This window comes from Falco biarmicus, chromosome 7 (genome assembly GCF_023638135.1).
Source record: "Falco biarmicus isolate bFalBia1 chromosome 7, bFalBia1.pri, whole genome shotgun sequence".
Classification (NCBI taxonomy): Eukaryota; Metazoa; Chordata; class Aves; order Falconiformes; family Falconidae; genus Falco; species Falco biarmicus.
In genome coordinates, this window is record NC_079294.1 from 28,660,602 (window position 1) to 28,785,072 (window position 124,471).

General features: G+C 39.3%; 1 long non-coding RNA gene across 3 annotated transcripts; it reads right to left on the reverse strand.

Annotated features, from left to right (window-relative positions):
- Positions 1-65,371: 65,371 nt before the first annotated feature.
- LOC130153162 (uncharacterized) lies at positions 65,372-121,671 on the reverse strand. Of its 3 annotated transcripts, XR_008823249.1 has the most exons (6): positions 121,058-121,671; positions 90,304-90,447; positions 85,464-85,709; positions 68,731-68,883; positions 68,466-68,614; positions 65,372-67,026 (listed from the first exon to the last, which is right to left on the reverse strand). It is a non-coding gene; the product is annotated as an uncharacterized LOC130153162 (long non-coding RNA). The 3 variants fall into 3 exon arrangements; XR_008823248.1 differs by having other exon boundaries at positions 65,372-68,614; positions 121,058-121,664; XR_008823250.1 differs by lacking the exon at positions 68,731-68,883 and having other exon boundaries at positions 65,372-68,614; positions 121,058-121,661.
- Positions 121,672-124,471: the final 2,800 nt, after the last annotated feature.

A 124,471-nucleotide genomic window follows, 5' to 3' on the forward strand; every position in this document is an offset into this window, starting at 1 on the left:
CATGCTTTCATACCTAAGACTACACTTATGTTACTACCTAGGCACCAGAGAGCCTAGGTTTGGGCATTGCCTTGTTACCATTCACACACTTAAACTGTTGCTAGGTTAGTATTAACATTTTGGTATTGCCACTCCACACTGACTAGTGCTTGCCCAAATCAAGTGTGGACATCGTATCAGAGCTAAAACAGGATAAGGGACATTCCTCATCAGAAGTTGGATGATGCAACCTAGTTTTGGAGCACAGGAGAATCCAGTTGTTTGCAGCTGGGTTAAGCTAAACAACGCTTTGCCATTTCAGGTCCAGAGTAAAGACCTATAGTGCCTTGGCCTGCAGGTTATTCCTGGTGGCAGTAAAGTGGCAGAGAATACTGGTGTTGCCTTCATCCTTTGTCCATGCTTAATTGGAAGAGGACAACAGGAATACGCAGGGTGCAAGATGCTGGAATGCCACCTTAGTAACTGTGGAGAAGACACCTCTACAGAGGCAATTTCCAAAGATATACAGAATAAGGCTTCCTGATCTCATCCTAAAGTGTGAAATGGTACAGTGTGATGAGACAGCAAGCAATGCCTTCAGCTTCTCCAGATGCACTGCCGTTAGACTGGGCAGGACCTCCAGTCATTGTGAGGCTTGAAAGTAGAGCTAGTAGAAAAATAGATGTCAATAGGTACTTCCAATTTACACAGCAAAGGATTCTGTGTGTGTGTTATTGAAAATATTGTAGGTGCTTTCTATTTACATGGGGGTTTTTGTGGTGATGAAAAGGTTCTAGTAATTGGACTGTAGAAACTCAGGAGAACTGACTGCAAAGTGCATAGAAATCTCATTCATCCTTGGTGAAAACAGGGGTGATATCTTGTCTTCATCACAGAATCACAGAATTGTTGGGGTTGGAAGGGGCCTCTGGAGATCATTTAGTCCAAGCCCCTGCTAAAGCAGGTTCTCTTTGTAGCACTTGCTCTGAGTCGCGTCCCAGCGGGTTTTGAACGCCTCCAGAGAAAGAGACTCTGCACACTCTCTGGGCAGCCTGTCCCAGTGCTCTGGCACCCTCAGAGTAAAGAAGTTTTTCCTTAGATGGAACTTCTTGTGTTGCAGTTTGTGCCTGTTGCCTCTTGTTCTGTCACTGGCCACAACTGAAAAGAGCCTGGCCCCATCCTCTTGACACCTGCCCTTAAGATATTTATAGGCATTGATAAGATCCCCTCAAACTTGTCATGGGAGTAAAGACAGTTGGCAAAGTGGAGGTATTTGTGCAAAGTACATGCAGCTGGCTTCATCCAAACAGCAAATCAACCTTAGCTAAATTCTGAAGAAAAGTTTATCGCTGGGAAGTACCAACTGGATAGCCTTAGAGAGTGGAGCTAAGAGAGTACTCTAGCAAGGCTATAGTGCAGTCAGTGTCTTTCACCAAAGTCAAGACCACTCCTGCACAGAAATGAAGACCCAACCAACCTGTTTTGTTACTTAAATCTGTTTTGTTACTCCTCACACCTACAACATGGCTGTGAATGGTAGTGGCCAGTTTGGTCTTAATTAGAGTAGGAAGTGATACATAGTATAAGTCATTCTACTATTTATTATTGTCTTTTCCTAATACAGAATTATTGATCTTGCCCCTGAGCAAGATGGTTTCTGGACGCTTTATTTAAAGTTGTGCAATTACAGGAAATGGATATGTTACCTACTCTGCAGAGGTGGCAGAATAATTTGTCAATTAGGAATAATCAGTTCTAGAATGACTTTTATGCCTGTGCTATTTCTGAAACCTCTTTAATTAGATCTAAGTTCACTCGTATATTAGCTGAGGCAAAAGATATTAACTATCCCACGTGTAGATCTTGGAATGAGATGAAATGCAGTTTGTATTGGATTGTAAATAGTGGGGGAATCCTGAATTTTACAGTCAAAACATGTCTGTGAAGGGTTTTTTTTTTTATTATTTTTAATCTTGTATTTGAAAATGAATTTGGTGCTACGCTGCCAGCCTTGGATACAGAAGCTCTCTGTTTATCTCCTGAATGGGTATTACTTGGCTTGACAGCTTGACAGTTTTAGCCCTTGCCAATATGCCTCTGTCTCGATGAGAGGAGGAGGAGGAGGTCACTTCTGGTCATGATGAGGATGAAGGACATATTAAAGGCTGCTCAATCCTTGGCCTCTGGGTTATTTTGTCCAGGTTTGTGAAGTCATATCCTAGTGAAATATCACATAATATGACCAAAGAACAGGAACTCCTTACACAGTATCAACAATTCTGAATGGGGTTTATCCCTGCAAGTATTTAAACACCTTAACTGTGGCCAGTCTACTTTGTATTTCTAAATGGAAAAAAACCCACGGCTTTCCTGTCTTGCTCTCCAAAAGAAAGACCAGGTGAGTATTTCTTTAAGTAGAAGTACTAGATCTGTTACTTTTCTCACATTATTTTTTCCCCTGATTTAGCGACAGGACCGAGAAGGGAAATACTTCTTCGTTGCATTTGAAAAAAAACAAAGTATGTTAAATATTAACACCTCATATTTCTTAAAGGCTTATATTTGATTTTTGCATGTTTTCTGTAAATTATCAGTTATTGTTAAATAAGTTTAAATCATGCAGCAACCAAAATTAAGACAAAATTTAAAGACAAGAATTCAGGAACTGAAAGGCTTCCTTAGCACCCAGGCATTTTCTGAGCTCATTACTTTATTCCTGATCCTTCTCTCTGTGGCTAAAAAGGAGTTTCCCATCTTTGCCTTAGAGCTGGTTTGTCACGCTTAGTTCCCTGAGCATCTCACTATAAGTAATTTTGCCATATTTATCCACATGATGCAAGAAATCCTAAAATGTAGAATAATATATAGCAGGATTTCCAAAGGCAGCCTTCTGAGTGAATAGCCCAGCAAAAATGGGACATTTTAAAGAAGATTCAAATGTATTCCCAACAAGATATTAGAAAGCCTAAAGGTAAATTATCAGTTTACACATACTGCCACAGCTGTACCCTCAGCAGAGGGCATTATCATTAAATCAAAACTATTTCAGGAATTTTCTAAAGTTTTGAAAGCTTCCCCATTACCATAAAAGGTGGAATATCAGCAGAATACCAGGAATGTAATAGGTCCTGTATGGCATTTTAAATCTGAATGGTGAACGGTTCTTAATCTCTGTTTACTGGTTCCCTGATGCCAAAGGGAAGAAAGTCAGTCTGCCAAGTCCTGTTCCTTGATCTCTCTAACTCACTGTAAAGCCTTCAGCAGCTTATTAATTTTTTTCTTTGCCACCTATGTAATGGAGATAGTCATTATCTACCTCTTATTTGATTTGCTTAGATTATGACATTTGTGGAAATGAATCTTCATAAACCATACCAAGTTTATTGAGATGAGGTACTGTAAAAGGGCAGTGTGTATTAACAAATCTGATGTACTTATCCTTGTATAAACTGCCTAAGCCTGCTTCAAAGACTGCATGACACTCTCACTCAGCTTTGCCTTTTAGTTTGGAAATGTACAATGGCTGGAGGGGAGTAACTACTGATTTCATTAGCATTAAATCTACTAAAAATTCTTGGGAGAGAAGGGAGACTAAGATACATAGTCTTGCCCATTCCTGCCAGGATATCAAGGGGCATTGCTGTACTGAGGGCACCTGTTCAGACAGATAAGTCTTTAAAATATTTAACTTTTTAAATCAATATTTCATATCAGCTTCACACGCTCTCTACTTGTTCAGTTTCTTTTCCTGCCCCTCTTTGTTTCCTCCTTTAATATGTGTGTTGGCTTTCTTTCGTTGTTCTTTTTTTCCTCCAGTAACCTGAGAATTTTTTTTTCATTTGGTGCTTGAAACACTGCTTCAGGGTGACCTTATGTCCTTTTCTGGCAAACGATCTGTGAGACTGACGTTGTTGTGGGAAGATGTTCATGTCACTGATGAAATTCTTATGAGATTATGTAAGATAGTGTGTGAAAACTGGGACAGGGGTGTCGGAGCTCTGTGGTACAACTGAAACAAGAGAGAAGAGAGCTTGATATATAGAAATGCAATTACACAGCAGTGCAGCAGAACCTAAGAAATGCTGATGGGGAGAAACATGTTTAGTTGGGGAAGGGAATATGGAATAGAAGATGTTTTTCTCTAACCCATATCTACAATCCGATCTGTTCCAGTCTCCCAGCTTATCTTTTTCCAATTCATTTATTGTTCAACAAATCAAAAGTAGATTTGTCTTAAAATGTTCTGCAGATGTTAGATTCTGTCTACAGTGAAAGCTGTGTTGACTATTAAAATATGATAATTCTCCTAGTGGTGGCAGTAGTAGAAAGAAGTTTCTCCTTCTTTTCTCTGCTCTAATCCAGGTGACATTTTTCTTTAGGCAGAAGAAGTATTTTTCTTATTCCAGAGGCTGGAGAACCTCCAATGGTTTTTTGGTGGTTTGTTTTTTTTTTTTTTTTGGTTTGTTTTTTTTTTTTTTTGTATGGTGGTGTTCCTCTCCACCCTCTGACCTGGTTGGTCATAATTTGACTGGGACTAAGAATTCAGGAACCACAGCCTGCTTTGTATCCCATGTTGCAACTATGCCAATAAAGCATAATGTCCTTCTTGATTACTTCTGACTTAACTTGGAAAAAGAGATCGTGTACAAAATTAATGGGTTTAAATAGCCAGATATATCACAACATAGCTCACAGTCCAAACCCAGCATCATATGATACATATGTTCTCAGAAGAACATTCTAGCAATTTTCTTTGCAGTACAAAATTTGTTTCTTATATTCACCTTACACTCATAATTTCTGTGTTTATTAAAGGAGTGGAGATATTTCTATGCACTCCATTTACATAGGTCAATATGTTATATACCTCCACCATTAATACAGTTTTCCAACTATATTATCTCAGATCCCCACTTCCTGTGCTTCCTTCACGACCTTTGTAGATTCATTATAAGGCTTTTCATCTAATAGTGTAAGAGTGATTCTCTTTTTTTCCACTTCATGTGCATCTGAGATCCTCCCACTGAAATTTTTAGCTACAATTAGAACAATTATTATTCAGCATAGTCTGTTTTCAGCGTGAGTTTTAAAAGAGCATTTAAATGAGTTACTCCATTTTACTACTCTACCATATTCTATTTAGGAATTCTATTTCCTTATTTAAGCATCATGGTCTACAGTATCTTTTAAAAAAAGGAATAAGGACGTGGAGATTGACAAAGTTGGTAATTTTGCATGTAACATTTAATTTACTGACAGTTAAATCTCTTTTGTAAAATATACAAGAACACAACCGCTATTAAATAGAATTTCTGAACTTCCTTTTGTGTACCAGCATGTAACGTTAAGCAAAGGGGATGGTTCAAGGGGATGCAACTGTACTTAAACCTGTAATAAAGTTATTCTGCACTGGTCATTTGTGCCCTATTTAGAGGATCATAAATTCTACTATGAGGTAGAATTTAAACTATTATGTTATTTCTGAGTTCAGGAGGCCTAATTTATGGTATATTACAAAGTAATACTGCATAGGAAGTTTGTTAAAGTTCTGAGAATCCTTAGCAGGAAATCATGGTTTTGAAGAGTGATAAAATGCAATATGCTATAAAAAGCATCTTTCTTATTCGCTGTCACAAGGAAGACAAAGTAAACCACAATCAGTAGCGGATCTGGGTACTGGTGTTTGTTTAAGAAAAGTGAGGTTTGAGCTTTTACTCTGATTATCTCACTCGCTCATTCCCAGCCCAGTATTACCTTCCCTGGGGCTTCATTTCCCTGTTCCTAGCAGGGAGATCACTGCCAATCCAGGAAGGCTGAGCAGAAAGTTGTGCCAGTTTGTGCTGTGCAGCTGCTCACAGTTACTAGTCTTAGTTATTATCAGCCAAGGCCCTTCAGCATCTCCCAGCATTTGCCTCCATGCACTCCCTGATCTGCAGGGTCTTTCCCTGCTGCTAGGATCTGTCCTCTAGCCAGGCTCTTTGCCTTCTTTCCAGACCCACTTCTTTGAGACCACTTCTTTCTGGGAACCCGGTTGAGACAGAATCATAGAATCATTTATGCTGAAAAAGACCTTTAAGATCATCAAGTCCAACCATTAACCCAGGACTGCAGAGTCCATCACTAAGCCATGTTGCTAAGCATCTGCATGTTTTTTAATGTACCTCCAGGGATGGTGACTCCACCACCTCCCTGGGCAACTTGTTCCAATGCTCGCCCACCCTTTCAGTGAAGAAACTTTTCCTAATATCCAATCTAAACCTCCCCTGGTGCAACTTGAGACCATTTCCTCTTGTTCTGTTGTTTGTTGCTTGGGAGAAGAGATCGATGACCACCTCACTACAACCTCATTTCAGGGAGCTGTAGGGAACGATAAGGTCTCCCCTCAGCCTCCTTTTCTCCAGAGTAAACAACCCCAGTTCCCTCAGCTGCTCCTCATAAGGCTTGTGCTGCAGACCCTTCACAAGCCTCGTTGCTCTTCTCTGGACACGCTCCAGCACCTCTGCATCCTCCTGCAGTGAGGGGCCCAGAACTGAACACAGGATTTGAGGTGCAGCCTCACCAGTGCTGAGTACAGGGGGACAATCACTGCCCTTGTCCTGCTGGCCACACTGTTTCAGATACAACCAAGATGCTGTTGGCCTCCTTGGCCACCTGGGCACACTGCTGGCTCATGTTCAGCTGGCCACCAACCAGCACCCCCAGGTCCTTTTCTGCAAGGCAGCTTTCCAGCCACCCTTCCCCAAGCCTGTAGTATTACATGTGTCTATGCATACATAGTCTATGTGCAGAAGTACAACATGTAATTAGCCTCCTAAGTAGTGGTTCTTTCATGTCACTATTAATTTGAGGATTCAGGACACACTATTTCTTTAGTCCAGCTGTTAGTAAAATTTACAACCAGCCTATAGCAGTGACAGCAAGTAAGTGGCACACTTCAGCCTGAGAATTTTAAAGTTCGTTTTCAGACATTTATGCACTCCCCTATATACACCCATTATCTGCTATTTGTTACTGTTAGCGATTTAGGTATTTTTTTTGTGAACAACGTCCACCTGCTTGTGAAACTTTCAGAAGATGACACTGTAGTTTAGCTTTGTGCATTGTCTGAAATCCTACAAGTGCAACCCAGACAGCAGTTAGAAGTAGTATGTACCAGCCCTAGAGGAGCTTTAGATGCATGCTGATTGAAACTGTTTCCAGGTAGAGTGGAACTCATAAATTTTCTAGGTAAGTCCGAGCAGAATATGTCCTGCATCTGATCTTTCAGAAGTTATCACCATGATATAATGACAGTAGTGACAGCAGCAGCCAGACAGTTAAATCTTTCCTCATACAATGCAAATACACCTTTGGGAGATCATATATAAGGTCAGACCTTGCTTTGTTTAATTCTTTCAGATGAGATGACTGAAGTGTAAAGTCAGAGGAGGACTGAGCTCAGACAAGTGGGAAGATGGATTATGAGCATGAAGTAGAATAATAGAATTATTGTTTGGGATGAAAAGATAAGCGTCAAAGACCAACATATACCATCTTCACTTGCATAGATATTCTTTTCAAAAAAGCATAAGATAGTATATGAAGAGAACAAACTAAGAAGTGAATTTTCACAGCATAAAATTAACATTAGTAGACAGTCTTTCTGAGATAGCTAGATTAGTGCAAGAAGGATGGTGGGCAGTCAAGAAGAAATTACATACTGCCCTAGGAAAGTCATCTAGGAAAAGAACAAAGTCAAAATAACCGTGACTCCACATGACTCTGCTTTGTTGAAACTTCCACTGTCAAGTGCCCTTGAGAACAGCCAGTGGGATTACCCTTTTTACAACATTGCTAAATGATGCAGCACAAGAGCCCTGAGGATGCCCTAAAATGAAACTATTCCTGCCTTGGAAGTGCACCTTAAGGCAAAATACCCACCCTGCCCCTTAAATAAATGAATAGCCTATTTTTTTTCATTGTTTTGCTTTCTTTTTTTCTTAGATGAGAAGAAAGAGACTTCATGAGGCTTCCGCATCTGAGTGATGCAAAATGTTTTTTCCTAAACTGTCCTCCCTAAAATTCTGTTTCTTTCCCCTTGAGTGTTTTCCCTTAGCCTTCTGTCACTGTGATCTTATCACTGTTGTCTCCTTCATTCTTTTAGTTTCTAGTGATCTCTGTCTTCTGTTTCTTTAATTAACTTCCTATTAAATGTTTTTGCAGTTGGCTTTCTAGTCCTTATTTTTGCTGTCCTCAACCCAACCCTTTTAGATTCCCTTATCTTTGTCTATCTAGTGGTTTTCCAGTTTCTCATTCTCATTACTTCCTTCTCTTTAGCCTCTGGCTTCCACATCGCATCTTTTGTCAAATATACTCCATGTTTTTGATAGATCACCACTTCTTTCTTAATCTGATCCTGTCATTTTATTGCTGATGAAGACTGGCTCTCAGCTCACTTACCATCATCATAAAGTGGTTTGCTCTAGAGCCTGAGCTCATAGAAAGTGCTACCCCAGTCAGAAAAATGGCTGTGTTGAAATGGCACCTTCTTGCCCAGCAAAGCTGCTTCTTTCCTCTATCAGTTGCATATGCTGATGTTAACATTAAGCATGTGCTCCTGCATATTATCTCTGCAGAGCCATGATCAGTGATAGTAAGTAGAACCTTCTGAGGTAAACAGTTCTAGAAGCACTGGGCTTGAGCTGGTCGGACAGACCTGAACATATAAATTTTGACGTGATAGGATGATATTTGTGTTGCTGAAGAGCCATTTTGGCCAGTTATGCCCTCTGTTGCTAGTAGTAATGCAGGGAATGAAGAAAGGACCTTGTAATGACGCTGATTCACATTGGCTTGGCCAAACAGGCAGGTTAAGAAAATCTTTTAGCTGCAAAGTGAGTACATCTGGAGTCAAAGAAGCATGATAAACACAGAAGCCTACAGTGGCATTTTTATGCTGCCGCTTTTTGTCACAGAACTGCTATATATTTAATTACTACTACACCTTTTTGAGCTAGGGTGGCTATCTGTGGTGTTACTTTTGTGTCAGCTGGAACCGGAAAAGCACAGGTGGTCCTTTGGGCTGTTAGACAGTGGCTGTGACACAGAGCTTGGGACCTGCAGAGAGAGTGAACCTTTTGAAAAGGTTACATTGGTAAGGTACTGCTAGAATCACAGGAACACAATCTAATTTCTGTGGCTCTTCCTTTAAACCCTCCAGACCATAAAAGAATGTAGAGGGAGTTCATGAACAAGATGGCTAGTAAAATGACAGAACAGTAGAAAAGAAGGTGAGAAACCTCCAATAATTTCTAAGAGGCACATAGCTCATGCAGGGAGGCAGAACTGTTGTTGGATGCATTTTCTGGGTTCACCCAAAAGAGATGAAAATCTTTTAACCTCTGAGAAGAACTGCAAATGGATTTCTGCAACACCACATCCCGCTTGGTAGCCAGCTCTGGTGGAACATCTTCTTCCATAGTCAGTAACACAGATGCTTTTTTTACAAAGGTTGCAGCCTCAGGCCCCAGACTCGGTTTGAAAAGGGACCTATAGCCAAAACAAGCAGATCTGATTCTTGACACTTCAGCCTGGTTGTTCACTGTGGGAGCAACTCTACGGTGGTCTTGATCTGCACGTGCATATGCATAGCACTATGCATGGATGCATAATGTCCAGAGTCTCCAGCACCCTTACAATGGCCCTGCAGAAATAAAATTCAAAGGCAATACAGAAGAAACTGAAAGATCAAACAGAACAAACATGTGGCTGTGGTATTGCTGATGTCTATAGTGGGAAGTACTGACATCAGACTTTAATTATCTCCTATATACATAATATGTAAAATTTTCTGAACTCTTAGGTGGTCAGGAAATAAATAATATCTCCTAGTTTAAAACATGCTGCAATTCACGTCCTTTTAGAAATGTACAACACTGGGAAGGATGTACCAGTATTACACTGAAGTAGCTGCACCTCTCCATGTATCCTGCAACACCATAAGAAGCAAATAGTGCTAAGTGAATAACTTGTAGTATTTCAACATTTTGTATCTAGTAGCTGTCCTACTTTGGATTAGGCTGAGCTGGATCTCCTGTGATTTTAGAGGTTAACTATGAATACCTGATATTCATCTACTTTGGCTGACTAACATCTTTCTTAGCTGAAAACCTTCAGGTGTGAAATTACTTCCAAAATCGGTTTCATGACTGTCTGTTAATGGCTGATTTTAGAGTATATGGCAGGTTGTTTCAGGAGCAGAGGAATTTTATTCATAATACTTAGGCTCTTTCATTGTGTGTCTATCTGCTCTTTGTTGTTCTACCAGTTCTTTATTTGGATTAGATTAGCTGACAACAACTGGCTGTACTTGTTAGCAAGATTTGCTTTTATTTTTAAATGTTCTATCTTCTTATCTTTGTTTTTAACATCATGATTTAGTTTTTATTGCTTTGTGCTCAGACACCTCTAAATAAATGCTTTTATGAATAGGCTAAATAGATTATCTCCCTGCCTCCTACTTAATTCCTGTGGGCAGAAATAACCTTGGCACAGGGTGTTCTAAGGATTATTGATTACTGGAGCTGTACTTCAGGCCATCAGCTCCTTCAAGCCAATTATTAATGCCCTGTATGTCAGCAATTATTGGAAAATCGGTGAATGCATTTGCTGTGCTCTCTGAACACTTTTCCAGAACAGTAAGGTGCTGGCAATGGTGGCTAACTAAATTCTGGTGGAGGGAGAGAGTTCTAGGTGAAAAGCCACCCCTCTAGGTCAGGTGAGAAGAGAGTTGGTTTAGACTTTCACCTGCAAGGTTAAGCCACAATGAAGTATGGAGTAGCAAGTTGTTCCATGATCCATAGAGCTAATGAAGGATGATTTCTTGCAGATCTGTGTGCTGCATTCCTTAAAGACACCATAACAAGGTATTCAATTCCTTTTGTGTTCCCTGAATGCCCCTGCATCCCCTGCCTTTTTGCCTGAGAGAGTGGCAGCATGTGCTGTGGGTGCCTTTAAACTGTACATGTGCTGTTAGACGGCTGCCTGGGGATGCAGAAAGCTTTAATTCTGCTTCCCACTACAGGACACAGTTTGAGTCTTTCTCCTTTATTCAGTTACTCTGGCAAAATTGGCTGTAATTAGCGATTAGTGAAAAAATATATTATGAAGAAACTAATAGCTGAATGGTCACTTGAACAGATAGCGCAAGCATGTGAAGTATACTTTCGTAGGAAGACAGGCCAAATCAAAAAAATTAAGTTATGTTACATAATCGCCAGAGGTATCTATCTATAATCCTATGGAAGTTGGAAATAAAACCAGTGATGTTCCTACTTTGTAAATAGTGGAAATCTGCAAATAAATGGCCTTGTGTTGTGACTGAGGAAAAAAAAAAGCAATCTCTGCAAGCACTTGTGACAGCTCTGCAGAGCTTTAGTGTGGCTGTGATATGGGAGCAAAACCAGCTGTAGAGTGCTATTCATCTTGTGCCTGTTCCACACGCAGACTGTTATTTCAGTCTTGGTATTCTCCAGACATTAGAGTCCTAGCTTCAGTAATAGGCTCTCTGGGTCAGAAGTTACAATTCCCTGCAAGCTGCTGCTGAAGAGATAAGGGTATGAACTAAGGAGAACGGAAGTGTGGCTGCAAGACCCCCCCAGCCTGGTTTCTCTGGAGGAACTCTTGTCTGGATGGTGTGTTTCTGCTGCACAAGTTCTTTCAAAATGAGGATGCCATAAATTACTTAGGCATGGCAGCACTGCCCACAGCCACCACATGAATTGCATACAAAGTCTAACTTCAAGCTTGTAACACTTTTCTGAGCAGAAGTTGTCTTTGAGACATCCACAACCACCAAGATCAACTGACTTGGAAATACAAGTGGGGTTTCAGTCCCCCCCCCCCCCCCCCCCTTTTTTTTTATTATTTTATTTATTATCATGGTAGTAACTGCTACAGGGTCTTCACTACTTCTTAAAGGTAACATCTCAGTGTATTGAAGTATGTTGTGTCCTTGGCCCTCAATTTAGCCATTTCATCAATCCAGCCTCTGTGGCTTTTTTCAGTCCAGTCTTTTCTCTGTCATGTGGTGGCAAGTCTAGCTGTAACTAGTCAGGGCTGTATGAAAGTTAAAATTTTCTTATCCGTTTCTGGTTAGGCACTGTGATACAATATATATTTATGTTTAAAAACCTGCAGTGTGAACCTGCATCAGCAAACCTGAGGTAGAAGTTTTGGTATGGATATATGGGACAGATACCTACTGAAGAAACAATATAATAAAATGGGTGATCTAGCTTATGACTCTGGGAGCATCAGTTGCTTTTTCTTTGTGATGCTGTTTTACCTGATGGAGAGTACAAGTGCTCACAAAGTGTGTAAAGAGGAGATAACCTGACACATACAGCTTTGGGAAAATAGATGTCATTCCCTTTAATAATCTTTGATGTTTTTTAATAAATGAAAATGAATTCTTACTGCGGTAAGTTCAGGACAAGCTAGAAGGGCCAAGTGCTTTCTCAGTGCTTTCCAGCTTCTGTAGATAGCTATTAATTCCTGTATCTCGTGCTTCCTCCTATGCCTGGCCTTACATAGATATATAAAGCTGGCAAGGCAGAGGAGCTGTTACTCCCTCCTTGTACGCGCTTGTGCAATGACCCCTAAGAATTGCAGTCCCTGCTGTCTTTGGGGAAATAGCTGCTACTCAGCCTGGATGTGAATGGAGAGAAGAAAGCAAGAGGCTGGCTAGAGTTTCTTTATTTTCCATCAAAGACAAATTGAGAAGACAGCAAATGCAGAAATAACTGTACTGCACAGGCAGCTATTGTGTAGGGAAGATACAGACTTTCTGGAAAAGGCAGATTTGCTGTATATGCACCATATAGTTCAAGTTTTTGCTCCTTCTTTGACTAAGCTGTTGGTTGTCCATAAATCATGGATGCCCAATGATGTTTTGTGCTGTAACCAGCATGTCCCTGCACAGAGTTCAGACAGTGCATCTCAGGTACAGTGGATCTGATTCACTGGTGTTCTCTTGGCCTCCGCACCATGTAGACATTTAGAAGACTGTAGCATAGACACGTAGCTCACTGATTGGATGCAATATTTGTCTGCACAAACACAATTAACTATTTTAGAGCTAGTTCTTTTCTATGAACTTCCTTCCCTCTCACTAATTAATGGAAATGCAAATCAAAGACTAAATTATAAGCAAGAAGAGTCTGTTCTTCGTCTATGCTTCAAAACTATCCCAAGGGTAATAAAATTACAAAGTCTGAGCAGAGCACGTTCATTCTTAAAAGCAACTTGAAGGTCTATAGTGTAAGTGAAGATAACAGAAACAGAAGGAGCAGCTGCCTTGAGTCATCTCATTTTCGGGTGTAAAATAAAAACAGTATTCTTGCCTCAGGGACATTTTCACTGAGGAAAATCTGAACTATTTGTTTTTGGGGAAACCTAGCATTATAACGCATATTGAAGAGGCACTGTGAATCTCTCTTCTTCAACACTGTAGCACATGGTCTTTCGGATGTAGTTGATGGTGCTTTACACAACAATTTGCCCTCTTTGGACTGAAACAGATGTGCCTATACACTTGCCGATTGGTGTGCAGAGCCTCTATCCCATCTTCCATTGACCTAAGTGTTATTAGTTTCTTTGTAGGAGTAAATCACATCTGCTTATGTGTGCAACTGTCATATTTGTTAAAGCTAGAAGGAAAAAGACCTTGCATTCATAAATCCTGCATCACAAGGAATACAATGAAACCCATTTAAACACCCTCATTTCTGGATGTTGTGAAACTTTTGTATGAATATATTCCACTTGCCATGATTAACCAACAGTGGTGGCTCAGGGAAAATGTCCTTAGGCAAAAAGCCTGCTTAAGCATTCGAGATTTGAATCTGCAATTGGATGTTAATCAAGGACTGATGAGCCCTGCTGGCGCTTAATATGTTGACAGGAAAACATATGGTTGAGCCAGGTATTCTCAACAGTCACGGTGATGTAGAAGTATCAGTATCATTCCGAGAGGACAGTAGGCTTCCACGCGGGAAGTAGGACTGCTCAAAATAAGCATGTTTCTGGTATACGTCTGAAAATTCCATCCTAACACACACAATGTAGTTGTCTTGCATTTCACAATACCTTAAAGTTCCCCTGTTTTTTTAGCATTAGTAATACTAAGGGCTTGTTCTTTGCAGCTCTGTAACGTGCCACCAGACTGCTATAGTGCTGTTTTCCAGAGCCTCTGTGGAAACATTTTCCCTTTTTGTTCTCTGCTTTTATTCACGTACTGTTTTTTCTTATGGCCTGGCACCTGCAACCCTAATAGTGCTGTTACAGCAGGTTCTTTCATGGGAAGGAACTATCACACCGGCATAAGAGTCACCCCTGCTTCCCCTCCTTTCCTTTCTTCTTGTTTTGTAGACTTCATGTTAAAGAAAAAATGCATAACAAAGTAGGTAAAACACTCAGTAAATACTATCATAGCAGGAAACTAAGGTGGAAACTAATACAAGGAGTAGCATCTCAACCCCAGTGAATTTTGAAGAAATTTTATTTCTACTGATATGTGTTTTTTGGTTTGAAGTTGAAGTCATTAGACTACAATGGGTTCAAAATGGTTTTCATTAAAATTCAGCAAAAGATATTTATAACTCAGCTCCAGCTTTATGCAAAAGCATGTCTCAGGCTTGCTAAATATTTGCACACATTAGATAAGGAGTTTCTCTGACCACTCTGGGTAGCTTTCATCTTTAAAGAGTTTCTGATCTGAGGCAACAAATAATGTCAGATGTCTTGATGTAATTGAAACATATTGAAATAGAAAATGAGATTAATTTCAGTTTATTATCTTTTCTCTACTTGATGAAGTGATCATCTATATGCCTTCAGCAGTTCCTACTGGATCTTTAACCAAACTTACTTGAAAGATAAACCACCTTATCATCTTAAAAACCTCTGTAGTTGTTCCCTTGTCAGCTAAAAAGCAAACCTTCAAAACCTAACTTACTCATTTTATACTGAATGCACCAATGAACTTTACAATTAGAAAAGGTTTTGAGATTGGTGGCAGGGATCCTGGATGCAGGGTCAGAAGAAAAGGTGACAACTATATTACTTCTAAGTTTGCTTAGTGCTACTCTATGGGCACCAAGCAAAGGTATTTCAAGGACTGGTTTAGGTTTTCTTTAATCAAGATAATGAAACTTTACCTATGAAATAGGATAGAAACAGCACCCATCCAACTTCTAGGGAAATGAGTCTGATTTTTGAAGCAACAAAGCACCATTATGTATAAGTAGTCTTTCAGCCATAAAATCATCCTGTTTAATTCCTGAATTAAACCTCTGTAACTTGTGGTTTGAGCTAGTGAATCTCTGTTGGAAATACAATCAAATTCAGCTACTGGAAATAGGCATAACCTGAGATTAACTGTGTCAGTACACAGTTACCATTAAAACAAAATGCTACCTTCTTTCCAACCTGTCTTTTTCTAGTTTCATTTCCAATTACTGTTTTTTAGCCATGAAGTATTTATCTGCTTGATTAAAGAATTTTATGATGAGTTCTAATCCTTGCCCAAATTTCTTGTTCATCTGCTCTGGGTCATCATTGTAACACTTTTTTTTTTTTTTTTTTAAGCTAGGTAAATTTGAGCTCCATAAGTAATTCACCACAAACATGGTTTTCTGTCTTTGAATCATACTTTTGAAGGGAAGACTGAGAACACTGTTATGATTTCATAACCCTGACTACTGTGTAAGCCCTAGAGTTTTCTGAATAATTCCTGGCCTATAAATTAACAATTGCCTAAAGGGGAAAATTATCCATAAATATCCAGTGGAAAATATTTTGAGTTCAGTGTGTCACTGGTCACTTCCACACCACAAACTGTGTATCTTGAGGCTTCCTATAGAGCTGAATGAGACAGCACCACACATTCTGAAGGGATATAAGCAAGAAAGACTAACTCCTTTCAATGGAATCCTCTGTACTTCTGGACAGAGTGTGTTTCTTTTTCATATTTTTTAGTAAGTTCACTAGGTAGTTGTCAGAAAATAGGTAATATACAAGTGAATTTTCAGTGCCCAGAGTTTTTATATGAACTACTAAATTCAAGAAATAGAACATACAATTCAAGTACTGAATAATCCTTAGGTGTCAAACATGTCAGCTATAATGCTGTTCTGAGGTGTTTGTTGCTTAATGAAAGAAAATAACACAAAAAGCTTTTTCTAACTGGATTTTATAAAAGTAACAAGTATTAAGTTGTACTATACAATATGAACTTTATATAAGTTGAAAAACTCCTTATTTAAATATTAACTCCAGAAAATAATTTTAGCATAATTTTACAAACTTAAATACTGAAATGGAACCTTTTGAAGATGCAGGTGGAAGAACTGTTGCCCTGAGATACACATCAAGGAACAAATACTCTCAAAATTTTTCAAGGACTCTGCAAATGCCTACAAGTAAAAACTTTGGTAGCTTAATACCAGACAAAAAATTATGTAGGTAGGAATCTGAGAATGTAGGGGTTTTACTTTTAGCTTCTTTGAATATATTCTATATTATCTGGCCATCGTTTTTAACTAAAGGACAGTGGTGATTTAGTTTATGTAAAGACTCATTAACTGTGTCTTTGAGTTTAACTAAATGTGTGGGACCTGATGTGTCTGGAAATCTCAGTGGGGTGAAACTCCCAACAGACCAGTTGGTATCTTTAGACCAGGGGTCCTCAAACTATGGCCCACGGGCTGGATACAGCCCCCCAGGGTCCTCAATCCGGCCCCCGGTATTTACAGACACCCCCCGCCGGGGGCTGGGGGGGAACCAAGCAGCCGCAGATGGCTGCCTGCCACTGCATCCGTGCTGGCCCCCTGCTTAAAAAGTTTGAGGACCCCTGCTTTAGACCCTTGGAGTACTCAGGGGGCTCAGGTTTTGCTTCAGCTCAGGACAACCAAGGCACTGAGTAATTAGTAGCCTGTGTAGTACTAACTTATCCTTGCACTGGCTTTTGCAGCATAAATTATTGTCAATTTCTGTTTCATTCTCCATGGTCCAGGTATTTTCTGACCACAAAAATATTCAGACTGAGTCACATTCCTAACTGGGCAGGATTCCCTGTGTTTTACTCCCTGCTTTGTCTACTACTTCCTCTAAAATTAGAGATGACTATAAGGTTTTCTATACTACATCTTATAAGTTTTAATACTCCCATTGCTCCTAAGAGTTCCCTTTTAAGTCACCCAGTATCTTACAGGAACCTGCCAACACACAGCTTGTGGTGTGGTGTTTGTGCTGAAATAAGCTGGTATGGAGCTATTCTAATTGGTGCTCTGCAGGCACTAGTGATGAAAGGTAATCACAGTGAAATAGTTGGACTAATGGGATAAACACAATAGGAGCATTACTACTGGCTCTACTAAATGTTAATGAAGTCTGGAATCTATAATTACTCATCTGTTTTTAATCAAAATAATGTAATTTGAGATACTTAATTTTGTAAGTATTTCCCAGAGAGCAGTTTTCTTCTTAGTTATTTAAAGCACCGTTCAATAATGAGAGTTTTCTATTCATCTTTTTACACAAGAAGATATAGTGATAGTAATACTAATTACGTTTTATGCTATTCCCATACCATATTCTCAAACAGAACGCCCTTCAAGTTTCCTTCTAATGATTGACTACCAATAAAGTACACAGGCTTTTGCTCTGCCTGAGCTTGGTGTGGCTGAGCTGCCAGTCACAGGCTTGCCGTGAGTGCCGCAAAGCCACAGTGAAGCACAAGACAAAGTAAACACACAGGAATAAAAAAACCTGCTGATCATGTATCTAACTAATTTATATCCTTCATCATCCTCTTCAAGATCCTCCTGGACATAAGCAAATTTTATTTATCATGTCAGCATCTTCTGTCTTCTAAGTGCGTAATACTGGAACCCTACTTGTTCAAATACAAGAAAAAAATGCAATTAGAAGTTTTACCTAAATTTTCATCAGTTCAAGTACCTGTTTCTAACGAGATATTAATACAAGCTCATCAGTTATAAGTATGTATCAAAATTGGCATTAGGTGTGACTCTTTCACATTCAAAAGTATATTGGTTAAAATCAAGAAATGAGTGGGCTCTTCAGATCAAGATCTAACTATATCCTCTTCTACAATAGAAATCAAATGTTGCTCTTCACAAAAGAAAGGGAACTGAACGGCATTCCTTTCCTCCAACTGGATTTTCATATTCTGGCCTTAGTTATGAAATCTGTCCAGAAAACCCCTGCAAGTCCAGGACAGGTGTACAGACTGCCATACAGAAAATGTGGTAGGAAATCTTTTAAAAGAATAATGTTTTGCAGAAGAACACATTTGTCAAAAAGCACTCTTGAAATTAGTTGTATTAAAATGGTTGAAATACAGGTTTCCCAATTATTCAGATAAAGCATTTTGATTTTTTCAAAGTGGAATCATGTTTTGTAACTTAGCCAAAAAGGTCCTGGATGTTTGTTTTTGGTGTTGATATGTAATGGACTTTTTGTCCCATTTTTGTATAGTCTCCTTCTAATACAAAGGAATGGTCTCTTTGGATTTCAGATTTTGACGCAAAATGTATTTCTAGCCAGACTATAGTACTGAGTGTTATTCAATATTTACGTATGCAACAGTGTGCTTTAAAGGCGGTTTGGACACACAAAAAACTTATTATATCCCCTTAGTCTGTTTTGTTTGAGTCAGCTCTTACTGGCTTGTTGAGTATTCTTTGGAACCAGTGCATCCCTTATGGTACATGTTTCTTCTGGAAACATGACAGTCTTTTGAATTGCATCACTAAGACCAAAGAACAAACAGACAAAAGGAAGAAAGCTTCATACCACTGTGTCCGATTTTCTGAAGTTCCGGACACAGAACTTAAAATATTTCTAATTAAAGCTAAATAGTCCTGCTGCCCTATATGGCTAACCAACATAAAGGTGTTGGAAGCACTCTGGATATCTTTGTAACTTTGTAGTTGTCACCACTATTCTGCTAAAATGTCACTGCTTTAAAGCATGGATCATGTACCAAATTTTCTTTGCAGTCAAAGAGTCTGAAAGCAGACACTTCAGCTTCTGTTGCAAGTCTCTCTACCCTACAAGTAGCTCAGTTGAAGCTTTATTAACCACAGAATACAGGGCATCATGTTAGTGTAATTGTTTTCTTACTTTCTGGTTGTCTCTTAGGAAACTAGCACTTAGTTTACACAGCCTAGTTTCCAATTCATTCCATTCACTCTTAGTGTTCTTTCCATGGTTTGTTTGGTTTATCCAGATTTTTTAACTATTACTTTAATAAGATTTTGGTGGTGAGGTCCATGCTGTCCCCAAGTGAAACTACTATGCCTCCTTTTCTTATGCTTCTCTTTGTCTCCCTTCTCAGTAATTAATGCTTTTTGCCTAAACCAGTTTAATCAGATTTCTGTCACATTTATCCCATTTAACATCAGAGTAAATGCCAGCCAATTAAAGACAATTACTACTGGCTTCCAGAGGTTAGATAAGACTTTGCCCCTCATTGTTAAAGCACAGTCTGAGAAGGCATCCTTCCCTGGGTGTCATGAAAGAAATATCTCACTGAATATTTTCATTAAAAGCTAATTCAATCTAATACTAAAAATCAAAATGACAGACAAAGACAGATATCTTCAAAATCCTATGTGCCTTGGACTTAAGGTCTCTTGTAAGTGTTGAAGAAATTATAAGCAATTTATCCTAGACTAATTATATAGATGAAGTATTCATTGACACCTCAATTAAGACTCTTAAAACAATTTTATACCTACATTTCTGTAAGATTATGGCCATTATTATGTCATTCATTGACATGCAGGACAAAGAAAATAGAGCAGAATTTGACGTTGTCTTCAATATCTGTTTTCATTTAAAAATTGAAGTATGACTTTTTTTTTTTCCATAGAGACTTGTCTCTTAAAGTAGCATTAGAGGTAGTAAAAAAGCTGTATGAACTTATGTGTATTAACTAAGCTTAATCATTGAAGTTTTACCAACACTAATTATTGAAGTGAAGATCTTTTTAGGGTCTGTATTGCTCAGGAAACAGACAACGGGATGCAGAGACTTTTCTTCCAAAATTGTTGGGTTTTATCTAGTCTAGGTACTTGCTCAACAGAATTTGCTCACCTTCTGACAGTTATTTAATTATTTGGTTTAAAATCCAATGTAAAGCCCTTCTAGTCTGGTCTAGGTGGTCATGTGCAGTTCTAAAGGAAAGGCCTTTTTCCAGTGTCTACTCTTCTTCAAACCATACATGTATTTCCATTTGGCATGAGAAGAAAAAATGAATTACAAGTGATTGACAGCTACTCTCTAGTTGGTTTTGTTACTTGTACAGAAACAGTTTTTGAAAGCTAAATAACATTCACCTGGAATCCAGCAGCAAGTGGTGAAAATGGTTCTCCCTTGCTTTGGTATGTGTAACCATACTAGTATGACCAAAGTGGGCAAGGGGCTGGCTGAGATTAACTTGTTCCAATGGGCTGGCAGAAACCAAATCAGGGTAAGATACTGGTAGGGAAGGCTTTTTGAAGGGTTTGCAGCTGAAACACTGTCTCCCTTGAGTACTCACATTGCTCAGTTACACATTACCTTACAAACTTAATGAACTGTCACAAAGTGCTCAGCTGTTATGGAAATGGCTTGCAGTGTGAGGGACAGAGGAAATGGCTACTGAAGGCATTAAGGTATGGCTCCTTCTGGTTCCCTCTCAATGAAGCTTCCACAGAGATGAAAACTATGGAACATCTCCTAGGACATGTTTGTGCACACCTCTCCAGCAAGACATCAGTACTGAAATCTAAAGCCTCCTGTTCTAGGAAAGGTTATATCATAGAATCAGAGAATCATTTAGGTTGAAAAAGACCTTTAAGATCATCAAGTCCAACTGTTAACTCAGGACTGCAGAGTCCATCACGTTGCTAAACATCTACATGTTTTCTAAATGCCTCCAGGGATGGTGATTCCACCACCTCCCCAGGCAGCCTGTACCAATTCTTGACCACCCTTTCAGTGATTTTTTTTCCCTAATATCCAGTCTAAGCCTCCCTGGTGTAACTTGAGCTTGTTTCCTCTTGTCCTGTCACCAGTTATTTGGGAGAAGAGACCTGCCTCCACCTGCCTACAGCCTCCTTTCAGGTAGTTACACAGAACAATAAGATTCCCCCAAGTCTCCTTCTCAGGAGTAAGCAATGCCAGTTCCCTCAGCTGCTCCTCGTATGACTTGTTCTCTAGACCCCTCACTATCTTCGTTGCTCTTCTCTGGACATGCCCCAGCACCTCTACATCCATCTTGCAGTGAGGAGACTAAAACTGAACACAATATTCCAGGTGTGGCCTCACCAGTGCCCAGTACAGGGGGACAATCACCCCCCTAGTCCTGCTGGCCACAGTGTTTTGGATACAAGCCAGGATGCTGTTGGCCACCTGTTCAGCCACCCACCAACCAGCACCCCCAGGCCCTTTCCCACCAGGCAGCTTTCCAGCCGCTCTGCCCCCAGCCTGTAGCGCTGTGTGGGGCTGGTGTGACCCAAGGGCAGGACCCGGCACTGAGCCTTGTGGAACCTCATACAACTGGCCTTGGCCCGTCTGTCCAGCCTGTCCAGATCCCTCTGCAGAGCCTTCCTGCCCTCCAGCAGATCAACACTCCCCCCCAATCTGGTGTCATCTGCAAACTTACTAAGAGTGCACTCAATCCCCTCATCCAAATAATTGATGAAGATATTAAACAGAACTGGCCTCAATACTGAGTCCCAGGGAACACCACTTGTGACTGGGCGCCAGCTGGATATGCTGCAAAGCTGACAAGAGTTTCTGTATGCTGGAACATGAACCAGCAATGTGTTCTTTCACTGGTTTTGTAAGTATTTTGTTAGTCTTAATGTATTTTTTTTATAATAGTGTACCGTAGTGCAGTAATTATTACATTTTCATTTGTACCTATATGGTGTGGCAGAGGAAAACTTTTGGTGATAGTCTATACGCCCTGTATTTGATGAAATAATAACTGAAATATAAGCATAACCACAGCCTAAAATTCATGAGAATTATACAGACAAATCTCTAGGACTCAGTGGCCAAAGGAATTTCATTTTTTTTGGAATTATTCTGGAGTGAAACTTAAGGTAACACCATCATAGAGAGAGAGTGACCTCTGTCTCAGTGCCCTCCCTGCCCCTTCCCAAGGCCCTCAAATTTCCTACTTAGCAAAACTATTGATAGAGTAGATCTGTGAAAGGTTCTTGTCTCTCTTCCTGTGAAACGGAGAACTAGAGTTTTTTCTCTCTGTACAGTCACAAAAAAAATAAAAATAAAAATAAATGATGGTTGCATCATAACAAAGTGCATTTTCCAAAACAGCCAGGAATGGATTGATGAGGGCATTCACTACTGAGATGAGAACTCTGAACTACATAAGAAATAATTTAGAGAATCAGGCTAGCTCTGCCTGCCTCTGACTCCAAATCCCAAACTGGAGCTGAAAGGCCTTTATTGAAGGATTCATTAAAACTCATTTGGACAATTGGAAATTTTGTTTTAATGAATTAATGTTTTCAGACAAGAACATTTCACTAAAAACTTACAAAGCCAACTTTCAGACTTTCTCATATATTCTTTCCAGGCAGCTACAAAAGAAAATCAACATTTTCAATATTTGTGATTAACTTTAAAGATGATTCAAATTTAGAATAAAATGTCATTATCTAATATATTCATAGTGGTGGTAGAACAGGCAGAAATCTTAAAATTAGAACTATATGAAGCAAACAGTTGATTAAAGATACTCTGACCAACAACTTACATGTTTCCAGTCACAACTGAATAGCAGTTTCAACAGACATCAGAAACAGCTCCCTGGTGGTACAACGCTGTAGATGATATGTCTGGAGGCATGCCTGACAATTTGGAAACCTCCCTTTCCTCAGTTCATTCCTTCTCAATTCCTACAGCCTAAATTCTCACTGCAGGCAAGTTTCCTTACTGCCTATACCTTGCCAAGGACTTTGACAACGTCCTGCTCATCGGTGCTGTGCTGTAACCTGATGAGTGCTCTCACTGCTGATTTTGTATAGGCGCAGTTGTGTTGGATCAAGCTGCAGTCCAGTCTTACCTCCATTCTTGGCTCTAGCAGTGGCTGAGTCCTGGTGCTTCAGACAGTCAATCCCCACTGAAAATATTCTTGCCTAATTTATGGCACTATATGTGGAAGAAAGGTTACTTGGGATGAATTTTGGTCTCAGCACCTGTGGCAGTCGGCTTATGCCTGATGAATATCACTACACCAAACAGTGAATAAACTGGGCATGTTCATAGCTGGTCATTCTCCATACTCTACCATCGATTTCATTTTTCTTCTAGAATAAGTGAATATATTCATAATATATTAAATTAGAAGGTGTATAGGACTTAACAAGTGCTCTCCCTTCCCAGACTCACCTGCACTTTTTTCTTTGTAGCTATTCTGAACTGCTAGTGCTCTTAGGCTTTAACAGCTGTGTTGTGGAACGCAAATTCTAGTGCTTAACAGGTAGAAATGTAACATTTTCTTAGGCTGATATTTAAATATATGATTATAAGTGGTACAGAGAGCTACAGGCTGAAATTGAACTGCATGGTGATTTGCTGTATCTGGTTTTAAATAGACTCCCTTTTCCTTTTCGTGAAACACACTCAATTCTCTTATTATGGTACAAGATGCCAAAATGAAGTAATACTTTGTAAACCAGTTATTCATTCAGACATACTAACTAACAAGCCTGGAATTTTTCCAGAGCATAAATTTGACATATACCTAGAGAAAGGTCACACACAGTGAACAGTTTAGGCGGAGGGAAAAAAGTAAAAAAAACCCAGATTCCGAAAAAAAATCAAACAAAATATTCGAATACTTCCAAAAATGTTATTTCAATTCTTTATATTGATTAATAAGGGGAATTTTATATATATATATATATATATACATATAAAAGGTACCTGTTTAGGTTCTTATTTGCCTACTACAACTGGAATGAATATAACATCCAGAGAACTTGTGTAAATCACAGTACATTTTGTAGTTATGCTGCTTTAGTGAACCTTAAGATGCAGAAAAGCTGAGTTCAGATGTCCTCTTTCTGATTTATAGGGCAATGTCAGCTACATCCATGAGATATTATGATTAATCTGATGTTCACCTTGTTCAGTCTTTCTGATAAATCAGTTTTGTTTTGGAATAAATCGGGTCAAATTGAAAACTACATATCTTTCTAAAAATATATCTCAGGTTTGTTTCACGTGTCATATGCTGCTGTCCATCTCTAGTTCTCATATTGGTACAATTCCATTACATTGTGGAGGTTGACTTATTCACAGATTATCGTTTAATTCTAGTGAATTCAAGCGCTGTTAATATTCAAAGTATTCCCAGCCCCAGCTTTTACTTCTGTAGGTGCTTACCTGGCAGGATAAGATGCATCCTTCTCTAAAATGAAATATAAAGATTATCTAAAATTGTTCTGCTGCTCCAATTTGGAAACAGCAGGTTCAAAGAACTCTGAAAGGCAGAGTTGCTGACAATGCTGGCTAACAACACTTGATGTACTGTCAAGAATTCTGTTTCCAATTTGCTTGTTTCCAACTAGAGAAGAATGGGCAGGACACCCTATTCCACCCAGAAGATACGCAAATTGATGCAAACATTAGTAATACGCTCATTTTTAATCAGTCAGCCTAAGTTAGCGTAACCTGCCAGTAATCAGTGACATTGCAAGCTTGCACAACAACCAACACATACTACTGACCTCTCATTCCAGTTACCTCTGCTGATTCAATGTACATACATATTTAACCCTATTGCTAGCACATCACAGTATAGAATAACTCTCTAACTATTCATTCTGACTTCAGTTTTGGGCTACCTAGACTGAATAGATAGCAACAAATCGTTAAACAAGCACAAGGTGGAGGACATAATATGTGTGTAGAACAACCCAGCGTTTGGCAAGGATAAGCGTGCATGGTAGGGAAAGGTGAAGATAGCAAGAATGGCCATTTCCCAGTATTTCACATAAAACCCTGCAAAATCAGAACTTGACTCTGCTCTTTCCTCCTGTCTCAAGAAATTTTTTAGCTCCCCACTTCCCACATTGTTTCAGTGCATAACGACCCATATTCATCCCTCTCTTTCTCTCAGCCTGTAATATTTGAGGCTTACCCTTTAGACCTTTCCTTCTCTTTACAAACTGTAGTTGTGACACAGGCTGTCAGAATAGCTCTCATTCTGGGCTGCAGAATAAACACTACCATCATTAATTTCTTTGTAAGAAAATAGTGTAAACACAGCAACAAGAAAATAGTGGGCATAAAGCTATTCACCTGGTTCATGTGGAATTCACACAATATAGAGGGATGGTGCTGGTACGTGTAACGGCAACACTTTGTTTAATACATCAGTGCCTCAAATGCACATGATCCACAGCTTTGACCACAGAAAGATATGTAAGATTTCTAATAGGGTTGACTTGCACTGTCTAGTTGGTTCTAGACTATATTCATCAATCTTTTGTTTTTTAGCAACGTATTCATGCCTATGTGCTTCACGCTCCTATCAGCTGGCTTAAATAAAGAAGAGCTACAGAAAACGTCCAGTTTCATAGCCTACAGATACAGGCTCACAGGTGACCTGAGAATAGCGATGTGCAAATTGCATTTAAATTCCTTGATTTAAATGTAATTTTTGCAGACACCATGAATGATAGGAAAAGAAACTCCCCCCTGCCCCCGCATCATGAGTCAACAATGGACATGAGTCAGCAATGTGCATTTTCAGCCCAGAAAGCCAGCCAGACCCTGGACTGCATCATAAGCAGTGTGGCTTGTGATTCAAGTCAAGGGAGGTGATTCTGCCCCTCTGCTCTGCTCTGGAGAGACCCCACATGCAGGACTGCATCCAGCTCTGCAGCCCTCAACACAGGAAAGCCATGGACCTGTTGGAGTGGGGCCAGGAGAGGGCCTCAAAAATGATCAGAGGGATGGAACACCTCTCCTATGAAAACAGGCTGAAAGAGTTGGGGTTGTTCAGCTTGGAAAAGGTTCTGGGGAGACCTTACAGTGGCCTTTCAATACTTAAAGGGGGCTTGTGAGAAAGATGGGGACAGACCTTTTAGCAGGGTCTGTAGGGATAGGAGAAGGGGTAATGATTTTAAACTGAAAGAAGGTAGATTTAGATTAGACATAAGGAAGAAATTGTTTATAGTGAAGGTGGTGAAACACTGGCATAGGTTGCCCAGAGAGGTGGTAGCTGTCCCATCCCTGGAAACAATCAAGATCGGGTTGGACGGGGCTCTGAGCAACCTGATGTAGTAGCTGTCCCTGCTCATTGCAGCAGGGGTGGACTAGACAACCTTAAAAGTTCCCTTCCAACCCAAACTATTCCATGATTCTGTGATCATATTTGGAAGGTTACATTTCAGAGGAGAAATTACTAGTCTAGGCCAAAAGAAAACTGTGGTTTTAAACTGAACAAGATGTGTCTTATGGTTCGTTCTAATTTTGTTCTGGTTTTGTGTCCTGAACAGCTAGGTTTAGGCTTAGAAACTTTTATCTCCTTTTCATGCATTGTTCTTTAATTCTGTAGAAGTCTTTTTCAGCATCTGCCCTGCCTAATTTTACGATATATGTGAAACATCTAATTGTTTTCTTAAAAAAAAATAAAAAATAAATCCATGAAATCTTAAATCTTCTGTTTTAATTGGGAATACTAAATGGACAGTTGGAATTGAAATTAAAATTGGAAAAAGCTTTTTATTGAAAAAAATCAACTAATTCCAACTTCTGACAACTCCTTTGTATTTTAGATTATGTCCAATAAAAGGTATGGTAAACTGACTAGCATGTAGGAGAGAGCTTTCCATGATATGATGAATGAGAGTGTTTTCAGTGTGCTTTTCTATAACTGCATTTGGTTTAGAAATTCTAATTTCCTAATTTAGAATTTGCACACGTGTAAGGGCCTAATGATGTGTTTGCATGTTGACCAAAATCTTCTCTCTTGGACTTTCTCTCCAAAGTAAGGCTCAGGACTGGAAGACTAGAATTTGAAGCACCCTGACAGACTGTATGTCAGAAAAGACATCATGTTATTTTCTTTTTTAATTTTTAGCCAGAGGCTTTCCCCAACTTCATGGTAAGATCTCTTCATGGTAAGATCTCTGTAGTTGGTTCTGTGCTGATCCTTTTTAACTTAAGGGAAAAAAGAAACACTTGGAGATAGCAGAATTTAATGCTAGTTTAGGATATTATAGTTCTGTTAATGGGCCCTTCCTCCATGTGCCAACCACCATCTTACTGTGTGTTTTGCTAACAGACTAAGCGTCCTGTATGTACTCTCCTGAGGCCTCTCCCTGGAGCAATGGCTATGCACCCGTGTCAGGGCTGCAGCCTTTGCACCAGGTTTTAGCTCCCCAGAGTTGTACTTCCTTGAAAGGACGCACTGGCCAGCAAAACCTCTGTCAGCGGGGAGGGAGGGGTGGCCCCCAAAGTAAACAGTGAGAGGCATTTAGAGAAAGCACGCTGTGACTGTGGGGAGGAGATGATAATGGGGTGGACTGTAAGCACCCTGCAGGACTCTGCATAATGTTCTCTTCATTTACCAAGCCATTAAACTGGAGCTGATTTTATTATCATAATTTTTTCCACTGGCATCTGAAGAAGTTTTATGGCTTTCAATAAAGCCTTCTCTTTACTCAGAATCCTGCTTGAATTTTGCTATAACATCTTCTAGTGAGATTTATGTCCTTGTTTTGCTTAAGATTCACATTTTAATGTAGCTATAAAAACAAGTTAGATTTGCTTGTTTGAGGGTGTCTTATTTAGTTAATTATCAGACACCACGTGGCAAATCATTTAATTTGGCTTCTATTATACAATGATTGTTATTTATTTTCTTGACTTGCTTCAGAATGGGAAGAAGGAACAGATAAACCAGAATGCAGTAGGGTTCCTCACATCAGAAAGGAACCAATTTCACTAATAGGGATGTTCCTTTGGACAAAGTAAAGAGTCTCTTTCAAAATGACAACCCAAATTTGGAATTAACAGTCATCCCACTTTAACCCTTTCAAAGTTAAATTTGTGTTCTCTCTATTTTTAGATATAATTTTGTTCTTATCACCAATAGAATCATGTCTGAAATTCTCATGGCATTATGGATGTAAAACTTTGCTCATCCTAGAGATTTCCTTCTAAGACAGTGTTTGATTGTGTGAGGTTTCTCACAGACAAGCTTTGAGGTTCCTGTCTAAAAGATTAGACAACGTCTAAAAGATTAGACTACGTCTAAAAGATTAGACTACATCTATGATCATTTAAAAAAAATAAAAATGTATGTGTTTCTCCTAAAGGAAAAGAAAATATTTTTTGAGAGTCTTAGTGACTTTTAATTCTTTAAGTTATAAATTCAGTAAATGAGTTCTAAAGTCAGTAAAACCAAAGCAGGAGCTTCATACTACCAAAATGAAATAAAATTAAAAAAAAAAATAAATCTGTTCCATTCTACCATAAACTGAAATGTGTATTTTCATCAATGGTAAATATAGTCTATATCTGCCATGCTGACTGAAAGGGTTTTAACAAGTGATGTAAGTTTAAGAGGTGATATAAGCTCATCCACACTTACCCTTCTCACTCGGTAGTCAGCACTGAGCTATTCTCTGAAACAAGGATTTCTTATTATGAAAGTGCATTGAGACTTTGGTATTCCACAGCCTCAGACTGCTTAACTTGTTCACATAAATGTCACTGGATTATTATTGTTTTTGTTTACTACTTGGGTGATCTTGGAGGATGCTTTCATAGGATAATCCAAGACAATAATTAATCAAAAACCAGGTGGGAGAAGATCAGGGTTTTGTTCACCAGATAGATGTAGACTGATGTCAACGAAGAATTTTCTCTCTAGAAAGTGTAATGGTGATGGCTGAAGTCTGTCACCTTTTCATTGATCTTCCAATTAACATTCAACCCAGTAAAATTCAAAGACCTTGTTTCTAAGTACTCAGTTTACACATTTGTTAATTTCTGAAAGAAACATAACATTTCTGTGGACATTCATTTGTCTTTGGGTTTGGGTTTTTTTTAATTATAAATGCAATTCCAGTTTTCGTCAGCTCCAAATTATTTGCTGTGTTACTGACAGCAGAGAAGGTCCAAGCTAGAAAAGAGCATTCCTTGATCTGATTTCATTTTCACACAGTTGAGAATATATCCATGCAAATTTTGTTTTTTTTAAAAAATCACAATGTTATTTCATTTGTGTTCAACTTTGAATAGATGATTATTTATAATTATTTTCTAAAAATTAAATTGAACTTAACTTCAAGGTAAAACATTAATTTAAAAATAATGTTGCAATTGCTTGGAATTCCAATTATTAGCATTTTTTAAAACATCTCCCCATTCGTCTAATTTCAGACTATTTCACAAAATAGACATTAATTTATTAAATACGTCAGTTGACCCAAAGCTACTTGTTTGGGGTATAAAAAATACTTGGTCCAAAAATTTCACCTTGCTCTATTGCTGAACTGCGGTGACTGTCAGTATGAGTTCTGTCTTCCTTAAGAAGTGGTGACAGTAATATCGTACCCTTGTGAGAAATTACTTCATTAGTGCCTTCAAATTATTGAGGTCACTGAATGGAAAATTCTGTAAGTGTAATATGCTGAATAGAAATTGGAATAGTAGACCAGAATCAATCATTGATCCAATCTGATCTCTCATCTTCTGACCTGTGTCATAGTGTCCCTGTGGACACCAAATGATCCCAAAGAATAAACTGTACAAGATGCCAAATTGCAACAGGTGGTGACTACCAAATGCTCTCATGAATGTGGCTTGGTAACTTGCTGTTAGCACCTCTCTTTATAGGCAGCACAATGGCCAACTATAATCCCAGTCATTCCCAGAACACTGGCTTATTATGGTTCTCTTTCTCTTCACTGCAGAATTTATGGTCCATGTATTTCACCTCCTCAAGATCTTTAGAAATAGCAGGAAGAGGCAGAAGAAAATCTAGAGTAGAATCACACCTGCAGCTCTTAAGTATTTGTTAAATGGGTACCAAGTTCTCAAAGTGATGTTAGCAGGTGAAGTTCTGTTCCAGGTATAGTTATAATCCATTCTACAAACGGACAGACTGAGTATACAGAGTGAAGTGATTTACCCAATTCACTCAAGAAGTCAGAGGGACAATTCTTATTAAAACATTATATTCATGATTCTTAATACCCAGCTCATACTGTATTCCATAGTATGCTTTGTTAGAAATAAGTGCCTAGGGCAGATGAAGGAAATGACAAATTGGAGAGGGCGTGCACAATGAAGTGGAGTACTTCTAAACCAGTATATCAACAGCATCTGCACAAAATTATTCCTATTCCTTTTTTCATTTTGTTACTTTTGTCTTGATTTGTGTCTTCTTGTCATCAACTATAACAATGTATTTAAAATTTTAAATTACAATAATGTCTAGCCGCCTTGGTCATCTAGATGAGTTATACATTGGAAAAGATGTTTGGGTTGGTTTGTTGTTTTATTTTTAATGACTGTGCCTAATCCAAAAATGTTTCAGGCCCAATTCTCAAAAGTAGTTAGTGTCTCTCTTCTGTTGAAATCAGAGTTATATGCCTGAGGCCAGATGGAGAAGAGCTGTAGAGTCCAAAGAACAAGGCATAATAAAATAACAGAGCAAGCACACAAGTTCATGAAAAACTTTTTTCCTTTCTTTCTTGTTCTTAAATTTCCTTAAAAATTTAGCTTAGCTTATTCTGTGTCACTTTGGTCTCCTGTAGTGGTAACTGCAGTGCTGACTTAAGCTGCCCATGTGTGATATTATGAGCTAGCTTTCGTGGCTTTTTGCTGACTTACACAAACTGGCAAAATTTATAACAGCACCACAGCTACTCAGAAAATTAACAGTCAATGAATATTTACTGGAACTGAAATGTTGTCTACCAGTGAAAAATAATGCCCTCTGGCTTCTGGCTGGTAGTATATCAGAAACCACTGAGGTAATTTGATTCTGGTTTTGTCATGAGGCTGGGTATTTGTCTTAGAACTCTGATCCATGACATGTGTTCAATGTATAAAGTATCTGCTTATTGATAGCAGTCCTTTATTTTACACATTTGTTACTTGGCATACAAGGAAAACTAAAATGTTCATAATAATGCCTCCTGAATCCCTGCCTTCTCAAAAGAGATTTGCAAAGATCTGAAGGAAGATAAAAAATATTTCCAGACATCCCTTAGAGGTTGTGATATGAAAGAGTAACTGAAGAAGAAATCTGAAACACCCATACATATAGCAGGCTCAGAAGATTTCCCACCTTGACAATACCATGAATGTAACAGACTACAAACTATTAGACAAGAAGTAAAATTTCAAAAAGTATCTGAATTCTATTTTAAAATGAGATTTGGACATTTAGATTCCCAGATACCATGGAAAACTAAAATGCTTCAAGACACATTGGAAAATGGAACTCAGGCTCCTGGTTTACAAGGACACTTAAAAACATTTTTAAATTTTAGTCCTTTAACTTTTTCTTTGAGAATAGAGATCCACACATGACTCTTACTTTGGAAAAGCACAACTTTCTTACATTAAATATGTATTAGATGAGATGTTTGGTCTTTATTTTATATACTACTGATTTAGCTTATGCTCTATGTTGAACTGAAAAATTAATAGATAAACTAATTAATGACAATGCTATATGCAGAGTAATTAATAGCTGAGTCAAAGCAAGGTTACTGCTAGAAAGGGTTTGTCTCTGCAGGCTGTGAATTCTTGCAAGGTCAGTTTGAACTGTATTTCCCAAACAGGTGCAGTAACAAGCTGTAAGCAACCTGATGTATGCCACCACTAAAATGCATACCTACAAACGAGTTTGACTCTAAATTTAGGAAGTTAATGGGTATATATCCACTGACTTAATCAGAAACTGGACCTGTTCCAAACACAGGATGCAGAATAAAAAGCCCATCAGATTTGTCTGCAATGATTGTATAAAACCTGCGGTGGGACACATTGAAGAGGAAGCCTGTGATCAAAGTACATGTTCTTGTTCTCAACAAAATAGGTAATTTAAAAGGGTGGTGGTGGGGGGTGTGTGTCCTAGCACAATTTCCCTTGCCCTTTCTTCCATCTTTTTCCCATTCTTACACCCACACAGAGTAATTGTTCTCCCCTTCCCAAATTTGCTTTTACACTTGCTAAATGGTCTAGTGAACTCTGCAGTGACTGCAAGGGAGAAGTCTTTTGTTTCAAGCTTTGATGAAAGTTCCAATATCACCTATGCGTAGAAGCTCATATATGATCAGTATGAATTGGGCACCTAGGCATGTTGGAACAGGAATCCATGCCCTATCAGAAAAACTACTTTGGCTCACAGCTCAGTCTTAGCAATGCTTGTCCTAGAGTTGCAGGACACTAAAAAATGATGGTGCCTGAACACAGGCTGCTCCTGTTGGAATGAATTGACTCTAGTGCCCCTGCGCAGGAGATGGTGTTTTTGGTGGGGAGCACTTGCAGTAGGTAGTCCTGCCCTGGCACTAGGACAAACTGTGTAATCCACCTGCAGGAATGACTACATACTGTCCTCTTCAGTCTTGGCCCTGCATACTCTTGTTGGGTCTGGGATGTGGCAGAGCCCAGTTCTCACTTCTGAGTTGCTTAATGGCAGATATAAACATCAGCCCAAGCCTTTCTGCCCTTTATGGCTCTTGTGGTTTAACCCCAGCTGGCAACTAAGCACCACACTGCCACCCACCCACTCACTCTCCCCACCAATGGGATGGGGGAGAGAATCAAAAGTGTAAAAGGGAGAAAACGCATGGGTTGAGAGAAAAATGGATAATTTAAGTATTAATAATAAATTAATAGGAGGAGTAGTAGTTATTATTATTATTATTATTGTAAGGAAAAGAAAAAATAACAAAGAGAGAGAAAAATAAAACCCAGGAAAGACAAGTGGTGCAAATGAAAATGATTTCTCACCACCAACCAGCCAATGCCCAGCCAGCCCCCGGGCAGAGGGGTGGCATGAGAAGCAGAAAAGGCCCTGAGTGTGTAAGCACTGCTCAGCAGTAACTAAAACATCCGTTTCCAGCACAAATCCAAAATACAGCCCCATACTGGCTACTTTATTATTAACTCTATCCCAGCCAAAACCAACACAATGGTGAACATGGTTTCTGTCATGGTGTAAGTCTGATAAGCATACTTCTTTTTTTTTTTTTTTCACTGTCAGCCACTAAAGTGCTGGCAGCACTGAGCCAAAGAATATATTACTTGTATTTACTCATATTTGCTACACAATAATTTTTAGATGTTCAGAGTATGTGCTTCTTTAACCACTAAGGCTTCTGAAACACACTAGTTATTCCAGTAAAAGGAAAGTGCCTGAGTCTGTTCAGGGCTTTATTTTTGTTTATTATTTGTAAGTAAATTGTATATTTGTTAAAAACACCATATGATATTCACAGGGAATCATCACCTTGGGCTAGGTTTGAATTTCTCTCTTTCCATCACTAAAATTTGACATTCTTTTGTTCAGAGTAAGAACAAACAATATTTAAGCAAACCGATTACAGCAATTAATGACATTTTGTCAAATGGAGGGCAAGATGAGGTGGGTATAAAGGAAGTGATATTTTAAGTGATATAGCATAAGTCATTTACATTTCAGCTTAGAGGTCCTGTATGAATAATGACAGAATGGAATAAATATCTCAGTCATTTGTTAGAGGTGATTCATCTGTTTATGAAGAATGGCTATTGCCATTGTAACACACTATTAAAGACTGGACTTCTCCAGAGTAAGATTTGTGTTGCTTTGCGTAGAAGCTAGCTTTGTCTTATTTCCTGATACATCATTTACTTCTCCTCAGACTGAAGTCATAGATTTTATTCAGTCAAGTAAAAATACCCAATAATCATGTGTTATTAGTTTTACACAGTGATAATGAAAAAAATGAGAAGAGAAAGGTCTCAAAAGCAGTGTTAATAGAGTTACTTTGTTCTTCCTGAAAATTGTATTGTATTTATTTTCAACACAAGTTAGCCAAGGTACAAAACCCACTGGAAGGATTAATTAGAAGAGTAACTGTGCATGTGGAATAGCATTTAGAATCTGCAACTCCTAGAGTTATCCTTACTTTAGGGCAAAGTTTAATGTTATATTTTATCACTTTGTTTATTTGGCTGTTTGCAATCAATGTGCTGTCACTGCTAAGAAACTGAGCTAGGTTAGCTGTGACTGGTTAGGCGTGTCACATAGCATACTCAGATTCTCATGGCTGCTATCAGGATGAGCTTTGATTCACAGGCAGTCTTAGATCTGTGTAAAACAAATGGATTTTAAGTGCTTTAATGTCAATTAAAAGCAATCAAGCTTCTTTTTAGGGGGAGACAAGTGTAAATAATAAAAGCTTTGGCACAGTACCAAGGGACATACGGTCAAAAGTGAAGGAACTTTGCCAGGGATTCTACTATCACACGATGATGAGGTTGCTTAGTATGCTGGGACAAGAAGTGAGAAAAAAAGGAAGATGGCAAGCAGGAGAAGTAGCTGTGAGTGTAATTTTTGAGTAGGAGAAGAGAGGCAGAACTCATTACAACACAGAAGCTGTTAGAGGGACAAACTTGGAAACTGATCCATGACACTGTGATTAGGATGGTGATGTTCATTCATTCTCCATTCAGAGTTGAAAGATTTCTTTCACTTTTTTCCTCTGAAAATAACCAAATGGAATGAGAGAAGCCTCTCTCTTGTTTCATCTCTTCCTAGGAAGCTGGGAGTTGACTATAAGGAGTCTCACAAAGAGAAACAAGAAGTTGCAAAGCAAACTGTCTGCAGTCTATAGACAGGAGCTAATGAGGTGCCTCTCCACTTGCTGATACCCCTGCTGCTTCTGAAAGCAATGTCTCTTGCTGTTTCCTGTAACCTCTCATCATAACACCTCCTATCATAACAAGTGTTTATATTTCATCTCTAGGCCCCTGTGGAGAGTAACGGTATGCTATAGAAGTATGCCCTGTCTGTGGGGCACTGTAGAATAGCCCACTTAATTAATCCTTTTCTTCTTCAGGAAGAACAGAGTCTCTTGAGCACTTTTACCCACCTCCTAAAACTTGGTATCATGTACCACAGGCTCCTAAAATAAATGGGTTTTGAACACTTTTGTTCCAATGCCATCACCTGCATCAACATTTTTTTGGTGACTGGAACTTATCCTTAGGACACGAAACACAACTTTGAATTTAGCTAAGGTGGACGAATGGGGCTATACTTATTAACAGTTTGTGGACAATCATTAGCTGGGTGAAGCTGCTGGCTTGCAAAGTAGTCCTGTCTGTTTGGAGTTTAAAGATGTTAGTCTGAAAGATAAAGTCTGTCTTCCTTTGCTTTGGTTACTTCTATTCTTTGGGTATTGATGACTCATAAAAAAGTTAGAACATCTTGTACAGGAGACTTTAACACAGCAAAGATGTGAGTACATCTTTTGTTGTTAGCAGCTCACGTCAAGGCATGTGTACACACAACTGTACCAAAGGAAAATTAAATTTAAATATTTCACCTACCTAATAAATCACATGGTAATTTTTTTTTTAGATGAAAATGTGAGAATAACTTTATAGTTAAGGCTGTACTGAGATTTCTGCTTAAAGAAGTTTCAAATTCTTCTGTTCCATATTTTCAGAAAATTGAGTAAAAAACAATTGCATCTCAAAACATGGCACAATAATTCTCCAATAGACATTTGAAATATCTGTGTAGTTTTCTAGATGAAAAATTTCAATAACAAAAAATATTTTAAGTAATATAATACTATGTGTCTTAACTGTTGGGTTTTTTTTCTTTGATCTCTATACGTACGGTGCTTTATTCCGTTATTTTTTCTGTGTAACTCAACACTTCTATACTTCAAGAGAAGTCTACATAAAATCTTGTGTGTCAGAAATGTCACGTTACTGCTTCATCCTCTTATAATTCATAATGAGGACATTGCAGGGCTTCTAATCCCTAGCTCAAGGCAATTTTCCTCCTGTAAGTGCCCTCAGAGAATTCTGAGAAAACAAAGAATTGCCTGGTGATGTTGCAGAACATTTCTTTGAAAGGATCTGCTTTTCCAGCAACATTTAACTATTTAGCGAAATACGTCTTCAGCAGAATGCTCTTTATGTATTCTTAATAAAGTCACCACGATCAGCAATGCACATACATCCTGTCTGAAAAGCTAGTGTTTTTAACTACTTTAAAGACATACGAAAAGCTAAGGAAGCTCATGAGGAAAAGGTTAAAAGAATTAAGTATGCATAAAATAACTATAAACTGAGGAAGAGAAAGTGGGAAATCTGCCTGTAAATGCTGGAAGGCAAATATTAAAGAGATGAACAGTATTGCTTGTGAACATAGGAAAGAAAGTATCTATTAAACAAAGAAAGGGGAAACTAAGGCTGAAAAGCTAGAATTATTTGCCAAATAGAAAGACTAATTACAGTGTTATCAGCCTCTTAAGGGAAGCATTGGAAATCCCTTCGCTGGAGCTGTTCAAATTTAGGCTTTGGCAAAGCATCAGGGGATGTTCTGCAAAGAACAATGCTTCTCTGGTGAGGTGAGCATGCTGGAGAGAAGCTGATAAAGCGACAGTATTAGCATGGTGCACAGCTGTGTGAGAAAGACACAGTAAATGCTGAAATCAAAAGTAAGCGGTTTTGTTTGAAAAGGGCATAGGCAATTACTGATGCTTGAATTTAGAAAGTCACATTCTGCGTGGCTAAAGAAACCAGAAACTTCTGAAGCTTTCCTCTGTTACCTCTAGAATAGCCCGTTTTGGTTCATTATGACCAACTGATTTAATAGTCAAATCACCTTTCTTAATGGCTACAGGCTGTGAAGCATTACAAAGAACAGCACTCCACACCTAAGAAATTCATTCCATACAATTAAAAATGCCATTTAGGTGAAACGCAGATGCTCTGGTTAGTGAGATGTGATAAGATCTGCACCATATTCTCACAAATAGTCTAAGGACTGCTGATGGATTTAAAGATTTAAGGAGAGTAATATAGTTGGTCTTTCTGTGGCTCTTGAGTCTCTTCTCGAGTCTCTCTTCTTGTGGCTTTGTTGTGAGTACACTGGCACTACCAATTTTTTCTTATTTTCCTTGCCTGTGCCTCTCCCTCTGTTGTTATTTATCTGCTTCAAGAATCTATAGTAATTTGAGGATGTCAGTTTGCATTAAAGATGGAAAATTAAAGTTTTTCTGGGTATTTTACTACCCATTCTTTCCTTATTTTCTTAATTTTTTTGTCAGATGAAACTTGTCAAGTTTTAGCCTATACCACATTTATCTCATTTAGTTTTAGTTTCACAGTTTGAAGAAGCAAGGGTTTTTAACTGGTAGGATATCAGCAATTTAACTATTTTAGCCAGTAACCACTCACATAATCTGGTGTTTGTATAAAGTAGAATAGGAATTAAATACATAAATAAAAATTAAACTATTTAATACCTGTGTAATTTCACCCATTGTGTCTGTGGAGATGATCAATACCAACTTACTGTATGGCTACATTACAGTATTTCAGAATCAATTCCTTGCCATACAGAATGTCAACAGCTTTAAGCATACATTGCAAAGCTAGATTTGAAAGGTTTTGTGCAGACATTTCAGGAAAAGTACAAAATGAAATGACTGAACCAGGCTAAGATGTGAAAAACTATTTTAGAATTCTTTTAAAAAACACTTTATCCTATAGTCAAACTTGACCCAAAACTAAAATTCAGGTCTTTGTGGGAATGCTGCTGATATTACAAATGCAGAGGCAAGCATTTCCAATCCCGTATCTTAAGGAGGAAGGTAGGATAACCTACCATCTACAAATGTTTGCACGATTCAAGTGCAAAGGATTTACATAAGAAAAGCCAAAAGATTCTAGCTTTTATGGTAACAGCGTGTAACTGAGCAAGGGAGAATGTGAAATGGTTATTTTATGGGAAAATAAAGCCCTCTGGAAATAATCTAGGAAAAACATAATGACAAAAACCTGTACTTCAAAAGAAATACCTCATAATGGTGGTAAAATATACATTGGTGGAGTTATAATTCTTTGTCACTTCCTTTTATTGTTCTAACAATGTTACTCATGGTAAGCTCCCATTTTGTAGGAGTATACTTCACTGAAGTGGAGCTATTTGAAAAGGAAAGAATAAACAAGGAATAATAAATGTGGGCAAGTATCCCACAGTTTCTAGCCAAGAGATCAGCTGAGGCTTCCATCCCTGCTGTTGAAGTCTCCTGACCTGTTGGGATGGAACCGTTGCATCCGTGTTACACATTAGCATGGGCAAACCATAGCAGTATTGCTGTCAACAGCCCTTTTCATCTCAGTTACACATGCTTCTTTGGGCTGCAGTCCACTCCAGTCTGTCCACCTCACATACAAACCATAACTGCTCCAATGTGCTCTGTGTGAAATCCCACACACAGTGGTTCATGTTCTCCTTTGCACTGACCACCTAGTCTTTCTTGATCTGACTACTGCTGCCACTAGCGATACAGGTGACAGATCAGACCATGGAACAGTACTCCATGGAATAACACTTTCTGTAAGGTGGTCCGCAACAGGATAGAGGTTAGGGCCGTAGATACAGCACTCAAACATACTGTACACTGTGGAAAGGCAGGTCTGTTACCAAAAGGATGCTGCCCTTTATTTCCCTGCCAAGTACTCGCTAGCCTTTAGTGGGAAGTTTGATTTCCCAAGTGCTAGTGCCAGATACGTTAGGCAGGAGATCTCTCCTTCCCTCAGGGAAATATTCCACAGGGAATATTTAGCTCATCTAAGAGTAAATCCTAAATTGAAAGAAATGTACAGGCATGTGAATGATCAGGGAATTAAAATTGTTATACCCCATCATGAATCATTTAAGTATACTCAGTCTCAGTTCTTTGATAAGAGAATGAAAGATGTTAAAGTAGATTCTCAGTTGTTTTGAAATCAGCTCAGCTAATCTGATTTGCTCCTACAGACCTAAGCTTCTACTTTTCATCAACCTAATGCCTCATGACCTCCATTTCCCTCAGCTCTTTGAAGTTAGATACTGTGCCCAGCTAGGTGCAGTCAGAAATTTCACTTCTGATCTCAGCAAACCTCTGCTATTAGTATTATTTTTATCCCTAAAAACTTGCTGGTTTTTAACTCAAGCATTTTACAACAGCAGACCATTGGATAAAACTAGAAGACTACTATTTTTTCTAAATACCATCCTTTCAAGTGAAGTCAGTAGAATTTTTAACTTAAAATACAAACACACATTCACACACAACATATATATATATATATATATGAATTTTTAACATCTGCAGAACAGTGTTAAATATCACTGCAAATTAGTGTGGATGTTAGTCTCCCTGTAGCCAGTGGACGTTTGTTAAATCAGTTCTGGGGAATACAGTGGGATTAAAGTATTAGGAGTTCTGCAAACATGACTCTAGTGCCAAAAGCCAGTGCAGTGCTATGGAGTACAGTGCAGTCTTGGGTCACTTGAACATACTGACTTGAGAACCTTAGGATTTGATTCTTCCCTGCTCTGCAGCTTAGACAGTCACTTCTAACTGGAGAAAAATCAAAGTGAATGCCATTATTCTATCTTGACAGCTTTTTATGCCCTCTTTGCATGAATTTTTCAGAAATGGAAATGACCCCACAGGAATTTTGTCAGCAGAGGATGTAGTCAGAGAATACCAATTTAAATACATAGAAGATGGTGGTAAACAAAAGGACAGAAATTGCACCAAATAAAATAAACACAGCACCAAATCTTGAACCTGAAAAGAGGTAGCTGGACTTCGACATCTGCAGCAAAAATCTAGTGATATTTCACTAAAATATGTGCAGAATTTAGACTTCTAGGGAAAGCAATATAAATTAGAGATCTAGCCATTTCATCAACTTTTGTTTGCCAAGGGCTTTCCTTAACTGTTGATGATTTCAAAGGTTATCATGGTACTCTACTTAGTAAATTAATTAAGTGCTAACACATCCCTGGATGACCAGCATTTTTAGCAAAGAAATAGATAGTAACGAAAGTTGAAACTTCACTCTAAAATGGCAGAATAATCTTGATGTTCAGAGTGTTCTATGCCTTGCAGAGAAGTTTGCCATTGACATTGAAAACTTTTTTTTTGTCCTCCTCATGTACAAAATTTAGTTTCAATAATAATCTACTGCTTGATTCCACAGCATATGTGTCTGAGGCGGGTGAGCTACCACAGAGACATCTTTGGTTTTGATGCATACATAAATCAACTTCAGAAAGAGATAAAACACAGAAATCACAAGCCCAAATAGTTAACATTTACTTATGTTATATGCAGCTGAAGAAAGAGGGTCACAGTAGAGAGTATTAGACAACCTCTATGCAAGACAGCACTTCTGTTCTACCTCGACCAATTTATTAGCCAACCTTGTATTTATGAGAGCCATCCAGAAGAAGGATCAATGAATAAATGCAGCAAAATACCCACAGAAGAAAGATTAGACCTCTCTTCATCTTGGCTTTTTTTGAAGCAGTGTTTATGTAAGACCTGCAAAAGCAGTGGGCCGGGTTGATTCCTGATGTGCAACGTGGTGGTGGGTTTGGCCCTGGATAACATGGAATAAGCAAAGAAACATAATCCTAACATGAACCTTCTCCTCTTTCATTCTTTGGGTATTCCCAACCTTATTGTAAGATTTAAAGCAGTCTACAGTAGGCTGGGAATGAGGAAAGTATTTTAGAATGGTAAAATATATATAAAATATATAATGTACATGCATATACACAGAGGTTTCTTTATCTATTTCTTTAATCAGAAAGCAGCTCAATTAAATGTAGCCTGTCTCATTTAATGTCTTTCTGCTAGAAGTGAAACCATATGGCTATTAGCCAATTCTATTCAGCACTTTTTGCCAGCATATTACATCCCATTTCATCTCCTCTTCTCTTCCAAAGGAACCCCAGGATCTCCCTGTAGTAACGGGGTTGCAGATACAGACAGAGTCAATGCCAGATCAAATACCCATTGACAAGCAGATTTCCTCCCAAAGTTGAGGAGATTATTTTAAACTGTGTAATTAAAATACAAAAGGGGGGTAGTGGGGGAACACAAGACCAGTCTGACTGCTGTCCACGTTCATCTATTCTCATGCTGTCTTTCTCTCCCCTCTCTCTCACTTGGGCTGTCTCCCACTGGGCCCCATCCTCCCTGTTGCTATAGCATACAGAGAAAAGCAGGGAGGTGGCACATCAGAGGTCATGCAGAAGAGAAACATTTTCAGTTAGGCTGTTCTTCTGAAAGTGAACCTAAAGGAGTTTCCTTATACACACACACACACTATGGGCGCTAAACTTTGTCTACCAAAAAAGTGGGATTTGGGGCTACAGCATCATTATTCACCTTCCCTGTGGCCAATTTCTAGATTTGAAAAGTGTGAGTCTCACTGTCAGATCATGACCCTTTTTTATCCTTGAATAGGAACTGTGCAGACAACAAAAGAAAACCGCAATTTGGAGGACTCGGCAGACTGCTTGCTCAAAGGGGAAACGGCAATTACAGACATTCAAACTCAGATCTGCTTATTCCTGCTCTCCCGACAGGTTTCACCCACATACGTTATCATGCCCTTTGGCTCAAATACAAGGCTATAGAAAACTGACACAAACCTATTTAAATCAGCAAGCATCCTGCAGGCAGCACTGATCACCAGCCACTTAAATAGAAATTTCACATGAGGGACAGAGGAGCTCTGGAAGAAATGAATGATTTGTTTTGACTCCAATGCCTATACTACAAATTTACAAGAGACAGCTAAGGGTCAAGTGTGAATGTTCATCTCTCGCAGTGCTCATAGCTGTGCGTAATGCACAGTTCTGTGTGCATGAGAATCCACTGGGCCAAGCATTTCTATACCCATATGCTGAAATATAGTTCTTTAGATTTTATATTACACGCTAAGCTAGAAGTTAAGTGAAATAAATGAGCGCACAGAAGTCACATATGAGCATTTACCTGGTTCTGTTACCGACCAAGGACAACTGTGAGCATGTTGCAGATGCCAGAAGTTAAATGCATATTTCTCTGTGCCATCATTCTCAGCAGTAAATTCATAATACGGCACAGTGCTCAGATCCAGGCCTTGGGGTTCGGTAACTGCAGCAGAGTGAAAGCAGAGCTCTGGGTTAAATGCAGTTGATCATTGGCAAGTTCTGGAATACATTTTTACAATGGAAGGACTCCTGGTGCATGCTTCCTGAGTCAGCACATCTGCGTTCCTCTCTGTGACTCTTCTGTTACCCTGTGCGCAGCACAGGCATAGAAGGGAAAGGTGTTCAAGGCTGTCTCACCGATGTGTTAGTAAGTGCTAGCATGTAAACCACACGTTTTCAGAACAAACTCTACTACTTACTTCACAGAGCAGCATTGTATAAATTTGTCCTTATTTTCCTTAAAGACTTCTTTAAGTATATTAATTGTTAATGTGCATATGTGGACACATTGTACAAAATATTCTTACTTTCATCTTTCTGGTCAGCATCACAGCAAAACCAAGTGATGTTTCCCTTTGCAGCTCTAGTTATGATTCACAACTCAGCAGAGTCCTCACAGATCCCTCGGCAGGTTTGTTGGTAACCCCCCAAGGCAGTACCTGAGCAGAGGGCCAAACCAGGGAAAGAAGTAACTAAGAAAATTGGTATTTTTTAACTTCTGCTGGAAGTACTTCAGAAATGTCTTTGTAAACATGTGTGGAATCTGGAATTACATGCTCTGCAAAAATAATCTGAAGCTTTATTTTCTTTTTTGTTTTTGTTTTGTTTTGGGTTTTTTTGTTTGTTTGTTTGTTCTTTAAGACAGTGATTAAATTGGCAAGATAAAAGCAAAGGATGAGAGACAGCTGACATTTTTGGCCACTTGTTCCAGAAGACTCATTTGTTGAGTCAGAACATGTTGCCTTTAAAGCAAAGTACCATAGAGGTATGAGCACCTCAACATTGGATAATTCCTTTCTCCATGATCAAAACAGATATTCACAAAATCATGGCTAATGTGTGGAGGAGTTAACTCTCTGCTCCCTGTACTTCTCTCCTGTGTTACCCTCCAATGCTTATATCTGCTTTCCTTGGAGAGAGGTCACCTTGGAGAGAAAAGATGCTTGTACTCTCACTGAGCCTCTTGACTTTCCAAAAGCTTTTATTGCAAATGCATTTCTTTCTGCAGGCGCCTTTGTTACAGCCAGTCTAGAGTTTTCTTCAGCATGATTTCCTTATTCTTATCCAAAGGAGCACAATTCCTTGTCTTCTTGGATTCCCAGAATAATGGTGTGTTCTCTCCCCTTATTTTCTGTGCTTTTTCATAAATCCCAGCCTCTTGCTGCTGTTCAGATTTTTTCAGGACACTTGGAACTCCTTATAATCAATGTGCAACAAGGTCTGTCAGACGTTGGTATTGATCTCAGTCAATGAATAGCTGTAAATTGAGCATACTGTCTTTCTTAGCTGAGCTATCTGTATCCCTAACACTGTGGAATCACAATAGCTCTTTGGGTATCATATAGACTTCTGGTCTGGGCTACTGGAAATTTGAAATTAATAGATTTTATAGTGTCTTCTAGAGACTTTGCAGTGGAAAGAATTGACAGCAATTTCACACATTACTGCAATAGGCAAACATAGAGAAATGTAAGATGAGATAAGATTAATCATCCCCATAACTCCTTCATGCCCGCTGCGTCTGGGCTCTCAGGGTTCATCATCTATCAATATTTTTTGAAAACACTGTGGGTACCCTCACACTCTAGGACCCTAAATCACCAGTTTTGCTTTCTAATGGTTTCTAAAGAGCCTTGGTAGTAAAGCTATATTTTCCAAAGGAAAACTAAACCTATTCTTACTCTCAGCTTGCTGTCTTTGTTACTCAAGATTTCTAAAGGTACACTATGATCAGAAGTGGAGTGTCTTCAGACCTTAAAAGGAAAAAAAACCTGGAGCAATTGCTCTTTGAAGCCCTGCTACAAGTTCTGCTGAGGCAGGTACTGGAATATTCATGATGCAAAAAGTTGCTTGACTCCTCATTGCTAAAAATCAAACAGAATTTTGCTATTCACAAACAGCTCATCCTGTGAAGATAATGGCAAAAAAAATCTAGTTTGGAGCATGAGGAAGGGACATTTTCTGACATTTCGTGAATTCTTTTAAGAGGGTTACTGCTGCTTTGTCAGAAAGGAAAATATTGTATAGCTGCTGCTCTCCAGCATGATTCTCTCTGGATTTCAAAGGCAAGATTTCTTTGTTTATTAAGAATTTGTTTTGATTGGCATACAAGAGTCTCAGAGCATCCAAGGTCTCTGCTAGCTGTGAAAAAACAAGAGAAGCCAAGTGAATCGGCCTATAAACTTAAGCAGCTGTGGGACAGCCTCTGAATGAACGGGGGTATCTCTCTCCCTTTTTTTGGGGGGGGGGGAGGGGGGGAGGGGTGTGTGTGTGTCTGATTCATTGGAATAACTTTCCAAGCACTGCAATAATAATCTGTGTGGGTTGGGATTTTTGGCTTCTGATAGTTACATGTTATAAAAGGGCCCAGAGGTATTACGCAAAGAACCAGAATGATAGAATATTCTCCTTGCAAGGTTTGTGTGTGTGCACCAAAAAGAAAACAACCCTTGATTTAGATTCCAGATGGGTTGGTTTGTTTTCTGTTGTTTCCCCTTATTTTTCAAAAATTCCAGAAGAGTCATTGTCTGCCTATCTTGCAGATACTTATGTGACCCTTGTGACTTTGCAGCTAACACGCAGATTGCTTAGATTCATCACCATAGGAGAGCAAGAAAAATGTAGCACAGCTGTGTGGCATAGTGGGTAGCGTATACTGCTCAGGAGCAAGGCAAGGTCAGATTCAAATTTCTGAGCTGCGGCTGAGGCTTTGATTTGGAATTTAAAGCTAGTGACTCTTTAATGAAAACACAGGAATGTTTTTGTGAACAAGAGGGTGAAAGACATTCTTGCTGAGATATTTACTGCAGGTGCTTCATAAAGCGATTTCTGTGAATTTTATCTTTGACACAGTAGTATGTATAAATAAATGATGATATTTGTGTTTACTGTGCTAGGAAAATTATTATATATTAATGTATCAATTTCAAGTAGTATATTATAATGTAAGATTTGGTATGTGATAAACCGATTATTCACAAAGTGGTGAGTGAAAGTTGAACAAGCTACTTCAATTTTGACACCTGTGGCTTCTTGAGTGCCTCAGTATTCAGCACCAGCATTGTCTTAATGTGATATTTTAGTTACACAAAGAAATCAGGCTATGAAGTCACAAACAAAACTAAAGGGTTCTACAGCAGAACTGGTGTCCATTTAATATTCCTAGACTTACAAAGTGTAGGGTTTTTTTTGTGTGTGATCCGAACTATGGCTTTCCATTTCATTTCAAAGAGGTTATTTCAGGTGCTGCCTCCAGGGCAACTCATTAAGATTTTACTCTAGAAATCATGATGTGTCAGGTCATCAATATTATTTTCCATATTACCTCAGTTTTCTGGGAGAGCTGTCCTAATCACATAAATGATCAGGCCAAACCCTAATAGAGTGTGATTCTAGTGGAGCTGTAGTACTCACAGATATGCTAGAATATTTTGGAAAAGTAGGACAAGTTTTATTAGTCTCAAGAAGGCACTATTATTAAATGTAGCTTTAGCAAAATGCGAATAATGATCATATTATCCACTTTTCTTCTCTGTCACATCCTTCTTATCCTTGATCTATTTGTTTTCTATTCTCAATCTCCTCAAATAATAATAATTACAAAAAAGACTAAATTTATGCATGTGTTTGAACAGCTTTTCATACATTGTACTATGGACAAATAGAAGCCAGAATAAGAGCATTTATAATGTTTTAAAATTTGCCCTTTAAAACACATTCATCCTCTAAGATGTATCAAATTTAAGTTAGTATTTTTGGGGGACAGAATGAGGAATTCAGGCCTCATTGAATTTTGGTCCAAGGTGTTATGTTTTCCTCAGCTTGTCAAGACAAGGAGATATGGGTCACAGCTGAATGGCACTGGTTTCTGTCAAAGAAAATCTGAAGTCAAATGTCATTGTCATCCTATATAAATATTCAGCATGTGTGCGGTTCTCCTGGGCAAGTTTTCTCTCTGCTTCAGAGCAATGGCTTGAGTTAAATATCTCAACAGGAAAATAAAAATTAAAAAAAAAAAAAAGTAGAAATTATATCATTGCCTCCAAAAAAGCACATTCCCACACTTTCCCAGCTGAAGACTTAACAGGGTTCACATAGCAATTATGCACTGAGGACAGGTTAAATTCACAATACTTCTGCTGTCACATGACAAGATTTGCCTGAAATTCTAAAGATGGTGGTTTAATGTAGGAACTTTCACTGCATTTTAAGAAAAAAATCAGACATGAAGGAACAGAACCCAACACCAACACTAAAAAAAAAAACCAATAGTGAAACCACAGCCCACCATGTGTAAGGATGCTTCCCCACTGGCAGCTGCCACGACTCCCGTGATCTGCTCTTGTCGGAATTCCAACTTCTTATCTCCAAGAGCACTGACACCACAGTTGTACCAGGGTTAAGCCCACGTTCTGTTAGCCACACATTCACATACATGCCCCTAGGCTGCCTTCACACTGAGGAAAGCAACCTCACCTGTGCTATATATCTTGCAGTTTGAAAACCAATAAGTTTCTATTAGATTAGTAACAATTCCCTTTGTTTTGTCTCAGTATCCCTCCAGGACTGTTTCAGGAACTAGTTATTATGGTCATAACTCCAGTGTAATGACAGTCCAATTATAAAAATCCATGTCGTTCCCATAGAAATTTGCAGGGTCTATTCACAGATTTTCTCTCCAATATGGACTCATTTTATAGCATTTAGTGCTCCTTGTGCCCTGCTGTTTTGGACAGTAAAATCTTCTGGACCTCTGAGCATCTAACAGCCCCCGTCCTAACTGCTGGATACCCCAAGTTCCAGAACAAAGTGCTGCTTCCCATATGTGTGGAGATGCTTTGTGCATGGTGAGGAAGTCCAGCACTGAAGTAGCCTGTACTTCTTCCTTTTAGTCTTGTTTGTAATGGCCAGTTTGTATCTAACAATGATATAACTGTTGGTCTGAGTTTGCTGCTTAAGATAAGTTGGTGAGGACGTTGGTATATTGACCATGTCATGCGTGTTCAGTGGGTTCTATTTCCATGCTAAGGGAGCTAAAAAAGTTGGAAGAGAAAATGAAAGCAAGTCAGTGAGTAAAGAATGTAAGAGCATTTCTCTCTTCCTTTCCCTTGTACTCTTCTCTATTCACTTGTCATCACAAACAGTCTTCAGCTTTGGCATCTAAATTAATCCAGTTGTTGTTAAGCACTTAAAGAAAGGCTAGAGATTAATAATTATTCATACACCCACACCCAGCTGCATCCTTAAGCACTCGATGTACTTGCTTTACCTAGCCGAGAAACAGCCATTTTTGTACTTCCACAGGCTGCATTTGCAGTTTATATTTCCACCATGAGATGGCATTCTCAGTTCCCATTTGTTCCGCTGTCCCCGTGCGGTCCGGAGCCAACGCTGTAGCTGCACTTCCAGTGGAAAAGTCAGCGGCGTGTCAGCGCTTACCCCACCGGGGCGGGAGCAGCTGCCAGCATCACTACAGAAGGAAGTACAGTGTAACCATGGAAAGAGACAATTTTTGTAAACCTTCTCCAAGCAAGTGTCAGGAATAAAAATATGTTCTTTAGCGATAAATGTAAAGGTCAAAAGAAAAATCTCTGTTCCCAGAGAGACTGATCCTCTGAAAATGATACCAAGGGTGATCTTAGTTTAAAGTGCTTAAGAATATGTGAAAAACAAAGTGAGAATCTGACATTTTAAAAAGGGCACTGGCAAGGTATTTTTCACGTTGCTCGAAATGATGCCTTGATCCTCAGTTAGAGCTGAGAAATGGTTGGGGCAGCTGAGAGATGGTTGTTGATGTTGGCGGTAGCCTGTTCTGAGTTGGTTATTCCAAAACCAGATTAGAACAACCATGTTCACTTCTTAAATGGGCAGTTCTGAGGCACAGACCATTGTGACAACCCAAACTCATGATGTATTTCCCAGCTGTGTCACCTGCTCTCTCTGCCAGTTGCAAGAGGGTGGTTGGGCATAAGGACCTAGACTACCAAAGAACTCCTAAACTCATCTCTTGATCTGGAGTGCAAACTACTTACAGGAAAAGGTTCTAAGCATAAACTTATCATCCTTCCTGTTTATTAAAAGAACACTTTGTTTTCAGATCAATCAATGGCTGTAGAATAAAGGAACAGGAATTATATGTCCTGGCTATTGTGTAGGCTACTGGAATTTTAATGCTCAAGTCTCTGTACCCTGTGCTGTCTGCCCTGACTTGTCAAGTATGTTCACATCTGTGCCATCTTGCATTATTCAAAAGCACTGTTTTGAATGTCTGTAAAATGTTGAGAGTCTCTATTAACAGATTGCTATTATTTTTCATTTTTCTTCTTTTATTTTCATGTCTGTAGCTTAATCATTAATTTCTTCAGTTATGTTGGGCTCTCTGTAGTATCACCTTCTGTTTTTCAGTAAGGATATTTATTCTCGTACGCTTTGTGGCAATAGCACAGGCCAGTTTATTGATCCCAATGGGAACATTCACATGATTAAGGTCATTCATTTGCTCAAGTTTGGCTGAATTGATGTTTCTCAGCATTACGTTCATCTTGAACATTTGCATAAAGTTGAGCACACTGTCCTGGTTTTATTAGTTTGACCAACAAGCTGATCAGTGTGTTTTCTGTGTTGTGTGATGTATAAGGGGTAGAAACCTTTGGTAGGAAAGAGGGAACAAACAGCTCAGAGTCTCCTAGCATGGCACTGCCCCAACAGCGACATTTTCTATTTGGTTAGCTACTGCTGCTTCCTTCCTGCTCACCTACATTTTGCTCTTCTCCTCTCCAAAGCCACTACTTGCCTTCTCCATAGAAGGTCCTCCTCCTCATTTATACAAGTACCAATTAATTGCTGTACACAAAGTAACAGGGGTAAAGAAGGCAATTGGGGACTTCTTAAAATGGTTACAAGGAGAGTAAGGCATTTGGCACTCATGAAAAATGAACAGTATAATCTAAAATAGCGTCGTTGCAGATAAAAAGACAAATGTGTGCACGTCTTTGGTGTTTGTGAAATGTAATCAGCATGTTGATGTATTTCTTACCAATCAAAGATTTTATTATTGATTTTGACAATCACTTGTACCTTTGGAAACCAATAAAAAGTTTCAGTATAATGGTACCTCACGTGCTCAGATAGAATATCTTTTTAGCCTACTGTTATTTCAGATAACGCAGCACTACCTAATACCTACTTTCCTGTGATAAATCTTCAGTTACCAGAGGGAGCTCTGGGATGCAATTTCAGTATTTTATGCAAGAATTTTAGGTCTGAAAGTAATTTATTATAATACCGGAGTATAGTACAGTGAGTTTCAGAGTGGATCTTTCTAGCTACTTTTCCTTCTGTTACATCATCTCTGATGAGTGTGGTGCAGATTTCTCATTCAGGATGTCATCTATAAGTCAAACCCTACAGATGATAGGTGCACACTAAAAGAATTAATCTGTTATTGTTTTTGTCAAATTTGGATGGATCTATCTAGGAACATATCAGTTAAAAGCATTTTCCCCCCTTAATGATATGTTTATGTTCATTAGACTTCATTGCACGTTACAAAATGCAACTACAAGCTTATTCTAGCTTTTCTGAGTCCAATTTATTTTTGAAGAGACAGACAAATTTTCTACTCCAAGATTTTTTCTCCTGTGATAGCATAATAGACCAGCTGTGTATGATATTCCCCATTACCCACCCCACCCCACCCCCCCAGTTTTCTGAAGAGATACTATTACCTTGGGAAAATAATTTAATTATTCTGTATCTGAACTATTTTATCCACAGAATGGGATATTTCATACTATAGAGAAGTGCTCAGAAGATGCAGTGTTTAAACATTTTTATGGTGGCAGCATGAGAATCAAGATCTAGGCAGACCATTCTTCCTTCAATTTTTATTTTAGTGGCCTGACAGGAGAGTTCAAGAATACAATTGATCGGCAAATCTTCAGCAGCATTTTGTTGAAATCTTTATTGGATATAAAATGTTTCAAATAAAACATTTTGACTAATGTCTCTAGCATGGAAACACACTCTGATTCCTAGCAGGCTGCTGAGATCCTGTTGCACACAAACCATATGCACTGGGACTCAGCTTCCAAATTCCCATCAAAGATATGACACTTGAAGCCTGAAGGAGTGTTGGAAGAATGTTCCAGAGTCTGCAGCTCCGGGGCATACAAGCCAGTTGGAGGCAGAAATATTCCAAGATACCCAATTTATGAGCAATCAACAAAATCCAGAGTGCAGAGTTAAAAAGATATGGTGTCCGATTCCAACTAAGTCCTGGGTGAAAATCCTTCCAACAGGCAAGCAATGGCCTGAGAGTTGGTTGGCTTAGAGCTATAGAGGCTGGGGGGCTCCAGCCATCATTTTACCCATGTGGATGAGAAAAAAAGGATATCTTAAGTTGGGAACACTCTATTTCAGCATTTTTTTAAATGCATCCACCTTCCAAGCCCCTGTTTCTGTTGTAAGACATACAGAATATTAATTTAAGTCTAATTTATTAAAAGAAACAGGAATCAGAATGCAGTTTTTTAGTAAAACTTTAATCCAAATTGGTACCAAATCTGTAATTTATGTCTAATATTTTAAGGTTCTTTAAAATGTATATTATTTTTAACTGTTGATGTCTTGTAATTTATAATCTTTGTGATCCAAGGTGAATTTCTGTTTATGAGCTCATAAAGGTACAACCATCTCAATTGCTCATGTGATCTTCAGTGAGTATTCCGGCACTGCTTTCTGATAGCGCATCAGAGGATTGCCATAGCTTTATCCAACAAGCAGCCCTGTCACTCAAATGTGTTATTAGCATTGTATTATGTTTTTATGACTGTTTTCCTTACAGTGCAAGGGTTAGATTGACCTGCTTCTCTTAAGTCAATCACAGAGACAGAGAAGGACGAGTAGGGCAGAACCTCTTAGGACCATTAGTTGTTTCTTTAGCACTGACGTTCAGTCTTCATCTGCAGAAATTGACTGGTACTACAGCAAAACTCCTGTAATAGTGTTTATATGCATTGCTCCTTGGCTGAGGTCAGAGAAAATGGCACTCAGGGTCAAGTTGTTCATTTTGTGTTTATCCATACATAATCACTTGTGCTGTTATAGCCTGTCCTTGTCCTGTTTTCAGTGAACACCCAAAGCAGGGTCAAAGAAAACATGGGCAGAACAGTTTTTAGCGTGAACCATGTTCTTAGCTTGTACTGAACTAAAGGGCTTTTCTTTTGAGCTAGAACAAGACAGAGAAATGTGGCATTTCACGTGGAATATCTAAGATATTTTCCAGTTCTTGCACAGTTTAAGGTATTTAATCCCAAATTTAACTACTGCTGTTTCTTTTACAATGGTTTGGTAACTTCAGTCACTCTTTCCCCAAACACCCCGTGTGTAACCTTTGTATGCTAGCACAGGCTGGTTACAAACACTATGTATACCACTTCATATCACTGTCATTGTGAGTTGATGTATCTTGTGCAGAGAGCTCAGCCATGAGAGCGCTGTGAACATTTTAGCATGGTGATCTTAAGCATCAACTATCAATAAATAAATGTAACTCATCTTTATCTGAATTAGTATTTACAAGGAAAAGGAGAGAACTAGATAAATATCTCTTCAAAGAGCCTTTCACTTTCTTACAAGACCTAGGAAATTAAAAGAATCACTGAGGCACTTTACTACCCACCCTCTCCCTGTCCCATCCTTGTTACTCACAGAATTATTCAGTAGGATTCCCACCCACATTTCCATAGCTGTATTGGCTTTATTATTTCCATAATTTAACTGTATAAAGTACTCAATCATAGATAAAGCACTATATAACACAAGAGCTATCCAGTAGAGTGAGAGACACCACAAATTTAAATCAAATACTATGCAGCAAACATACAAATAATTCTAATTTGAAGCTTGAACTTTGCTTACTACTCCCACCTTACACTCAGAACCTGTAGACAGGCTTTTTATTTCTGCTTGCCTGGATTAAACAAGATCTCTCAGCTTCTGAGCCAACTCATAAAAGTCTCTCCACACCAGAACGTCTCAAACCATTTATCACTTTAGCCAAAACTCAAGGGGAAAGAGGAGCCTAACCATAACTTCCCTGACAAAACCAAGCCCATTCTACCCCTTTTTAGATAGGGGAAGGTACTTGACACTCAGCAGGGCCCAGAGGTATAGCAGTACTGGCTTCCTCAGTGCCGCCCCATGCCTCCTCACAGCTAGGAATGGGGATTACCCAATAGCTTCCATCCCAGAACAACACCACTGTCAATCACAACACCAGCAAGACGAGTGCTCTTGAGCTTTTTCATGTTCACATGTTGGACTGACCCTATTACATGCAGATGTAAAACAAGAAAAGAATTTAAGAGTTACATACTTGCCTCAAGTTTACATACCTCTCCAGGAGGCATCTGTCAATAGCCCACTAACTGATATCCCCTTGGGCTAACCTAATCCGTAAACCATTCGTTTGGTTTTTGTCCTGTTTATGCTAACAAGAGATAATGAAAGCAATTGTTTCTGTTTACCTGGCAGTGTCAAAAGCTAAGAGAAGACTTCTTTCATATGTTTATTTGTTTTTTCAGTTATTTACCTAAGAAACTCTTGCCTTAACTGGTTAAATATAGAAAAGTATATTCATTATTATTACGAAGCCCAGAAGTTTTTAGTATGGTTTTGTTTTTTTTTTAAAATCTAGTTCATGGCACCCCAGAACTAAGAAATCTATATTTCCTATAGGTTAATACCCTGTGGTGAATTAAGTTTGATCTCTAAGAGGTTGTGAGCAGTCACTACTGGGGCTGTTAATGAAGCTTCTCTCCTACACGGATTGCCTGGTGTTTAACAAGAGGTCACTTTGCAGCTCTTCTGTCAGCCAGAGCATTAAAGCTTTCATGACATTTTTAGGATCCCAATTACATTTTTGCCATCTAATCTTCTTTTGAATTTGGTTGAAATCAGCCAGGTGGTTCCAAAGTCATTGGAAGAAGGCCCCTCACAGGTGGATCATATAACCTTTGTTTACAAGGGAAAAAAAAAAAAAGACTAAAAATCTAATCTGTGGCTATATGCTGCTATCTGGGGGTGCAGCATGTTGCCTCATCAGCCTGTCAGTGAGGTATTTACAATTGTAAAGGAGTACCTCATGGTGACACACTGGACTGCAAATCCAAGCAGTCTCAGCCCCCAGGGCTGAGACCAGTCACAGCCCAGTTGTTCTGAAGCCTAGGTCCAGCTCAGTGCGGTTGAACAGTATTGTGCGGTGGTCAACTATACAGAGGTTAAAAGTGCAATGGTTTTCAGTTCGTGGGCCAGCAGGTGTTGCCTGACTCTCCTAGGAACAGCCAAGGGGGCAGGTGATGCTGCAGCAGTAGAGATGGGCACATGTGTAGGTACTACCTAATCAGCTTTGGCCACAAAGAAGAAACAGGTTTTACTCTGAGCTTCTAGAGTGTTTACAGAAGTAAACTTTTCAGTTTAGAGAAGGAAAGAATATTGCTAAGGTCTTTTTTTTTTTTTTTTGGTTGGTTGGTTATACACACACACACACCCTTTTTTGAGCGGCAGATGAAGAAAGCCTATGTGAGCCAGTTCTGGAGCCTAAAACTGTGAGTCGTTTCTTCATTATCTTCTTTTGCTCACCTAGTATGACTGAGCAGCAATCCAATTTAGCATATGCAGCCTGTGGGTAATTCAGAGTGGGTTTGTACTGAGACTTGCTTGTTGCCTCTTGTGTTGTCCTGGCAATGGCTCTGAAATAGTATAGATTCAATCAGAAAACTGTTTCATAAAATGTTGTCCAACTGGATTGTTATAACATCTCCAACCAGATGTTATAAATTGTAGCATATTCAAAACACACCATGATTGCCTCAATACAGGATATACCTGGTGGTTGCACTGTATATGAAATGATTAAACATTAGCTAAAAATGTCCACATTTTTCCTCTGAAAAAAGGGGTGTGTAGCTAGTCTAATGGGAGTCTAAATGTGCTTGTTATGTGCTTGTATTGCAGTAATACCTAAAAGCTTCAATAAAATTTATTCCACTAATCACTGATCAGCTCTAAAATAAGGAATGTACCCTCCCTGAAAGAATTGTGGTCTGTGATAAGAGAATGAATGGTTTTAAATAAAAAAGAAAGTGGGGTGAGGGCAAGAATTTGCTCAGGTATGCAAGGTACAAATACAAATTATTAGCTCTCTTTCGAAAAACAAAACTATGCCTGCAACCATCTCCACCTAAGATGATGACTTTTTATATATACATATCTATTAATCAGTTAAATTATATAAATTTATGTGTTACTCCAAGACCACAGTTGTCCACCAAAGACTGTATTTTTCATTTTGCTGTTTTTATCTACCCCAATATAGAATAATTTAAAAACAAATACATAAAGTCCCCAGTGAGTAGTGGTGATGACCTGGTTACTCAAGGTCTTCTGAGCAGAAGCTGTTTTGAGGTCAACAGCAAAAGACTGTGATTCCACAGGAAGGTGAATGTACAGATAAAGTTGAAAAGCAATTTATCTAAGGAGGGACCTCATTGAAAGATGTAGTATGGTGGTGGCTTTCCTGGCAGTTATTTTTGACACCTTGTCGTGGACCCTTCCCCCAAGTCTGTTCCAGGCCTAGGAAAGTCTAGTAGAGGCAACAGTAGGAACAGTTTTTAAAATGATCAGCGTTTGTGCTTAGAACTTCTGAACTATATTTAGAAGTGGATAGAAAGGATGAAGTAGTGAGCAATATATGATGCTCTCCAATTTTCAAAAGATCAAGGAAATATCCTCTTATGTGCTGTAAATTATTTTCTTTGCACAGTGCTTTTAATGTGACAGATATGGGATTTATCCTGTCCTATTTCTGGAATTGTTTAAGGTCAGTTTGTACATCTTGGGTAGGTGGTTGTTAAGAAATTAGGCTGGAACACTATATGGCCATATATCAGTCTGTGAACTCTACTCGTGGTTGTGAATGCTGATTTGATTTATAAATGACGCTGTATCCTGGATTCTGTCTGGGTATTTATTCCTGCTGGATTGTATGATGCTAGCTTGAAATGCAGAGTCTGCTTTCCTGTTCTTGACCAGCAGGATAGCTGCAGCCTACAGAGAACAGTAAGGAATTTAGGTGGGCTGCAGCCAAACAAAAATACTGACTGACTTGTGCTGGGGGTGGCAGAAAAGGTCACTAAGTGGGGCTGAAACTTTACAGAGGGGCCACTTCAGTAACAGGCATTTAGGAGAAATGAAGAGGCTTGCACAGGAAAATGAGGGAGGATTTAAAGGAATGAAAGGACTGACTAAATTGAACATGTTGAAAGGCAGTTATGTCTGGCTGTTTATTTTGGTAGCTCTGATCATATTGTGTGTGGTGTCCATGTGTGAAGCATAATTTATTTTAAGGAGTCCCACAGAAAATATTCTCCCAGTCTCGCTTCAGCTGTTACATCAGTTTTAATCGGTGAGAATCCAGAATTTGGGGGAGTGTGCAGTTGCTCTTGAAGAGGGTCTGGAAAATTGCAATATTAGGTGGTCATGGGCTGTCAGACTGTAGTCCTCGTTTTCAGGAAAGAGCAAAAGTGAGACCATCTGAACCCCAAAGAGCACGATTAGAAGTGCTAATTGTGAAATACCATTGGAATCTGGTTACTTCTTGCAGTTTATGAACATGAGATATCCAGAGAATGGAGATTCTTGCTGAAGTCTGGGAAGCATTCCAGTAGGGTGCCCACCAGGGCTGTAGAAATAGTGCTCCTGAGTTTTGTTTGTGCAATGCTGCCTTCTAGTTTTGACCTCCATAAAGCAAAGTTTTTGTTCTTCCTGATAATAAGAAAATGTCCTGTCTGCATGGGTGCACAGAATGGCTTTTTGCATTTCTGCTAATAGGCAGATGCTTTAAAAGTAGCTTTCTGTGGCATATTTAATATATATATATTAAGGAATGGATTATAAAATATGTCTTGAGAAGCCCACAGTTATAGATCCTGAGATATACTATGCGTTTTCTAATCTCAGCAGAGATTTCCACTTTGTAGAAAAGGGGTGCTGATAGCAGCCTGCTGCTGCAGCTCTTGGGCAAAGTGACTGGCAGGAATCACAGGAGCATTTAAGAGATCTCAAGTGATACTGAGGCATTGTTTTTCTGTGGTTTGTTACAGTTATTATCGAACAGCCCCTAGTTACACTTCATTTAGTAACTGATGTTATTAAAAATTATGGTCTTATGCTTTCTTTTTCCTACTATTTTTGTCAGCTGTAAGTAAAAGGATAAAAGAGATGAAAAGCCAAAGCATAAGGCTAAGTTTCTAGAATTTCCAAGTTCTCCCTCTCCTTCTGGGTCTTGCAAATAATTTTCAACAAACCCCTCAAAAATATCCACTATTTTGGGTTTAGTTTTTTAAAAATTATTATTTTAAATATATTTCTGGTTTGCCAAGTTCTCTGAACTTAGACAGTTCTTACTTTCAGGTATATTTGAAGTTCTCTTTACAGCGGATTGGCATTTTGTATACAGAATGTGAAGACCATATTTGTTTGTGAACCTGATTGCCTATTACAACATAAGCAGAAGATTAACTGCTTATGTTATACGCTGTGTATGAAACATGTAAAAATTTGATACTGTTTTGATGAAAGGCACACTGGAGGGAAGAGATTGAGCTTGTACTTTTGTTTCTGTGCCTCTGCTTGATTACTTGGGAAGGCTTTCTCTAAATCTCTGACATTGATGACAGCCATTTGAGAAGTTCCCCTTAGCCAGGCCAAGTCTGGGCTCACAAGCACAATTCCATTATTTCAGCTGGATTTTATTACTGCAAGCAGCTTACCCAGCTGCATAGCAGGAATGTTTAACCAGGAACAAGACAAACTTCCATAAGCTGCTTAATTCTGACTTGGGACTGTTCCTTCAAATCAATTGATACTGAAATAATTGCTTCTCAGAATCTGTAGAGGAAAAGGGTGTAAAAATAAAATTAAAATCTAATTAAATGGAGGTATAAAGCAGTGTCTGAGTAGACAAATCTTAAGCCTTAGCAAATTTTCAAAGGTTATGTTATCCTTTTTGTCCCTGGAAATCTTTCTTTTTACTTTTCTCCTTTCCTCTTGTACTTCTGTAGTTAAGTAACAGGAAAATATTTTTTTAAAGTGGTTTTATATATTCATATATATATAATATTTACACATATACATTCTTTTTTTATATGTATAGAAAAAATGTGAACCAACACAATTGACTGAGCTCCCCGGCATTGTCAATGTCTTAAACAGGAGAAGAACGTTATTGCTGTTTTCCCAAGAGCAAGGGTCTTTATTTGTAGTAGTTGCAGCCAAATTTCAGCTTAGCAATTGTTCTGCTTCTAATTCCTTCTTTATAAACTGTGTAGTTGTTCTCCTCTTCACTATTAAACTGCCGGGCTGCATTATAAATTAAACGTAGTGCATGAAGTAATTTGTGTATAGTATGGGCTAAGCTTTCTTCTCCATTTCATTGATTTTATACTAGTTTAACTACTCACCTCGATGCAATTATAGTGTTGGAGAGCAGAACTCCTGATACTTCAGGGGTGGGGGGAAGGCAGAGAAGAAAAAAGCCCCCACTGAGAGTGCATACTTGTAATATAAAGGTGATAATACTTACAAAAATAGTTTTGCTTTGTCTTGGGGATGGGGAGCTATATTTAATGTAGGGCTGGTGTTCATCTTAAAGGAAATGACACTGAAAGTATGGAAACTCTTTTGGTTTCAGTGGAAGTCTAGATTGAAAGTACAGATACTGAAGTGCATGGGGTAGAAAATTAGGCTTTAACTTCTCCTGGGGGAGGTAGCACAAGACAGGGGGAGAGGAAGGGTTTATTTTGGTGTCAGGGTGTTTAAAGGTTTTCTGAAGTGAAACAGTTAATCCCTAAATCAACGAAAATTAACCATGCTCATAAACAAATACATAAGGAAGAGTAAAAATGGGGCAAGTATGTACAAGGTTTAACATACATGTGTGCATTCTCTCCAAATCTCCTCCTTTTTTCAGTTCAGGGGATTTTCCAGTTCTGTTGTGGTTTGTCTGTCTGGTAATGCCCAATGAATCTCACCTCAAAGTATCTGTCCCTTCTTTCTTTGAGCCCATGTAAATGTTTTTGCATTCAAAACTTCCTTCAGCAAGGTATTCCAGGATCATGCTGCCCTGGGGCCTCCTGATTATTTTGAGCATGGCTCCCTCTAGTTTAATTTGCCAGACTTCCTTGAGAAGACTGTCTATCCCTATCCAGTCTTTCCGTGTCATTCATTATTTTGTACACCTGTCATATCACACTTTAATCCCTGCCAATGTTTTTTCTACCTTTTGCCCTCATACAGAAGCTGTTTCATGCTTTTGACTATCCCTGTTGCCCTCTTCTGAATGTTTCTGGTTTTCTAATAATGGATGATTTTCAAGCCAAGGTGTTCAGCAATGCACACAATGTCTATACATATATATATATAATGTTCAGTAAGGTGAACTGTAGATTTAAACAGTGGCATGGTGACCTCTTCTGTTCTTCATTCTTTTCCTAATTCCAAATGTTTCCTTAGTATTTACACTGCTATTGAATACTGGCTTGTTTGTTGGGTTTTTTTTTTTGTACAACCGAGTACTGTGACCTCCAATTCTTGCTCCGGTAATGACCAGCTCAGAGACATCATTTAAAGTATAAAGCTAGGATTCTTTTTCCTTGTATGCATCGCTTTACACTTATTCCTATTGGGTTTCACCTGCTGCTTTATTGAATGGTCTTGTTAGGTCCTTCAAGTTTCACAGCCCAATCTCATCCTTACTCCTTTGAATGTACTTGTATCACTGGCATGTTTCCTTGCCTTACCACTCACACCGTTTTCAAGGTTATGAATAAATAAAATGAACAGCACAGACCTAGTAATTTTCACTAATTGCTTCCCTCTACTGTACTTGGTGGTACTCACCAATTATCTGTATCCCACCTCCTCTGCCTTCTGTCTTAGCCAGTTGCTTACTCATTCCTGGACATGCCCACTTACTCTACTTCTGCTTAGTTTTCTTAAAAGCCTGTGGTGAGTTTGTAAAAAAAACCAAACCTTTTGGTTATATCAACTGTTTTTCTGTTCTTGGTGATTTCTTAAAAAACTTCAAGTAATTTGAAAGACAAGATTTCCCTCTACAGAGCCTGTGCTTGTATCCATGTCTGGTACAGAGGTCTAAAGGAGGTTGTATTTTTGTAGGTGCCCACCCTTTCCACCTAGTGGAAACTGCTTTCTTCTTCTGATCTGATTTTCATCCTCTGATCTATCATTTAGATAAGGTAAAGAAAGTTCATATTTGCATACTAAGAAATGCTATTTCAAAGTATGTGGAGTTCCGCACTTGCTTAGCTTCTTCTCACTCATCAGAGTTCACTCGCAGTCTCTGTTTAAAGTACTAGCAGCTTGGTCCCATTATAATTCTGACGGAGTCCATCCCTCTCATGTAAGCTTTTTCCCGATGTGTGCCTAGGTATTTTTATAAATTGATGAAAACAGCCTTTCTGAGTTTCGTGCTCCAGATAAATTTGTACTGGCTTCACACTCCATCTATATCAAATAGATATGTCCTAGGAAAAAGACACATTTTAATCACAAAAGATTTACTTCTGCTCTAACATTAGGAAGAGAAAAGTTTTCACAGTTGAAAACATTTGCAGTTGGGTTTTGTGTCTAATGTTTTGCTAAAGAGTCTCACAGAACAAAAATATTCTGAATTCTATGTTGATTTATCTGTGGAAACGCATGTTGTTCCGCCCCCAACCCCCCCACACCCCCACACCCCGCAAAAAAAAATAATCTGGTGGATCAACAGATTTATCCAACTTCTGCTTCTGAATATTCAAAATATTAATGAATATATTGAGCTGATGATGGGGGCTAGTGATGCCTAACTTTCATGAAGTCCTACTCTGTTCATATAGCTATAATGAAGAAGGCTGTATTATGGATAATTTAGATAATCTGTAGGGGACCTAAAGCAGTGACTGTGAAGGAGAATGTGGCACGTCATTCCCCTAGGCCATGGAGCACTCCATTTGCTGGAATAGCTCCTAACTGCTATTTAGTGGGCAGCTAGTGGAAAATAAAATTGCTTCAGGCAATTGAGAATCTTATTCTGTATTATTAATATTTGCAGTCTGGATAAAGAGTAGGGTAAACTAACCCCATTTTTACTAAGGGGAGAAAACTTGAGACAAAAGAGAGGGAAAGATGAGTATCTTCTTTTAACAAGGTTTCTTTTGGAGGTGGTGCATTGTTTGTGTTGAGCTGGGTTTTTGTTGAGAGAGTGGTATTGGTGGTGGGCAGAAGTAGTAGGCAAGACGCCTATTACTGCTTCTGGTGACTTCTATCTAATGGTCACCCACAAAGTTCTTGTTGATAAAGATGATAATCCCTGGTTTGCAGGAACTCAGATGTTTTTTTGGAAAAACTGAAGGCGACGGGAAACCATTTTGTAAGAGGACATTTCACACCCTGGAAGCAGGCTGTGCTGAAATCCTCTGGGGAAATGAGAACATAGATTGTGTATGCTAGCAAGTGGTGGGATTAACAGGGTAGGTTTCCACTAAGGAAATCTGAAAGCTTTCAAATTCTCTGGTGTTTTGGGTTTTTTTTTGGTGGTTGTTGTTGGCTTATTATATTTTTTTAATTAAGCTAAAATAAAGCCAGCTTTACAGTGCTGAGATGATGAAATGTTATTGATCTATATAAATTGGATCCAGAGGAACTTGTTGATCTGGGAATCGATGTGTACGTTTATGCCTAAACCTTTTGCAGGCACATGTACTGTTGTTAAATATGATAGGGAAAGGAAAAACATAATAGTGATGTATAAAAGATACTGGAGTCTAGAGGGGCTGTGGAAGGAGCCCAGCAGGAAACCTTTTCTTCCAAATTACCCACATACTTGTGCTGAAGGAGTCTTTCATCTCTAATAAAGGAGATTTCCCCAAACGGTGTCATCTGTGAAGTGGCTGCCCTTAGGATACAGAGGAAAATGCTCTCGAGACTATACAAGGTTTTCAGCAGGATGGTATGATGATCTTTCCTCAGGCAAGTTTTTCTTTTCCTTCCCACTCAAACTCACCCTCAGCTCTTTTTTCAGTGTGTCACTTGCTCTCCTTCAGACTGGATACTACACATCTGCAGTGCATGTGGTGTATCTCTTCTTGGAAATACCTTCTAAATAGTGCATGGCTTTCCCTCCTGATGCCTCCTTGTTCTTGACCAGATTAAGTAAAAGTCTGCGCGACTTCATCAAGAAAACAGCATGTTTTAGAATGTGTGAATGAGACTGAGTGCACTGGTCAGTCCTCCAGTCTAACAAGTGGATACCCTTATCCAGTGTTTATGTTTCTTTCCCAGTGAAAGCACTGGGCTGGGGTGGGCATGGTGTTGGTGTCTGTTTGCTTGTAAAAAAGCACATCTCTTGCAGGGCAGACATGCTGCCCTAGACAGCCCTCAAAGTTTTGCAGAATCAATACAAATCTTTGGAGATCTTGTTGATCACTGTATCTGGAATGAATCCATAATTACCAACTTAGTGTTTAATTCTAAATTCTATGTGATTAATTTATTTTTTTTTTAAATAAAGCGGATTGAGTGGGCATGTGCAAATGTCAAAATTCCTATTAGTAGATGAGAGTTGGAAAACATACCAAATAAATGTTAGTAGTAAATTAAAGTCAGAAGTATGTATGTTGGGATTGCTGAGAAGCAACAAGCAGCAGACTGCAACTTCTGTTAGCATCCGGGGTGGTTTAGGATTTGTCTGTGAGAATGTGGAAGGGGGGAAGATGAGAACCTTACATCCAAAGGCTATCAAGAAAAAATAATAGGGTGACAAGTGAGATAACAACTACATGATCATGATGAATGCTTTTCCTTGGTTTCTAACTGGTTCAGTTTTGAAGCATGTGTCCATAGGCAACGGATATCAAACAAATGTCCAACTATGAAGCAAACAACTGGCACGATTTTCTCGCTTGAAACCCTTGTCACAGAAGACATAAGGCTGTACTGTCTAATTATTGCTTTGCCACATTGTTTTCTATTTGAGCAATTTCCTTTGGTACATTGTGCTATTCTACAATGCCTGATCTCTTGTTAAGTTTGAATGTATTATCTACGTTATTGGAGTTGGAAGGGCTAACTTGACAATATAATTCCATTCATCCCTGATTTTCAGTACTTCCTTCTACCTTCACGCCTTTGATATTAGTAATGTGGTGGTGGTGGTGGGTGTTGGGGGTTTTTTTTGCCATTTTTTTTCTTTTTTTTTTTTTTCCCCCTACTTTTCATCATGAACCTTTGATTTTTCTGTTTGGAGAGGACTGTTTCTGAACTTATTGTAGGATTCATTCCTGAAGCCTGCACTGATTCCTCCCCAATCCCCTCTTCAAGTTATATGGCTTTACTTTTAGAGTGTACTTTGGGGTTTTTTTGAGGACATAAATGTCTTTAGTAGAATTCTGCAGCATAATTCCACTTTCTAGCCAGTGTTGCCTTTGAAGGCTGATCTTAGCCTTTGGAGAGGCCCCACAAAGCCAGCTTTTCTCCCCTCCATCTCCTAAACACTGGCCCATGGTGTGCTGTGTGACCAGTCGGATAAAGGCCAGCTGAGAATTCTCAGGACTGTAACAAAAGGAGCAGACACAGCTAATAGTGATTCAATAAGAAATTAATCCACTGTCTGCTGATAAGGTTTACCTCATCCTTTTTCTTCAGGGAAAAATTGATCCCTGATGTTCTTGATGCCACTATATTGCAAAGTATCAGATTGCTGTGAATGCATAGTATTCAATGCTAATGAACACAGCGGTTGTACATACATTGACTGTTCCATGTCTCTAATTTGCTACGAGAGCAAGGAGGGCATTGCTGCTTCTTGGTAAATGCAGGAGCTGTTTCAAAGATTAATGCTGAACTTTGTGTTGGGAATAGGTCTCCATGTCTCTTGAGGTAGGCTATGCAGCCTGTAACGTAGCTGAAATCATGGCTAAAAGCCAGCTGCAGAAGCAAGACTTACTCAGTTGATATTGATGGAGGAAAGTCAGTGGATCCTCTCCTTCTAGCAACAAATCTATTTGGGGCCCTCCTGACAAGAGAGGCTTCTGCCTGTCCCCAGAAGCAGCCTTGGGAACCTGCAATAGGCATTAACTACAATGAGAAGAAGAACGGGAAACCAACCTGGCTATTGGCTTTCCTTAATTTCCACTTTATAGGTTAAGGTTACAAAGAACTGCTGGGTTTGTGGGGTTGCTTGTTTTTTGGTTCATTTTAAATTGAAAGCTGAGGTTTTCCTTTAAACTTCTAAATCCCCAATTCAGTGTTAATGGGCATATCTCTGATGGCCAAAGACCAGATTTTCTCACCTTGGGTATTTACTAACCATTCTCTCTTTTCACAGAATAGTTGAGGTTTGAACAAAGCTCTTAATACTGTCTACTCCAACCTCCCACTCGAGCAGAATCAGCTGGAGCAGGTTGCCCAGGACAGTGTGCAGTCAGGTCATAAATATCTCCAAGGATGGAGACTTTACAACCTCTCTGGGCAATCTGCTTCAGTGTTTGACCACCTCTGCAGTAAAGAAATTGTTCTGTGTTCACGTGGAATCACCTGTGCTTCAGTTTTGGTGCCCATTGCCTCCTGTCTTCTCACATGGCATCACTGAGACAAGTCCAGCTCTATCTTTTTTAAGCCCTCCCATTAGGCATTTATAGACTTCCCCCTCCTGCCCCAAACCTTCTCAAAGCTGAAGAGTCCCAGTTCTCTCAGCTTTTCCTTGTATGAGCTGCCCCAGTCCCTTTAACGTCTTCGTTGCCCCTTTGCTGGACCTTGCCCAAGAAGTCCATGTCTTGTGTTGGAGCACTCGGAACTAGAGGCAGCACTCCTCCTGATAAGGCTTCACCTGTACTGAGCAGAGAGGGGACCACCTTCCTTAACCCCCTGGCAATGTTCTTCCTAATGTAGCCCAGGATACTGTCTTCTCACTCTGTGGCAGCTGAACAAATTTAATTTCTAATCTCATAAAAAGGGAATACTTGAATGTTAAATATAAAAGATTTTCAACACTGAATAGCACTTCCCCTTATGAATTAAGGGGAGAATATTTAAGCTGCTGTGTAATCACTGTGTCAGTAATGCCTAACAAGACATGACTTTTGTAATGTTTTATGTCCTATTCTGTGCTGAAATCATTGGGTAAAGAAAAATTTTGACAGAGGAAGCTAAAATGCTATTTCTCTCACCTTGCTGCCCCCCTCCTTTTTTTTTTAAGCCAAAGTGAAAAAATAATAATTTGTGGGAGGAAGCCTTAGGGATTTACACCTAAAAATACTGGATTTCAGTAAAACCAGAACTTTGATTTCATCAGAATATTCCTCTTCAGATTGATAGGGAAAACACTAGGTGAGATCTTCAGTATTCATTATTTAGAAACCAAGAGCCAGATTTATCAGTATCAAGACCTGGCTCACTAGCTGAGGAGATACGCACTTGCTACGTCCTTTTAAAAGTTGGTGTGACAATGGCCTGATTTTTGGGTGCTCTGTGAAAATGCATAGTAGTTGAGCATTGTTGTGTTAGAACTGGAGGTGTGGATCTGGGGGGAGGGCAGGGGGCAATATGCAGTTCTGAGACAATTGTCTGGCCCAGAACTGAGCTTATACTGGGCGTTCATAACCTCGGATAGACAGTACTTCTCAGGATCTCACAAAGGGAGCTCAGGTGAGACAGGACTGTTTTTGTCAGTCAGAATTTAAAAATCTTTTCTAGAGAAGCTGGTAAATTTGCAGTCTACAAGGTTTTTGTTATCTCAGAAGTACAAATCCTCCTTGGATTCCCTGTGAGATACTGCAAAATGAATGTTACCCCAACTTCCCTTGATTGTAGCCTACATTAAGATTTATGCTGAGGACAGGAGGGTTGTTGAGCTAGTACTACCCTATTGTTTGCTGGTCACAGCAAAGATTCAGGAGGTAGATACTGATGTACAAAATTCAAGTACAGAGAAGCAAGGGATATAGCCTTTTTATTGAAACATGGTACTTAAGGTCTAAGTGCATGCTTTGTTTTTGTTGTTTAAATAATGTCTAAGAACCATTGTCCTGAGGTATAGCTTCCTTCCTTGGTAGGGTTACCAACTCTTTAACTCTGTCTGCAGTATGGGATGTGCAGTCCCATTGTTAGCGAGAACAGTGCTGTCATTACGGGATGATCATACAGGAAAATTATGCAGGAACAGTTCCAAGCAGGCAGTGTCCTGGTATAGTGCGGTGCTACTACTGAAGTCTCTTAAGCTCTTACATACAAAATATTATCGCTGTATCAACAAAACATCAGAGAAAAATTCTTTAAAATGTTATCCTCCAGAAGAGCCTTGCTGAGGGCAGGCAATAGCGAAGAGACTTTGGCTAGATGATCTGTTACTTTTAGGCAGCATGCAGGGACTAATCCGCTGGGGTTTGTGGGTCTATTTAAATTAGATATATGCCGGCAGTGCATTATTTATAACCAAAAGCATGAATAATTCAATATGCCCACTCTTAGCAGGTATCCAGCTTGTGCCAGAAGCCTGCATTAGATGCTGGCTTTCAGAACGATGAAGAGACTATCAAATAACAGTCTGTTTTGCATGTATGCTCCACTTTGCGCTTTCTTTTGTATCTTTCTAGTTTGGCTCTGTCTTTTGTCTGGGGAAGAAGAACAGATGATGTATTCTTTACATGATTCCCTTCATATGGAGATGACATACTATGTCTAAAACAAATTACATAAACCAATTTAGGATCAATGCATTAATTTCATTTCTGTTTCATTGTGATGGAGACAGAGGCATGTTCAAGACAAGGGACTTAGAGGCAGCGTGGCAAAGGGACAGTACATCGCTCTTGGCCTAACCAATCTAGTCTGCTGTGCTCCACTGCACAGCTTGGGCTCAGCTGTGTCTTGAGGTTAGTTTATGGCCACCCAGCCTCGTTGGAAAGTGTGTGCCACAGCACCCTTATGCTCAAATACTCAGTCTGTGTGGCTTAGCCTAAACATACTCATTAGGTTTGGTAGACTTGGACACCTGATGCAGAAACAGGCTGTGTGAGCAATGGATGCAGACTACAGTCTGAATGCTGCTGACAAAAAAATGGGGCATTCAGACCACTGCATTGCATAGTCACACAAGAGAGATCTCAAACACTGTCAGCTCAAAGTCAGATGCAGTGGGATACTGAAACACAGGTACTTTCAACACAAGTTATTTCCCTGCCAAACTTCTATTTTCTTTCTTTTGGTTCCACCTCAGTGATATCTAATATCCAAAGGTGGGAGAAAACTCAGCCAGCCTACTCTCTGGCTCTCTCATATCTTTATAATCAGCAACCTGAGTTAGGGCCTTCTAGCAGGAGGTGTGCTGTTTCTTGTTGTTCTTTGAAATTTGGACATCAAGTCCAGTGCAAACAATACAGTATGCTAAATTTACCTGTCCATTCTGTTTCTAAGCTTCTCTGAGTGAGCTTACAATACTATTGCTTGTTTCTGCCCAGTCTCAAGAGTAATTGCAGGCATATTTGCAAACACTAGGCAACTTGGACAATTTTGGAAAGAAGTAACAATTCTTCAGAACACTTGATGTGCTGCTTTGTTTCACACAGAAATAAATGCAACAGAGATCTCCAGGTTCCCTGCAGTTGAAACAGAATGCAAGTGTTTTAGTTGTCCACATTGTTATAAAATCTTTACTTGACTGTTACTGAATCGCTGAAGAATTTTGAGGTGCTTTGCTGGAAACTAAAAATGTTGATTCAAGCTCCCTGTCTGTGTGGCTACAGGTAATTAATTATTTTCTGTATGTTGGGTCCCAATCTGTATGCCTGCATAATAATAGCTCCTTAATCGAAACAGTAATATGAAGGGGAAAATGCGCCAAAGGTAGAGAGGCATCTGAGTATGACAGTTTGGAAGGCAGGTAGTTAGCTAAATATGATAAATACAGTACTTCTCCTGCAAGAGCTCCAGAGAGATCGCTTCTGTAGCCACTGAAATACAGCAGTTAGAGAGTACAGCCAATTTATAATAGTCTATAGAAACATTGCACAAGTTTAGGTACAAATCAGGATTAAAACATCCTGCAAAGATGCTGCACAGAATTGCTAAACCAGGTGATTATAACGCCTCTGTGTGGAAAACTGCAAGTGTTCAAGATCATGAGGTGTATCACATGTGTCTTTAACAATGTAAGTTCTTTAAGTGTTGTTGCTCCAGGACTACGGAAAAGAGAAAACATGCTGTGATCAGTCATTGCTATGTACCTAGTCTCCTGACCATCACCCCCAAGACCTCTTATCAAGGCACTGCCCTTAGCTGATGCGGCTTAACAGAAAAAAAAAAAAAGTAACAGAATTATAGAAATGGTAGAAAGTCCACACAGGAATACAAGGTATTCTGTGGCAGTATGGTGGTAACCTTATCTGGGAATAAGCAATAAGATCTATTTAAAATCCTATGTGAAAATATCCAGGTAAACTAGTGTGAATTCTTCATGATGCATTTTTCCTGTTTTAGCATCTTAACGACTGCTTATAATTCCCCTGTGCATGTGCAGTCAGTCAATTACAGAATCATTTCATAACCTCCCATTGTTTTTCTCCATCAGAAAAGACAGGTTTTGTGCTCCAACATGAGATTAAGCTCATTGTGGCAAAAAAACCCCAGGAAGATAAAAGCCTCACAAAATTGCAGTATGATCTGCAGGTAAAGTTTCGGCCCTTCTTGATGGTGGAATTGGGCTGAGAAGGGAAAATTCCTCCCAGGTACAGCAAATAATCAAAGAACTAAGTTCACTTCATAGTGTGTGATCTGAACTTGAGGTGGGACATGGGCATAAAAGGTTTATAATAGGATGAGAAGTACATGGTTTAACATGTAACTTTGGTCACTGAGTGACTTCAGTGGTTCTACTGTTGGTTCTGCTGCAAGATCTTCTTCTGTCCTACAAGGTGAACCAAAAAGGGGGAGAAATTTAGTCCATTGATGGCCTGCATGTGAAATTTATGATCTGAAAAGCAGAATCTGAAAGTCTTTTCAGGGAAGGAGGGCATGAGCTTTCATTAAACCTTGTTACCAGTTCAGGATGGCCGGTCATAGTTGAAACATTGGTGTGAGATTCTCTGCCTGTATAGAGCTGTGCTGACTGATGAGCTCGGGATCTCAGAGCTCGGGTAACTTCCAAAATGAATTTCCATCCACTGCTTGTTTTCTTTTAAGGCACTTCTAGAAAACAGAAAATACAAGTCATGCAAGTGATGAAGGAATCTGGGACCTAAAAGCTACCTTGTTGCTCTTCACAAACTTTGCTCTCTGCATCATAGCCAGTGCCTGTCACTTACCTGCTTGTAGAGGGAGAGAGTGTGAACTTCTATCAAAGCTGTATTGGCAAGATATTTACTGCTCAAACTCCTACTTCTTATAGGTGCTTGGACTTTGGTAGCATGCCATGATGGATTGGTATGTCAATGTTGCCATCATAAATCCAGAATAAACTTTTGTAAAGAAGTGACAAGGAAAAAAATAGGAAGTTAGATGTATGTGTGCATTGGTTTGGTTTAGGCTATGTACATTTAGCATTCTCTGAATGCTACAGAATCAAGATAGTTTTTAAGTAATGTGGTATTTATTCCCATAAAACCCTATCTGTAAAAGTGAGATAGTGCTCCTCTGCTTATCTGGGGACCCAAGGCACAGCAAGATTAAAGCTGAATTTCTTTGGATGAAGTCTGGTTTTAGCATGTCTTTCCAGGGTAGGCTTCTCGAAACACAAAGTATCTACAAGGCATTGCAGGGAGAGATCTCTACAAGGCCTGGTAACAATCAGGCCCGATTTCTGCAATTTCTGCCATGTATGACAGGTCAGGTTACACATGGAAGCTAACAAGTTGGAAGCTATGTATGCAAATGAAAAAGGAAGTGTATCTAGATGACTAAGAACTTTAAATGAATAAATGTTTCATGATGAAAATGCTGCCAATGTGAGAGAGACTGGCTCAAACTGAGGAGTGGAAAACAGAAGAAAACTCTCAAAAGGGTTACTATTAGATGTGAGTAGCACCCAGTGCAGCATTAATTGTTCATCCAGAAACCACGTGTATCTTTCACAAGCAGAGGGGACATGCACAAACCTATTCTGTCTGCCCATTAGTGACCCTTGTCTTGCCACAGGGTCTGTAAGAGCTTTGCTGGTCTCATTGCATACAACGTCATGCCGGCATGTTTCTACCTCAAAATAAAAAAGGCATCTAATATAATTTCTTCAGTACTGGTGAGTATGGGTGTCACCAAGAACTCCCTTGAGGGCTCAGAAAATAGAGCAAGAAGACAGAGGAAGGATTTCTGTTCATTGAATGTGATATGTCTGATGATCTGCGCTTTGCAGATTCCCTTACCGGTTTGCATCTGGATTGACTAGCACTTAATTAAGCTTATTCCTGTCTAATGGGTCTCTGGAGGATTTGCTAAAATAATTCTGTTCAGTTTCTAGTGGAGAAGAATCTCCATGAAAACAAAAAGCAGGCTCGCTAGGCATTTGATGACAGATGCTGCAGACAGAGACCTTGGTCTGGAATTTCTTCTTCAGCCCTGGATATCCTCCATCGAGATGACCAAAGCAATGTAGGAAGTCTGCGATTACACCTTCTCTGGCATTTCTGGGATAACTAAAGGCTTCATTTCTCAGGGCTGTCAGTTTGGCTGCCTTTTACCCAGCACTAAATTTACTGAAGGTTGAAGGAAATTGCTAAGAATAGTATTTGGATTTATGGATGCTTTCTTGTGAGATGTGCTCCTTTTGAATATTGTTCAGACTAGGAAATACATTAAATGAAGATGTTGTAATCCTGCGTCATGTCAAGCATGATCCTGTGGTGTAAGGTCTTCCTTTCTCAAACAGCACATGGACAGGAGCAGCTCTTACCTTGGGCAATGACACAGAGCTTCAGCTTAAACTTTCTTTCATGTGCTCCTCTCACCTACCCTTACTCCAATATATAATTGCTTCTTTTGATCCTTTCACCTACCACTACTTTTCAATCCTTATGACACTTTAAGCCTCAACTTTCAAGTTGTCTCCGTTGAAGCAGGGTAACAATGGTGTTGGAACCTCTCTTACGCTTGCTGTGCTCTCGCTTCGGTGTGAATGTGAGAGCCTGGATCCTTCCACAGAGCACAAGTGATTCAGCAAAGTTTCTGCATCTGATTTCTTTGCTGACAAGCAGAACTGGGTTGGATATTACAGGTTGAGAAAGCCAGGGATTTGAGATATTACTGTATTAGATATTCCTGTATCAAACTTTAGACCCGTTTGAATTTTTTGAATAAAAATGTTGATAAGCAAAGTATCAGCTGAAGGCAAATATTTTATTTAGACTTTAACTGCTTCAATTTTAAAGCAATCATTCTGAACCAAAGCAAGACAATTCTTCATTTTTTAAAAATGTCAAAACAAAGTGTTTAGATGACTTTGAAATGCTTTCAAGATGTAAATTTTAAAAATGTTGAAACTCAGCCTTCCTCACCAAAAAAACCCTCTGCAAATCAGTGAATTCCCATGAAGTGTATTACAGAAACACTTTCTGACGGGCGCTATCAGATCTTAACAATCCTCACTTTCTCCTGTGATGCCAGTCCTGGACCAGTATAACCATCTGAGCTTCACTTACGCCTGGTTAATTCCATTATGCATCAAACTTTGTGACTGAAGCATGTTAGGTATAGCACAGTGAGGGGTCAAGCAGAGCTACCTGTGCTGGTACCAGCAGCATAGCTGTGCTAGTGCTGTGCTGTGCTCTGCCTGCTAAGCAGAGTACAATGGTCTGTGTAGAGTGCTGAGCTAACAGATGTAAGCTGCTTCTGATACCCCAGCTGGGTTATTTAAGACCAGGTGATGTGCAGATATTGAATACTCAGTTGTTCTGTGTCAGTAAATCCTTTCTTTGCACAGTGGGATACAGCTGAATTGCAGCATTGTGCAGCTGCAGGTATGAGGAAAAGCTGAACTGAAATCAAGTACAGCTCTGTCTTCCCTTGTTTCAACAGGTATTCTGTTTAGCACACTTTGAATTTTTTGATATATGCCAGACAGGACAGACAATTCTTTTCCCCTAGTCTGCGAAGTATTATGTATGCTCACAGTACAGTAACAACCACACTTAAAAAACTGAGACAAACATAATTTAAAATGAGGAATTACTGTCTTATGCTTTGAGAGAAGTGCTGGAGAGCCACCACCTAGTGAGACAGCAGGGACCGAGGAGAACAGCACAGAATAATTTTGCTATTTAGCAAAAGACTAACTTCCCACTAGCTACAGAACAAAAGCCACGCAGGCATGAACAGGAGTACACCAGGAGGACAGTGGCCTGTTCCAGGAGGGTTTGTGGTACCAGAATGAACTGCAGTAGACTGCAGTGAAATACGTTTTTGCTCTGAGTTGAATTCAGACTGGACTCCTAAAACGTAGCGTTCTTTTCCTGTGTTTACCCAAGACAGGCTGTAGCTTACTTCTCAAATTGCCTTCTTGTCTGCTGGCAGCATCTATTGAGAACTGAAATGGCCAAAGACAGAGATGATGAGTAAAAATTGTTCAGTTGCCCCATTGCTCAGTGGATCAGCATCCTCCTTGCTCATGTCTCGCCAAATGACCAAAAATGAGGAAGGTAGGAGACCAAAGATGCTGCTGGGGGCAAAGTGTTGCACAATGGGGACCACACTTGTTGCAAGCCACAAAGGCATTACTCAAAGCTAGTAATAATATGTATTTCTTTGCAGTAAGAGTGCTTCTCTACTCCAGTCACCTTAGTTGACTGCTGTTTGTTGGGCTGCAGGGATTTTTTTATTTATTGGTGTGGCTGTGCACAGTGAGCTGTCAGGCAGAACCTCTGTGTTCTGGTGTTGTGTGTTTCTCTGTGTGAAGTAAGGTGGGACAATAAGGGTAGAGGAAAAAGGAATAACCTTAAAACCATTTCAGAGTCAATGTTAAAAAAATAAATTAGGTCATGTTTTGGTAAGTTTTCCATCTCTTCCTTCCATTTCTCTATGTTCTGTCCTACTAGTGGAGGCACACTGGCATAAACCCAAAGTGGGTCAAACTGATACAAACTGCCTATTTGTCTACAAAGCTGCTTTACTTTAAAGGGAGATTTTGGCACAAGGAGGTCATAGAGCCCTTAAGGTAACCTGAATACCTGCAGCACATTGATATCTCCCATTGCTGTCACACTGAAGTGAACTTCCTTTTATGTTAGACCTGATACAACAGCTTGTGCTCAATGGGATACCCATAGGATGTTGTACCAGGTTCTCAGTGTCTAGTAGGTTAGTATTAGACACTGGATTGAAATGGTGGGACAGGGTTATTAATCCAGAAATATATGTTTCTTTCTCTGTTACCATAGCTCTACTTGGACCAAGATATGTACAGAAGTAGGTGTGGAGGGGGTGGGAAGAAGGCAAGCAGGCATGAAAATGGTGAAAATGACTGGGTTTCCTTTTTTGTTTCCTGGTATCCATTTCCCAGGCTTTATTCCTGCTGCCAGCCCTGTGCTGGGAGAAGACACAGAGCCCCATATAAAGGTTTATGTAACAAATGCAATTTCTTTTTAAAGCTTCCTTGAGTCATTTTAACCCACGGCTCTCAGAGAGTCAAAGTGATGCCTCACTGCTATGACCTGGCAATTTTCTTATGGCTTTATGTACTGATGCTGCATGCTGTTTAGATCAGCGGTAGGCTTGTCCTTAAGCTTAAGCCCTGGCAACAGTGATGATGGAAATGCCAGTGCTTGCCTCAATATGTCACTTCATATTGGTCTCCTGAGACAAGAAGTCCACTTGTTTCCAGAAAGGCACAATAATTTGTGTCAGCTCGTTAAGCTGGCATACTGCTGATTCAGGCACTGAACTCTAATGGAGCACTTTGTCCCAGCTCTGTAATGGCCTGTCCCTTGTATTCCCTGGGAGATAACTAGGATAAGTTCCTGGAGGGGAAAGGTCAAAGAACTCAGGAAAGATTGTTATTGTCAATCCAAATTAAAACTGAAGCTGGAAATATAAGATTTGAATACAGCTTTGAATAACTGGAAGGGGAAAAAAGAATCTATCTCAGGGGGTATATGTAAGTTTTAAGCTCAGGATGGACTAGTTTCTGCTTGTATCCAAGTCCCCTAGAAGAAAAGAAAGAAGGATTTAATAGATTAGGAATGAAACTTGGTCACAACTTTATTAATTCATTTTCAAGACAGAGAGGAAATCCTTATCAAAAATACCATAAGGACAAAATGCTAAGTGACCGGTTCAAAAGCTTAGGTCAAATAATTTAGCAAGAGGCAGCAGATAATATGAGAGGAACTGATTCAAGGAGGTCAAGCAGAACAAGTTTTTGAGCGATTTCTCTGTGGCTTTGGATGACGGGTAGTACTAAGCGGCTTCTGAAAAAATATGTAGGGCAGGTGTTTGGGATGGTGGATCCTGGCATGTACTAATTTGTAGGACGAAGGAGGAGTGGGTGCCATGTTTTGTTTGCACTTTGTTCATTTTATCTAGTTGCTTTTCAGAAGTTTGAATAGCTGAGACTAGGAGAGTGTCAGAAGGGAGAGAGCAAACTCATTCCTTCTGAGCTGAAATGACAGCTAAGAAAATTGTACAAGACTGCTCAGTTTTGCAGAGAAATAGTCATGTTTTGGGGTGGTGGTGGGGAGAGTTACTTCACAATAACATTCTTTTTGATCTCTTGATATTAAACAAACTTTTGCAGGTAAAACCTGCAACACCAGTTTATATGCTTAATTGGATGAAGGACTTTAATACAGCTGTAACTTTTATAACCTCTCCCCCATGCATTCTTCACCTGCTTTTCCTTTCTAAATAGTTGCAAATATTGCTAGACAAGCTGAAAATGGTCTCACCAGCCGCTCTTCCTATTAATTGACAACTTAAAAAAACCTTCAGCTTTCTGAGTGCTGTATTTTGCTGCTTTCTTCAGTTTTGTAGTTTTAAAGCATCTATATAAAATCCTCTTATTAATTCCATAGGATATAACTATTGAGTCACACTTCTATTTTTCTGTATCAAACAAAAAGCTGAGGCAGTTGAGCAACATCTGTTTGTGGGCTTAGACACCTCTTCCTTTGGTAATCATGAACCAGTTAGAAAAACAGGCTTTTCTTGGGAAATTAAATTTATATTGCAGAATCTTGCAAAAGTGTAGTTAAAACTGAGTAACCACTGAAGACATACAATGCTGTATTAAACCTCTCTTTGATCCCTGCCACAGTCTCTTTCTCTCCCCACCTCTCAGCATAAGAATCAACCCGGAGGATTCCCATGCATTTTGTCTTTAAAAGCTGTCGGTGACATTTCTTTTGCAGTGTTTAATTTAGATGACATTTTATACAGAAACTTCTGACTTGACAAAAGGAAAATGATTCTTCTGCAACAGTGAACATTCAGTGAGAGTAAAGTCAGATTGGGGTGTCTGCTAACATACTCTCTAGGCATTTGCATTACTTAGCTGCTTTAATAGGTACTTTTTCAGCACTTCATTTCTGAATGAATTGAATTTGTATCTCTTCTACACTTCATTTAACTATTCTTGATTTTTTAACAGTGTATATCTATGAAAGCCCTTGACTAGCATTCAATTGTATCAGTTTAAGGAGAGCTTCTGATAAGTGTGGAGTAGCTTTTAGTCTTTGAATTCAGGCATGAAGTGGCCTTAATGAGCAAATTCTGGAAATGGATCTATGCCTGGTAAACACTGGCTACCCTTAGCAAAGTGATAAAGGCAGCCTCCCTATGCTCTGGATTATACCTAAAAGATGACAGTGTGGTCATGAGCACATTTTCTAGAAAGGAGTATGTTAAACTTGCCAAAAGCTGTTGGAAGCAGTGCTGCCACATGCCTCATCTCATAATCCAAAAAATGCCTTCAGGAGGGTGTTGTGTGCCATAAAGCAGAAGTATACACTAAGCATAGTTTTCTTCCTGGTAATTGCAGTGACTGGAGAAACCAGGAGAAGGTTACAACTGAAGTAGGTTTGATGGTAGGTCCTCTGGTTCTTATAGTGTTCTAGTTTTTTTATGTGTATATTCTTAAATTTATAGACTTCTTTCTTTCTTTCTCCCCCTCATTTTCATTTCAGATAACCATGATTTATGTACTTACGGGCAAAAAACATTTTCAAACACCTTTTTAACTCTACATTTATTTCATGCTGCGAGCTAATTGTCTGGTGATCCCACATAACACATTTTGATCTGTCTATAAATTGGTGTACATTAGCATGTTCTAAAGGTTGAGCAGGATTTTGCTGGGGCAGAAGCATCTGCTCCCTACTCCACAGAACTGTAATTACACATTCAGGTTTAGATTAACAGAGTCTAATAGACGTAATCCTGCAGAAGAATACAAAGACTTTTGACTAAGGGTCATTATCTAAATGTTTCTCTAGCTGGGGTTGAAATATGTAGTAATGAGACGAAAAACATTCAGGAAACCTTGTTACATGAAACTATGTTCAGACACTGGATATAAAAGAACATTAATCATATTACAATGTACAGTGTGATGCAAATATGGAGCATTACTCTCTGCTAAAATGTAGTAAGTGTCTTACAAAATTTCTTTTCTGGCTCATTTTGAGAAGTTTTCCCTTTAAGGGTGATGATTATGGAAGTCTACCAGTGGCAGGTGCTATGTGCAGCTCAGTACTGTCATCTATGGATTTGTTAAAGTGGTTAAGGTATCAACAGGCTGTTTGTAGCTATGAAATTAGGCTACAGATCCAGATCATAACCCAGGCCAATGTGTTTGGGCAGGGGACTTTGGATCCTCGATCTAAAACTATATTTGAGTACGGTTAAATATTCCAGCAAAAGGCTGGAATTATCATTAGCAAGAACATATGCCACTAACACTAATACTGTGTGTAAAATGGACTTTCTAAATCATGTGTGCCTGTGTAAAATAAATATGCTCATGTCCCACTACCACATTCCTCATTTTTCTAGTGTGAAATCAGAGGGATTAAGACTTTTAATTAAGACACCAGAGAAAGGAACGGTTGACTTTACTAGTGCAAATTAGTTTGAAAACAAAGAGCTTCTGCTATTCTATTTGCTGCTTAGGATAGACAGTTTTGATTTAACCATTTCTTTGAGACAGAGAACTAATACTGCTTTTAAGGGGGGAGGGGGACACAGAGTGTGTATTAGCTGCATATCCAAGAGATAACAAAAATCTCCTGTTCGAGAGGGAAGGATCCTGATTAAAGCAGGTGTGTTTGTAGAAGCTGAAGAAAATGATGTACCATGTATGACAGCAGAATTGATGAGTTTGTGTCTCCATGGGCTAAACAAGACCCAGTCATTTAGAATTCCTCAGAGCTGTTAGTAAATTTGGGAAGCTATGAGTATTTTGTGTGAAATATTGCTCTTCTCGTGCCCTCAGCTTTGTCAGATTTGACATGGAAAAATCAGTGCAGTTTAAATGCAAATAAATCTTGATGTATGTTTCTCACTTTAAGCCTCGATATCTCAAAACAGTGCTCGGAAGTAGAGGAATTAAAGCAAAAAAAGGTTGGGTTCCCCTCCTTGTCCTTTTATAGATCATCATTGTTCAAATGTTTGTGGAATTATGCAGTCCCCTAGTGAATTTAAAAGAAGCAAAAAAACCTTTGGGTTCATCCTCCATCTATATTCTAAGATTAAACTGGATTTTAAATGTAATGAGACATCCTGTATCTCATGGGGTCTTAACTGACACTTGTAGCAATGCAGCCTTCATGATAGAAGGTGGGGAGGGGTGAAGCCCAGAAAAAAAGCACAAAAGTCAGTAGTCTCAGATGGCACAAATGCACAATTACTGCAGAGGGGCTATGCTGCCTTACACTTGGTGAGGATTTTGTGCTTTAAAAAAAATTGTCTTTAAAACAAATATTCTCCATCAGATATCAGGTTCAGTTCTTTTTCAGGTCAAATAAGAATTGCAAAACTAACTTCTTCCCATGTTCTTTGGCTGCTGAGCTTGTCCAGCACCTTTGAATAACAAAAGCAACCAAGCTTGAACCAAATGAAATAGCAAGAAATCATGCTCTGCACTGTGGAAAAACAAAATCAGGATTTTGATTGTTTTTTTTCTTTCTTTCTTTACCTATGGTTTGCATCGGTAAATGCAAATGTTGGGAAACACTGTTTGCACAGCTCTGTCTTTAGAATTATACTTAGTGACCTATATGTCATATACAGTGATTGTGGGATCTTAATTTTTTTTTTAATATAAGCCTATTGAAAGCTCAGGGTAACTTTCAGGCTATCGTATAGAAAGGCAGAATACTGATGGAATTCACACAAATCAGAAAATTAACCAGGAATCTTTCTAAGCATGGTTTCTTGAACTATTTTTTCCAGACCCAAGCATCTAACTTCAGGGTTCAGGGAAATATCCCATTCAGCTTCATAGCTTTGACCTCTCTTCTAAAGGAAAGATGGGCACCAGTGCCTCACTTACACTTAACAGCTAATACTTAAAACACACATATGGTTGGTGAGACACCAAAATAAATACATTTTTTTTCCTTTTGCTTAACTCCATACAAAGTTAGTTGTACTGCTCAGGAGACAGTATCCTGCCCCAAAAAGTTTTGTAGTCACTGGCTAAATCTCTGCCTCTCTAGTTTGATTTCACAAGATTCAGCAAGTCAAGACTATTACTCTCTAGAGTGGTTGTTGGAAGACTTGTTTGGAAGACCCTGTTGTTTGTCAGTCCCCATTTCAGTATTTTATGGCAAGTGAAAGAACTTCTACAGGAGATGCTGAGATTCCAATGAATATCCTGAAACTTGGGGTACATTGAAAGAAGAACTGGATTCACATCTTTACTTGGGATTGGGCAGGTTTGAACTTGTGTTCCTATACGGAGAAAGAAAATTTCTATTTCAATACTAAGTTTCAGGTGGGACATCTTATTTTCTATGCTGCCTGTGAGGGAAAGATATGTTCTGAGAATGTCAAACATTGCGGAGAAGTGTGACACAATGTGTGCTCCTGCCAGAACTGTAGCAGCAAGATGACAGGTTTCAGTTTGTGTCATGCTGTGTGGTCACTAGCAAAAAGGATGAAAATGGAGGACACAGGGACGTATAGTATCAGAGAAAAGGAAAATTGTAGCGGTACCCAATGTAACAGCTTGCCCCATTTGCAACCATAGTCCTTTGTGCCTTTCCTTTGTTCTCTTCTTTTTCTAAGTGTATTTAAAAAGGGACGTTTGTGTGTTTTAAATGACAGACCCAATTTGTACTGCAAACTGTTGCTAGCACGGTGTTTTGTTGGTTAAAAACTGGCAAAATAGTATGTACCCAAGAGCTGTGTCAGCAACAAAACCCTAGTGCTGCTGTTTTTTAATGGGGAGGTGGGGGGCAGGGGGGGGGGGGGAAGGGGCAGAAGGAAAAAAAAAAAAAAAAAAACCAACCACAAATTCCTATGACTTGTACTTCATTTGAAATGTGGTAACAATCCCAAGGCTGTAACCAAAGGCTGTATTTGGGAAGGAACTTGATTTATATATGCTGTACTTCCATGAGAATATTTGTGGCTATAACATACTGGCAGATACTTCAATATTACACTTGAGCCGAGTCAATGGAATGAAAATAAGCTTATTTCAAAGTGATTGTCTATAGTGGGGTCCAGTATGTAGTAAATGCAAAGCTCTGGAAATTCAGTTTGGTGCTTTCCTGAGTTTCCCCACACAGAAATTGCCTCACTATGCTGTCTTAAAGTGCTCAGCAAAAAGGGGTGCCCCGATTCTGGTCAGCTCTGACACAGCTACTATAATAAATAAAATTAATGATAATAAAAAACCAAACAGAGTTCTGGATTCCTGAGACTGCTGGACTAGTCAGAAGTTCATACTTGTTTCCCAGTTACATCAGTGCTTCATGGGTGACTCAGCAAGATACGAATGTTGTAAGTGGAAAACAACCGTGTCCGTGATCAGTGTATGCTATGGTATTGATTTCCCAGTTTTCCTGGAAATACTCTTGCTCACAGCTGCTGTGGCATGGAGCAAATTTACTTGGCTATGTCAGGTGTGTGTGTTCTGTGTATGGGAGCAGGAACACAGTTGTGTGCATGTAACCTGATCTGAGATTTCATCTAGTTACGATTCCATTGTGCCACTTAATTGCTGCATTCTCAGGTCTTCAGTAATAAATGTGGTTTCTTAACCTACAGTCTATAAGTTGCCAGACTAAGAATTCTGTTATAATTGAAAAGCTGTTTGGAAATGCTCCAGTCTTTTTTTTTAAAGTGAAAACTGCAGAACAGCATACTGAGAAAGCAATTTATTCAAAGTCAGAGGGGCAGGTCACTGTTTCAGAGTCAGTGCGGTTTCAGTGGGTTTGGGTCTTTTTGATTAGGATTGGGGTGGGAGGGGAGTTGATCGGAGGGTTTTTTAATGAACTCCAGGTTTTGAAATATCTCGTCGGAAATACTCAGCTGTTCACATAGCAGTCAATTTGAAGCATGTAAGGTACATGACAGCCTTTCATACAGAATCCACATAATCTAAACATTAAGGTAATTCGGGAAGTGTTGTGCATTGTGATCTGCTGTTTTCTGCCTCTTCTGAAAATCAACAAAACACTGAAACATAGTTTGCTTGCCCTCAGGATACGATTTCACTACTCTTGTCTAAAAACATCAATTTGGTAGTTTTAGGAAAGGCACTCTAGCACGTAAATGTGTTTTCTTTTTGGCTCTTATACTTCTAAGCAAGAATATATAAAATTAAGTACCATTATGGAAGCTGAAATTGAAAGGCGTCCCTTTATTAAACAATGAAATCCATGTAAGTACAATTTAACCTGTAAAACTGATTCCTATAGTAATTATGAGGAAAAAGAATCCCTACCTGGGGAAATTCCAAAGGTTGATTTATTTAATAGGTTGTGTCAAATGCATTACAGCTACAGTATGTCTGAGGAGACATATTAAATAGAATATAACAATGTCCGTATTTCATGAGAATAGGGACAAACAGCAGTTTTGCCAAGCTTGCTTAGTGATTTGCATCCTAACAGGTAATGGTCAAATCTACGTTCCTTGATCTATCTGGATGCTGTCACTCCTTTTGCAGGTGGCTTGGAACTGGGGGTTGTTATGACACAATGTTTTGTGGCTTTTAGTCTTCTACAACAGTGTTCAGGAGTGTTTTGCAGCTGGCAAATTGAAGTCAGTGAGGTTTGAAGTAGATATTTTACAGATGGCCTTCATGTGACTGAGGAGCAGAAGACTCACCTTTTCCCATCCAGTGTCTCTGTCCTGTCGAAAGCTGTTCTGTGTATAAAACAAGTAAATCGGCTATGCTGTTGAAAGACCATGGCACAGAAGAGATGTAGGGCACAGCTGCAAAACCCAGTCCTTGCTGACACCCCACTTTAGGTACTGTCCCAGGTGCCTCCAGAGCAAGGATTGACCTTGCACACTGGCACAGGGCTGCGTGCCTTGAGGAGGGGCTAGTAAGGGAGAGGTTATGAATAGAAATCGTCTTAAGAATGGGACACAGGTGAAACATGCTGACTTTCATAGCTGCTGGGCCACAGAGGGAGAAAAGCTGCAGGCTAATGATTAGTACCTTCTCTTTTAAGAAAGGTGGCCAGTTCTGTTCACCAAATCATGCAGATGAGCGAGTACCTCAGTGATGGAGATACTGGAGAAAAGGTGAACATTCCAGACAGCACGTATTTCCTGGGAAGTCAAAGGCAGCTGGAGTACTTGAACCACAAACGTATCATTGGATCATTTCTCAAGTTAGGAAGAGAAATGCCTAGGGTGGAAAATGACCAGGCACCTTGATCGTCACCAGGACTCGGGCTGTGCTGTACTGTGCCTGTCTAGTGGAAAACACAAAGTGCCACACAAGTTCAGTTCTCTCCAGGGTGGAAGCTGAGCAGGGGTGTTGAGGATCTAAATTGTGGGTTTATGTGTTTAAAGGGGTATTTAAATAGTTGGGTCCCTGTGTGAATCTACGTGATAATGAAATAGAAACTTTGTTTACATTACAGCCTTGAGACCTCAGCATTTGACATAGGATGAAAAACTAACTAGTTTTTTATTTTAAAAAAGTCAGTCATCACACATTCCTTAAGTGACGACTCTTGTATCCCTTTATAAAAAGTGAACAAAAGCTTAATGTAACTTGCTTTTGTAAGTTATGATAATCACTATGTGATTTTTACATTCAGTTTGCCTAGTTTTACTATTTCTACAGTGAAAAGACAGATTAAGTTGGCACTAGAACTTCAAACTAGTCTCTGGAAATACAGCTGGCTCTGACTCATTTCTACAAATAAAAATGCTACAATCTAAACTCTAATGAGCTGTGAGCCCACTGCATGTAAGACAGAGGAGGCTGTACATCTTGCACTCTTTTTGTACCCGCAACCTACAGGCTGCCTATGCAGACAAACAAATTTTCTTTTCTGGCAGCAATAGAGTTAAACTGTCTAGATAAAGGGATGCAGTCATGTAAAACTGGAGACACTTTCTAGAGTAATCCTGGGTCTGCATATTTGGCAGTTCTGAGAATTCTAAATTCAGCTATAAAATAATCAGAATATTTAATACTTAGAATGATGTGAGAAGTTTGAAGGTTTAAAAAAATGTATCTTTTACAGAATTTGCTGATGAGTAATCATTAAAATGATGATTTATATTAAATTTGTGGTTGTTGTAGGCTTTTGAAACGGTAATCTAATGCCATAAATGCGGCAGCTTTTGTTATATAAGAAATGGGAATGAACTACAGGCTTTCTGTTTAGTGGGGTTTGTGACTTTTAAAGAATAAATTTTCTTAAATTTTCAAACAAAAGGATGAATTTAGGTTTCCTATAAAGTGAAATTCATGTAGGAAAGCTGAGGTTTTGGGTGACAAAATTATTTTGGTTTAAAATGAAAATATGTCACCCTAATTTGACCCCTTATGAATTTTCTAGAAGTTTTAAAATTAGTTTTAGACATGTTATTTTGGACCAAAATCAAAATGTTCTACTCTCAACAATGTCAAACAGGATGCTTTTAATGTTTCTCCTGTGTTTCCAAAATGAAACTTCTTTGAAATAGCTTAAATAAAAAGATTCACGAAAATGTTTTCCATATGAAAAACAAAGTTGGCAAATCTTTAAGCCAGTTTCTCTAGAAATAAGGTTTTAGTCTTACACTGCTGTTCAGCATGTTTTTTAAGGTCATATCTAATCCCACAGGGAACAAAAACGTAATGTGGAGGTGGGGGATTTGGACTCAGTAAAACAGTTCTGCAGTACAACTAAAATGTATGGTGCACTTTGAGGAGTGTTTCATAATTTCTGAGTGTGCATTTTCCAGGCTTTTCATCATGTAGGCAGAAAAATAATTTTGCCTCTTTGCATATGAGCCCATCTACAGGCTAGCAAAATTTAGTTTGGTATTCATGGCAGGGTGATTTCCAGGAATGGAAGGTAAGTATCTCTAGATTTTCCACCTTGCCTACTCCACTCCTTGTAACCCACGTAACTTCACTGACCAGTGTTACTCCATGATCTCCACTGAGGCATGGAGATAAAATTCTTTGTCAATAAAGCAACAACTCTTCTTAAGAGGCACTTTTCTTATTGAGGAATTTATTATCTTGTCTAGGGCAACTATATTTAAAAAGATGCAGACTTAATACAATGTTTCTCTTAGTCCCATTAAAATATTTCTTACAAAGTCAGTAATTCTTGGAAGTTAAAAAAAAAAAAAACCAGCACGCACACACCCCCAAAAATCACCCCATTTACCAAAAAAAATTACATAATCTGAATGTACAGTCAAGATGGTACTTTGACTGACATCAGTGCATGCAGAGGCAATGATCTGACACTGAATCTTCACTCAGACTGAGCCACTAATTATCGCAGACAGCTCAAATACCAAGTTTGACATAAAATTTGTGCCCATGCACTTTTGAAGGAATTTAAAGCCAAGTATTTTCCTTATTAAAAAACAATTAAACTCCTGCCTGTATTTCCGCCTCATTTCCCTAGAAGCCAAAGCCTGGCTTGAACCAAACTGATTCTCAGATATATTCTTAGAAATGCAAACAGTTTGAAATAAAAATGGATCCATGTCTAAACATTTCCTAAAGGTTGTTCTGCAGATGACTGTAGTCTAGAATCCAAATCCAGTCTGATTGTTTTCAGTATTGGTGGAATTTTGAGATCAGAGTTACCATTGAAGGGTGATTAGAAATATGTTGCTTAGGCCACTGACACATAGAAGCAACTTGTGTGAGATTTTGGTCTGAATTACAGTTTCCAGGTTATCAATTCAGGTTTGGGTTTTTTTCCAGCATCTAAGACTAAATTTGTGGTTTACTCCCAGCAGTACCGAGATCAGCTCACAGACTTGCACCAAAACATCATCAAACCATAAGGTTTCTTGTGAAGAGATTTTCTTAAATCCAAATCATATGTTTTTTCAGCTGAGTTTTGCTTTCAGATTTGGATTTATTTGGAACTAAAAATAGAATGAGAAATTCAGGCAGAATAGATTTGAGAAAACTGCTCCTAGTGTGAGGATAGTAGCTCAAAAACAAAGGAAAAACTGTACAAGGGAGGAAATGCTTTATAAACACTCTAATTGTGACGTTTATCCTGTAGAAAAAGAAAAAAACACTAAATTTAGGAAGTCATATGCAGAATATGTTTCAAATTGTATTTGCTAAATTATATTACTATAATTATATATAAATATAGATTATGTTATGACTATTTGCTGTAATCTACAGAATTTTGCCACAAAGAAGGAAGCCCCAAAATCTAGCAGAATGGCATCAGTAAATAATTAAGTGCAATTTTGGTGTATTTCCAGCTGAAAATTAATTTGAGGAGTACTGAAATTAAGTAGGGGGGGGTCATGTTTCTGTGGAAGAATCAGCCCGTGAGATGGTACACTACTAAGACAAAGTGAAAGGCGTTCTTCCGTGGCTGACAGGTGACAGCACCAGAACAGTTTGCAGCTGCCAGAATAAGCCTATATCCTTGCATGTGAGGCTTGTAATATTGATCCTCACGCAGTGCTTTGTGCTGACTGCATTTTTACGTAGGAAATCACCATGGCTGCTGCAGAAGACTAATTAAGTTGTGGGTTTATTTCCTGTCTTTTTCACTGGCTCTGGTTTCTGTTTTTGTTTTTGTTTCCCCGGTATAGCTCTGCTAGCTTCATTTGACCTGTTCCTGATGTAGGAACACAAGGAAGGTTTTTATTCTGATCTAGGGATATCGATACAGTCATTGAAAACTCTATTATAGGAACACCTTAATCCTACTAAAACTTATCCTGATTTAGTCACTGTGCTGTTATGACAATCAAGTTGACAATTTAAACTTGTGGATCACTAATAATTAACAATAAAGTTATCATTAATAAAATTATTTTCTTCAAGTTGTCAAGGTCCTATCAGTCATCAACTATTAAGAACAGTTTGGGAACAGCAGAACTTGGGCCAGATTTAGACCAATTGTCATGAGCCTTTTAATTTTACTACTTTGACAAAGCTACAAAAACCAAAAGGAGCAGACTCCCTGCAGGCAGGGTGCACACAGAACCTGTCAAAGTCATCAATTGTGGATTTCCAGCACCAATCAGAAGAAACTGCATCTTTATCAGTTTATCAACCCTCAGCATTTAGTTTTACTTTAAGACTTCCCAGACTCTTGTATTTTCACTCCAAGTAGCAGCTCATATGACTGTGTATTTTAGGAGACACCTATAATCCAGCCAGGGAATCAGACACAGATGGATTGCTCCTAATCACCCTAGCTAAAACGTTCACTTGTAAGTGTGGGCAATTCACCAAAAGCTCATGCCTAGGACTGGAAGAGTTTGGCCAATCTGATGATTCAGAATTTTTAACCAGATTAGCATATGTTCCCCAATGAACCTACAGGCAACGTGGTTCTCTAGTAAAAAAAAAAACAAACCAAAAAACCACCACAAAAAACCAAAAAGGCAATGATAATGATAAATAAAAGATGTGAAGATAGACTGAAATTACCTTAAGTGAGATTGGACAGAAACAGAAGTAATGTAGGATATTGAATAAATGGCAGATCAGGAGCATGGCCACACTTCATGAGGGCAGTTCTCCAACGATGTTGCATACACAACCATCTCCAGGCAAAGTGTTTCTGACTTCAGTCACCTCTTCTTCCCACGTAGTGACTCCTGCTTGGCTTTTTGTTTCTGGGTTGGTTTGTGTTTTGTTTTTTCTCCCAGTGACTAAGCATCTAATTTGAATCAACTGTGGGAGAAGACAGGATTGAAGGTAAAGTAGTGCTTTTTATTATTCAGGTTGTCATTAATTGATGTTTTCAGTTCACAACATTTAAATGAAATATTCACGCAATCGGGCCAGTTGTAATTCAATCACAAACCCATCCAACTACCCTGAGGAATCTCATCAGGGCTCCTTAGGCAGCAAGAAAGAATTTTAATTAGAAATTTGAAGTAAGCTTTCCTCCAGTTTTGCCAGGAACAAAATGGGCTGGTGCTTAGTGCCTCCATATGGGGAATTAAAGCCTTTGTAAAATTAGCATTTAAAGAAACAACTAGAACTTAAGACTGTGATAGATTAATCTATATTTGCACTTTCTGGTAAGTCCCAGTGAAGACTCTGAATGTCTAGGTAGAAAGTATACTACCACTTCTGTATTTTTAAAAGTTCTATTGTATACTAAAAATCGATGAATTATTTAGTTGCATACAAAGCTATCTTTGAAGATGCAGCTAGTAAATAGGAGGTAGAGAGAATTTTTAATTGAAAATTGCTATTTAGGCATTTTAAATGGGTCACATGGGATTCCCCTAAGAGGCATTTTGCACTGTTAGAAGAATTCCAGTAAGATGCTTGCTCCAAACCCAGGGCAAGAGGTGTAGCAATAGGGTCAGTTCCCATCATTCAGAAATCATGATTCTTAAACTGTTCTGATTTTGAGGTATATGATTCAACTGCAATAAACTGGGGGAGGATGGCAGGGGGAAGTTACTTGAAACTGTATTAAGTTGCTAGAGTAAGTAGATCAGGCTTTCTAGTCTTCAGTAACTTTGACAGCTGGAAAATTGCTGAACAAAACCAGTTCTGACACCTGTACAGCATTTGGTATCTATTGTACATGTGAGTACAGTGCAAGGGTTGTCTCTATTACAGTAGCATCTAGCACTACACTCCTAAGCCAAAGCAACACAGTCACTAGGTGGTAGATAAGGTGTGGGGTTGTGGGGTTTTTTTGGGGGTGGGGGGTTGTGGGTTTGGGGTTTTTTTTGCTTGTTTGGTGGGTTTGTGTTTAGGTTTTGGGGTTTTTTTTTTCTGCTTGGGAATTCTAGGTTTGTTTGGTGGTGGGTTTTTTTTGGTCTTGCTTAACTGTTTAAACAGAGCTTGGAGGGAAATGGAAGTAGCCAATTCACCTTAGACTGCTTTTGCTTCCTGACCTTTATGTCAATATCTTGTTTTCTTCTGCTATCTCTTCCTTAAAAAAACTCCTTTCAAAGAATACAGAGCAGAACACAGAAATATTTCCCTCACCTCAAAATATAATGGCTTGATGTTGCCACTTGCAGAATGCAGCCCAGCTCATTTTGCCATGTTTTTCCTAGTTTTGCTGCCTTGGAAACCTCGTGCTTTGTGTCCACACCATTCGCATTTAATTAGAGTGACAAGCACAGTACATCCCATTTTGGAGGCTTCTCCAGGCTGCTTGCTCAAGGCTGTTCAGTTTGTCAGCAAGATACGGGACTTGCACCTCCCTGTTCTAATTTCCAAAGCAGGTAATTGCTCCAGATCCTCCAGAAGGGCAGGGGGGAAAGAAAAATACAGAATTGTAGGCAGGATTCTTAACTTACCTGAATTGCCAGTGGCTCCGTTGACTAGACTTACACCACCAGCTGATGACGTATGCTATTTGAATACCGTCCTAGTAAGAAATACCCTGCTGTCCTAGGCTTACCCCTAAGACAAGTGTCTTTCTGCATGCTCTGAAATTAAGTATATGAAACCAAGCTTCCACTCTGAACATTTTTCTTCCACTTAGAGTCTCTAGAGCTCAACTAGGGATGAGTCTGATTATATCCAGGGTGAGTCTGAACACACAGCTAAAACAAAAAAGGCAATTCTGTAATTTGGTTCAGCATAAGGGCTTGATCATAGGTTTCTCTGGTACAATTTTGGTGTGATTTTTCCCCCAACCTCCCTTCGCCATGGATTATAAGACTTGCTGGCACACAAACAGGAGCAAGATTTTGTGTTAAAGCACAAGTTACAGTATTTAAGGCATTCACCTTCTTTTCATGTTTAGAAAGAGGACTTTCTAGTATAGCTAGATAATTAGTTGAGCTGTGTCTTACATAAAACATGTTTTTTTCTGACTAGAAATATTTCACAAGGATTACGCAGCTTCGTTTTGCATGGAAACAATATTAGCTAGAAAACAGTTAATTTCTTGAAAGAGGAAATTAACATATTTGTATGGCAACTGCATTTTTTTTACAGAATAAATTTTCCTTCAGTGCTACCTCACTGATTTTACAACCAGTTTCACATTTGATTCAAGTTCTTTGGAGCATATCTCAGTTATTTCATGGAAATGACTAAAATGTTTAGCAAGTTGTGCTTACAAATCAGCATGTTTAGTTCTCCCCCTTTCAAAAGACTTAAGATCATGTTTAAACTGATCAAGTATAAGTTCTTTATATCACTCTGAACTAAAGCAGGTGTCCCAGTTCAGTATGCAGAGCAGAAGATCAGGTTGTAATCACTATTATACTCCAAAGGTTGGTTTAAATTAACATGAGCAAGGTGGTTTTAATGAAAAGTGGAAAGTTTAGTTAAACAAAAGCTCTTAATCTAAAAAGAGTTCAGACATTGTAATCCTAAGGGAGTTTGCCTTAAAAATTATTAAGGAGCTAATGAAGAGAAGAACAAAAGGTTGAGGGTTTAAGAAAATCTTCCACTGAAATTTAGCACTCAGTAGAAGAAAAGAAGTGACCGTCATGGAACTGGAAGTTCTGTACCTGTTCTCCCTTGGCCAAGGACCTTTCTTGCTGTTTTGTCTACCAAGCATCTCTGTGTGTTTCCTGCAAGGCCTCTCTAGACTTCATAGAATGGGAATTTAATTATCACAGTTTGCCATCGTAACAGTAGTCCCTGACGATTATGCTGGTGATTTCAGGAATAAAATAATCCTTACAAAGGATCTATGACTGAGGGAATTAGATATGAGTTGTCATTGTTTTAGCTAAGTATTTAACTAAAACTAGTGGTTTAATATTACTTTTCCCCCTTAACCATAGCATTGTATTGTATTACCATTCCATACTATAGATAAAAAGGTTAAAAACACTAACTTCCATGGGTATTGGATCAATTTGCTCTCCAATCCTCAGCTATCAATGGCTTTTCATTCCTACAAAAGGGATAGATTCAATTTTTAGTCTGTATATGAAGCTACAGGGCATAACTATGAAAAAGGTAAACATATCGCCACATTTGGATCAGTGCTTATCTTCAGATAATATGATGGGACAAATACTTTCTTTATATGCAGAGAAAATGCCATTTAAAATCTCTATCAACATACTAATTCTGGACTGGACAGCAGCTGCAGTAGCAAAACCACTTTTTAGGCTGAATAGGAAACTTTTGTCTGCTTAAGAAACCTTAACCAAGGAGTAAGTTGTCAGTTCATACTTTCCTCAATATATGTAAAGTAATAATAGCAATATACCTAGAGATTATCATAAAAAGTTTTCTTTGACAGCTGGGAGCAGCTGCACTACAAGCAAGGTGCAGAAGCAAGGCTGTCTAGCTAGACCAATGCACACTATGTGTTCCCTGGGGAAACTAATCTCTTCTGCTAGTTTCCATTGCTCAGGTTACCCAGCATGTCTCAAGCCGCATCTAATTACCATTTCTACCTCTCACTCAGTCCGAAGAGGCACTATTACATCAGACAAAACATGCATCCTATTTCTGTTTTCGGTGTGTATTACTTCTTCCCTTCCCCTTCCATCTAATCTTTTACCAAATCTGTTCCTTCAGCTGTACCTCACTTGACTCACAGTTTTGCACGTGAATGCACATTTCCATTTCACTGAAGTGACTTCTGGTGCTTCCTAGTGCTTTCTTAAAACTCATAGGATACTCTTACTATTTAAATCATCTTGCACAACTTCATCTTTTTAATCTAGATGTGGTGTCTATGCCATATCCTGTAGCCTCGCTTGAATTCATGAAAACAGGCAGATACCTCCAGGGCTAAGATACTTGTTTCAGGAAGGTTATTGATTAATTCTGTATAGTCTTAGAATACACACTGTACTTTTGCTAAGTGGCATACCTAGACCACACTCCAAGAATGCTAGATGGTTACCTGTATTAAGTTGGTATCAAAGACTAGCACTGTTAAATATAGAAATATACCAACAACAACACCCCAAAAATAATGAACAAAACGTAGATATTGTTACTGATTTCTGGCAAATTCTTACTACGGTCTGATTAGTACACAGTGTTCCTGGAGTGTTGGAATGTTTTGATCCAAAGAAAGTGAAGACTGTGTGCCAGTTTCTTATGTATAACAGCTTTAGTCCAGTAGGTATTCGCAGCTTTTTTTTTTTTAAATCCTAACAAGTTCCTGTACTCTTTGATAGGCGTAAAGAGTGATGTCTAAGTTTTCATTCTGTGGATTGCACTTCGGTTCTTTCCATCCTGTTTGGATGCGGTCTTTCTTTAAAATACTCAGAGACAGTCAATCTATCTTGCCAGGCATGGAAGAGTGTGAAATGTTCACTGACTTGTGAAATTTTAGAAAATAATGTAAACATGCATATTTTTTGCTTACCTTAATAGTTCAAGGAGCACCTTGAAGTGATCTAGTTGATAAGAATGAAACTGATGATGGATACTTGATCTCCAGAGATGGTTGCTCTTTAAACCACAGCTGATTTTCAACAACGATGGTATGAGCTGATGTCTTGAATAACCCCTTGAAAGGAAAGGAAATCATACAGACAGGGAAGGGTAAGTAGACTTTTCCTAGATGGATACATATCCCCATCCAGGCCCAAAGTGGTGAAATATAGCATGAGCACAAAAGATAATAAAGACAAGAATGGGGAGGCCTATGCTATTTCTGGCATGGATAAAGATAATTATCTTTAAGAGGGGGATAGAGATACAAAAGTACATATCTGCCTTCTAAACTCTGAAGAACAATCCATTCTTTCCTCAAGGCAAAGGGCTGCTCTTTCTGCTGTCGTAAGTTAATTTTTTAAAAAACAAAACAGAGAGAACTAAGGCAAGGTAAGGAGTCCTGTGCTTAGTGGGTGCCACAGGACTACACTGTCCTTTTCCCTACACACATGCATTCTTGGTGCCATTCCCCTTGTGCACCATGAGCTCTCTGTGGCTGTAGAGGAGTGAGTTCCTAAAAACTTTTTACTGGGGTTGGGTTTATTAATTTTTGTCATACAGACTACTCAGTTCCTATTGATAAATAGTATTTGCAATATTATATAGCAAAATGTTATATTAAAAATATAGCAATATTGATAAATAGTTCGTAATGATAAATAGTATTGGTTTTGTTCTTGAATTCTGAATAGAATATACAGACACATAGATTTTGCGATTCAAACACCCAAGTAAAGACCTAGTCTTGGCCCTCTACACTCTGGTGGCCTAAACATTTTAATTACAAGTGACAAAAGACATGGCCAGCAGAAAATGTTTATGGACTACAAGACAGTACAATATCTAAAGCAAATACAGTGTATTAGCGGTTTGTTCCCCTAAACCCAGGCATGAATAGGACGTGAAAAGTTACAACATTTTTTTTTCCTGCTAGCGTACTTTCTTCTCTGTCCTGTAAAACTGTAGGTAGGCCTGTTTGATTATAGTTTGACAAGAATTAACTATCTTGATTTTTTAAAGTTTGTGGCTACCAGGTACGTAAAAGTAGGTCATTTCTAGGAATCCAGTTATTCTAATTGCCGACATTATCTTATTAACTGATACTTTGGTTTATTTAAACATTACTTCCAGGCTATTTCAGCTGGAAGTAAAGTCTACATATTTTTGTGTTTCCAGTTACTGACTGTCAGTGTTGTTGATCACCAGGTAAGGTAAGGGCATTCATGAGTAGGTCCACAAATCACTTTGTCCTGTGCCGGTCAATAAACACAGTGGCGTGCAGGGAAAGCTGGGAAAGGTAGTGCTGAAACAGAAATCTCTTCAAGAAAAAACATATAGAGAGGTATTGTGATATAGAAAAGCTACAGAAACATGTATGATATAGAAACCTTACTTTGGATGAGAATACACAAGCATTTTCAGTGTACTATCAGAGGCTAACCCAACTCCTTTCTTTAGGTCCTGTCTCAATTGATCAGCTGTCCTTAAAACAGAATAAACTTCGGTTTTGCTTCCATTAGCATGTGTCACTGAAATAAGCCAGTCTTGAACCAAACAGTTTCTTCAGCACAAATTTGAAGATAGTGTTCTAAGTCCTTATTGATGTTTATGTATTAAAAACAAAACAGCCACAACATCAAGATTTAGGGAAATTCATTCCTTTTCTATCTGAAACTGTTCAAACTACTTTTTTTCCAAAAGCTTGATTGCAAAATTGATAAAAGTAAATTTGCTAGGCATTTGATGATACTGTTTGGGTCTTCCACCATATTAAGAAGATGTGTCTGCTGCCATAGTTTCCTGTACTAGAAAGAGTCAATTACAGAAGGAAATTAGAAGCTAACATAAAGGTCAGACAGTAGGTGAACAAGGGAAGGGAAGTTCTGAAATTACAGAGCTACTGCAATTAAGATCTGATAGTTCTTCTTCTATGGGTCACAGATCTGTGGCAATTTTGATAAATGTTTAAACTTTGCTACCCTTGATAGATCTGTTATAAATGGCAGAGAAAAAAGTTCTTTTTACAAAATTACTTACAAGAAAGTTCCTTCAGCTTCCTTAACCTCATTGAATCTGGCTAATTCAACTGCCACTCTCAGCCTCAAAGTTCTTAATCTAGAAGCACTTCTAATATTTGCCAAACTACTAGTTGAATCTATTTATATACTGTCACATTTGACAGAAGATTCAAAGTTTCAGATTTCAACATGACTAACTCTTGATTTAGGATGCAAAATCATGAAAGAATACATCACATTATATTTCATCTAGAACAGATTTAATGAAAATTGAACCCTATTAAAATTCTAGGCATACTTCATATTCAAAACCCCCATATCTCAATACTGTGCTGTATAAAACACTACCTGTGTTCAAAAGAAAACTGGTTTTGCTCTATTTGTAAGCAGGTAAAGTGAATCAAAAAGTGAGTACCGCTGTGATGCTAAACAAGGTATGAGAATAACAGCACTCTTAGCAATAAAAAGGAGTTAAAAATAATAGCATTTTACATTCTTAGGTTGGTCTTAATAACCCTGTGCATGGTCTTAATTTGCATTCATACTACTACTGAAAGGAACTGGTTGCTGGATCATATAAGGAATTATGTTTTTCCATTACTACAAAGCTCCCAACTGAAACAGAACTCTGGAGTTCTTTCTGAATGACAAAAAGGAGCAACTGTAAATACAGTTACGAAAATTCTTTCTTTTCCTTGTAGATTAACAGAATAATTTGTGCATTTTTATAATACCTGTACTTATTTTTCAGGATTGGTGTGTGGAAGATCAACTCCTTAAAGCATTAGACAAAACTACAACACAGCAAAATCTAGGTCTGGATTACATATTGATTTCCCAATAAAAAGGTAAAAAAGGAAAGCCTGTCAAGCCCAGATAAAGCATGGAGTGTATTGCAAGATGAACAACTAAGGAAAAGATCCTGACTAAAGTGACAGAGAAGGCACACAGAGTGGTTGCATAGTAGATTTGGAGTCTACAGAGGAGCTCTGGTTTTTTTAAGCATCAGAAAGCAGTCAGAGGAAAAACGTCACAAAAAGATACCTAAAAGCCTTTAGGAAACACCAAGGATGAAAGGTAATGGCTGCTTCAAATAAATAGTTAGGATTCCTGAACATGGAAACAAGGAACAACCACTCCATTCCCCAGGAAAACATCACTGAACAGGAGAAACTGGCTCCGTAAGACCATAGACTTGGAGGAGGAAAACAACTGAGAAGCCTTACTGTCTCCAAGAAAAACTGTTTTAGGCAAATAAGAATTTGGGACAAGAGCAGAGCCAATCATCTGACTGTACAAGTCAAGTCCGTTTTCTATACATCTCTTGTAGCTGACACCAGATCAAAATTCAAGAAGCATGACTGACTCAGTAAGTAACGTACAGCTTTAGGAATATCACCACCATTCTTAACCTACATTTTCCACACAGTTCACTGATACATTTAAGCACATACTGTAATAAGAAATAGTAAAGAATTAATCCTATGGCATTATAAGACTATCACCCCAAGCGATTACTGGTAAAAGTAAATCTGGATTATTTTTTATTATAAAAAAATATTTAATATTTGAGTTGGTCATTATTTCCTTCCCCTTTTTAGCATGGCTTCACATGTTATGACACAAGGATATAAGCAGAATGCTTAATTTGTACTCATATACAATATATCATTTTTTCTTACATCTGTATCTGTCTTATACTCAGATGTATAGAGAGCAATACATAAGAAAAATCTTTCCTTTGAACTTGTGAGCCTTAAGATCCACAATTAATGCATAACACAATCTCTCTTAAAATTTAGTCATTATTTTAAATTATTATTTATTCATTATTACTTATTTTACTTAAAAGCACACTGTGTGTTTTACTTAAACCAAAACCCATTCATTTGAGGAAGATGCATCTATGCACAGCAACTCTCAAACGAGATTTGTCTGTATTGTGGTGTTAATCACTGCTCATGCCTTCACGGTTAGATTCTGTGACTAAATGGGACTGGAATAATGTCAATGCCTTACCATTTGGATACTGTATGTACCTTTTTTTTTTTTTTTTCATGTTCTGATAACCTCTCCCCTGACACTGTCTTTTGACTTGCCCCCCCTCTGTACCCATGCTGAGATGCTCACAGGGGAACACCATGCAACATTTCACACAGAACCTAATGGACTTGTCACCATCTACCAGAACAATCTAGATGCACTGACTTTTTCAAAGAGCCTTGAGATGATCACTTAAATCCTGGAATCTGTTTCAAATCTATATGATCCTCCACTGAAGAGTGGTTGAGAGATTTTTTTTTTTGTCTAATTGCTTATAAAGAGCATTATCCTTTGAAGGACAGCCTCCGAGACGAATAATTCATTTCCTGAAGCAAAGCCTAAGAACTGCATTTTCCTCATACCTTCCATAGTGTTCTGGATGAACACTAGAAGTCACCAGAAGGCAGAGAAGGCTCATCTTCAGAAGCAGTGGCTATCTTAAATGCCAACACATAGAAGAGCTAAAAAGCACTTTACAGCTCATTCAGAAGTTCAACTGTCAAGTCTGTGGAGACTCTTCCTGCTTATTCTAACTTTGGTGTTTTTCTTCTCAGACAGGTAGCACACAGAGCATCTAAAAGCCTTCTCTCCCTCCACCATCAGTCTAGCACATCTCTCCCTAGAGCCCTTTCTCCGCAGGAAGATGGCAACAGCTTGCTAAAGCCCTCAGACCACATTGGGAGGGTGGGCTGGGGGGCAGATTAAATATACCTGGTGCATGATAAAGCCGAGGGCTTTAAAGGAGGGCACCTTACGTCAGTGGAGCCTGTGGAGTGTCCCAATAAGAATTCAAATAGGGGAGTAACACAAGAAACAAACCTTTTCATTTCACTGAGACTTACAGATATTAACAGCTGCAAATAGCTCAGAGCAGGAAGCACAGCAGAGGTGGTATTTGCTGTAAAAGTTAAATTGAGCTCTAGGAGACAAATGAGAATTAGTCCAAAAGGCATTCTTGACCCACAACATTAGCTAAAAACAAAAAACCAGGGCAGAATAATTCCTCAAAGGACTGCTCCCTCTGACACGCACACACACAAGTACACCTGCAGAGAGAACTGAATTACGCAATGAAAAAATAGATGGAAGTTTCAGAACCAGATTAGCAGGGTCATATCCCACACTCCTGCTGTAGACAGATGGATGTACTCATTGTAATGGGAATTTGGATGCATGAGAGAAAGTGTTACACAGGCGCAACTGAAATTACATCCATTAAATAGGTCAGAATTCTAATGTGGGTCATTCAGATCTTTTCCTTCGGTGTTGGGGTAAGACAGCTTAATTCCTGCACAGAGTCCTAATCCTTCATTTTACAACTTACCTTGGCCATGGCACCTCAGCCACCAAGCTTGACAACAAAAAAATTAAACATAGCATCATTTCTATACCAGAAGATTACAGTAATTCACTAGATAACAAGTATTTTCTGCAGTTCCCTAGCATCTACTTGAAAATCATTCAACCTATGATTAAATACAAAGATCCTCATTTTAGATAGACCATTCTCCAAAAGTTAATTCTGAAAATAAGTTCTTAAGTAACATGCAGTCAGAGGAAATAAGCATTTAAATAAAAAGTGCCTTGCCTGCTACTGGGTTAGCATTCCGAGCCACACACTGATCGTACATAGCCCTGAGCAGTGGACTTTTCCTGTCGCTCCCACATCCCCCTCACTTGCATTTAACTTTGAGGTGTGACAATCTTATTTCAAACCCTAAAGCACTGATCCTCTGCAGTCAGAAATGGTTAAACAGTGTGGATTCCTCTGCTGGCCCAGGACCGGGGAGTCACTTCTTATCCCAGCAGACTACAGACTAGCACATTTTTTCAGCTCTGTAATTTCAATTAAGATTTATAGATATTAGTGACAATAGGAATAGGATGGAGAGGGGGGAAGTACTCAAACTACTGTGGGAGCCCCTTAATGAAGCTCCAAATATACCCAGGCTCACATAAAAGCATTTAATTTACTGAGTAAATGAATCCTCGCATGTGGTTCTAAATACTAATTCAAGAAAAGCTGCTCTAGGGTCCGGAGTGGCGACGCTGGAAGTGCTTTATTCTCTCCATGTTCTGCAGAGGTGGGAAGCCTGCTGAGGTCTGTCTGCCCAAAGCACTTAGCTTTACCGGGAATCAAGCTTCTTTGTTCTCCAATATATTGGCTGTTCTCCAATCTCAGATGGGAGCAGTACATATTTTTCTCAAAATCTTGAAATGTTAATCGATAGAAAACATAGGCTTGATCATGACTATGGTGCAGTAGCAATAAAATTTTCCATGAGTAATACAAGAGAAGAATTCTGTTTCTACATTGAATGAACAAAGTTAAAAAAGAAAAAGCAATGTGAAGCAACAATATTTTGTGCTCTGGTTAAAAGTAAGATCATTGTACATCCAAGTGTTCATAATAGGGGGAAGTGGCAGGACAGACAGGTGCAGATGAGACAACCATAATAATTTATGAATACTACAATTCCAAATAAAGGAAACAATAAAAAAGAATAAATTGGCATCAGTGGATCAGGAGCCAGGAAACATAACATACAACCACAGTTTTATGAATACTGGCAAAACCCCGTAAGTTGTACATTTCTAACTATTCATGGATGAGACAAATCTGTGATGCGGTCTACCCGCACTAAATGTTACGAAGCCCATTCTGCATTTAAAAAAACCCAAAACCAAAACATCCAGCTGAACAGAAGGAGCATAATGAGACTGATAAATGTCCTTGGGATTAACATCCAGTGTGTCATGAAAAGCATGTAAGCAGGCCAGTGCACTGTGGTCAATGAGTAAGCTTTACAAAAAGAAAAGGGAGGAAAAATCCTGTGGATGAAAGTGCAAGAAATGTGAACACTACTACAGCAACCACATTCTGCAGTAGAAGGGGAATGAAACAGGGAGGGTGTTACAGGTCTAACTGTGCCTTGTACGCTTTCAGTCTGTCTCAAGCATGTCTCAGGTAACAGCCACAGCTTCTGCATCTCCCTTGCTTGACAACAACATGGTCCTGCTACATTTGTCAACCATGTTAAGACCTGGCCAGGGCGGTAATAATGCACCACTTTTTAGACCACTTTCTATGGGGACCCATAACGTTAACTAGGCCAAAATTCTGCCTTCATTTAAAGACAGTTTATTCAATGATCAAAAGGATCCTTAAATTCGGGATACTAGCTTAACACAAAAGACATTTAAACAAAATTTCTCACAAAAGCTCAGTCTCTAATGAATAATTTGGGTAAGATCAGCTGACTCCCATCTTTGGGCTGAGTCCATCAGACAGGCACTTACTGTTCTGTATTTCTTTCTCAGCTTCAATTTGCTCACAACTTGTTTGCTCACCTTCTTGCTTCAGTCAGGATTTTCAGTCACTAGGATCCTGCCAACCTGAGGTTTGGCACAGAAACAATGCAGAGAAAGGCTGTTCCTAATCAATACTTCTCCTGTTGTTTTCTAGGGCCTTGTTATGCATTTCCTTGTGATTTCCTACCTTAACTCCTGCCAGCCCAGCAGATAACCCAAAGGGAATGAGATACACAAACATGGTTCTTTTTAAGTGCACGAAACTCACTTTTTCCCTGTAGAGGTCAAGAGGTACAGACAGTTACATACAGGCAGTAGGGCAGAGCGTAGGTTTCTGCATACTAAGAGGAAAACGTGCATTTAAACTAGCTACTGTTAAACATATAAATTCTCTTCCAGATGATGTTGTTAAAACAGATCTACCAAGTTGCGTTTGGTTGGGGAGTGAGATGTTACTTTGTCAAGTTTAACAAAACTCAGCATTTTCTCAGCTGGGGGCCTTAAAAGGAAACACTAAATGGATTTTGGCATGTAGAGTTTTATGAACAGTGGCTCTCCTTTGCAGTCCTGTTTAGCAGACAGCAGTTGTTATGAATGCCACTGGGATTATAGTGACTTCCAGAGGTGTTTCACTAGAAACTGCATCAGGTACCTGAATGACTGTAGCAGAGCATTTGCAGGAAAACTTCCATTACTGAAGGAACCACACACACACACACACACAAATTCTCCACAAAAAAATGTAGAAAGAAATATCAGAATCTAGAAACGTTCCCAAGCAAATAAATACCAGAGAAAATACCATTCACTGTGGCATTTGCTGACATCCAAACCCCTGCAAGTTACACGGGCAAAACCAAAGTCACCCCCACTCCCTTAGCAAGTCATGGTCAGCTGTTAGCCCTCTTCAGACACTGCATCTGTAAACAGACACAGCATTCGATATTCAAAGGAAGAGCAAATAACCTGTGCAATTTTTTCATTCATTCCTTGGTGAAAAAAATAGCTTTTGGAGACAACTGACAAATTATAGCATTACAGCAGGAATAAGCAAGACTACAAAAAGGCTTCTGAAGAAATGAAACGGCAGCACAAATAGTTCAGTACTGAAATCTGAATGGCATAATCCAGATAAAATGCCAGTCTTTAAAACAGGATGTATCATAGACAAAAGTGGAATAGTGCAATCAGAGCAGCTGCTAGTATCTACATCACACTAAGTACAGAATTAAAATTACTAATCTCAGTGAAAATCTGTGCAAACTGGAAAAAGACCCGGTAGTAGTACCATTTAGGATAAACATTTAATCAGGAACTTATAGCTGAATAATTAAAAAAAAAAAGCAAACCATTGAGAATAACACAAACTCCCCACTCTGTTTAGAGGTTCTAAAGAACATGATATGGATGCTATTATATGGAGTACTGTGAAGCAGGGACCAGTACTGATCAAGCAAACACATGTTACTGACTAGTTGTTATTTGCTGTACCCAATTCAAGCTTTTGGTTTATCTAGTTCAGCATTCTATAGCTGAAAGACAGCAACACCGAACGCTTAAGAAGGAAGATTAAAAAAAATAAATAATAATCTTAGTAACCAGATAGAAGATTATCTGTCACTGATGCAAGTCTCAGCCTACTCCCCAATATTTAAGAACAGGTTTAGACTAGCTACCAGTTACAGCGTCTCATCGGTTAACAATTAGTAATGAGAGCAGTGGAAACTTAAGCATGAATCAAAGCCTACTGCCTTCTCCCTACTTCTCCCAAATACACCCTTTTTAATGACAACACATTATAGATACAGCAATAAAATGCCCAGCTCAATAAACTATAAAGGTGGGGTTTTTTTTCCTGAACTGATAATTTTAGTCTCCTGTAAGAAATACTAATAGTAGGTCATAGATGAGAGTACCATCAAGGAAATGCAAAGCTCTAAAGAAAATGATTTATAGCACTTTATTATTACAGTTGTCTAAGCACTAGTTCTGCAAGAAACTGAAAATGTCATCAGTATCTTCCACATGAATTGCATATGGGCCATACCTGCAAACACTTACCCATTTTAATCACAATCTACACACAACAAACTGTAGTTTCTCTCTTCTTAACCGTAAAAATGCCCTGAGTAGCATCACAGCCTAGACATCATACTGGCTACTTCATTAACTCTTACAAGCACATTACAATAGAATATGTATATATGATTCACACCACACAAAGATAGGCAGCAGAGCATCAGTTAAGGTTATTTATGGAATCTGTTCCTTCTAGTCTCGCTTGATTCAATTTTAATTCAAATTAGATCTAAACATCAAACATCCACCTTTCGTAAGACTATTTTTAGATTTTAACTGAACAGACAATGACAACCTTAAATGAAACTTAACATTTTCTAATTTTTTCATGCATCCATGGTAAAGCAACTTTAATGGGGAAGCGAGGGGCTTTTTTTTTTTTTTTTTGAGGTTTGTTTGTGGGCTTGGGTGAGGTTTGTTTATTTGTGAGCTTGGGTTTTTTTAGGATTAAAGTGGCTGTGAAAATGTAAGACATGTACTTCAATATTGGTTAGACTTTAATTTTGAGGATAAACTTCTATCAAGATATCCTTGATATCTGTCCTTTCTTATTGTTCTCTATCAAAATGACAGAAGCCTAACTTTTGTAAATAGGTAGAAGTGATGGATATTCCTTCCTGTGAACCGTCGGAGAATTTTGCTGTAATACAGAATATGAACTTTTCTTGCTTTCCTCAACAGCTTAAGAGAGAAACTGCAATTCACCAAGGAGTTGGAACAATATTAGCTGATCAACAGACTTCTATCTGATGCTGTGAAATCGCAAAACCTCTTTTCAAAGGCTTGAATCAGCAAAGTGGGGAAAGAAGAATAAAAAAGCATGAAGACAGAGACAGTAATTACGAAAAAGAGAGTAATTAAAATAGATCTGAGACTGCTTGAAGCAAGCACGATACATTGGTCAGAACAGGTCCATCAGGGCAGATTCATTCTAATAAGGGTTAACAAATGAGGGGAGAGGAGAGAGGGAGCTTGGGAGGAAAGCTCAGCACTGACATGAAAAATCTGCTATGGGAGAGAAGGGAATTGAAGGATTAAGTGTACAGTGAAACTTTGATTTATGAGCATGAAGACAATTGTGAGTAAGTTCCAGCATCTTCTCTAACTATAACCAAGTCCTTGGTCCTAAAGAAGCACAACACATCCTAGGACCATTTAGTAACTGGCACTCACCTGACTCATAACAGAGAAAGACAAAATTATTAAATAAAACATGTACCACCCCCAAGTTATTTTAGGTGCTAGATTCTTCCACAGAGTGGGCAGCCAGGCTCTGTTCTGTTACACTGACCATCCACCACCTCTAAGTATTCATATAGTTTTGTACGTAGCACCAATTCACCCTGGTGATCCATGTCAGGCTTTCCAAATATGTCATTTAGCTGTACAAGTTCTTGCCTCATAAGGGAGGGAAGATTAAAATGTAATAGTGAAAAATGAATGAATAAATAAATAAAGTTCATGGGAAGTTAAAAGTTCCACATGATTTCTGAAAAGCACTTTTGCTGAAAGATTTCTCTTCCCTGTCTGCGTATTGCCCCTACGCTGCTCTCAAAACAGATTTTACTGGCAGTGTGCAGATATGCATACTGAGTGTATGCAGCCAGCACATACCAAGATAGTGCCTTTTTTAGGCCTTGGATGTTAGAGATGCTATAGGAAGGTAAAAATAGAAATTGCAGAAGTTTTAGTTCAAATACTACCCGTGCCACAGACAATGCACTACAACAGCTGTCTTGTACTGTTTATGCCTCACTTTCCTCATCAAGAAATTAAAACCAAAACCCAATAACCTTTTATCAACCTTGCAAAACAAGAAATAAATCCACTAATATTTCCAAGGTGAACAGATTCTATGAGGACATAGGCTTAGCTTCAGATGCATTTTCTTTATGTAGTGACTATTAGGCTTATTGATTTTAGTGCAGTGACTTTAGCCTCATTCATTTTAGGCTACCACTGGCTTTTTATTGTGATACCAATGCAGAGCCAATACAGCTAAGTGAGCTCTTTTTTGACCCTGAATCGATAGAGCTGGTTGCTTTCAGGCAATGGAGTGACATTGGCGTTGCTTTTACTAGGAAAAAAAAAAGAGTCTTTGCAGAAGTTTTATTTAGTTCCTTCTAAATCTCTAGTGCATTGATGGCAACACATATATATATATATAAAATACAGAAGAACTATGAAAATTTGACACTGGACAATCTACGCATTTCTCTCAGCTAGCTAAATACACCTGAATTGCTAATCACTTTGTCTGCTTTTAAGATTTGAACACAAACGCGTTAGATGAAACTAGGAAAAAACCATATCTGTTCAACAAATGCAGATACAGCTTTAGAAGGTCTAAATCTAGGGCAGTATGCCTTTGTAACAGGTGAAAGCCAGAGAAAAAGTTCAGCTTGAACATTCAAAGAAACAGCAGGACAAGGAACCTTCTTTTACTTCTAAACTGAACACCCGTTGTGGGTTTTTTTTGAGAAATAATAGACACAGAAGCTTTAAAGCCCTTCTAGTTTCTTTTCAGAGCACAGCCAAACTTCAATTCTCATCCAGAGAACCTATACACAAAAAATACATATTGGGTTGGGGTGGCAAACCATCCTGCTTTGCTACTATGTGATTCTTCTGTGACTGTCACAGTGGGCCTCTTGCCAGCACAGTTCTGCTTTTGCTGAGGGATGTTTAAGGCAGCCCCACACAGCAACAGCGACTGTCACCTTCCTTTGCAGCCCCATCCCCAACACAAACTCTGGGACCTTCCTGTGGAGCTTCACCTTGGCCCTGCCACTTCATCATGCAATCCCTCCTTGCAGAAGGCAGGAAACAGTGGGGGAGAAAAAAGTGGGGGAAAGAAGAGAGACATGCCTGCCCCGCCCCCCCCCCCCCCATACCTTCCCCAAACCCTGCTGGGAAGACTCCTAATCTTCCATACTAGCCATTATTAAACATTTTGACCTATCAACACTATTGCTAATCCTTGACATCCTGATGTAATCTGTAATCTCCTAGCTCTGCCCCCTGCACAGAGCTCTGGTGGTCATCCAGCTGTCCTTCCCTTGCCCAGGCCCTGCATCTACCTCGGATGCTGCCGAGCCCTCCCTGCCTCTCCTCCACCCTGCCTCAGCAGCCAACGCCCCAGGTACCCTTGGAACAGCAAGCCTGAGTGTTGCTGACCCTACTGAAAAGCTTTGTGCTGACTCTGACCTCGCCCTCCCAGATTTCTTCTTTAAAACATAAGTAACAATATGTATTTCTTTGGCTTTACGTCTCTTTGGGTCGAAGAACAGCTTTGCAAGGTAATGCATTTTTAATCAAGGGTAGAAAATTGACAAACCATTTGTAGATATAGCTGCAATATTTTTCTCTACCTTTCTAAGCTTTTTTGGTGGGTTTTTTTCTGCACGGTAACTTTAACATAGATGTTTTCACAGCTATATACACATTGATACACTAACTAGAAAGAATAATCCTCTGGAAGAAAAGAATATTAAAAACGAGATTCATAAAATTAGGACAGGTTTACAAATCTTTCTCTCCCCACTGTTTATATGAAAGGAAGAGATGATAAAGATACAGAGAAACCTGCATTTTGAACACGGAACAACAGAGGCTGTCCCTAGAACCGTACTTGTCCTGGGGCTATTCCTTTCCATTTCTGCATATCAGTGTAACCTCACGGACTTCAGCAGAAATCACATCTGCTTGCATCAACTGAAGATCTAGTCCCTGACTTCTGTGCTCAGCCAAATTCCCTTCACAACTGTATCAGTATAACTCTGTTAACTTATTTGGAAACACATTTGTTCAACTGAGCATATAGTAGCCCTACTGTATTTATTCTTCCACCTGTTACGGAAATAAAAATATTTCTATTTTTCCCCCACTATGTTTTCAAAGCTATTTTGTTTTCAATGCTTTTTTCCCAGTTATCTAGCTAGAACATGAGGAACCTGGCTCCACTTCACAAGCGCGCAGCAAGTCTGTGGTTGTTTCCAAGGGTGCTGGAACAGAACTAAAGCCCTTTGTCCAGCTCTTAAATTTACCTGTCAGCAATCACCTGCTCACCTTTGACTGTGTTGAAAATACATGTTCAAAGATAAAGATGCATCTTACTTAAAATTCAGAAAGAAACACCACAAAAGAGGAGCACAGGTTACTAGGTTGCTTGCCTGTCCTCCTGCGCCAAGCAGAGCGTGCTCCCATATACTTTGATCACAGATACACAAATGCAGGTAATGTCAAGTTGGTGCTTGAATCTAAAAGCTGATCATAAATAAATCTGCTGCACAACACAGCTCTACAGTTATCCTCCTGCTACATGGGAGCCCAGCCTAGTTACGAGCCAGTGCAGGACTTTGATGGAGACAGGGTATTGGGACTGTTGACACAGATTTCTTGCTTTCCTTACAGACTAAATCAGGCTTAGCAATTCATTCACATAGAAGGCAGATTTGGTATTCATCATAAACCAAATGCTTACAAAGAACAAAACATTTCCTTTTAACTTATCCCACCTCCTCCCAATGGGGCCCATGCGCTGGTATCTTGGCTGTGCAGAGCACATGCACTAACCGTGAGTGGTTATGTTCTTGCTGATTAACCAGATTGGTAATAGAGGAGGAGTCAAGATGAATGGCTGCTTTCCTGCCACCGTCTTTCAATCATCTGGAAATCTAATTTGTATCTCATCTGGCAGGCAAGCAGCCATCTGCTCCAAGGATATGCTCCAAGGGCAGCTGCCAAACGCTGAGCAGGCTTTCTGCCATAGGAAAAACTAATTGCCTTTATTGGACTAATACAGGTTGGGAGCTAACATATAGGATGTTTCGCTACTAAAGAAATACAAAGTATGGGGTTTTAAAAATATAGCTAAGAATTAGATTAACTTCTGTAAGAGCTAGGCCTTTCAAATGACTGACATTGACCCATGTGGGATTGTGACTCAGAGTTGTATGGGCCAGAGCAGCAAACCAGAAGGCTGTCAGCCCCACAGGACTATTTCTGCCCTATAAAAGGTAATGCTTGTGTGAAGATGCACCATGCCTAATCTGCAGCCACGATGCCAATGGAAATGGATTAGCTGCACACAGAACATAGGCAGCTTGAAAACATCACATCTCATGAGAGCACTATGTGGTCTACATCTTCTATCACCTTATTTTGGAATTTCCAGTCTCAACCAGATCAGAGAGGGAAATGTTCTTGGTATTGCAATGCCATTTTTTTAAGATTCTTAAAATATTTCTATTCTGTACCAGAATGATACTAGATCTTTAAAGGGAGAGAAGGGGGTGGGGGTGGGGGGTGGGGGTGGAGTGGAATGCTCTCTAAAATAGTTATCACATAGTTAAGTTGGTCATATGCAACAAGCATGCAAAACTCAAGCAATTATTGCAGTCAATCCTCTCAAACCCTCCCCACAATTTTTCCTGCTTTTGAGAACATTCTTGGTAAGTTTGATCAGAACTGATACATTTCCAGAAATTTCTAGTTGTGATAAATGGAGTATTTTTCCAAGGAAACTGCAGGGGGTAGGAGAAAGTGGGGGAGGATGCAGGGGAAATAACCAGTTTTAATCACAACACAATCACCGGTCTAAAAATCCTGTTTATGCGTAGGGGAGATATCCAAGAGGTCACCTGCCATAGCTTTTTCCACAAATACTGCTTCATTGCCACATGTCATCAGCCTTCCCCTCACTGCTTTTTCCAAATGCAGCAACCGCTGCCCTCATGACTGTGTAAGACACCTAACCAGTCTAACAAAGCAGGGTAACTGAAAAGCATTGCTCTGCATTTGTTCAGTGTTGTGGCTGATGCCACTTGGAATAAGCAGGAACCAGATTACAGACTAAACTGTTCACAAAACATCTTGCTCTCCGAATACTCCTCTCAAAATAATACTACCAAAAAATCTAGGTGGGCAGTTCTAGGACCTGCCATCTTTTACTTGTCATGGCAAGAGATTCAACATGGTTATTCACGGTACACTTGCAAAATCATGGGCAACTTGTAGGCAGAGAAAATGACACAAAGATATAAAGGACGCTTCATTTCACGTGTCCATTGAGTCTTAGCCTCACTTTTAAGAGAGCTGAGTGATGTCACCCATGACAAATATAATCCTAGCCTTTTCTGTCCAAAAAGAACAAAGTACCATTTTCTTCCCTATGGGATCCCTAAAAGCAATACAGGCAGGTTTTCTGCATTGCTAACCTGAAGAAGGTTTGAAGCAGACCTTACAAATAAAGGAATCTCTCCTTCTATCTTTCCCCTAATTTCCTCCATGATAGAAGGGCTACTAACCATCAGACCTGAAACTACAAGTTTTAGAAATATGAGTACATGTTCTGTTGGCATGATTTCATGCTAACACAAACACTCCATACTACTCTACCACCTTTCATTATTCATTCTGATATAATTCCTTTACTGAAAAAAGAAAAGGTGTGGAAAGAAGAGGGAAAGGGTAATGGGGACAAGAAGAGAAAACCCTGAAGAGTTTAAAATCCCCACAAAGCTATTTGCCAGGAGTAGGTTTGGGTGAAGGGGCAGAGGGGAAGGAGGAGGAGGATTGGTGAGAGTTAAATCAACAAATTGTGAAAAGTAACGCTAAAATTGATGTGACTTTCTATTATTCATGCTACACAGATATAATCTAAAAATTAAAACTTTAGTTTCTCATTCCTGTATTTTCTTCTTGGAAATTTATTTCTACCACTCATCTTCACATGGCTCTTTATTCCAGTATTTCTAGATTTTAGCCTACAAATTAATTTGTGTTGTATGTGTTCTGTTTAAATGAAGGACTATAAAGATTCAGAGGTAACAATAAGAATTGCATACACACGCATTGCTGTTTTATCTGCTCAGATCCTCTGGCAGCTGCTGACGTGTGGGTGGTATTTGCTGTTCTTGTTTTCCCTTGCTGTACTATACATAGACCCTAAAACCTTGGGGTACCTCATTCACTTTGCTATGACTCTGCAAGACCCAGTGGATGGTTCTTGAAAAACTCAGTGTAGGATTAGGGATCAAATTATAAATCCTTGTGAGTAATAAACTGGAAGTGTCTGTAAAATGCCATACATCTCTGCAGCACTCTTGTGATAATAATAAAACCGCTTCTCAGAGGAGAAAAGGAAAGTATGAACTATCTCTTTAAAGCAGCTGATCTGTCAGTCTCAAAAAAGGTTAGGGAAGGATACAGGTTAAAAAAAACACAAAATCAAGGGAAAAACCCCCACAAAACAAACAAAAAACCCGGAAAAAACCCAACAGTAAATGTCACAGCGATATTTCCTGGAAGAGACATGTAAATGTTATTTATCGTGCCAAATACACTTCCAAAGCAGATGTCTTCCACAACCTATTTTACCCAGCCACATCAAAATAAAACAGCTGCAGTTTCAGCCTTCCAGGCAGTATTACCATTCACAGCACAGGTCTCTGTAAGGCCAGTTCATCCCAGCACAAGAAGAGCAATTTGGCTTTTTTCTCTACACTGCCCTTCAGCCTTCTCTCAGCTGTATCAGCTATACAGCATGCCTAGTTTATCACAAAGCACAGCTGTCTGAGGCACTAAGAACGAGCCCTTATACGGGACATCCTGACCTCCACCTTTATGCACAGACCTCTCTAAAATGTTTGTTACCCTAGACTCTCCTACCAGAGGCACTCAGGCTTGCTCTGCCTTTTCCTTTGGTATTGCAAGCTTTGGAGAGTTTGGGGTTTGGGTTCAGGCCCAAAAGCTTTGGTACCAAGTGTAGAAGTTTGTCAAAATAACGTGAATCTTCAAATAAATGTGATATGTTTATCTGGCAAAGATGTGACAGACAACTAGCAGATTCATTTCACTGTGCTTCCTTTTACCCCCTACCCCTTATCTATTTATATACATAGACTGTATAGATCTTAGGACAGAGATATGCACAACTTGAACATTTTTACAGAGCCCTGAGAAGTAGTAGACTTGAGTGACAAAGAAGCACTCTTCAGCAAAAAAAGACTGTTTCTTCAGGGAAATTTTCTGGAGGAAAATTTTGGAAGGTACACAGATCTACAGCTTTTGTTCAGTAAAGTCTAAACAAAAAAAAAACCTGAGCCAAGCTGCTGCAAAACAAAACCACTGATTTTTTTTTGCAAGTAGAATCACCCATTCAGTTTTGGATGAGTTCAACATTAATCTACATTGTTTGAGTGTGCTGCCTCAGTGACAGATGACCTTAGCTTAGGGTCCTGTTTCTCCTCTGCTGCCCAGACGTCTTGCACATCTCCTGCTCCTCTGCCCTCCTGAGCAAGTACAAGACAGAAGTGAGATGCCAATAGTTATGGGGCACTTCCCAGGAGCTGAGGCTAACTACTGAGTCCAGCCTTTAGACCTAAGGGAGTTCAATCAGCTGAATACAAACCCCCTTGATATTTCACATTTACATTTCAAGTTTGGCCAAGAGTTAAAAAATAAAAATAAAATCACAAAACTAGTCTCTCCCCAGAAGAGCAAGTCAATTTACAAATAGTTCTACTTAAGAACAATGATGAAGCTACAGGATCTCACTTGCCAGAACATGTTACTGCCATATATACTATTAATACTTTACAGCCTCTCAACTTCTAAAGTTTGTCTTCTTGACTGAAATCCAGTTGCTATATACATCTACAAGCAATTAACCCTTGAAATTAAAATCAGACAGCACCACCAATAACAGGAAGAAGTTCATCTGTCCACAGCTAAGAAGCTTCAAGATATGTTGCATTCTCAAGGTCTTGAGCTGAACTGTGCACTGCTTAATAATCCTTTAATTGGAATAAAGGTCTCATAGCCAGTGTCAGCACACATCCAGGCACTGTTACAGCACCAGAGAGCACCACTGCCCCGGGAAACTGTGGGGTTTTTTTCTTTACCACGTCAACAGAACACTTTAATCTACAATTGAGAAACAGTGGAGAAGCTGTTACACCAGATCTGTTGCCCTCTCTGTGGGCGACCTCTATCACATATTCTCAAAAAGCAGTCTGTTGCCTCTCCACTCCCCTGCTCCTCCACCCCCACCCGCCGCCTTTTTTTTTTTTCTTCTTTTAATACAATAACGACCCATGCACAGTACAACAAAGTCCCAATACAGCAAGGGATGTATGCAGCACTGGGTACAAAGTGTCTTTCAATCTGATTAGACTGTTTTTCATTCTCTCCTCTACAAATGCCTCCTCTCTATCTTAATATTATTCCCTTCAGCTTTGCTTGAGCCCGTTAGCTTACACTCCAATTTGGAAAACATAAAATATATCCTGAATTTAGCTCTAAGGAAAGATCAAAGGCTCCAGAGACTCAACTCCTCTGTTTAGAGTCCAAACTACACAACTGCATAACACTCACACACAGGGCTTCTCACATGTGCATTGGTGCTGCTGTTGTAGAGGCCAAAAGGAGAGGAGAAGGGAACAAAAGTTTCTACGGGCAGTTCAGTCCTTTAGCACAAGGTGTTGGGCTTTAGATTTTCAGCTTTTAAGGGGGGTTTTGCAACACAGGCTCCAGTCCAGCCTTAGCTAGGCTCGAGTCATCCAACCATTTTACAGACACCATTGAGCTGCCATCACAAGGCAATATAGTTTATGTTTAAGACTGCAGGTATGTATTATGCTAAGAAATAGAGCACATTCATCGTTTTAAAACGTCAGAAACAACTCATTTCAGTTCAGTCAGAAGGGCACTGACTGCAGCACAGCATTGGTCATACTGTAATATCAAGGAACATTTCCAAGAAAAATGGTTAACTCCCTCTAGTTCTCTCTCCTTCTATTAATCAACAATTTCAATTTCTTCTGTGCTAAGTAGCCATATTTAGTTTCATCATCCCACACATAACATGCATGGTTACAAGCTGAACATGAGACTTTCAGATGACTGAGATGTGGCAACAGAATTTCTCCAAACGTCTTTTCTCTCTTGACCTCTAGCTTAGCTGCATGTTTCATGTCAAGAGCTATGCACACAAGGAAAGATTTGTCTCCAGGTGTCTCAGAGCTTATCCCTCAGAATTATTGATGTGGCATGTTGTAAGGGAGGACTTTGGGTTGCTCTTGCACTGTCACTCAGGTGGTCTGTCACCACAAACAAGCTAACTTAGAAGACCTGCTTGGGCATTCTGGAATGTGCACCCTGATGTTGTGCCCAGCCTGTGGCAAGTGAATACAGCCAAATATTTACATCAGTGATATGTACTGATCACTGTACTCCTCCATGCAAAAGAAAATTTTGCATATATCTTTCAAGATACACTTGTTTTCCAGAGATGCAGAGGTATTTATCATCAATTAGGAGAGAGTAAAGTATCAAGAACAGTACATTTTTGAGTCTGCAACTACAACAAATAGAGGGCTGCAGAGCTAGCTTTGGGCAAGCTGAAATATGGCCTCGCCTTTTGGATACCAATCACAAGATGAAAGTGTTTGGATGAGGTCATAAAGCAGCCAGTGAAACCCTGTAGATCTACTGCCAGCTGGTTTCACAGAACTCAGATTTGAATAACTTTGCTAAGGCTGAGCAAATTACCCTCAGTATGTCACAGGCTAAGGTCAAGATCTGCAGTACTGAAAAGAGAAGTTGAATAGATATGGATATACAACCCTGCTCCGCTCCATTTTTTATGAGAAACCCCACTGAGGGAGGATTTCCTATTGCACAGGATCTCTCTCATCATTAATAGAATGGGCCAAAGGACTATCAGAACAGTCCAATTCACTCCAACTTTCAGAGAGTATATCAAGTGAAGGCATTACATGCTTTTGTCAAATCAATCCAGACACCACAGAAATGCTGATGCTCCTCACTACGCTGAACTGGACTGGCTGTGAATACTGCAGGGGATCCACATCTAAGCAGCTGTCCTCAGGAGTTTTCAGGCAGAGCCACGACCAGGGTATGTAGGTGACCAACTACAATCTGAGGTAGCAGTTTCCCAGGAAGAGGTAAGAGAGAAATGCCAGTATCTGTCATGAAGTGAAATCATCCTTCATCTAACCAAGTGCATGCTTGCGGTCTCCTTAAGACATGAGGGACTCCAAGGAGGTGAGTGAATAGAAAAGAAGAATAGGTAACAGCAATTCACTTACAAAAATAAGAGCTTTAGCATAACTTCAGTATAGCCCCAATACTGAGGGAAGGCATTTCAGAGCTTCACTGACTATTAACTAATTAGGGATCATTAAGAACCATGATAAATTGTTTCTGCTCTAGTCACATCAATGACAGCAACTAAAAATGCATGACAGATAATTAAATGAAGAATACAAACATTCCATATACATAGCAAGACTCAGGCTATGTTCTGTAAGAAGTGTTCTACCAAAGGTTTGCAAAACTTAGTACTATTGAACACAGATCTCACATCCTGGAGAAGCAACTGGGAGTGTTTATGTAAGTAGGGGATCTCCTCAGCCTTCCTCTTGAATTGCATCTAAGTCTATGACATTCATGTTTCTGGATATCAGAAGCATCACTGAGAAATCTATCATATTTATTAGAGAAAATTTTAATCTTTGTAGCATTTGTATCCAGTCAAGTCTTGGTATCTGGGTCCGAGAAAGGTAATTGCTGCTCTGAATTGAGGCAGCAAGACACCTTTAAGACTATGTCCTTCATTTTTCCCTGCCACTGTTCTCAAAGCTCAAATCTCATTTCTCTTGACATTGACGATGACATAACATTAATGCAACAGTTTCTCTAGCAGCTTAGAGCAATCTTGTTAATGAGTCTTACAGTGACAAGACTCAACAATGCCCGAACACCACCACAAACTATCTGGAACCCTGAACTAATACACTGTTTCACTTGATGGAGTTTAATACAAATTAGACACCAGAATTTGTGGCTAACATTTTACATAAGTACATCTCTTATGCCAGCTTTGAGTAAATAATCACTCGGAAGCAGACAGCAAGTATTAAACAGCAGAAGGTTTTAACCACAGAATAAAGTATTACAAGAATTCTTGTAAATTCTTGATGAGGGGTTGAGAACCACAGTGCACTCTCCTGCATGGCCTGTCAACACAAAGCCAGAAACCTGTTGGAGATGGCTGACAGTTGCATCGCCTTTTGTTTGAAACATTCATTAGAACTACTGAGCGTCCGAGTCAAACGTTGGCCTTCTCGAATAGTCAAATGCTTTTCAGAGTATGGGAAGCAGATACTGGATATGATATTTGATGTGCTTATACCAACCAATCAGTACTAAAGATTTATTTTCTAGTAAAAGAAATCTATTCATATATGAAAGAGGTACACAACTTTGCTATGTTGAAAGCAGCTGTAACATGACAGACTACATCTTTATCAGCATTGAATCCAATATGAGTTTTTAGTCAGCTTACATGGGAGATCACAAAACACTAAAACCAAAACACATACACACCCCTATGGTGCAAGACACAAGGACGGCAATTCACTATGCAAACTGTTTTTCTTTGAACACTAAAGGAGTTTCCCATGGAAGTTACTGGCTGGTGAAGTTTATGTTGTTGTGCTCACTTTCTGACCATCTTCATTCAATAAACACATTTAAGGTTTCTCTGAGGAGGTAAGGAAATTCTGCCTGAAGGCCTGTAAAGATGCTTAGACTACACAGAGCTTTATTACAGGTAGAGTTGAGGCAAGCTGATTTCAAGATGACCTGAGCCTTTCTGGTGTCTATAATCACCAGACTCCAACTACTTGGCTTGAAGCATTTTTGTTCCCCTTGAGCTGAATTATTTTGGAAATTTTCAGTCACATTGTTTCACCCATTTCTGAAAACAGTACCAGTGGAACAGCTGTTTGGTGTCTACTAAAATCCAAGATGAGATAGGAGTACAAATTCCTGCTTTCCTGTATCACGCTGAAAAGAGCCTTCAAGACACATGCGGTTACCTTTCTATTGCACTGAGCACTGGTAAAGTCTCATTAGAAATATTTCTACCCATTTGAGGGAAGAATGATAAAATCGAGCCAAAGAACATCCAGATAGAGAGAAAGGAAAATGATAGAAAGCTAAAATATGCCACCTATAAGAAGTAGGTTAGACAGCTAAGCACTGTACAGCCTTAAAAGGCTGAGGGAAGCCAAAAATCGTCATATATGTGAAACAGTGCTACGCGCCCGCCACCCCACCCCCCAAAAACCCCAACCCAATAATATGCTGTCAATGTCAGTTTATTTTTCTTGTCCTATCCATTATTGCCAGATGAATAATCGAGACAAAACACTTGGCAATTTTATTTTTATTTTGTTTTAAATGCTATGATAGCATGCTTAGGCTGCTTGGAAGATCTGCCATGAAGGATATTAAGAACAAGTTAGACAACCATGTCTAAGACTAGTAAAGGTATAGTTGATACCACCATATGATGCAAGACATCTCTCTTGTTTTCTTCTAACTACATAATCATTGATTATTTAACCGTCTACAGATCTAGATTCCAACTACATCTCCACATAGTCAGTTATTCTGCAAGTCAAACCCCTGGCTTCAGTATTTTCTAGGTGCCAAACACACAAAACTAGTAAATAATTCTTTATCAGACTTGATTAAAGGGGCCTTTAAAGGTCATCTAGTCCACCCCACCCCTGCAATGAGCAGGGACATCTTCTACTACATCAAATTGCTCAGAGCCCCGTCCAGCCTGACCTTAAATGTTTCCAGGGATGGAGCAGCTGCCACCTCTCTGGGCAACCTGTGGCAGTGTTTCACCACCCTCATAATAAAAAATTTCTTCCTTATATCTAGTCTAAATCTACGCTCTTTTAGTTTAAGGCCATGACCCCTTGTTCTGTTGGTAACAGGCCCCACTAAAAAGTGTCCCCATCTTTCACACAAGCCCCCTCTAAGTCTGGAAAGGCTGCAATAAGGTCTCCCTGGAGCCTTCTCTTCTCCAGGGTGAACAAACCCAGCTCTCTCAGCCTGTCCTCATAGGAGAGGTGTTCCATCCCTTCCATATTTTTGTGGCCCTCCTCCAGACCCGCTCCAACACGTCCATGTCTTTCCTGAATTGAGGGCTCCAGAGCTGGACACAGTCCTGTATGGGAGAGGAGGATGGAGACCGTCTGATTGTTACCAATGGGAAGTAAGAAAACAGCTGGGTCTTATGAAGGAAAGTAAGAAAGAAAAAAAATGTTTATCTGGCCAAAAGATGTTTGCACGTTTATAACCATATATAGCTATGCAACTGCATGAACAGCTTCCGCCCTGAACCTGGTGGAACATACAGCTGGAATTTGTATCCAGGCTTAGAGATATAACTTCTTTACACAATAAAGTGTCTCTGGTTACACCACAACCCGAGTCCGTGCCTTAATACAGCACAGTCTGGCAGGTGTGGTCTCACCAGAGCAGAGGGGCAGAAGCACCTCCCCTGACCGGCTGCGCAGGCTGCTTGGGATGCAGCCCAGGATACAGTTGGCTTTCTGGACTGTGAGTCTACGTTGCCGGCTCACATCCAGCTTTTCATCCACCAGTACCCTCAGGTCTTTCTCAGCAGGGCTGCTCTCAGAATCCCTTCATCCTCCAGCCTGTATGGGTACCAGGGGATGCCCTGACCCAGGTGCAGGACCTTGCACTGGGCCTTGTTGAACCTCATGAGGCTCACACAGACCCACTTCTCGAGCTGGTCCAGGTCCCTCTGGATGGCCTCCTGTCCCTCAAGCGTGTCAACTGCACCGCTCAGCTTGGTGTCATCTGCAAACTTGCTGAGGGTGTACTTGATCCCACTATCTATGCTGCTGTTGAAGATATTAAACAGTACTGGTCCCAATACAGACCCTATATATACACACTTTGCCTGCTGCAGCAATGCTCCTTTACTATACCCCTAATTCATCCCTACATTAGATAGCTGCTGTGCACAGGCTGATGCAATACCGTACAGGGGGAACAATGTTATGATAAATGCAATTAAGGATTACACTGTGAAAGATACATGTTTACAGGTGAATTAAGGTTGCACAGCCACACTTCATTCTGGAAATATTTCTGACAGTTCTGGCCATGCAACCTTAGCAGTATTATTTAACCAGGCTGTTGCTGCACATTTGAGGTACTGTTACCATGCAGCCAGTTTACAGTTCCTGTTCTTCTCTGACTGACTTGAAAATTTCTCACTCTGGTGGAAAACAGAGAAAATCATCTGCTTCCCAGTTCCAGGATTATTTGCTTGAAGGGTAATTTGGCTCTCTCATGGCCTGTTCTTTACTGAGATGATACCAAGAGGATTGTCTTGGTAGTGCCCAGTTGTTTATAGGATTTTGCAAGATTATATCCAGTTATTTCCTCCCCGTCCCCATAAAGTTCTTGATTTCTCTTCCTTCTCCTTCTCCACAGAAGGATTTAAGAGGACCGTTTCTGAAAGGGTTAAGGCTAAACTTCTCAATTTTTGTGAAGGCAGTTTGCTTAAGACAGAGAGATGAAACATGTGCATCAGAAACCAGATTCAAATGAAAATAACAGTATTTACACCCCTGACACACACAAAAAGGAAGAGCTGGGACTACAGTTTTTTTCTGATAAGTGATCTAACCCAGCATTCAGTTATGGAGGGTTCTTTGCAAAGCCCAGCAAAGATAAGCAGCAAGGGAGAGAAACAGAATGGAAGAAGGATCAAGGAGAGCGTTGTTGTGCATGAACGGAGGATATCAAGGGTTAGCTACAGTGGAGAGCCCTAGCAGGAGTTGGGTAGAGCTGAAAATAGGCCGAGGGTTAAATGCTGAAGCCAGTTGTCAGCAATACCTGCACAGAAGCACTGACATCCACAGCAATAACAAGCTCATGACATGCTGTTGCCCCAGAGGCAGCCTTACAGAGGCACTCCTACCTACACCATCACAGTTGTCAGAAATGGGCTCTACTAGAAATGTCCATAGTTTCCTATTAGAAGCGCACACTACAGTAGTTAAACAGGGAATGACACATTTAGTTCTCTATTGCACTGCTCCCTCCAGACAAAGCAAGCTTTAAATGCAAGTGGTCAAGCCTTTATCGCTGTAGGAATTGGGCGGAGGTGGGGATTACAGGCAATAACACCAAACAGCAGCACATTCATGTTTTTAATCAAGTATTTGAATTGTTATTTGCAAATCATTAAGAGCAAGAATCAATAGCTTTTAATGGCCAGAGCAGCCACTGTGCTCTTTTCCCAACTTGTGGTATGCAGACTATCACCATACACAGGGCAGTAATACCCTCTGGTTATAACACAACAGAGAGGAGGTGCTGACAGCTAGGGAGGCACTGCACAATTTCAAAAGCGCCTATGAATGTAAACTACTGAGTTTAGGGGTAACCATCACAAAATTACAGAATGCCTGGGGTTGTAAGGGACCTCTGGAGATCATCTAGTCCTGCTAAAGCAGGTTCTCCTAGAGCAGGTTGCAGAGTTGTGTCCTGGCAGGTTTTGAACATCTCCAGGAAGGAGACTCCACAACCTCTCTGGGCAGCCTGTTCTAGCCATCACCTAAGGGTGATCCTACATGACTTCTTGTTCCAAGTATTTCACTGGCTCCAACCACCACAGCAATCTAAGGTTTTCCAACATGTAGGAGAGGAGGGCAGAGAATGTCTGAAGAGATATATATGAGAAGAAGATGGAGAATGTCTGACCGGGCAGGAGATGAGAGAACAGCTAGGTATTGCGAAGGAAAGAAAGAAAGATAAACATGGATATTGAGTAGCAAAAAGGTGTCTGCATGCTTGTAGAGATATATAGCTATGTAACTGCATGAATGGTTTCTGCCCTGAGCCTGGTGGTGCATACAGCTGGAATTTGTATCCAGGCTCAGAGACATAAATATGAGCTTCTCTGTACAATAAAGTGTCTCTGGCTGCACCACAACCTGAGTCTGTGCCTTCACATGCCACACCAACACACAGCACCAGTGTTAATGTTATAATCAAACAACAGACCTCCAGCCAGTAGAGAGCACAGTAAGCAGGCACACAGCAGCCATGCACACTTTACACTTTCTAGATCAAAATAAGCACAAACTTTAAGTGAAACTCAAACACCCATTAAAGGAAGAGCAAAACCAAGCACAGCTTTTTCAAATCCAACTGTGGCAACACACAGGTTTGCATTTGCTTTATTCCAGCAGAATGCAAAAGCTACATGAGGAAAAGCATTTGAGAAGACAATTAGGTCTGAATAAAGGGAAAGGTAAAGAGTATTCAGATTCTTGTCACCTAAATGACATTTTTAATAGCATTAAATAGAACTTTTTGCAGGTTTCGTCCAGCTGTTACAATAACATGTAATACAACTAAAGATTCTGTGCATGCCTTTAAAAAAAATAATAAATCTAATAACGTCACAGCAGTTCACACATCACTTTGATGATGCATAATTCCTATCTCTGCTCAGACTGCATGCACTCATTTTTTCCACTAAGTTTACAGCTAACTGTTTGGAAAGGTGATCTGAATTGACAGTGATTCCACTGCACAAATTGACAATGCTGTACTTCAATGTGTAACATATACACCTCTGAAAAGCATATGCAGAAGAAATACACACAGGTTCCTTCAGTTCAACCCTCAATAAATAGTGATACAAATGTAAAGTAGCAATTTTGTTCTATTTACTGGACAAATACACAGAAACATTGGGATGTTTTGTGGATGTGGTAAAGGAACTGCTGGTTTTGCAGATCATGTGGCTCTGTTTAGCCATAAAGGTGGTAGTGAAGGACCAATTTGAGCTCTTGAGCATTGCTAGATTATCCATGTGGCATTTCACAAGTCTTGACTTAGGCAGAAATATCTGGATGGCCACATTAATAGCAATAATAACCATATTACTCTTTGGCACACCTCTCTTCAATACATAACTTTATACTGAAATACAGTCATTTTGTTACACTGCCTTTGCTTTTGTCTGAAATATTCAAGCATCCAAACACCAGTAAAAAAAAAAAAAGTCAGTGTCTTTTAATCTCCATGCACTTTTAATGGTAACAATGGTTCATGTTAGGTCCCACTATGGCAGTTTATATTTGATAGCATATCAACTATAAAAAAAACCTAAAAAGAATCAGAATCTACAGAGCGCAGTTAAGTTTACATTTATTTTACTGTACTGTTTAAATATGGCACTGATTCTACACTGATTTTACACATCAATGATTGCTATAATTTATAATAGAAGAATATTAATAGGAATGAAAGTAAACAAACAAGAATGCAATATGAACATTAGAAAAAAACCCCCACATTCCAAGAGTAGAAATATCTCCCAAGGGACACAGTGAAATCTTCCATCTCTTGATTCCTTTAACAGTAGGTTGGAAAAGCCCCGAGAAGCCATTACGGGAAAGACAGGGGAATCCTGCAATAGACTGTGGGAATGGTTTAACATGATCTGTCTACACCAATCTTTTCTGCCTTTAATTGAAGTAATTCTGTGGTGATCCTGTAGGCAAGATTATGGATGTAAGCATATTGTTGCTACAGCAATTAACACATAAATACTCAGCTCTGACATTTCTTATCAGCTAAGTATAAATTTCTGCCAGGCTGCTTCCCTGCAACATTTGGCAAATGAACCCAGTTTGTTCAGAAGGTAATTTATTGCACACTGGAGTTCAGTGGGTGTGATCACTGAAAAGGACAGATGAACAATCGACAGTTTGTGGAAATAATAGAAACAGCAACACATTTATACACACAGATGAAGATGACATCTCTAATGCAAACACTAGTAAGCAGGGCTTTTTTTATAACTACACAAATCACAAGGACTGATAAACCCAGGGGCCAGCACTCTCAACAGCAGGACCACAGATAGACAGCCTCCTCATCCCACAGCCAGATCGTTACCCCAGTAAACTGCATTTTTAAAATCATGAGTAAGCATTCTTCCGCTGAGAGATGTTTAGGCTGTCTACAATGCAGCTCAATGCAGGTTTAAGCTAACTCATTTGGGCAGTGGTAGCTAAGCAGTTGTAACAACATGGACTGCACAAGTAACATAAGAAACAGAATAAATCCTTAGGGAACCAGCACAGGGTGACTGCAGCTAACTTGACACCAACTTTGAATGAAGCATATGCATATTTGTATAAGCCTAGTGTCTGAGATGCATTTATAAGCTAAGAACCTTAGCCTAGGCTGATTTTCAGGGTGTCACATCAACTAGAGCGAGCTGCCAGTGGGCAGGCTCGTAACTTTGAAAAAGGGTGTCAACAAATTAAAAGTCCTGGTTATGCCAGTGATTTGTTAGGCCACCTGCAAGCCGTTTGGGTTTTTCTTATACTTGAGGTTCTTCTGGATAAAATATATTCCCACTTCTAACACAACTGCTTTTGGAAGCTAATTTTGCCCAGCGGGCACTCTGCGTGTGAAGTGTTGTGTTGCTGGTAAGTGCACAGCTGAAGTTGATTCAACTTGCTGTGAGAAAAAAACAAACTTGCATAAATGTTGTTACAGAACTTTTCAGTTCACAAACACACAGAAGCTTTGAAGAAAAAAATCACTTATAAAACTACCCAGAAGACAGCAGACTGTTCAAGGAACAGTCTTCATATAATGCAACCACCTGGTGCTGTGGCCTCATAAATTTACCAGGAGACAAATGCATTTCCTATTGTCCCTTGATAAATCTTTAAAAAAACATCTGGGTAATCTTTGCCAACCATCTTCAGAGCAACTCATTCCTTTTACTATTGCACCAACTGAAATGAGTATAACCAAAGGCAAAACGTGTTCAACAAGGCCAGAGGAATAACGGCGCACAATGATAGACAAGCCTGGAGCACGGCCCAGAAGCGATTAGCCTACAGGTTTGGCATGAGCAACCTTAGTTTATATGAACAGCCTAGAATTTAATAAAAGTAAGGCAAGCAGCAACATTTTTATTAACATTTCAGCTTTTTAAATATCTAAACAAAAAGTAGGCTTCAAAGACCACTTAATAGGGGCAAATGGGGAAAATGCTTTAAGCTAAGAAAGAAAACCAAACAGTAAAACAATTGAGACGCATTAAGCTACTAGGACATGGAACCACCAAAAATGTCTTTAGACACTGAAGAATCCTGCAGAGAGGACTCCCACTAGCATTAACTTATTTGATGGGAGTCTAAATCAAGACACAGGTCTCTAACAAGCTGTAACCCAGATCCAACAAGCATTCAAGTCAAAAGAGGAAGGGCCTTTCTTTAATTCCAGTAAAACTAGCCTTGACTGTTACTGCAGAACAGCCTGTAAGTAGAACTGACTTAAGTATTTTTAGCAATATTAAGTACCACTGGAGGAGGAGAAGACAGGGACAGGTTACTTTTGCTATCACAGCAGGTAGGACAAAACTGGGATGAAAAGCAGCATTAAACATTTGAGAAAAGCTTTTTTTCTGTTACCTTTTTTCCCCCTTGGTCAACTGTTGCTATCACCCTACCGACACCAACGCCTCTCTCAGCAGCAGCCACTGCCACTTTCACCAAGTCTAATGTGAGCATAAAGCCAAGTAGGCAGCCACCTTCCATTCTGCCTATGCCTAAAATTAGGGTTAGGTATAATAAGAAGAAAAATACAGGCAGAACTGCTATATTAAGGAAATAATTTGAAGAAAGGAGGCAGGAGGAGGAATAAAGAAGAACAGCAAAGAGATAATGAACTTGAAGCCCTAAGCTTTGCCTTTTGGAGTAATTAGGCTGCAAGTCTCAGGTTCATTTTCAGGCCCCGCTGAAGGCAATATTCAACTTCCAGCTGGGCCAGGATTTCTGGTTTCCTCACAATTTCTTACATATACCTTTTTCATCCAAAAAATGAACTTCCCCTTGACCAGGCTAGAAATGGTTGTCTTTGAAGACAAATCGACGAATGCAAGGCCAGAACAATACAACTTGACACAGGAAACACCTGTTCACCAGGACTGACACACTAGGTCTACCAGAAGAGAAATTCAATGGCCATGTGCCCTCTAATACAGAGCAGCGGCAAGATAGTCATTTAAAACAGGATTAAGCATCACAGAAGATGTGCAAAACCAGCCACAACACATTAGCAAATTCTTAGCTTCTAGAAGAGAGTCAAAAATTCAGAGACAGTGATCCTTACACTTCAGTAACGTCACCATACAATTGCCTGTCCCAGGAGACAAGAGGACCTCAAGGCACTCACAGGATCAAGAGAAAGGGAATTTTGATTAAAAGAATATACTGATACACACAGTAGCTATCTGCAAAACATAAAAATAGTAAAGAAAGACCATACCTCAAATACTGCCCACTTGCTACATGACCAAGTTGAAACAGATTAGTAGTCTTTTCAGCACTTGACCTCAGCATGCTAACAGAGCTCAGGATTATCCAGCTTTCAAACTGAAAGAGGCAGAGAAATGCAAATCAGCTAAGCATGAGAAGCAGGTGTAGGTAATATGAAGTCACTATTAGACAGGGCTAGAGCAGACAGGTTCTCATTGGGTTATGGAAAGCTGGTCACCTGTCGGGAGAGGAGGAAGCTTTATTCTTTGCACCTGAGGGCTGAATATAACCCTCCTTGCCCCCCACCCCAGCCACATCGTGCCCCTTAGATCTGTGTTCTCCCTGTGTCTGCAAGAGACGTGCTATGTTATTTGCTTGGGTTTTTTTGCTTTTCCTGATATTGATCTGAGAGTGTTTGTGCATTTGTCTTTCCCGGCCCTCTAGAGGGTATTTTCTTGCAATTTAAGTATATATTGCTTTTGCTTTTAATGACCTTTTTTTGTGAGAAATGTGTTTTCTTCTGCAGCCTCCCTCTGTATTATACTGCTCTATTTTCTAACAAATATTTCTCAATAGGGTGTGAGATGATTTTTACTTTCCTTATACAAATTGCACATTCCAACTTGAGCTGAAGACATCACTTGCCAAGGAAAGCAGTGCATGAGGTCAATGTTCTCATAGAGCACTGTAAAGACAAACAAAACAGAAAAAACAAGGAACTGATGGTTATTCCCAGGAAAAGAACTTAATAAGCTGACCGCAACAGAATCAAACTGGAATCACATAGTCAGGACTTGGTTTAGGTCCTCAAGTAAAAAATCATACAAATGTTTCTGAGGCCTCATTAAGTGTTAGCTACTTCAATAAAAGCTGTGAAACAGAGTCAAGACATATTTTATGAATCAAATCTCCATAGGTTTACATTGTTTTCAAGGAGAAAGTCCCCACACCTGCAGGCAGTTAAGTCACAGTTTCAGTTCAGGTGAATATTAGACAAGGCCAGTGTGTTCAAGGGATGGTATGCAGCACCTCTGCACAGTGACTGACTTGCTCCTTTTCTGGACGAAGCTACAGAATAACCGAGATTGAGATGTACATTCAGATTCACCGTGATTTTACACTCTGGATAAACATTTACATCTCTGCAAATAAGCTACAAAAATGTACTGGAGCACGTTTTACACAAACTCGGTGGAGAGGCAGTTGATTATCTGTGGCAACTGGGTTGTTGCACACCTCAGCCAGGCATTTGTTGCTGCCCTGTGGGTAAGCCAGGTTTTTTTGCACCACAGAGAGCACTAGCATGAGCAGCTCCCAGGTTACTCACCCGGAGAACTGCGTAAGACAGCACTTCAAGGCAGGACCAAAACCAGCCAGCTGCCTCTTCCCCTGCACCTCCGGACAGCACCAAGGTAGAGCAGCATACATGATCACCTCCTTGGTTTTGAAAGAGTCCCATTGCCTATTCAGAGCAGAAAATCTCCATTTACAACACTTGCAGGAACTCAGCAGGCACCACAGTGGTGCTGGAGAGCATTACATACCCCACCAAATCCCAAACAGCTGCCTGTCACAGGTGTGAGAAATCACTAAGCCTGTAATACAGCAGCTGCTGCTGGTTTAGACCACACAATTTCTCTTCCACTGTGCATCAGGACCTACAAGCCTCGCCCGAGTCCTGAACTCACCATCAGGTGGAAATCCTTGCCTTGTATCATACTTTGTTTGTGTGAGCAGCAGCTGCTCTTATAGCCCAACTTGCTAAGGTTACCCACTTGCCTGTCTGAGGGGAAGGCTGTGGTCTCCCTTGGACAGCTGACCTCTGCGGACTGCAGCTCTGCAGGTGAGGCTCTGCTGAGCTGGGAATCATTTTCCATCTTCTCAGCACAACTCTCAGGTTTCTAAAAAGTGCACCCCATTGCTCATCTTTTCTCCTGTATGTCTAAAAGCATAATTCACTTCTGCATCTCTCTGCTAAGATTTATGAATAAAACAGTGTTACGAATGTATGACTTGGTTTCACCTATGACTCATGTCAAAAGCCTCTCAAGTAGAGTGGCCCAATTAGCAGGTACCTGTGCAGTTTCCTATTGCTCACACTTAAAGACATCTTTTAGATACTTTTGAAAAGTACAGCCTTGTTGCAATATTATCCAAGCAGCATCTTACTGTAAGGTTGAAGCACAGCAGGTTTTCTTTCAAGACAGTTTTTCTGTCATTCTCGAAACACGGTATCTTCTGCCTCCTCTAAGCAGTGTCATGCATTGCTCCTTAACGTGAATTTTGTCTTACTGGTTAGTCTAGCAGCTCTGAGAAACTCATGCAACTTCATGAAAAAGCTAGAACAACCAGTTGTGTTGGAAAGACCCAGAGTTTAAATATGAGCTTTCATCCAGTGTCCCCTCAGAATCAGTGGGCAAAGCAGACAGGCTAACCCTGATGCACAATGTACAACACCTCTGTCGCACTACTTCTGTCCCCAGAGCAGAAGGTTCTCAAGGACACTGTGGTGTGTACACAATATCCACACAAAGCAAAAAAATCCTTTCAAATCCTTTCATTGGTCATTAAAATTCTCAACATTTAGGTGTTTTTCTTCATATGTAGTTCATTTACTAAATTCTAGGGATATTCATTCCTAGGGATTTAAGTCTTAAATTCAGGATTTGATTATTCTCTTCTTGCATTTTTGCTTTTTAGCTTTTTAGCTGAGAAATCCCACTTTGACCAGGTCCAGTGGGCAGCACTGGAGAAGAAAATTGTACTTCCAAAACAGCAAGTAGGCTACAATGCTGCTGTTTGTCTGTCCAAACTCCTGGTTTTGCACATTCACAAGGACTGCACTAGAGATGGCATTCACTGCTCAGGTGAACTAGCTGCTAAAATCCACCCCAAAAACTGTCTCCAAAAAAAAGTCCTGTCTCAGGAACTGCAGCACCTACACTCTCATTTGCTGCTTGAACCATTAAAACAAATCCAGAAATCTCCACCCAGTCATCAATCTGTAACTGCACATCTAGAGCTGAGTATACTGTGGTTCACTGAAAACCCCTGGACTAGTTATTGTAGCACATCACTTCTCAAACATTTGAAATCTAACACCTGTTCAAGATGGCTAAAAAAATTGCACATTTTTAGTACCTTGATACATTGTTAAGATAACCTCATTTAATATCAGATACTTTTTTTTTTACTATTATGAATAGCTTCTGAATCCCTCAATTTGCTTTGATGTGAAAAGCCAGGGCCTCGGCCATAAATTATGCTAAAGCCACTACTTGTAACAAATGCTCAGATTTATCAGCTGTCATAACCTTCATCAGCCTCAACCTCTACACTTTGTGAATCAGGGTATGTCCACAACAGATGGGAGCCTGCAAGGTGAAGCTTTATGTTAGCTGGTTTAGGTGCATAGGGCAGGCTT